A 144179-nucleotide genomic window follows, 5' to 3' on the forward strand; every position below is an offset into this window, starting at 1 on the left:
ACTGTAGACCTCCTGTACTCCATCTCAAGCTTGTACTGGGTTGACCATGTTCATTATTATATATCCCCATGCCAATATGCAACTTTATCATTTGATAAAACTTCCTGTTCTAGTGTTCTGGAACCTTCTTTCTGCAGACCAAATGTCCTCACAAAGATAGAATGAAGAGAATCCACAAAAAGCTAAGATTTCCTAGTTCCTCAATTCCTCATTTCTTCATTAACTTGGCTGCAGGATCAAGATTAGATTTTGGATTTAGATTATAGTTAAGGAAAAATTCAGAGGAGGAATTTCAAGAATAGTAACACAATACAGTATGTGTCATTCATTCAAATATGCTTCCTAACTTTATATCCATGTAAATGTATGTGTGGCCATGACCATGGCTGATTTAGCCATTTCACTACTTATGTGTACATACATTGAAACACTTGAGTGGTTGACTAGCTCTTAGCTTGCAGGATTGGGGGATTCAGATGCCAACACTATTATTGATCTTAATGCATTATGGGAGGAGAGCTACTGTCCAAAATGGGACATCTAGGTATTTTACTAGATACAAGATTGAAGTGATTACAAGTTATGTATGTGATGTATAAGACTGCTTAAACATTCATACTGTTGTCAACTTATCATGATGCCACAAAGTAGCATGTATCACTAGATCACTGTCAAATTGTGATAATTTAGTATAATTACTGTCAACTATGACCATATTGGCACACAATATCTCAAACAAGACAAAAGTTTTGGTGATACCACTGCCATTGGCTCAGTTTGTCAATAGTAAACTAACAGATTCCTTTAGCACAGGTTTTAGCATCTTAAAAACAGAGCCATCCTCCTGGTTTGTGCAACAAAACAAACCAACATAAAGAGACAACTGGGCCTTTATTTCTAATTTCCCTTGTTTTATAGATATAATTTATTGTATTATACAAAGAAGCCTTCCTGTTCTAATTTGCTATTGATGCTCAAACTCAACAATTCTTCCATGTTCACCTGTTGTGCTGATAAATTCAGGATATCTTTCACTGCTGCTTATTTCTTATTCTTATTAACAAAAGCACTTTTTTATGTACTTATTATTTCCAGTAGCTTCCAACTTGCATTTTATTTATCTTCCTTAAAGTACCATCAGTGAAACTCCTGTGCTTTGGAAACGCATTTGTATTATGCTGAATTTATCATGTGAACTAGTATAGGTCATTCTGTCCCTCCTCAATTTTTCAACCAGCCTTTATTTGTTTGACTACGCAGAGAGACTCAGCAATTACTTGAATTCTTATTAACACTTTAAGATTCCCTCTCTTTTTACTCATGTATTGTAGCCCAGAAGTTTGCGTTTGACAAACATTATATTTTGATTGCTTTGAATTTATCATGATGGCCTTTGCTGTCTTGTGCACTCATTTATCTCTTTGCATAAAGGTAGGATCTGACCTTTGTAATTGTAGTTTGCTTCATGAACACCATTACCTAATGTTCAAACCTTTCTTCTGTAGCAATATACTGTGTTTGAATATTTCTGTATTTATATTTGTAAAACCCTAACACCAGGATAGGGAACATTGTTCAAGGTATTGTATTAGTCTGTAGCATGTATGGAATTTAGCGACATTTTTTACAGTACTGTGGATGATTGAGCAGGGAGTTCAGCGGGGATAACTTCAGAGAGTATACAGGGACAGTCTTGGCAATCTTTTTTGGGTGCTGGCAGTTTTGAGACAGCAGACAAACACCAGCCACACACACAACTCAGATCTCAGATGTCAAGAGACTCTTAAATGAGGACTTCTCATAGTAGCACAAATCTACACTGGAGTTGCGCACAGTTTGACTTGTGTTGATCCAGTGAAGCAGCCATTTCTACTTCCTGAAAACCTAATTCTAGATGATGATGATTTTTGAATGCCTCCTCACTCCTGTTATTTCCTAAATGAGACAATGTGTCACCAGTGAGAGACATTTTCCCCCAGTTTGAATGATTGATAACCATTGTTGTGCCCTCCCTGCTGCTCTTGCTTGTTTTCTATGAAGATTGCCAAGATTTCCTCAATTGGGAGCATGATTGAGTGAGATAGGGATGATGGCTTGATGGTGCATTCATTGCTCTGACACCTCCAGATGGGCTGTGATTGTATTTCATGACGACTGGGAAAAATAAGGTGTTTATGTAACGTCTGTTTCCCTTTGCATCAACTTCTAAGGCATCTGACCATTACATTTTGGAATAGCTTTCACTGTAATTCAAACACGCAGTAGAGCCTGTAGGATAGATAGCTGGTAAAATTAGGCTCAAAAACAGGTTTATCATCCATATGTCTTTATAAAGAAAATCTGTTTTGTTATGAAATGTATAATAGCAATTAACAATTAATTACTGTATCTGGTGATTTAGATACTAATAAAATTTAAGAATATGCTGTATCTGAGGAGCTTTTGGGTTCTTCCTTAGATTAGACATCACAAGTGTAAAAAAAAAAAAAAAAAACAAAGATGGCAATTTAATGTATTTGAACTTCTAGCAAAGAAATGTTGCATAAGGTTAGTAGCATCCTGTGATAAACCTTAGTGCCACATATCTTGTTTCATTGTCTTGTTATTTTGTAACTGTTGAAAAGCTTTATTAAAATCAACAACAATCACCAAGACATTTTGGTGTTCATCCAAACACTATCATCAGTTGTAAGTCACATGATCAGCACATGACCTGAGATGTAAAAGTCACATGACTACTGAAATGAAGTGAAGCGTGCTTGCCAGAGGAGATGGTGGTTCCTCTCCTCCCTCTGGTGAGGTGGAGTAAGCTGGTTCATGCATAAAACGCCGAGGAATAGTTTTTAGCACAGCATTGTTTGCTAGGGACAGGTGGTGCATCAAACCCCCTCCTCTGTTTAGTAAGGGTTGCTCCACTTTGATATACATGGCCTCCTTGACACCTTTATTGACACATTTATTGTAAAAAAGAAGCATGATAACAACAAATGAACAAATCTGAAAAACAAAAGTTAGCTATTTACAAATATCGTTTCTTTAGGCCAGCACACATCTGGTGATTTTATTACACCATCATGGTCTGCCAAGACAAACTGCTTTCAGGAGAGTAGAAGAAGGTGTAGAAGACCTACCTCATATTACAGGCCTTTCTTGATGCCCAGCTGTAATCATCTGTTCTCATTCTGCACATTTCACAATTTGATCATTTGTCGATTTTTTTCACCACCTCTGTCTCTGAGTGCTGCATTTGGGTCCTAGTTTTTTCAAGACACGAGAGTCAGCATCCACAAGGGCCCAAAGCACTATAGAAAACATCTTCTTTTAGTTTAAATACTAACTTCTAAGATACTAACTACTGTGCCTTGTGTTGGCCTGGGTAGGAAATGCCTCATCACTTTTTCAATGGCTGCATACACCAAATGGACAGAGTTCATTACAGTTGTGTGCCCTAGGTGATAGGTAAATGCAACCAGTCAGTCCCAAGAAGCCACATACCTGTGAAGAAAACAAATATAAATCACATGTGAAGTAATCTTAGTCTCTCTTTTTTGTTTCAGTCGAAGTTTGTAGGGCAAGATGGAAAGTGTTACGGAATGCTTTTGTGAGACACAGGAAAAGAAATAGCATAGTATATTAATACTAGAGAACTTAGAAATACACAACGACTGCAGAGTAAAATATCAGGCTCTCCAGTCCAGTTTACTTTCCAGACCCACAACTGCAGGGGAGAAAGAAAGGCCATCCAGGTCCCATTGCCCCAGAGAGCAAATGTCTAAACTAGCAGTGATACGACGGGCGACAAAGGATACAAGGAGGAGGAAGCCAAAAGCCACGGACATGGAGGAACTGCTGATGTCCATCCTACAGGAGCCAGTTTTCAAGCCACATGTGTCTGATGATGAACTTGATGAATCTTACCACTTTTTACAACACCTTGTGCCAGTCTTGCACAGACTGGTCAAGGACAGTAGGCAACAGGCCAAAATAGAAATTCTGAACACTGCATAAGATGGAAAAAAGAGGCTACACAACAACACCAAGTTACTGTCCCCCCACAACATACAACTGGTTGGCAACCCTTTCACCCACCACACACATCACATCCTCCCCCGACTCAGGAAATCAAAGGGCACGATATTTATGAGGATGAATGTATTTTTTTTACTAAAACAGCCACAAATCCTTGATCAATGCTTGATCTTTGGAATCTCGGGGTTAGACCCCTTCATAGCTAGGCCGCGTCAAGATGTTTTTCCCTTAATTGGCACTTCTTTAGTGGAGGTCATCAGCCTGTCTTTATCAACAAGCTATACACCTCAGTCCTTTAAAGTAGCTGTAATTAAAAAAAACGCATTGGATCAAGATCCAGCGGTTTTAACCAACTATAGACCAAAGTCTAATCTCCCCTTTCAGTCAGGATTTAGTAACATATGAATCACTATCTGATTGTTGGGTTTTTGAGACTATAACCCTTAACAAATACCTGGATGTCTTTAACTTAAGATTTGAGGCCATGTTTTTCAGGACTTTAAAAACTGTTTAATAACTATTTTACAAGTAAGGTCAGAAAATGATATTTTCCAAACTTATGCTCCTATAATATAAATAAATCACCAATTATCCTAAACTGTATGGAGCCTAGACCCACAAGCTGTGTGCAGAGATTGCATAAAGTCCTCCTCAGGGGGTATAATTGAAGAAATTCCAGCTGAGTCCAGTCACTAATTTGCACTCTTGATTGCACTGCTCGTTTGTCTAATCAGGCTGTTTTGTAATTGCAACAGGACGGGACAGGCAGAAAGGAGGTGGAGGTGGGGGTATGACAGGGACTGGCATGGCAGAGAAAGGGAGCACAGTGTGAGGAACACAAAGGCTCTGGCTCATGGGGCCAGACAGGTTCAGCCCTGCAACAGAGCTTCAAGTCCTCACAGTGCCATCCGAGAGGACTGATCCTCCAGCTTTTCACTCCTCCACCCATCCTGTTGAAAAAGGAGCAGTTTAATGCTACTTTGGTATGCACACAATGAACTGCAACAAACCTATATGACAGATATCTATGCCAGATAGTGTATTTACTGTATAAAGTATGAGATGGGTTTAATTGGGTTTCCTTCAGTTTTAACTGCCAGATCAGACTTCGTTTCCAGCTCCCAAGCAGCTGCTGCTGCCACCACCTGTGCCTTTTGCCTGCCTTTTTTATTAAAAACCCTCAAACTTTGCACCTGTGTTGGTCCAGTACACAGACTCATTCTTAACAACTTCTCCACGCATCCCTGATTTCTTCTGAGCAGGGCTGGTACAAAACCCTGGCCATACACAAACATATGCAGCCTGGCCCTTCCCTTTACATCCATTGTCACACCTACAAATAAGTGAATCAACAAGTCCCCACATGAAGCTGCTGTTATTATTATGCTAATCAGTACTGAAGTATTTCAGAAAGATTGTACAATCTAAAGTCCCAGCATAGTTCAGCACTCCTTTCTCAACATGTTATAATAACTGTGTGACGCTATTCCTGTCTGGTTTTTTAGGTCTTCATTATGCCCTGGGCATAAGACAAAGGCAGAGAGCCATCTTACCCTGACTCCTATACTGAGAAGAGATTACCAAAATACCTCTGCTCTCTGAATCTAAATGATAACGTTATTTCTTGATCCCTACATGGTAGTAGTTTTGAAGTTTATTATGTGAAACTAATGTTTTCTCAAAATTCTTTTAGTAGGCTGAAGCAGCTGTTTCAGAAAATTGCAACATAGTTGTATTGCTTCTTTGTGATGCAACCATGACTAAGGATTTTTTTTTTTTCAACATTGACATCTTTCTTCAAAGGAACACTTTGTGATTCATTACCATTTATAAAGGGTTTATAAATTGCAAATATTGACACTGACTCTAACAGTTACAAATAATCTGAAACTTATTTAAACTATTTATAAAGAGTGCCTCATGAGGAATTGGTACCACTTTTTCACTTTTTCAGTTGGTGCATGGTAACATTACTTCACAGGTGTTTTGATCAACCTTCAATGTTGACTGGGCGATTGGATTGGGATTGACAATTTAAAAGACTTTTTATAAAAAGAAATAACCTCTGATGACATCTTTTAACTACTCCTTCACTCAGGGAATATAATCAGACACAGAAAGAGGGCGTCATCACATTACTCCTAAAACAAGATCCAGAGGAGCATTAAAAAGATCCCGTATATATGAAACAGTGGAGATCACTGACACCGCTCTGCTGTGATACCCATATCATGCATTGCCTTGAGATTAATTATTGGTGGTATAATAAAATATGACTCTCTCTCTCCTCTCTCTCTCTCTCTCTCTCTCTCTCTCTCTCTCTCTCTAAAAGGAAGTTTGCCACCATACCCAACTGCTGGATCATTGGGGTATTTTGGTTGTCAGTACATTAAAGAGGATGTCCTTGTCATGACCCGTGCCATGCACGCCGGTTTTGTTTAGTTTTCCTCTTGATGTTTTGCCTTATTCAGTTTGTAAGTGTTCATTGTAGTGTTCTTAGTTCATGTTCGTTTTCTCTGTTCAAGTCTGTGTATTCCTAATTGTCTTAGTCTATAGTCATGCCCTGTTCTATGTAAGAGAGTTTTGTATTGTCTTAGTCTCAACCCTTGCCTTGTCTTGTTTGTATATTTGTTAAGTTTCCCATCGTGTCTTGTCTTTGCCTGGTTTTGGTTACTTCCTGTTTTATTTTGAAGGTTCATGTTATGTGTATTTGGTTTACTTTACTTCCTGTGTTTTCCCTCCTGTGTGATTGTCTGATGTGTTTCACCTGTGTGTCATTAGTGTTCCTCCCTAGTGTATTTAAGTCTGTGTCTTCCCCTTTGTCCTTGTCGGGTCGTCGTCAGCATTACCCTGTCTGTGTCTCATAGTCAAGTCCACGTATCCTTGTTGCCCATATTCCTGTTATAGTCCTAGCCTGTAAGTGAGTTTCTTTGTTCATGTCTGTGCTGTGAATTTTGTGATTGTGTCCTTGGTTTATCTCTGTCCTTTGTTTGCCACAGTTCCCGTAAGTTTGTTTCTTGTCTTGTTCTTGTCTTTGTTCCTGTTTAGGCCTTGTTTTATGTTAGCGCTCCACCATCCTTGTGTTGTCTGCGTTTCCCTTGTTAGTTTAGTTTCCAATCCATAGCCCTTTGTCTTTTCCTCCTTCGGGAGCGATTTTGGTTTTCTAGTTTTGTAGCCATAGTGTTTAGTTTTGTCATGTTTCATGTATGTGTGTTTCTTGCCTTGTCTTAGTCGTCCCATGTTCTATGTTACCTCCAGTTGCTAGTCTCTGTGTCTTAAGTTGTCTTGTTCTAAGTTGGTTAGTTCTTGTGCTGTCCCTGTTTCATCCATGCCCCATTGTGTTTATTGAGTGTGTTAATTATAGTTTCCTTAGTTGTACATTTTCGTTGTCTCAATAAATTTATTAATTAGAATCTAGCATATCCCTTGGTTTGTCTGTGTTCATGTCCTGATTGAGTTTTCCTTTTATTGTATTGTCCATAGTCTTGCCTTGTGTGTTAGTGAGTTCCTTGTGTTGCCCTAGTCTTGTCTCGTTGTGTTGCGTGTTATTGTTAATCCATGTTCCCCGTTGTGTCTGCACCTGGGTTCAACCCTTAAGTTCACCCCTAGTTCCCCTTAAGTCCCCACCTTCCTGACAGTCCTAGACCTGCTCTATATACAATGGTTCATGAGATGAAATGGATGAATGAGAGATGAATGGAATACCTGCCAGACAGGCTAAACTTTTGTGCAAATCTCACCAAAAGTTGGGGTGAAATTCAACGTCATTCTTTTTGTAAAATATGCCACACAGTAGACGTGCAGAAACATGCTCCACCAATGACTGTACTCTTACTATCTCTCCCTTCCATTTTCATAATCACCCTCTCCGACCAATTGTCTCACTTGCCAGTAGTAGCAGGGTTTCCTCTGTCAACTGTCAAACTTTAAAGACCCAATCAGCAAAGCTGTAGTCCACAGTTAATTGTTCAGTTTATTTAAATCCAGCGTTATCATGGAGTAAATCTATTATATTTTAGCACTAGTACTTCAGGAAAGTTAAAAGGATAACAGGATGATATTGTTTACCATGATCATTTTGGTCACAAGAATTGCAGCAAAAAAAATTGATACTGGTACATCCCTACATGGCGCCCGGACCAACCAGTACCAACACAGCTTATAGTAATGGAAGCAGTAAAACCCCTATCATAGGCAAGAACTTTACTTCTGGTCCAGGCCAGCTCAGTAGGAATGAAATCACACTACACTGGATGATCCCACGCTTCAAGCCCAAAAGTATGGCTGTGGCGGTGGTTTTATGATAAAAGTTGCCATGTACTGATATTGTAGGACTTGACTTTTATCAAAGAACACTGGCACTCGCAAAAAATGTTATCACTGAACATATTCCAGGACTTTGCAGAATCTTCCTATAGCAATGTTCTTGTCTGATAAGACGCTCCCACCCATTGTGTGGTGTGGTCTTCTAAAAGGAAACTTCATCAAACTGAATTTACACAATGTTTGTCAAGAGATAATAGCCATGTTTGCATACGCATTTTGAAGTATTGCATTCGAAAAAGTTGATGGTAATGGCAAAATCTGAAAAACGAAAACCTCTCCAATATCATAAAAGTTTGAGTGGGTTTTGCCTTTTTCGGAAAATAGTCAATGTGCTTAATAGGAGACAGAAACACCATTTTCAAATAAGTTCTGATGTCGTGAACATTTAACTCACATAACTGATCGACTGTTTCCACTCCGAGAGAAGAAGAGGAAGCTGTTTCTGCAAATTAGAAAGTCTCCTCATGCTCCTCATTACCTCATCTGAACCAACTCCTAATAATCACAAAAAAGTAGTGTAGTCAGACTATGTCCCTGTCTCCTAGTAAAATGGCGACAGTCACAATCACCACACACTATCTGTGTGCCTCTGGGGGTGTCCTGTTATTCCTCCCATTAGATCAGCCGCAGAATTTATTGCTGGATCACATCAGTGCCACAGACTCTCTTTGCAATCCAGTTTAAGGACATACTAAATTAGTTACACAGTACAAATGAGGTGCACTACATGAAAAAACATAAAAGAATGTGAATTTTGCTTAAGAGTAGATCTTCCCTTTACTAACATCTGAAACATAATTGATAGACAACCTTTTGGTTGAAAAAGTCTTTTCTTCTCTCCCTCCACCATCACATTCCTCCTGCTGCTGCCACTTTTAAATCCTTCTTGCCTGGTCTTCATCACTGATTATATTTTCCTTGCTGGTGACCTTGTGCTGGCATCCAGCCAGCTTTGGTTAGTGGTCAGTGGATGACAAACGACTCTGTCACTGAGGCCCAACAACAAATTGCTGCCACTCTGCCAAACTTGATCTATCTTCAATCATCCACTATTGGAACAGCAGTAAATCCTCCGTCAGTGGACACATTCCAATTACAGAAAACAACAGTAATGATCAACCTCCTTTACACCTACTGAAAGCAGAAGGAGAGCTTTCCCAGAATACAGAGGAAGCTGTTATGGTGGGGGTTGAGGATGTGGGGATTAGGGGTGGGGATGTTATCTGTACCTCTAGGATTGGCCAGACTCCCTCTTTGCTACCCCACACCTCTACGTTGCTGTGCACTTTATAGATATGTCCTTCCAACTATCCATTACCGGCAAGCCTTCACAGTCAGGCATTCACTTTGCCTTCCAGCTCTCTCACCATTTTATGGGACAGCCATTTGCAAAGAGATAAATGAATAGCCCGGGCCCTCACAGGACCACTGAGCCATTAATTGAATAGCTGGTCTGCTGAGGGGCTCAACACCAATGACTCTCTCAGAGAATATTGGTCAGTGCCTTGATAAACCTTATTCTAAGAAGTTCTTGCAAGACAGATCCTGTCAATTAACTCTGATTGAGCTTACAGTTGAATACAAGCATACGCACTGATACATACTGTCTGTCCTTGCTACAACATGTCTGTTTTTTAGCAGTGCACAGTGTTTTAACGCTTTCAGTACAGTGGACAGCTCCAGACAGTTTATGTAGGAATGGAGGATTCTCCCATCCTCCCTACACCATCTCACCCAAGCAGGAGAGAGATGCATCCGTGTACACCAATATGTTTGACAGTGCTTTTGTGTTGCTTTTAAGGCATAATCATGGGTGAACTTTTATTTTGACAAGGCTTTTATTTTGGTAAGTGGTAGTCATTACTTCTTGTCTGCCATTTTGAGGAAGCTGGCTGAATCTGTCCACATGACTTCCTCTAACATCCACACTGTAAATGCCACAGAAGCAGTATTGTGAATACATAATTTCATTGTCGTACTTTAAGTTATTGTTAAAAATGTTACACGAAAAAGCATTCGATTTGTTTGTATTTTTAAGGGACAGGGTGCAACCTGTCAATTGAGCCCCGATAACCCATTTCATACAGAATGGTGACCCTCTGTTTTTCAAAAAGCATTTCAAAAAAATGCAAGCCACTTTATGTCAGCCGAAGACTGCTTTGATGAGTTGTATGTGGCTCACCAATCAATCTGGCTCCATAAGGAGAAAGCGAGCATCAGAGAAAGTCAGCAGTGTATCACACTGACTTGAACGAGTCTGCAAAGGCCTTTCTCATGCCAACAGCAAGCCACAGTGCACAGACGTCTGAGCATTTCGCACAGTAGGCTACTTAGCTCGGCGTGATCTGGTGAGTTCAAGTGCTACCTGTAATACCCACATTTCCCCAGCGAGGGTTTAATAAAGTCTTATCTTATCTTACCTGAGAAGAATCCAGTCAGGCTGCAGAAGAGATGTTGGGACAAGCCATATTCAATCACACTGAACATCACAACAAGCTGTTGTCTTCATCAGAAGATCAGATCTTCTTGAAAATGATGGATCAAGACGTCATAGGAATGATTTGCATAGTTGGCTTCTAACAACCAAGAACAAGCAGTCAAACATTTTGCATGACTCCAATGAAGTCTGAGGACTTCAGGAGGCCAGAGGTGCAACAGCAGTATGTGGCCTTCATGGGAAAAGTATTTGAGAGCGACCATGGTGCACATTAAAAATGTATGATTCCGCATGGTCTTACTCCACCTTCTCCGTAGCCACCTTGTCTGTCTTCATAATTCACTTTTTTGAATGCGAAAAAATGCAGCCATCCTCCATTAAAGGACTTATAGCGAGTATTCAATTTCATCTGCACTGTTTGGATCCATCTATCATCAGCCTGCTTGAAAACCCATCCGTTCGTCCTCTGCTAAACGGCCTTAAGAGGGAATAACCACAAGGCAATGACATACGTCTGCCTTTTCACTCTCCCACTCTTAAAAAATATCACTTACTTAAAGAATGGGTGCTCTAGTCCTTATCCAGATTTACTATTAGAAATGGTTCTTTCTCAGGGGTGGTGAGTTTACTACACGCACACAGCCTTTTGATGCTTTGCAACACCTCACCATAGCAGATTTAACAATGCTCATCACTTCCCTATTCTTAAAGCACTTTAAGTCTGACAGGAATAGGAGAGGATCTTCAATCCTAATTTCTGAAAATAACTTTGATTTTTTTCCCTCTGCTTTCTATGACTGAGGAGGCGACCTCCCAGGCTTGGTTTGCCTCTTGCCTTCACCTCCTCTGCCAATCCCGTGGGCTTCCACCAGAATGCTAAACTGCTTATTCTCTCCGCATAGGAGCAACAACTGCAGCATCTGTAGCTCCCATTCCGACTCTCAAGACTATGGGCCGCTGATCGTCAGCTGCCTATGCAATATATGGCCTGAAGCGCAAGACATATTCTTTATTCAAAAAGATATGAGTAACTTGTGATTGCTAATTGTTCCAATAAATGTTATAGGTTAACCACGTGGACTCTTTCAAAACTTATTCATGAACAACTCAATTCAGGATTAGCTTTGTTTCAACTCATCTAGCTGCATTCAATTTGCCTAATTTGCTCTTAGCACCTCCAACTGGCGAGAGGGAGAGGGAGGTTTTGCCTGTATGGTTGTTTGTGGGTCTCTGCTGCTGCTCTCCCTGCTTATAGCTGTTTCATGTAGGCAGAGAGGTGCTCTCTCTGCTTCAGGCTTTCAGGCAGAGTTGTGTGTGTTGGTGTATCACCAAACAACATTCAGAACCTTCTGATCAACTCGATCAGCTCAGTTCTGTGTGTGACACTGGCAAATAACTTCCTCCCAGTCCCTTCCCATTTCCATTCCGTATGTCCACAGCATGGAGTGTCTGATGAAACCTCTCCAGTGGCCCCAGGATCTGTGTGGGCTAATGCACAGTTGGGGCTCACCCCCAACTGACAGGGCTTTCCCGCAAACTGGCAAACATGGCACAACTTCACATATTTAGCAACATCTCGCTTCAAGCAAGGCCAAAAGAAAAAACGAAGCACATGGTCAGAGGTTTTCTTTATACCCAAATGGCCACAAGCATCAAGTGCATCCAACAGCAACACCACATAACGAAAACAAGAGGGCACTACTACCTAAAAATGCCCCCCCCCTCTACAAAATCACCATCACAGGGCACCCGCTTACACACAAGCAAGTCCTCCTGAACCAAATAGCCCTGGGCTGCATCTCTGACCTTCTCAACTGGCAGCACCTCACCCCACAATGCAGCCAGAGAAGGATCAGCCCTTTGGCTATTCATCCAGTCTTTCACCAGACACGGACAATGGAAGATCAGGCGGTGTAACCACATATTCCTTGAGCACCTCGCCTTCACAACCCCCTGACCCAGGTGAGTCCAGAGATCATTCTCTACAGCTCTGTGGACATGGTGAAGCACAGTCTGGAAAGACCTCTGGCAAATCCAGACTACTCTTCTCTGACCTTCTAGTACCTACAGGGTTGGAAACAACAGTTGGTGGCGGAACATCAGCCCATACACGGCTGCCAGCCAGATCATTACCCAAAACCAACAGGAATTACTCCCTGCACCAACTCAGTCCAGTCCAGCTCTATGAAATGACGTGGGACAGGAATCAAACCCATCTCCATCCCCCTCATTAATATTCTCAGACGAAAAGGGCAAGACTGAATCCAAAACAAAAGATTGCTTTTGCACCTATGTCATAGCAACTCAATATGAGGTTGTCACTACCGACCAAAGATACAACAGCACCAGCAATGAATGGCTCAAAACCAGGCTTAGGTTTTGGCCTCAACAATAGACACTGGTCCTTCCCCCTTACCCCGACAGTAATTGCACACACAATACCTTTAGCACTACCCCCAGAGCGCACCTTGACAAAACTGGATTCATGTGTCAGCACAAAGTCATCAGTCAACTCGGCTGCCTTTAATGCAGTGGAGGGCTTCTGCTCTTTCAAATATGCAGCAATAAGCAGATGGGTGACATTTTTAAACTGCTATAGTATATTGAGCTCAGTAAGACTAGCAAAAGAATCCACTTTAGCAGCAGAGCACCAAAGTTGAAAATGAGAAGACAAATCACGGACAGACTCTAAATTGGTTTGCTTATCACCCTTCGTCCAGCTTTCTGATGATAATCAATCAGCTTAATGAGGCAGTCACCAGAAATGGTTTTCCAGTGGTCTTGAAGGAGCTCCTAGAGGTGCTGAGCACTTGTTGGCTGTTTTGCCTTCACTCTGCGGTCCAACTCATCCCAAACCTTCTCATTTGGGTTTAGGTCAGGCGATTGTGGAGGCAAAGTCATCTGACACAGCACTCCATCACTCTCCTTCTTGGTCAAATAGCCCTTACACAGCCTGGAGGTGTATTTGGGGTCATTGTCCTGTTGAAAAACAAATGATGGTCGAACTAAGCACAAACCAGATGGGATGACATGTCGCTGCAAAATGCTGTGGTAGCCATGCTGGTTAAGTGTGCCTTGAATTTTGAATAAATTACCAACAGTGTCACCAGCAAAACACCCCCACACCATCACACCTCCTCCTCCATGCTTCACGGCGGGAACCAGACATGTTGAAACAATCCGCTTACTTTTTTTGCGTCTGACAAAGACATGGTGGGCAGAACCAAAAATCTCAAATTTGGACTCATCACACCACAGTACAGATTTCCACTGGTCTAATGTCCATTACTTGTGTTTCTTGGCCCAAACAAGTCTCTTTTTCTTGTTGTTCTTCCTCAGTAGTGTTTTTTTTTTTTTGCAGCTATTCGATTATGAAGGCCTGATTCACCTCTGAAAAGTTGATGTCAAGATGTGCCTGCTACTTGAACTCTGTGAAGCATTTATTTGGGCTGTAATCTGAGATGCTGTTAATTTACAGTTTCTGAGGCTGGTAACTGATGAATTTATCCTCTGCAGCCTAGGTAGCGCTTGGTCTTCCTTGCCTGGGGCAGTCCTCATGAGAGCCAGTTTCATCATAGCGTTTTTTCCAACTGCACTTCAGGATACATTTAAAGTTCTTGAAATCTTCCGGATTGACTGACCCCCATGTCTTAGAGTAATGATTGACTGTTGTTTCTCTTTACTTAGCTAAGTGGTTCTTGCCATACTATGGATTGTAACAGTAGTCAAATAGGGCTGTTAACTGTGTACCAACCTTACTTCTGCACTACACAACAGATTTTCTCAAACACATTACGAAGAGACACTCCACAAATTAACTCTTGACATGGCACACCTGTTAATTGAAAACCATTTCAGGTGACTGCCTCATAGATAGATAGATAGATAGATAGATAGATAGATAGATAGATAGATAGATAGATAGATAGATAGATAGATAGATAGATAGATAGATAGATAGATAAACTTTATTTATCTCAAGCTGGGAAATTGCAGTGCAGCAGCAGCATTACACACAGTGAAATAACTGAAAAATTGTGAAATAAGACTATAAAGAACAAACTACTAAATACATAATAAAATATCAAAATAGCCAGCAGTAAAAAGATTATATACATAATAATAGAATAGCAAAATAGTAAACAGTAGTAATGAACAGGTATTGCAAAAAAAAAGAATATCTACAGCCAATGGCAGTGTGTAGAAAATATAGTGTACCGTGACTCTACACACAGTGAAAAAAGTGAAAATTTGTGAAATAGGACGATAAAGAACAAACTATGTATAATAAAATATCAAAATAGTGAGCAGTAAAAAAATATATACATAATAATAAAATATCAAAAGCTGATGCTGATTGAGAGAATGTCAAGAGTGTGCAAAGCTGTCATCAAAGCAAAAGGTGGCTAGTTCGACGAATCTAAAATCTAAAATAAATTTATCAGGGCCGGTTGGGCTCGCGGGTTTTCAGGACTCAAGTGCAGTAACTCAGTTCACCCAGGCAAGGTTCAAAAACATGAGTCAGTATTTATTAACCAAAAACACAGATACAAGGATCTGGCAAAAACATGACTGAAGTTCACAAAGTAACAAACATGAGGTAACAATGAACAGGTGGAAACAATCAGGGCGGGGCAGACAATCAGACAGGCGGGAAACATATCAGGAAGTCAGGGTCTGAAACAAGAGGAGAGTAAGGGTTACAAACTAAAACAGGAAGTGTATGACAAGACCAAACACCAGTGAACAAAACAGATCAGCAGATTTGCAGAGACATTACAATATTCTGATTTGTTTTACCTTTTTTAGTTAACTACATTATTCCATTTGTGTTCCTTCATAGTTTTGATGTCTTCAGTGTGAATCTACAATGTAGAGAGTTATAAAAATCAAGAAAGACCATTGAGTGAGAAGGTGTGGCCAAACTTTTGACTGGTAGGGTTGAAAATGATATGCTTGGTCAGGTTAGTCATTTTTTTCCGGCCTACTTCAGTAAAAACTTGCAAGCTACTGGGGGCTACTGGGAATGAGAGAAATGGCAGCCTTAATGTGTGTATTTTTTTTATTAATTTATTGTATTTGTATTGTTGTATTATACTGTGTTACTCATTTTCATTATCGTCACTGTGGCTCTTTGACAGCTGTGCCTTAATGTAACTGTGAAGCTATGGTTGATGTCAAATGCAATCAGGAAAAGCATGTTTGAGTGAAGTTCATGGTTAGTTCTTAGTTATTGTCATATGATTGTCACATTTCAATATGAAGCTACCAACTGTGATTGTGTGTGTTCTGGATCTATCATTGTGAATATTGTGATTAGGTATTTGGAATAGCACAATAGATGAACAGACTGGCTTAATATAAAGTTCTAAAGGTTAAAGCAACACTGACCAGATGTGGGATGTGGTAGCCTACACATCAAGAATGTACACTAATGAATGAACTGTAACTGTTGAGTTGAATAACTTCATTTACAGGAGCTAAAAGTTATTTGTCATTCCAGCAGTTTAAAATTTTAACACCTGTGATTTCAAACTGTTTAAATCACACTTGTTCGTCACAATGAAGATTATTTTGAACATAAAGTAATTATATCATGAAGAAGTAAAGAGGAAAGAGCTAATGACAGGATATTTTGGAATTTATACTGTGCCTTAAAAAAACCTGTTCATCCCTATCGAAAAAAATCTAAAGAGTTTGGAAGCATGCCTCTGTGATCACATTTCCAATTTAGATGGGTAAGCAGTTGGCCCCCATGGTGGTCTGGTTTCCTGCCCAGTGGGGTTCAGAGCTAGACAAAAATGCACACATTACTAGCCTGTGAGCTTCCTCAACCTGACATAAATGCCCTTCCAAAAATCCATCCTCCAAAATCAATTTGTGCTTCATTCTTTGATATTAGGTCACCTTTGCTCATTCCCCCTCTGCAGATGAGAGAGTCTTCCCCTGGCCTACTTCAGTCACACACACTCACAATGCTTTGCTTTGGTCACTTTTGGGGACATCATGCAACTTACATTCATATCCTAGATACCTACCCTCACCCTACTTATAACCACTACTTGCCTAATACTGACCTTACCCACTGACCCAAAAAGCAGTTTTTGTCCCCAAGCCGTCCCCCATTTACAGGTCTTTTGTTTCCCTGAAAGAGGCCTATGTCAAAATTATACACGCACACACATGCAAACGTTACACCTAAAGATGAACACTCTGCTATCTTGGCTGTTAATGGAAACATAAAATCTGTCTGTGACACGGTCCTGTCTTAAATATGACCGTGAAACACACTTTCATACTTAAAACATTTCAGTTCATAAGAAGGATACATTCCTACATTCTAATCAGCCAGTGACTTCTTGGTCACAGTACACACATCACTACAACAAGCATCTTTTTTACCCTCAGCTGTTGATCAAAAAAGCCATCTCCCACAACAGACTTTTATGCACTATTTCACAGACAACCCATCTGACTGAATCATGCAGGTCATTCATTGTGAATCTGCAGGGAAATGATCTGATGTGGCCAGATCCCACTGTATCCCTCTGGCCTGCTTTCTCCTGCCCGGGGTCTGACATTTCCAGGCTGTTCATCGATCAAAGGCTCTGTATGTTGGTTGAAATGTTGGAAGATGCAGGCAAACATTGACAGAGGTACAAAGACTACAGAAATATGTAAATGAAGATATTCAATTTGTAGAATTTGTCATTTTTACATCTGTAAGACATTAAAGTGCAAATTGTGTAAGGAATACAGGGATATGTTAGTTCACCTGCTAATGCTGGATTTTATCAGTTTTGGCAGTGATTGTTGGTGAGATTAAAACCTAATTGTCAGTGTTTTTTTGACTTAGATACACACAATTTTATATCACCATTGGGCAACACCTGGCCTCGAGGTCGTGTGCAGTCCATGAGACTGTGAAGCAATTCATGCACTAAAACAAAGCAACTCAGAAATGTTCTTCTGGGTTGTCCCTGAATGTAACATACGTAGCAGTTATGTGTGATGATGACATGCATCGTGGAACAAGGACATACAGAATGTTGCTTTTTTAAGAGTAATGGACAATTGTTTTGGAGATGAGCTTCCTGTGATGAAAAATACAAGTATTACAGCTCCAAAACCTACTAAATTGGATGAGTTGTAAGGACAAATGCACCTGGATAACATTGGCACTCTTTGCTATCTGACAGAGACAATGTTATGCAGACAAGTTTCCCAGTGAGTGAGTTAAGAATCTGAAAGCTCATGCAAAAGAAGAGTTTGTGAGGGAGTGCCTTGTTGCTGTTGCAGAGCTGCTAGCAAAGTTAAGCTAAATTACAGTTGTGGCAAGTGCAACTGGAAAGAGGTAATTCTGTGATTTCTGTCTACTCTACAAGAACAAAAGCCTTCTATGACATCTGAACATGACCAGCAGAGAATATACTTTCTGTGATAGCTGAAGAAGTTCAACCCATCAAGGACAATGATGGCGTACACCACACACCTCCTCCATCAGCATCTGGGGCGCTGCTGCCACCAGTGTTGGGAAAGCTACTTTGAAAACATAGCTTTGCAAACCACCAACTTCACACCAGAAAAAGTTAAACTCCAGCAAAGTTACCGTTGGCAGAGATCTAGTTTGGTTTACTAATGCTACTTGGAAAAAATAGTTCAATATACTTTGAAAAATTTTTTTAAATGAATAAAATTAACAATATACATCCATCCATCCATTTTTTTCCGCTTATCCGGGGCCGGGTCGCGGGGGCAGCAGTCTAAGCAGGGATGCCCAGACTTCCCTCTCTCCAGACACTTCCTCCAGCTCTCCTCTTGAAATTGTTTCAATTATAAACTGTCTCAAGGACCTTCATAAATGGATGACCTAAAATTTTCCCCAGACCAACTAATAACACTCAAATTACAGAAACTCAATAGATTCATACTTTGATCTCATTACTCCACAGTGTAGAAACCTTGTTGTTTTCTTTTACATCAAACTCCCTCTAATCCAGGATTTTAACAGGCACCAGAAAATGAGAGCAAATTATACCTATCGTTTCATCTTTGCACTTCCTGTTAGTTTTAGAGTTGATTTGCCATCAGGGCAAACATACTTTTAATGGACGCAAAAACTTTTGTACTTATTAGTCATTTAGACCCCTAAATATAATTCTTAAGACAAGATAGAGTATAGTTATAGTGTACTGCAGACACTACTATTGCCCTGACATTTCTGTCCCAGCAGCCTCTCTTCACAGCAGCTGAACCGTGGAGTAAGTGGCACAGAGGCCTTGGTTGAGGAAACACTACCACTCTGTGGACAGTTGCCATAATGTCTGGAAACAGCACACTGTACAGTATGTGAGTGCTGTACTTGCTTCAAGTTTCGTAGTAGACTTTAACCTCTTAACAGCATTTCCCATTTCCCTAAGAGAAGCGTAATGCTTGTTAAATTAGAAACTGATTGAAAGGCTGATATTAAAAGGCACTTTATTAGATTCATCTTTTTCTGTGCACTAAACTGAACTGTGATTGGTTTGCGATCAAGGGGAAGTTTCCATTCTTAATTAAGTGGAAAGTAATATCATACCATGAAGCCTAAGTCAGTATTGTAGTGTTGTAATGTTTTACTTCAATGCTTTTGTTGTTTTGGTATTTCAACAGCACACAAAAGCAGGCAGGTTAGTAAAACAAAAAGCAAGCTTTAAGCTATTAATGACACAAAAGCAAAGAAACACAAACAGACACAAACTGTGGGAACAGGTTGAGGACTAACCCAAAAACACAGAAGTACAGAACCAATAACATACTGAATTAAAGGGATTATCTTGCACCATTTTTTGAATTATTTCTAGATAATTCTGCATAATTCATGCTCATTAAGCCATTCTTCATATTCTAGTGTTGTGGGGGCAGGACAAAAGGAGCATGCTGTGAAAACCCTGAAAGGAGCTGTTGAATCTTTCATGATCTTTTGATGTGTTTGTGTGGTGCCTTTATATCAAGCAGGCACTATAAATAAGCATGTTGGCTGCTGAATGACTGTGTGTTGGGGGATAGAGTGAGGGAGGCTGGACAGTCTTGAGAGGTGGGAGAAAATCTGAACAACTAGGTGTTACATAACAACTCAAAGGGACACCTGGCTTTGGTTTATTAACTGGAACATTTTCCATATTGTTTCCACACTGATTATGCCAAAAAGCTTTGCTTCAAAGACAAGTAATTATCATGGTCAGCAGCTCCCACGAAGGTACTAAGTGCTCCAGTAACAACACATGAAAGCAGTTTGCCCACAGCTGCTCCAAGAGATATTTGTTAGATCCCAACTTCCAAAAAATTAAAAGAGCAAACATAGTAGTTTAATATACTGTATGATTTGTAAGTAACGATTCATTAAACGAATGATTGAAGAAGGTAATTTGGTACAGATGCTATTGTTTAAATTGATTTCATTTACAATCTGTATGATAAACATTCTAGAAGTACATGCTGATAGTCAAGGCTAGATTACTTACCAGGCACAGGTGGGCAGCTGCACAGGGGCCCCAGGACCTCAAGAGCCATAAAAACACAAGGCTGACTGTGTGTTATCTGGTCTTTGGGAATTTTAAGTGACTCAGTGAGAAGTTTTGCTCTGTTGTCCAAACTGAGAATATGTTTTGTAGAGTTTTCCATAGTCTTTTAAATATTTGGTATAACTTATTGTCTTGTTGCCAGCTGAGGCCAAAGCTGGAGGGTGTTATGATATGTTCAGACATGATGGAATTGGTTTGGGTTTGTGCTGAGAAAAGTGCAGCTCTGGCCTCAGTGTGTAGCAGGTGCTTCTATGGCTGGTTTGTGGAGCAGCCATAACATGAATTTACTGTGCAGAGAACACACACAGATATTTGGTAATTAATGCATCACACATCATACATTTCACTCTTTTGTTGTTGTTTAATGCCTAATGTTACTACCCTGGTGTCAAGCCTCATTTACTCCCCAGAGTATATATTATATATACAGTGTATCTGCCACTGTGAGGGCCACACCTGCTCAATGATTTGAATTTTGGAAACCCTCATGCACTCACACATCATACTTTTGTCTATAGCTTACACTGTGCATAAATACAGTTCGACTGATCACAAGTTGTCCTGTGCCTTTGTATTTGTTGCTTGGCTGTTAGAGTTTGTTTCTACAATGGTCTGATCAGCCATTATATATGTTTCCCTTTGGCTTCAGTTTGGGACATCTAGTTTAGTCTTTACTGCCATAGCCCAAGTTTAGTTCTGTTTAGCTGACTTGTTTTATGGGCCCAGATACTTTGCTGCATATTTTCTAAACTAATTCTTCTTCTTTGGCTTAAATGAAACTATTTTTTGAGCTTATATGGACTTGAGATTGTGTCATCTCTTTTCTTCCAGTAGGAGGCACTGCATGAAACCTTAGGTTCCCTAACAACAGCCTGAGATTGTGAGATTGAGATTGTTTTAGGGGCCTGCCTTTCAACAAAAGGCATAAGAGTACAAATAACCCTGTATAAAAGCTTTTAGAATAAAATATGAAGCACACCGTGATATTAATATTGATATTAACATTAGCAGTAACATTACAATGTTTGTATTTGATTTTTATTATTTTAATTTTGATCAGTGAAAAGACCATATGACTTATCTGAGACATATTTATAAAAAAATACATAACTGACCTCAATCAACAGCAGAACTTCAGCAGAAAAATAGCGCATGTTAATCTAACAATGTCGTTTAGCAACTTAATTTGATGTGTCACGTGAATGATCAAGTGGACATTCAGCCAAGACCTTGTATAAGTTTTGAAATGCTTCTACGAATGAATTCCTAGTCAACTGAACTTTCTAATGAATTCCCAGCTAAAAATTGCACAGTCTCACTCTGTGCAATTTTTTTTTTAGACCTCATTTCTGCCTAAGAACAGAAGTAACTTTTTATTAGCAAAGAGTTGTCTCCCACATCAAAAACACTGATCTCTCAGAATCACTGAATCTGAGAGAACTGGCTAACAGTGGCAAAACATGGTTGTCTCTACCTGATGATGAGACGTGATCACATTGAAGACTGAACACTAATATGGAATGTGACTGAAGAACATTTCACAATGAATTATACACAGGTTTTTATATGAAATGGGACTGAATCTTTATTTTTCTAATTTTATTTAAGTAAATAAAATGAAAATGGTTCCATCAGTTTTCCATTGTGGAATGTGATAACTAAAACAGTGACTTCAGAAAAGCACCATAAATGCAGATTAATATTTTACAGTCACTCTGAGCAAACAATGTATTTGTTTGGTGAAAACTGCCTGCCTAAACAGGAAATTAAGTTTAAGATTATTTTAAATGTATGCCATTTTAGCCATTCTTCTCCTTGGTGAGTCTGTTTCCCAATTCAGATATATTTCTGTATGTGAAAACCTGCCAGTGTTTCTGTGCCACTTATATTTCATTATTCTTTTTTTATATTGTTTCCTGTTTTAGCTTTTGTGTGTCTGTGCAAGAAAACTAAACCTGTATCCCTGACATTTGAAAAATAACTTTAATGTTCCCATCAAAAAATATCAATTATGAATCCATCCATTGACTATACTCGCTAATCCTTTAGGGTCACGGGCTGGATCCCAGCAGACATTGCAATTTAAATTTAATACAACAAAAAACAAATGTGGCTGCTGTAAGAGTTCATTTTGTATTGTAGCTGTCTGAAAAATCAGTGAGACCAAACGCAAAAGAATGTGGACCCTTTCAATTCCAAAAAAGGTGTAAGCAGTATCAAGCAAAAGAGAAAAGCATAAATATTTACATGCACATGTTCAGTTCAAAGTAACTTAATAAAATCTGACAAATAACAATAAAATATGGTTCTAATTCTGCTTGAGGTTTATGCCTGCAAAAATGAAGTTTTTCCTCGCCACTGTCTCCAAGTGCTTGCTCATGAGGGAATTGTTGGTCTCTGTAGATATAGAGTTTGGTCTGTACCTGATCTATATGGAAAGTGTCCTGAGACAACTTTTATTGTGATTTGGCGCTATATAAATAAAATTGAATTGAAAATATGGCAAATCAAACAGAGATGGGGACACTGAATTGTGCATATCGCTTTTGAAAACAACCATTTTCTGATGAGAATTGATGGTTCTTTTAAGTAAAACCTACCACACAACTCAAAAATTCAAAATCACGATGATGAATAAAGACTAAAGGTCTAAAATATTCCTGTTCCTGAAAAGCTTGGAGGTGTTCAGGGTTATTCAGGAAAACTGTTTTTGGAAATAATATCTAAGATCAACATTAAAGTATATTTTATTGCCTTAGTATATTTTCATTCTGTTATATTTTTAATTGCTTTACAAATATCTTTATTGCATGTTGGTTTATTTTATTTTATTGTAGTTATCTTAATTTTATTCTTTCTAGTCTTCTTATCTTTCTTACTATCTGTTCCTAACATGGGGGTTGCAATGAAAATTTCATTGACATGCGCAATGTCAATAAAGACTCTTGAACTTCTTGAAATATAATCATGAATACTGGATGATTTGTGAACCTGAACACAAATCCACTCAAAGTCTACAAGACAGCTTCAAATCTCTTCAGCTCCTGATGTATTATTTGTCGCATGTATCAAGTTGAAAGTTCTTTCTCAGTCTACAAATGCAATTTCCTGTTGGAGAAGCGTTAAATCTATCCAGGTCTGTAGAGTCAAAAGGGACGTATGAGCAGATAGAAGAGGCAGAAAATACATCACCAGACTTGATCATCCGTGTTGTTGGTTAAAAACAAATGATTTACAGAAAGGAGAAGGAAGTGAAGAGAAGAGAAGATCTTTGAGTCGAATAAGACGCAATTCAAACTACTATTCACCTGTACATAAACGGGTCAAAGCAAGCTGTCCATGATAAGTCAGGAGAGTTTCCGCTGCCTTCCAAAAACACATCTGATATGTCTGCTCCACCTCAGTTTAGAGAAGTTCAGCCACGCTCATGTGTTGTGCAGTGGAGGAGGGCTGAAATATTCAGGTTTTTGTTTTTGCTCAGGTTCAGTACAGTTTCCTGTCCAAACAGTGACGAATAATTGCAGACACTATGATCCTGTTGCTGCATCCCAGACTGACGACTCAGCTTGTGGTCACATCAGATTTTGCTGGAGGCTCCAGACTCTCAGCAACTTCTCCCAACTCATCCAGCAACTCTGTGAATGCTGGCCGTCTGAAGGACTCCACCTTGAACGAGAGGAGAGATGATGTACTTCTGGAAGTTTGTTTACTGATCAGTATTTAATTGATCACTCAGTGGGGGCAGAGGTATTCAGAGTCAGAGTAAAGCTTAAGTAAAGCCCATTACCCCATATATTTATATATATACATTTATATATGTGTGTGTGTGTTTGTGTGCATATATATAGATGAGATGCAAGGGTAGTCGGATGTTCACTCAATAAGATGATTCATGGCATGTATTTAAACATGGCTGGCTTAAGCTTGCAACAATGAGCAGAATTTGATTACCACAACCATTAATATGATAATATAAGGCAACGCTACATGTAATATACTCTCAGTAACCAGTTTATTAGGTCTGCATGGCCCAGAAGCAATGCTAAAGTAACATAACTCAAAACAGAATGCAATCATTTCCCCATTTTTCAATTAACTGTTTAGCTGCAACAGTTTTGAAGTAATATATTTTTTGCAGTCATCCCCAATGACCAACTATCATGACACTATCACCTGTTACCAATCAACCTGTTTACCTGTGGAATGATCCAAACAGGTGTTTTTGGAGCGTTCCACAACTTTCCCAGTCTTTTGTTGCTCTTGTCACAACTTGTTTGAAACATGTTGCTGCATCAAATTCAGTATAAACATATATTTTGAAAAATCTCTGAAGTTGATGAGGTGACCCTTCAAACATATTGTCTCTGTACTGTTGTCAGTTGACTATATGTCAAAAAGGATTTGCAAATTATCATACTCTGTTTTATATGCTGTATGTTTTACACAGCCTCCCAACTTTTTTTGGCTTGCAGGTACAGAGACCTTAAAACACATTAAACTACCTGCTATTACATTATTACTTAATATTAGTTTTCTTCATTTGGTGTCACACAAACAAACATAAGAATCTCATACCAATTTATCCACTGTGTTGTTCAACAATGCAAGAACTATGCTGTAACCTTGTTTTTGTACTGCTACTGTATTTTTATATGTAAAGTCTTCTGTCTACCTACCATACAGCAGCTGGCTGACAGCTCCAGGAGACGCTGAGGACAGTCAGTTACCAGCTCCCTGAATGCATTCACATCAAGTCCATAGTCCTGAAATGCATTAACAGTCATTATAGCACTGTACACATCTAATTCAGACTCAGGCTCAATCCCACCCCCAGGACCTACCACTTGACCCTAATCCTCTGTTTTGCATGTGGGTAGAGTGTCCCATTTTGGGGGGGGGGTCAAGGGGTCATGGTCATCTAGCTCTACAAATGGCCCTCCAAACAGAGATGCAGAGGCCAAACAGAGTGCTAGAAGAACATTCCCAGAACACTTTGCAAACCATTTTACTCCAAATGTTTTTAGACCGGCCCCCAGTAAATTATATGAATTCAAACCTACAATTGGCAGATACTTTATGCCAATATTGAATATTCATACATGTTCACATTTCCATCTTTCAAGCAATAGACTGACATTTTAAGAAATGCATTTATCTGTCTTCTTAGGCAGACTTGAGAGAAGAATCTAGCTTCTCATTTGACTCCCAGCAACAAACCAAATAAAGTATTTTTCATAATGACAATTCCTTTGAGACTTCCCCTGAGCAACAGGCGCATTTATCATCTACACATTAAATATATATTTGTTTTCTTAAAAAGAGAGGGGAGATATCATCTATTCTTGGAGTGAAATGGAATTTCAGAGAAATTTAAGATTAGCATCTTTAATCTGTGCTAAAATATTCTTAATTCAACTCAACTCTTTTTTTCTGGAGCTTCTGACTGCAACATTAGAGACTAGAGCACTAAAATGTCGCCCATGTATCCAGGACTTTGATCCAGGTCTGCATCCCTTTTCCTTCTCCTTACCTCCACTGGGACCTCCGGTCTTTCCACTGGGAGTACACTCGTGTTGCACAGCGCTAACAGCTGTTCATAAGTGTAAACAATGGAGTCATGGCTAAATGGATCTCCCAACGTTGTTTTGAGAAGTCCAGAAAAAAGTAAAAAATCACGAGTCTCACCAGTTGTACATCTGAAAGTAGGCACAATCAACTGAGACTAGTGACGGAAAAACATGAGAAAAACACAAGAAAACACTAAAGCAGAGCGGTAAAGAGCGGTCGGAGCTGCTGTGACTAGCTGCCACTCGTGCAGCGCCATCTTGGTCTTTTTGTGAAATCTTCTTGTTGGGCATCCAATTTCTGCCGGAGTGTCAACTTTATCCAAGTGCACTTGTCCTTGGAGCTCATCCAGTTTAACATGTTTGTAGCTATAATGACTCTTCAGATTAGCCTCTTTAATCACAGCGAGCGCATCCCCACAAATGAACTTAAGACACACAGTGGTTTGCCTGTTACTTCAACAACAAGTAAAAAACTCAATTTCGCTTGGAAAGGACAATGCTCCACATTTACTTTTGTTTTGTTGATAGTCAGCATGATGCATTGACGTGATATCAATTGCTACTTGTATGTTGTATGTTGAGGGAGAATGTGTTAGTTTACTATTTAATTCTATTTTCTTTTATCACTGGAAAAGTAATTGATTTTTTTTGTCAATGAATTGTCTAAAGATGGCCCAGAGCCTGGAGGGTTTCCCATACATGCTCTAAAATGTAATGATTTGCTGTTTATCTCAATTTTAAAATATTGTTTAGGTTATGAACGGTAGCAAGCAATGTCTGTGACCTTCAGGTTTGGGAAGCTGTGATATGTTCATCTGTGTTTATTATCAGCTTATCCCAATTTGTGATGAAGACATTAATTAAAAGTAGCTGGAGCAGCCTTAGTATCAGGCCAATAATGATAATGATTCTTACTGAGCTCTACCTGTGTTCTGGGTAGTATCTCTGGGTCAGCAGGGATCCTGGCAAGGATTTCACAGAGCACAATGCCAAAGGAGAAAACATCCACCTGGAATAAGTAAGACATGATGCAATAATTTAGGTTGTTACTTAACAAATTCCAGACATACTGGTTGTTTTGAAATGCAGCAATCCAAAAACATATTTTCAAAGAGTAACATACCTAATAAGATGGGTAACACTCAGTCTTAAGATTTGTTGGAATTGAAACTAGAAGAATTTATATCAGTGCTAAATCAACAATTTTGTTTGTTAGTTTTAGGTTCCTGAGAATCAGCATCACAGAGAACATGTCATGGACATCACACATGAAAGAAAGAAAGCTCAGAAATGGCTGTATTTCTTAAGGAAACTCAAGACCGGTGTGTGTCGTGTCAAGTTCTTTTTTAACTTTCACAGAGGAGCAATAGAAAGCATCCTCACTGGAAAAATTACAAATTGTCGGTTTGTGCAAGGCCCAGGAGTGTTCTGCAGCGGGTGATTAAAACCACTCAGGACATCACTCGTACCCATCTACTGAGCATCAGTGATACAGTGAAGTTATTATCATTAGTATTATTATTTTTTTATTTTTTTATTTTTGTTACTTATCATCTTCTTAATCCATTGACATAGTTTTTAATAATAATTGAGAAAGTAATTGTTAGATTATTGGATCATGAAAATGATCTGATCTTAAATTGCTGGATTTTTATATATATTTTATGACTTGATACCTGCTTATATTCGTATTTAAGAATTATGGTGTAAATGCATGATGATGCTGAAACCATACTTGAAGTACATTTAACTTTCTGTCCATCTCTTGTCAGATATACGAAATGTGACAGCAACCATGTGATTTGTTTCCAAAGTTTGCAGCAGATTATGTCACAGAAGTTTATGTAGTACAAACAGGATTCTGTAACCTTGCGGTCATAAGGTTCTCCTCGGAGCATCTCGGGGGCCATCCAAAAGGCTGAGCCCACCAGTGACAGCTTCCTGCCAAGGTCTTTGACTGGCAGCTCCACCACCTCCCTGGCCAGGCCAAAGTCAGTCACCAGGGCCTCCCGACCCCGAGACGTCACCCGAATCAGACAATTCTAGAGAAACAAAAATAGGGGATACAAGAAAAGAATCACAGGAACGTGGGTTAATACAACTGCAGCGCAGTATTTTGCCAGTAGAGGGAAGCGTAAGGCTGCTATCTGATGAAGCAGGCCACATTAACAGTTTTTTTGTCCACTTTCTATTTTAATTTAAATTTTGATGTTTGAATGTGCTTCCTTTGAGTAAGCAATTGCTCCCTGGAATATGAACAGAAAAAATGTCTCTCTTTAGTCCCTCCACTTGATCTGTTGTCAGCACCTTTCCAGTACACTAAATTATTACCCAGACCCCTTGTGAAGAGACTCAGTGTACGACAGGAACTCGATGAGACTGTCTGTGTGGTACTGTACAGGGTTGCCTGCATTACTAAGAAAATTAGAATCTCCACAGAAAAAGACAAATGCTTCGAAGTCATGGTTCATTGATTTTACAGGCTGAGAGCTGGAGGTGTGATGAGAGGCAGACAGTGGGAGAGCTGTAGTTGCATAACAAAAGTGGGTGGCCTGAAATGTGCGTATGAGTGTATATGTGCATATTGTATATGTGTGAGTATGTATAGAAAGGGGTGTGTTGATGACTGCACGAAATAAGTGTGTCTGATAGAAAATGCAAATATGAAAATGTAACTAGTGTGTTTGCATGTATATAAAACTTGTGAGTTTCTCTTTCTGTGTGTGTGTGTGTGTGTGTGTGTGTGTGTGTTGGAAGTGACGTCTCAGCATCTGGCTCCGATTGTACCAGAGGCCTTTTCAATCCAGCAGCCTGTCATTACAAGGCTCTCATGGGGAAAACTTCAGTGCCAGACTTCACCGCTAAATTTAGTCTCAGCCTCTCTGCCAAGGAAAGCAACAGTTTTTTAAGAAAAGTGTTTGTAGATGCAGAAAGGAAGAGAAAGCAGCTTGTAGTTCCTAAGTAAAGGTGCCTCAACTTTTCCAGGAGCTTAAACTCTGATTCCAGTTCAGTTGCAGAATGACTGAGGCATACTCACAATGACCGTCTTGGCTCAGGGGCTCTGGAATGTAGTTTGCCCTTTGGATGTTCTAAGATGTTGGCGACAGAAGCTTCACACGTTCAACCACTTTACTGGATTTGCAGTGGATGACTTCATCCCTGTTAAAGTTTCCTTCCCCAAATATAAAGAGCAAAACAGCTTTCCCAACTTTTAGGCCAGGATATGACATGGTCTTTAAAAGAAACATAGTACACGTTGTCTGATTAGAATCCTGTTTATTTAGGTGGGTATTTGCCCACTTTTTTGATTGATAACTTTATATGTTGGTGTTCTTGCCAAATCCTGTAACAAGTACTTCTTAGGAGCTAGGCTTTGTTAGCATGAGGATGGATGGCTACATCACTGTGCCAAACCTAATGAGATCAGTGAGGGGTCACGAGAGCAACAAGCCAATTATATCGTATGCTCCTAAAATTAATTTTATTCAAACAGCAGGCATATTTAATGTACATGTCCACATGTCCATGACACCAGATCACAGGAGAGCTTGGCTTTAAAAGTTCTTCATACCAATGCAGAACTGGGGAAGGCTGGTGTCCGAAATACATATATATATATATATACACACACACAACTTTGTGTTGGATAAAAAACGCAATCCAATTTCTGTAGCCAGAGCATGATGCAGCTCTGTGTGAATTGGGACAGAGCCAAATCAGTTGCCTCAGGGTGACGTGTGTGATGAGAGAATTTAGTACATGGGAAGTGGTCCCCATTTCCACACCAGTCCATGCGGGTATTTGCGTGCCAACAACTTATGCATGCACCAACAGCACTTAGCTAGCAACCATCTATTAGCATGACAACAGAGTGACAATAGAGCAAGGGGACATATTGTGTTGACCCTTTGCATAACTGACTGTTTCTTCAGTGAAGCCTGGCAACCAGGGGAGGCAGACAGCCCCTACACACTGCACACACACGCACGCACGCACGCACACACACACAGACACACTAATGTTAAAAATCAAGTATAATTTAAAATATAAACTCAACACAGACGAGATGAAAATGAACAAGATGGGAAGAAGCTCTACAATACATAAGTAATTAGCAAAGGGGGTCGATACTGCATGTAGAACAATACACTACCACATCCACTTTCTAAAGAAAAGATCCAGGGAAAATACAAGTGTGATATTTTATTGCACAGATTCAACAAACAAATTTTTACTGACATGAAAATATTGGAGGATCAGAGACCAGAGATATTAAAGCAGCTGTATTGAATATTTTTCTAATAACAATGTATGAATTGACATTGTAAAAGGTGTCTCTGGTAGTGATGAACCTATTACCACTTGTATCTGCAGCTCCCCTCAGTGTTTACTGAACTTTATACTGAGTCCCAGCTCATTGTTTATTTATGTGGCCCACTATTTTACTGTTTTGGTTCACTTTCTGTGTGTTGTGCTGTTTTAGTTTCATTTTCAGCCATAGCAGGCAGCTGTTCTCAGTGAAAAAGCTCTACAAACTCACTGTATATCATGTTCAGCAGGCACAGAGAGAGACTAGCTGGTGAACATAGTGGAGCATTTATCATCTTAAGGGGCAGATATTATCCCTCAGGAGTTGGTAGAGACCAGAAACAGAGAGAAAAGAGTGAATAGTGGACTTACTTTAATCAGGTTGACACAAACACAACTCCAAATGAATGATGATGTTGCTCTGTAACTGCTGGATGTGTCCATAAGCAATAGTCTGCTAACCAACATTAAATTAATGATATGTCAGTGTTGCTTTTGCTGAAATCAAATGTGGTAAAAAAAAAAAAAAAAAAAAATCTGTGGCAAAAATTAAAGGGATTGAAAAAAGATATTGTAGGCCTGTTTTTATGTATAACTTGTGTTACATGTGTTAGGATTATATAAATTTACTTACATTATATAACATTACATTTATTTCTGATCCAAACCTTACATGAATCTGTACTGGACTGGCGGCATCACCATTTTTTAAACTAGACACTGTTGTGTTTTTTTTATTTGTTTGTTTAGTTGTTGTTTTTTTATGCACATACAGTATATATATTCTATGCCTTGTTCAGTGTCTGTTCTTTCTTATTTTAATATTACACATTTGAGCCTGCTTAAATCATTACAAATATTGTATTTTCAGTTGTTTACTCAAGATTTCAATATAAAAAAACAACTGTCCAGTAATAGAGAATATTGCAAATCATTGCATTTCATTTTCTGAAAAGATGGTTGAGACTTACCACACTCATATACGCTGTGTCAGGTAAGATGTTTTTCCTGTTTTTACTGTACAGTACAGACCACTAACAAATCACAAATGACATTTGTGAGGAAAAAAAACATACAGAGAGAGACTCAAGTGAGAGGCCTGCACGCTCTTAACCCATGGTCTTCCAGTTATGGGGGATTCAAATCCAGAGTGAGACCTTTGTCACTTAAGCTGACTTTGAGAACATGTGCACTTCCTACCGCCTTACAGAGACACTTTTCTGCTTCTCTGCTGATGTCCTTGTTTTTTTTTTGGGGGGGGGGGGTTGTCAAAGGGTTTAGAAAATGGGTCGTATATACTTAGAAATCACTGGGAAATATATGAAAAAAACATATTTTTAGCACTTTTATTACCTCTACAGTACTGTGTCTGTGGCTGGATCACAACAGAGACAAGATGGCAAAACCTGTGACCTGTGAGTAGGAGCGGCTGCACAGCTTGAAAAGAGCAGCTGATATGCTGCATCAAAACCATGAGAATGAGCATTTTATTGACACTGTAGCAGCTACAAGAGGCTGAAAACAGACAAACTTGTAGATTTGGCTGACATGCTGCTCTGGATGTGTAACACCACTGGATCAGCTGTTGAGACTCCCAAACCAGCCTTCCCTATTGATGCTTCTTTACTGTCACAGCATTTGCACTAGACCAAAAGCTGCAACTCCCACCAGGACCTGGACTAATGTTGTCCAACATTAGGTCAAATCCAGATAACAGCCTGAACTCTCATTGTAAAACAGGTATAACTCTGTTCTAACAATGAAAAGTGTGATAATACTATGTAGAACGCAACTAAGCACACCAGTAGGCCAAAACCCAAGAAGTAGCCCCAAAACCACTGCTAAGTCGAGGGCCAGAAGAAGCATTGCTAACTTCACACCTGATAAGCCGAGGGCCAGACGAAATACTGGTAACCCCACACCTGGTAAGCCATGCATCAATCTGATTGGGGACTCTATAACCATGAAAGTAAGAATGGCAAAGACCAAAAATCTAACTGTGATTGGCACATCTATCAAGGCGCTAACAGGGCCGTTAGTTACTCTCTCTAGACATCCATGTGACAGAAATATAACCTTTCACACTGGGGTTCTTGACATTGTATGATGTCCTAAAAGTTCCTAAAACTTTTGTCTGCTATCAGAGAAACTGAGTGGCTGTTGGTCGCAACATATATTCATATCAGGCCCCATTCCAACCCACAGAAAGGAATCAAATCTCTCAGCAGACTCTGTGACTGTGACTTGAAGCGTATGTCTATTTTCTATTCCTTTTTTTTAACAATACATGCGTAAACAGGAGGTTTACACACACTAAAAAGACAGTGAATAAATACATTTTCTATATTTTGCAGCCTGGGCAGAGCTGTGTGTGCTGCTCTCTGGACACAAACACACACACACGCACATACACACACCATCGTGTTTCCATCATGTTTGGGGACATTACATAGACTTACATTCATTTCCTGGAGACTTACCGGAACTATGACCATAACCAAACACTACTTGCCTAACCCCAGTCCTAACCTTACTTTAACCTAAACCTAACCTTACCGTAACCTTAACCCAAGTCTTCACCCCAAAATTTAATGATTTCTTTTACAAAAAGTGTAAAAGTTATGGCTATGGCCCACATTTCCCATCATGTCGTACTGGACTGAGTAGTTTGTAAGTTTTCTGCTTTACATTCCAAAATACAAATGTTGCTTTGTAACATTTGTGGTTGCACAATAGTGATTGTTTTGTTTACTTAATTGTAAAAAATATTACCAGAATGTTTTTTGCAATGTCTTAGGTTACTTATTACTGGCTAAGGGTAATTTATTATTATGTTTTTTAAGGCAGTATCCCCAACATGTTTGAAATGCCATACAAAAACAGGAATGGTCAAATAGACCATTAGGGCAAGATGATGGCTCTCTACATGCAAGATTTGTTTAAAAAGTGCATTTCCAACTATCTCATATTTACATATAAAGATCTGCACATCGATAATACAGTTTTGAGGACTACATTGATCATTTGGCCATTCATCTTTCATGGAGCAGTCAGGGATTTCTCTGAGATAGTGGCTGCCAAATCAGTTCATTTTGTTACAGACAGTTAGAATTATGCCTTCGTAGCGAATATGATGGATCCCAGCAGAGGAAAAATTACATGCTATGCATCTACACTGAAAAATCCGTGCATGAAATCATAGACTTGTACAAAGAATTAAACATAAAATCTTGATTTTAATTACCACTACAGGAGTAGTTGCAAAGTTTAGTAAAAGCGAAGTCTGTCCATTTAAACAGAGAGAATTACAACAGACATGAGGTACTCTGACAAATCTTATCAACAATAGGCACAAAACATAAAGCCGAGGCCATGGCAAACTTGCAAGACTTTGTGAAGACAGGCATACGTGTGCAAAGCTCTGTGACTGCAGATCAGTTTAGACATGAGATATGTCTATTCATAGATTGTGTTTTCAGTTGATCGCTGTAGTGCCCCCACTGACAGACTGGTGTCATTTTAGTATTTTCTGCTCTGACGAAAGTACTACAGACTGCATAGTTTCGTAAAGGTCAACTGGGCTTTCTGGGCAATTTTGACAGATTTACAAGGGGCAACAGAAGTAGAAAAATGTGTTACTATGTGTCTATGCACATTCATGCTTTGTCCTCATAAATAATTAGAAATACAATAAGGTGCCTTCACAGCTTTGGTGTTTGGCCTAATTATTCACACAGGTATGGGGTGTGGGCATCAGTGTCAGTAGTGTAGGCAGTGTTGGATGTATTATTCTCTAGGCGTAAAAAAGGGGTGAGTATATAGGTACTGCAGCTACAGATAAGGCAGCAGGGGCCGGAGTTGTAAGGTATCATCTAAATGAATGACCCAAAAACATGGAGGTGGTCATCGTTTAACTCGATTGGGCTCTAACAGACTTGGCAATGTCTGCTTTATTGTTGATCTCAGCCATGCCTTCAGATGCCTCAAAGTGCTGACACTTCGGTCTGCCTCAGCTGAGGCGGAGAGAACAGCCATCAACAGTCTCAAGAGAACTTGCTTGAAAAGACGTTGCACCTCTGGCACCATTTCCTGGAAAAAGTCCACTAACCATGAGGAAGTTGTATTCATGTATTTGGCCTGCAACATTTTTATCTACACTTCAAATGCCATGGCATTCAGCACTGGGTATTAATCTAGGACTGCATCAATCTGGCCAGAGATTAGTATTTAAGTATCATATTCTATCTTATATTTGCAGCCCTTGAAGCCCGCCCTGGCTGAAATGCTCAGAGCACTGCGCCACAGCAGTCTCACAGGTGCTACGGTACTGCATTCTGTAGTATGTTTGGGAAGAAGAATGACACTGTGGTACAGCTGGACTACCAAAGCACTTCGGAGGCATCCGTGCAATGTGGCTCACAATGAATAAACACTGCAAGAGACTGCTCTTTCTGGAGATTAGCTTGCACACCTTGCATCCTACCAGACCACCTTATTTTAAGCTTAACAGAGTAGCTGTGATAGTGAAAGATGTAGGCAAATTAGAACACATTTTGCTATACTTGCTATGTTTTTCTCCAAGAGTGGATATGACCTGATAAAGCAGGTCATATCCAAGACCTGATTTTCTTTTCTTTTCATAATTAAAAAATTGCAGTGGTAATGTGCTGCAGTTTATATTTGGACTAATATAGCAAAAGAAACTGTCAAAATCGAAAATAATCCAAGGGACACTCCCTTGTGTGACAAAGGTAAAAAGCCTCTATTAAAGTGGCTGCTGCATGACAAGAATACAAAAGCACCAACATGTTGCAACCAGCAAAATGTCTCCGGCTTGTTGTCTCATGTCCTTTTGAAAACAAGCCTTCCAGTGAACAGCAATATGTTACTTTTCCAGTTTCAAACAGAATTTAGTCCATTATAAGATGTTACAACACTTCCTGTGATTATAATAAGCTATGACATCAACAAATCGATAGTTACCAAAAGACACCAGGGCAGAAAAGTTCAAAATACTGCCTCATAAATATCAAACTGCTGTGTGTTTGTGTGCGTGCAGATGTGTGGAGTGGTACACATGTATTGTTTTTGTTATGATTTGTTGATGAAAAACTAATAATATGTTTTTTGGCTGTAAAAAAACTTCTATAATCCAGAAAAAAAAATTTTAGTTTTACATGGGACATTATTAGAAATTACACAACAATCGTAATTATGATATATTATGATATATGTCATTATTAATACTATTAAATATAAATGTAGAAATGCAATGAGTCAGGAAATAGCTCACTGTGTAGGTAATATCTGAGCCAGCAATAGATTTAGTTTCTATTTTTTTAGACACAGCAGTTTTTTTAAGTGTGCAATTTTGTAGTGAAAGTTAAACGAGACCTTTTTGGCCACAATGAGCAAAGGTGTGTTTGCAGAATAAAGGGTGCAGAATTCATGAAAAGTTCACCTCTCCAACGGTTAAGCACAGGGGTGGATTGATCATGCTTTGAGCTCGTGTTGCAGCCAGTGGCGTGAGGAACGTTTGAACTGATTCAACTAAATACCAGCAAATTCTGGAATCACTGTCGATAAAAAAGGTGAAGAGGAAAAGGGAATGGCATTGACAAAAGAATAATGAAGGTTTTGCCATGGCCTTCACAGTCCCCGGCCCTATCATGACGGAAATCTGTGGGTGGACCTCAAAAGAGTGGTGCATGCTAGACCGCCCAAGAATCTCACAGAACTAGAAGTCTTTTGAAAGGAAAAATGGGTGAAACTCCCCCAAACAAGAACTGAAAGACTTTGGGCCCTTTTCTATTTCTATTATTTTAAAACTGCAAACGATGGAAATGAAAAAGTAATCTCACTACATCAAATGTATCATCTTAAACTTTATGTTGTTTGGAAATCAGGTCATATTTTACTCTACCCAAACTTTTGCATGCCACTGCATACATATGAAATACATATTATCATATACCACCATATATTAATGTATGAATATAATATAATACATATACTACCATATATTATTATTAGTCATATTTCTATTATTGCAACTGTTATTACTACTATGCTCATTGCTGAACATTTAGTCCTGTTCACGGTTTCTGCCTGTTACCTACTATTACCACTGTCGCTGGGAGAAATGTTGGGTGCAGACCTGCAGACCTTCTGTATGAAAAGTGTCATGAAATCATTTTTGTTGTGATTTGCTGGTATATAAATAAAACTGAAAAATGGAATTGATTTGCATAATAAGTACTTTTATTTTGATCCTTTAAAGAAACTTTGCTGATAATACATACTTTCACTCAATTAAGGTTTTCGAAGATATTTTCACAGTGTGGTATTGGTACTTTTACTTCAGTAAAGGATCTCAATACTTCCTCCACCATTCCACTGTTGTGGTGGTTCTGTCACTGATTTCTGAGCTGTGGACCTTGCATTCTGCTGTCCTCTACTTACGACCATTGTTGTCAACATTAATCCTTGAATTCCAATTTTTGGTTGGTGGTTGCCCTTTGCTAGTCTGCTGCATCCTAATAGATAGCCAAGTTTGTGCACATTGCACTGGAAATCACCCAATCATGTTTGAAAAATAACATATAGCTTCTCAACATTTAGAAACATGAAAATATTTAATTTAAAAAGTCAAGTCTTTTTGAGTCAGCTGTCTGAGGTCTAAGTCAAGTCTCAAATCATGAATGCCAAGTCAAAGTCAAGGTGTGCCTTTGATCAATGTTAATCAAGCAAGTCTCAAGTCTTCAAATTTGTGACTTCAGTCTCACGTCAAGCCATGTGACTCGAGTCCCCACCTCTGACTGACACGTATAATGTATTGTAGTAACAGTTACCTGAAACATTAGCTGTTGCCTTATCTACTAAGCGTACACTGGCTTGTTATTTACTCTCTCAAACAAACTGTATGTCTGGCTGCCCGTCATGCTATCTCTGCTTACTGGGTGACATTACTTCCTCCATTTGTTCACCCCAACTGACTGACCAATTTAAAAACCCCATCAGATTACCATCACAGTAGAGAACGAGGTGAGATGATTGGAACACCAGAATATCGGATTCTGAGCTTCTTTAGCGAACACTGATAGCAACAACAACATGTTAAATCAGACAGGCGAGTTGTGTGAGGCTGGTCTCACCTTGGAGTTGAGGTCCCTGTGGTAAATGTTCTTGTAGTGCAGGTAGATCATTCCTCTGCTTATATCACAGGCCAGGTCCACCTTCTCTCTCCAGCACAGGGGAACGTCTTTCCTGGCCAAAAGCTCCTCCAGACAGCCACCATTTACATACTGAAAAAACCAACACATAACAGGGTATACCAAACATCAAAATATAAAACTCTAGCTGTAGAATAGTAACATTGTGTTTGTTGAATGTAATATACTAATATGAAGTGTATACAGGTGGACAATACAAACATATTAGTTTATGTGAAAAGTATAATTTCTTCTCATTTGCAGTCAGATATTACCCTGAAGCATAGACTGTATAAAAAAGTGGACATTCCCCTCCTGGTCAGCAGGTGGCAGTATATAGAACATTAGCTGTAACATCTCACTCAAATACCACCCACCAACAAAACAAGAAGCAAAAGAAGAACAAGAAGAACAAGAAGGATGAACATGGGAGGGATGGAGTACCTGCCAAAAAGGCAAAAAGTTTGTCCAAGTATCTCATCAAATCATTATCTGTACTTTATGAAGAGCAACGTTGGTCAAAGTCATGCTTTTTATAAAATATCTCACACACATTTTAGTGTGTCACATGGAGGGAAAAGCAACAAATCTGCCAAACATAAACGGTGGAACGTTATTCCACCAATAACTGTTTTTATACTATCGCTACCATCCATTTTCATCATCACCCTCTCTGGTTTTTCTTGCCTCTCAAAATCACAAATGAACTATAATGTGTAAGTGATGTGTACATATCCTTCAAACAAAACATAAATAATATAAGTGCTGAATTTCTCTGCTCTTTAGTGTTTTCACTGATATAATGCAGGGATGTTCACAGCATTTCACTTTTAACCAGGTATCAGATTCTGACCTTACTTGATGTAGGAAACGTTAAAGCAGTCCTTGTTGCTCTGATATTTTAAAGCAAATGGCGATTTTAGGATTCACTGTGTGTCCCCTTGACTAAATGTAAAGGGGATGTAGACAGTGGTAAGGGTGGTGGGAGAGCCCAGGCGGAGCCCCCGAAAATTTCCCTTATTTTAAATCCCAAAATTGAAAGAAATATGGTCACTTCTGTCTGCAAAAAAACCAAGATAGCCAAAATGCCAATGGGTGACGTCATGGTGGCTACCACCACTTCTTTTATACAGTTCACCCTCTGAAGCAATGACCAGGCCTGGTTACACAATAAACGCCTGACTCAACCATCAGGTCATATCAGTGTAATCTGTTGTGTTTTTCCACACTCAGAACAAACCAACCTGCGAACATGCACAGTAACAATGACTCATTAGGTGCTAAAAGTGTAGGACTCACCTCTAGGATCGGATAGAGTTTGTCTTCCTTGACACAGATTCCTAGATATCTAGAAAAAGAGGAAATACGTTGTTCATCCTTATTAGCAAAGTTGAACAAGGAATAATATTATGTATTATTATGCAGTATGTTTTTCTTTAATTAATTCATGTTTTCTTGGGATTTCACATTATACTGTATATGAGGGGTCGGGAACCAATGGCTCGCAAGCCAGATGTGGCTCTTTTGCGCACGCGCGAGCCAGCGACTAGAAAGCCGGTTCGCAGTCATTTCAGTGGGAAAGTGGCAAACATACATGTCGTTGTGTCTATCTATTTATCTATCTATCCATCAATCACAAAGGCAACGCAGATGAGGCAACGCAGATCGGGCAGTGACAGGCACTGTTTAAGTGAGGCTGCCGTATTTTGCTGTCGAAAATAGCGGTCGATGTGCGCATGCGCAAAGGGGCACACTACAGCTTGTCGTTAATCCCGCTGTCAGCTAACTAATTTTTGACACGCTTCTGAGAAGATGGCTAAAAGAAAAAAAGACGACGAGTATCGTACTTTTCAGCAGGAATGGACAGAGGATTTTGCCTTTGTGGAGAAAGCTGGTTCTGCTGTGTCTAATATGCAATGATAAAATTGCATCTATGAAGCGGTCAAATATAAAGCGGCACTTCGACACACGCCATGCTGCATTTGCATCGAAATATCCTACTTATATTTTTAGTTTTAAACATATTGTATGGCTCTCCTGGAATTTCATTCAAAAATATGTGGTGTTCATGGCTCTCTCAGCCAAAAAGGTTCCCGACCCCTGCTGTATATGGTACTTTTAGCCATACTAGCAGCATTACTCTGGGAATGGTAATATGTCTGTCAGTTGGTGGGTCCATGACTTTGGCCTAGAGTTAAATATCTCAACAACTGTTGGATGAATTGCCACATTGTCCTCTGGGGACCATGGGTATATGTACTTTCATGTTTCCTTCAGGATACACTGGACCAATTTTGGTGATTCCTCCAATTTTCATCGAGCACCATTATACAATTGTTGTAATTTCTCGTATAATGACTAAATATCTGCAAAACTGTGGACATCCCCATCAGCTTCAGCTGTACCTTGTGTTTAGAGCTACCTATCAAAAAGCTGCTAACACGCTGAACTAAGATGGCGAACATGGTAAATATTGTACTTGTGTAGCTTTATGTAAGCATTTAGCTCAAAGCGCAAATACAGCCTCCTTGATCATGAAATCACGTCAGGTCTTCACCGTGCCCTTACCCTGTGAGAAGTTTGTATCTCAAATAATAATCTAAAAAAGTCAGACACTTCTTTCAGGAGAAATACATTTTGAAGACCAAAACAGAGCTAAAGGGAAGGTGAGTACTCTCATTGAAATATACTAAGAGGGCTGTGTGGATTTGGCAGAAATTTGCACACATTTGGTCAGTTTTCAGTATCAACATGTAAGTATGAGCTTACATGTTCTACTTATTTAGTGTAACTAAGTAAATATGAATGAGTTTAGGAAGTATTGCCACAAAGTTAAGATGTAGAGGAAAAAAGGAGTGTCACTGGGAGTGTGAATTGAGGGAGGGTGTCGAGACAGAGAGGAGAGACTGAATGTGTTGTGAGGGGAAAACCTCAAGTTTAGGATGTTTATCTTCATCTCAATCCTGAATGGCGTCGGCGCTGTAATGGCGACAGGTGGAGAGTGTCTGTCTGCGTTTGTTTGTTCTGTCAGCTTTATGTAAGCATTTAGCTCAAAGCGCAAATACAGCCTCCTTGATCATGAAATCACGTCAGGTCTTCACCGTGCCCTTACCCTGTGAGAAGTTTGTATCTCAAATAATAATCTAAACAATTTTCATTTATTCAGTTTTCTTCACAGAATTGAAATCCTGAAATAAGGCTTACAGCACTGACCATATATTAAAAAATCTAAAAAAAGTTTTCTTACTGCCCTCAAGGAGGCCTCATGACCCCCCTGTGAGCCGTAGTGGAAACTACCAGTGCATTAAAGGTTAAGTGTGTCGGAAGAGGTGGAATCTAGCTTTGAGGCTGCAGATTGAAACCAACTGCATACCCCAGCCTCAACCTTCTGTTATTGGCCGCTTTAAAAGTGAATAAGGTGAAAGGCCTTCTGTCGAGCCAGTGTTTGGTTTGTCCATTCTGGGCTTCCAAAGAAACATGGCGGTGCAGCATGGCAGACTCTGTGAAATAGGACCTGCTCCCTCTGCAGATATAAAAGGCTCATTCACGTATTTAAATGCAAAAGTGGGTTTGTACTAAATATTTAAAGTTTTATATTTAGCTTTAATATCAAATATAAAAACAATTAAACTACTGAGTGACCTGCCCCATTTTCTATTGATAGATTTATCAATAGAATATAGATTTGTAACCCATTAATTACATTTTTCAGACAGCTCTACACTTTATCAGTTTATCATTAGAGCTGTTTTTTTAAAGAAGAACAGGGCAACAATATTGCTTTGGGTCCGGGGAACAATGATTTCAAAAAACATAGTTTACCCACACTGTGTGTTTGGTTTCAGCCTACACAGTGTGAGCAGATTGGTGTGTACTAGGCACAGACAGTATGGACACAGCTTTCATCACAGCCTGAGCAGGTAAGCTGCAGTCTGATAACCTTACCACATTGACCTTGCTAAATGGCTAAAATAAGATTGCTTAGGTAAACATTACTGTATGTCTGCCTGGCTTCACACATTACGTAACTGCTGTAGATGACGGGACCAGTGTTAAATACCACCAAGGTCTCATTTTATTTGTGCTGACTGCAGAGGCAGCACTCACTGTCAGCCACAGCAAGGCTGTGCTTCAGTCCTGTTACAACTGTCAGTCTAAATAGAGTAAGCAACATTGTACATGCAAGTTTTTTGAGTTTTTGGCTCCACTGTGTATATTTGGTTGAAATTTGCACACAGTTGGTCAGTTTTCAGTATCAACATGTAAGTATGAGCTTACATGTTCTACTTATTTAGTATAACAGTAAGTAAATATGAATAAGTTTAGGAAGTATTGCCACAAAGTTAAGATGTAGAGGAAAAAAGGAGTGTCACTGAGAGTGTGAATTGAGGGAGGGTGTTGAGACAGAGAAGAGAGACTGAATGTGTTGTGAGGGGAAAACCTCAAGTTTAGGATGTTTATCTTCATCTCGATCCTGAATGGCGTCGGCGCTGTAATGGCGACAGGTGGAGAGTGTCTGTGTGCGTTTGTTTGTTCTGTCAGTGTTTGACTGAGTGCTACCGCGGTCCTCAGTAATATTAGTCCCACTTGGACATATTCTAAGTAAGATCAAGCTTGTAAAGTAAAGCACTCTTTTCATGATGAGGAAGTGCACGCTGCTGTTTCTGCTGCTCTCGACAGTCGGAGTGTATACAGTAATAACAGGGAGACATGGAGGAGAAATTCTGCGGTATACCCGGGGTGACGTATTGCTTCTGTGGAATATGGGTTACCCAGCTGTGGAGAACTGGTTTAGAGACAGTGTGGACTGGGCCGTGATCACTGAGGGGAAACCTCTGACAAGGAAGCGGGGAAGAAGAGGAGGATTGAGGCAGAAGAGACTCACAGGTACACTGAAATGTCTCTATTATGCTCACCAATGTTCGCTCCCTACGTAATAAACTAGCAAAAAACAGACTGAACAAAGAAATAAAAGCAGCAAAGAGAGGGTACAAGGAGAGAGTTGAGAAACTCTTTTGATAATGTAAAGCCAGGGATGCCTGGCGAGGTCTCAAAATTCTGGTTGGCCTCCCCAACATAGCAGAAGGCCGTAATCATTTCTACTCCAGGTTTGACCACTATGACTACCGAAAGAAGAGGAAGGAGCTAATAGCTCAGTCACCCCAATGTTACCCACTAAATTAAACCTGGAGTTGTGGCAGGGGGAGGTTGAACTCACGCTGAAGAGGATGAAACCGGACAGTGCACCAGGATCTGACCAGATCTGTGGCCGGTTGCTGAAGGCCTGCTGTAGCCAGCTGGCTAGTGTCTTGTGGTGTTAACATCTCTGGTTATGAAGGGCTTTGAAAGGCTTATTCTCTCCCAGCTTCAGGAGGAAACGGCACAGGGGTGTGGACCACGCTGTAATAATGCTGCTGCATGGTGCCTATAACCATTTGAGAAGCCAAAGTCGGTCATTAGACTGGTCTTTCTGGACTTTAACACTGAGCAACCTCACCTGATGGACAAAAGCTGCTCCAAATGGATGTCAACCCACACCTCTCTGGATCCCCTCATTTCTGACAGACAGACTTCAGAGGGCCTGAGTCAACGGTCACCTCAGTTCATCCAAGACAGTTTCCACCAGAGCCCCACAAGGCTCTGTTGTCTCACCAGTTCTCTACACATTATACACAAATGACTGGAGAGGCACTAACCCAGGTATAACATACATCAGATGCTCTGATGACACTGTGATCATGGACACCACCAACTCACAGTTACAGTCTGAGATGGACATTTTGCAGAGTGGTGTAGGCGAAACTGTCTTGACCTCAATTCCTCCAAGACGAAGGAGTTGGTTGTTGACTTCCATAAAGCCCCCTCCACTCTGTCAGTCAACAACCAGCCAATAGAAAGGGTCCAGTCATACAGATACCTCTGGAGAACAATTGATCATAAACCCACCTTCGCCTAGCCAAACTGTAAAACTATCTTTTCCAAGCAGCGCCTCTTTTTCCTGAGAAAACTCAGCAGACTTCAGGTTCACCAGGCAGTCCTGACAGCGTTTTACGAATGTTTCATCGAATTAGTGATAACCTTCAATATACCAGCTCGGTTTGGGTCACAGTCCAACATCCATCGCAATCCACTAAAGTCATTGCAAGAAGCAGTAAAGTTATTGAATTAGAGCTGGATCCACTCATCAGCATTTAAAACAGAAGGACTAAATTGAAAGGAGCACAAATAGCGTCAGACACCACTCACACACTCCACAACCAATCCAGTCTTCTACCCTCAGGTCAGAGATACAGATCAGTCACATTCAGGACCAAGAGAGCCACGTCGTGTTTCGTGCCTGCATCTATTAGACTTATGAACAGTTGATCTATTTATTTATTCACCTGTATATCCATCCATCCATCCATTATCTATACACCGTTGAACCCGGTGAGAACCCACGCTGCACAGGGAGAACATGCAAACTCCACACAGAATATATAAGAAGAAAATATAAGAAGAATATATATATATATATATTATTGATTTATTTATCTATCTGTCTAATTTTGTAACAGACTCTTTTAATGTTTATTACCTAGTCATGTATTGTGCTTTGCCAACTTCTTGCCTTACTGTTGTGTGTCGTGTGTGTGTGGTTTATTGTGTCGTGCTGTGTTGCTGGGTATGAGAATTGTACACTCACTGAAGCTCTGCACAAATGAAGTTCGGATTAGGTTCTTTGAATTGGATTGAAAAGTTTCTTTTGCTTTAGCAGAATTGAATACATTAGACAAACTACAACGGCTTTAGTAACTAGTGGGACATGAGTGGACTGTTACCTGACAATGTTGGGGTGGGAGAGTTTCTGCAGCAGGCTGATCTCTCGTACAATGCTGTCTTGGTCCACGTCATTTTTATATATTTTCACCACCATCACTTTCCGACTGGTGCTGTGAATCACCTGAAGGACATTGGTGTCCATTAGTAGCAGAGAGAGTGGATGCAGAAGTAGTAACAGCACTTTGTAGCAGTAGTGATGGCGATGCTTGTAGATTTACAGTGAAGACAACGTGACAGCAGGAAGGAAGATTCTGAAGTGTTTGCAGGAAATCAAGACAGATGTGTGTTTCGTGTGTTGATTCTATCATGATTTATATACTGAGGAAAAACATGCTTTTTAAATCTCATTCAACTTAGACATATCCAAGCTCTGACTTCCACTGTCACTTATCCATCCTATGGGCTCTTTCTAGCTCATTAATGATAATATGAGATGAGATAAGATAAGATAAGATAAGATAAGATAAGATAAGATAAGATATACTTTATTGATCCCCAGCTGGGGAAATTCGGGTGTTACAAGCAGCAGGTAATGGCTGTTGGAAAAAAAATAGCAACAGAAATAGAGAAATACAGAATACAAAATACAAAATAAAAGCTGACTTTACATATATGTACATTTTTTCACATTTCATCATTTTTTTCATATTTCATCAGAGACAAAGATTAAATGTATGAAAATCAGCTCTTAGCGCCACTCTAGCACTGGTGTCACATTAGGAGTTATGTAAGGTCTCAATTGGAGATGAGTAATGCACCTCCATAGTCTCCAAAGCTGGTGGGCCAGTCATGGAATGGCAAGAATGTCCCAATTAAGGGCTAGAACAAAGCAAGCTTTGATGGCAGCTCACACGTAGGCCGACAACAAGGCAAAATGGGGGAGGACAGAAGGAATACCTTATAGACTTTGGAGAAGAAGCCGCTCCCGATTAGCTCAGCTGTGAAGTTTTCCCAGAACTCCAGTTTGCGGACAGCAGTGCGGAGCTTCTGCCAGCGGTCCACATGGTAGTACTTGTCTGAAGACTCACCATACAGGGTAGGACTAGTGGGCTCAGAGGACACGTCCACGTCACACATCCTGGAGATGTCCGCTGGGAAAGCAGAGACACATAGACACAGGTTAGGCTGAAGCAGCTAAAAGCTTATATTTAAGTTATGTGCTGGAATAGTTCATTCAGTCAAAAAAAATACAAGCTGTGGAAAAGAATCACCCAAGAAAGCAGAGTTAGAGTTATCTTAAATGCATGGTTAGTTTATATTGCCATTAAAAAGTCACTATACATAGCCCTGCAGATCATTTTAGACTTTCCCTCTTTCTATTTCTACCACCACCAGAATATAATGTTGGTGAATGTGAACAGTCAAAAAAATCTACAGAAATCTCTTCCCAAAAACCATGACCTGGTTGATGAAGGAAAGATTGCAAGCTACTTCAACCAGTCAAGTTAAGCCCACACTAGTGGATCACATCCTTTTCACTGCAACATATTGCAAATGCATCCCTTTCATTATTTTTAGTTTTTATGCTGTCACTTGCTACGAACCTGCTACCATAAACTGACCTGAAAGCTGTGATATTACCTAATTATAGTGCAACTGCTCATATTTGTGTATATATAATCCATTCCACTCTGGGTCAGGTAGGGTCCTGTTGTCCAGACTCTCTGTCAACTCTGATTATGTGGAGCCTCACAATCACAACAGAATAAAAATGTGTTTTTAAAGGTGGGCACAGAGAGTGGTGCATATGGCTGCTAGTACTGTTCTATCTCTGTTTAGGTCAGTTGTGGATGACAGCATTTTAGATCAGGTCTAATTATCCTCAGGTTTATTTAGAACTCTCTAGAGGTCTGTTTAGATTTTAGATCTGCGAAACCACTGCAGGTCCTGTTGTCCTATGCTGTATCATGCCCTGTATCAGAAAACTAGCCTATTATTCTCCACAGACTAACAGTATCCTGTCACTCAAATCAGGCAGCTGAAGAGAATTTTAATTCTCCAGAAGATGAAAAATCTTTATAAGATCTTCCTTGATATTTTTACTACTTAACTTAAAAAATGAACCTGATAAGGGTTAACTGGAACAGAACATCATTCATGAATGCCATTCTGAAGCTCATAATCCTACTAAAAGAAAATGGCTGGCATTGAACTCAAGATGGAAAAGCCACTGGATACAAACTACACTATATTCATATTTACATTCCATACCTACATTTTTATCTATATACTGGTATATATCAGCCCAACAATATTTAAAATAATTTAATTGCACACTGATGCTAAACTGATAATAAAAAACTGTGCGCAATCAAAAGGAAAATTGACACATTTAACAGTATTAAAGCGGCCCTGGATGAAAGAGAGATGTACAAAAGGTCTAATCTCGTTTTCCCACTCATTAGCTGCATGGATAAGTGCTCCCACTTTACAGAGCAAAACAAAGACTAATGAATAATATGAGCCTTAAAATAGAGGCCGGACTGACGGATAACATGGCTGGTCACTGAAATGAGAAGGTATAAGCTAATTTCTGTCAAGGGATGATAATAAACACATACCGGGTATACAGAATGCAAGAGGCTGATATTACAATTGATACCATGATTGTAATGTCATTACATCCGTAGTGCATATGTGTTTTGGAAACAGCTGGCTGTGGGGGTCAGTGCTCAGATTCAACCCTTTACTGCTCATCTCATGAATGTAAAATGTTTTTTCAAGCATTGCCAATTTAACTGAACAGCCTTTTTGATCTAAGGGAGGTGCTCAAATATTATTGCTTCATGTTAATAATTTTAGTGATATTAATTCAGTTATTGGTTTCAATATCTAGCTTTAATATCTGGCAACCAAACCTGCTCATATCAGATCCCAACATTATGTTGTTCAGCACTAACACCTGTTTTGGTATAATCATGCACTGTTTTCTACATTATATTAGAAAGTGGTCTGTTTCTTTAACAGCATATAAACATCTCACATTTCACTATTATTACTATTTGCAAAAGGACTGTCTTGAAATCTAAAATATATTTCCTATTGACACACTAATGCAGAAGATTTAGAATAACCATCTCAAATGTTTTTGTGAAACATCTGCATGAAGTGCCTATATACTTTATTGGTTTTAAACCAAGCAACTCTACAGTACATTCACAACCGTATGTTTAAATATGGACATCTTTGGTGGGAAGGCAACGAAATCAAAAAGTATTAGTGGCTAGTGGATGTTGGGTTTTGCTCTTCCCCTGGGATTTATTATCAAAAATACATAGAAAACTAGAGAATCATGCTGTTAGGTGTTAAAAAGCTGACACCAAACTGTATTTTGGCATTAAAAGTTGGATAGAATCAATATTTAAAAGTGGAATAAAAATGCATAATGTATAATAGATGTAGAGCATTGTAAGGTCTGAACTGAGTTAAGTCAAATGGGAAATACAGTGTAAGCTGGGAGTTAAACTGCATTACTGGCATGAATTTGAATGAAGAATCAGCAGAAGAAGAAAAAATCTCATTATGTATGAAACATGTGGAGCATTATAAGGTTTGAATTGAGCTTCTGTCTTAAAGTAAATAAATAAGACGCGCAAATGCTTGAAAACGTCAGTGTCGAAGACCTGTGTGTGTGTGTGTGTGTGTGTGTGTGTGTGTGTGTGTGTGTGTGTGTGTGTGTGTGTGAGTGTCTGCACTAATTAGCAAATCTATATCAGATATGTGTTTCCCCAGCTGTAATCAAAGGTTGCCATAGTGATGGTATCTGCTGTATGACTCAGAGAGTTCATTTCATAGAGATTTTAGCTGAGGGGCAGCTCTCATACTACTGCTTCTACCTCAAAGACAGTAACTGCCAGAGCGCACTGTGTGTCTCTGCTTCCCTCCTGAAATCTGTGCTCTCAGTAGTTACATATGTGACACTGGCAAAACTTTTCCTCCTTAACATACTTTCTAGCTCAAAGTATGAATGAGAAGATAGGACTTGAAAATGCATGAAAAACTACACATACGGCATATTCAACAAAGAATCTATGAAACAATTCCCCAAGACACCGAATGACGCCAGGCGAGTCGGTCTGAACATGCAAAAGAGCTTCATCCATCAACTAAATCCAGTAAAATTATGACCCGTCTATTATCACTTCACATAAATGTCATACATGCACCAAGCCTCTTCTCATATTAGGCACAGACGGGGTAAAACCTGTTTGAAGGTGGAGTGAAACGTGCACAGGTTTAAATAGCCTTGTAGAATAAACTTCACTTCCCATCGTCAGACCAGTTATTTGCTCTCCATTCCTCACAAAGGGGGTAGTCCTGACTGCCGTGGAAAGCACAAGCTGACACACTAACACAACTGGCAGGGTTTTGTCAATCAAGCCAGAGGAATCACTCCCGGCTATTCATGCTGCTTTTGTTCATTTCGCTTTGGTCTAAACAATCAGGACACTTTCAGCTCCAACATTGTCAGAGAGAAACGCTTACAGTGCAGCCCTATCATCTAGCTGTCACTCTCTCAGTCTCTCCTCTGTCTACTTTCTACTCAATCAATCCTTCATCTGTCCTTCCTTTCTTTTCCTCACCAGGCTTATACTTATTTTAAAGCTGTGGTTCCCATTTTTTGGTCATACCCCACCTTGGAAGTGGAAAAAATGCCATGACAAATGGCACACAAATGTTACATGTCTCATCAGCTGCTACCGGGGAAAACAGATGTCTGTCCTGACAGTAAACCTGGCAGCAAGACAGGCTTCATCACACTTTGGATTTGACTGGTGTCTTTGCTCCATGGCCCTCACCTGCTATTCTTTTCTTTACTCTCTTATCTCGTTTGATTAAGTCGTGCTAACTTGACTCCTGTTTTTTTTTCTGTCTTTCAAGTGAATCAGATTGGTACGATCATTCTCACAGCCGACATTTTGACACATCACTGTTGAAGAAGCACAGTTGTAATAGATAACGTGAACAATGGCTCTGTCCCAGCAATCAATTCAATGCAGCAATTAATGTTATTAGGTGTACCTACTGTGTAAAAAATACATTCAACTTTCACAATTTTCTAGTCATGTGCCCCTCCTACAACGGCTTGGGAACCCCAATTTTAAAGGACAAGGCTGTACATGTTGTATATTCTTCTTCTTGTCAAAAAATCAAAAGAAAAGACTAAAACTCACATTGAATGAATCCTAGTAACAATTATTTCCCAGGTGCTGCAAAGCATTTTAACCTGTCTATCCTTACTCATATATACAGTATATGTACATGGCCAAGCTCAATCATTTGTTTTTTACACTGTGAGTGTGCCTTAGAACACAATGGTGTCTGAGTGGTGTTTGATGTTCACTCCCATGAAGATATCAGCCGTTTAGGAGCGTAAGCACAATTCATTTTCAGAGAGCAGTGGAGAGCACCCAAGCTAAGCAAGGCCAAGGGCAAATACTGATGGGGGTGTGCTGTGTTTGAGTTCAGAGTTAGCGTTACTGTGTGAGTTTGGTTTCTGATTCAGTTGCTTCTTGGGACCAGATCAACTTCGTTGTACCTGCTTTAAAGCAATAAAACTTTTACATTCAACTCTGAAGATATTGCTCTATTGCAGGACAAGTTGTCAACAGCCTTTAATCCACCACTGAATATATTTACCAATAACTTTTGTTCCAGTAATCTCTGACAAAAACCACTGCGCCCAGGTTAAGAGATGACTTGCACTTTTTTAAGAAAAAATAAAGTCAGTCACATTCTACAGTTTGTGTCCTTTGCTGTCTCTTAGTCTCCATTTATCTATTCCAATGTCAATGGCCCACTTTGTCTGCTTTTCTCTTTCTCTATCTCTTTTTCGATCTACCGTTAGTTGCAGTTTCAGTATACTGATCTTTCACAAGAAAGAAAAGCCACACTTTGGCAACATAATAAGAATCTGGTCATACATATCAACAGCTCTAACAGTTAGTTTGAGTGCTGTGTCATCAGGTCTGACTCAGAAACAACACGATTCTTCAACAGCTCAAGCTTTTGTGTTTTTCCTGGCATGAAATGAGAAGGCCACACAAGCAACGTGCAGCAAACATGTGTCTGCAGCAAAGGGCTGTTATCACAGGTCGCTGTGAGTTTGGCCTGCATCTGACTACACACTAGAAACAGGAATATCAGGGCCGGTCAGAGCCGATATGGAACGCCACTCGTGAAAGTTTCACAGTGAAAGTCAGTTCACACCAAAACAAGAGATGGATTTTCTCTGAGGAATGTCTAGAATGATGATGTTAGCTCGAAGCAGAGAGTAGGAGTTTGTGTGTGCGTGTGTGTGTGTGTGTGTGTGCGTGCGTGTGTGTGTGTGTGTGTGTGTGTGTGTGTTCTTTTACACATAGACTTCTGAGCAGTCATACAGCCATGCCCATATCACCTCCCAAACAGGGAAATGTCTTCAGGAGACGGCAGGGTAGCGACTCAGCCACACCATGTGAAAAAGTCTCAATCCGCTCTTTTATTTTTCTTACACCAAATAGGAGTCAATGAACGAGATGACAATCTAACATCTCAGAGGACACTGCCTGAGACCCTCCAAAGTATGTAAGCACACACACACACACACACACAAACACAGTCACGCACACACACTGGGTAATTTCGAGGTGATTCCCTCAAAAAAGGAAATGAATACCAACTAAGTCTAGAATTTAGATTCTATTCAGTGTCAGTGTGTGAATAACAGCATCCTCTGAGCTCCAGTGAGCTCAAGTGGAAACTGTGCTTGCCTGATGTCAGACAGAATTGTTAAATTGTTACGCTGCATTTCCATCTCCATTCTGATACTGCCTCCACTCTAACCGATTTCCATGGGGGAGGGGGATTCGATTTTCCCTATCCAATCACTCCAGACCAACATATCCACCTTTCCAAAGCACTGGATCCACCCACTCCAACGAGTTGACAATTATGTCTGCTGTTTGGATTACATACTTTGTTTGTCTCACCCAAGGAGCTGATTGGTTAATCATCCGTAAGCCACAGCACTCACTGGATCAACTATTTTTTCAGCCGAGAAACCACTCTTTAGAGTCATGAAGCCAGATGATTCAAAGATCTGGATCCAGGCAACAACTGCACCACAACAAAGCATTCATCTGCCTTTCACAGCCCCCTAGTCATTACATTTTTGGCTGCAGCCTCACACATTAAAGCTGCACGTTTAAACTGGCCTGAGCCAAGCCAGAGTAGCTGTTAATTGCTTAATGGATTTTCCAAAGCACTCATCTCAGAGCTCCAGCAGCCACAGAGCTATGCCTTCTTCTGTAGGGTTTTGAAGGCTGAACTGGCAGGCGAGGATTAGTGACACATCTGATGGACTGACATTAGATCAATAAGGGACAACCAGAGCTTCACCACACATAGCTGTGGCTACCCACTGGCGTCAACCACACTTGGTGGTGGACCCAGCAATGATGAGTTGCTCCACAGAACATGAACTATGTATTTTACACGTTTGCGCAAAAAGAATCCAGTGCTAGTTTTAATGCTCATTGCTTTATATACTGTAACACTGTCCCTCAGAGAGCAATGCAATGTACATATGCACAACATCGTATGCAACTGGAAAAAAGCGATTCAGAATAAACTCTTTAAAGTGGTTCAACAAAGGTGTTGCATGCCACAAGCACAAGCAGAGCACACTACAATAACCACAATGAGGATCATACATGAACAAAGCATGACAAACAACACACTCTTCATGCAAAAACACAAGGATTAACACTACATAGGAGAAATGCTGAGGCGATGGTACTATTACACACGAGGTAAAAGTATGTTAAGTATTAGAAGAAGACAAATGAAAAACAAGGAACTCTCTTGGGGATGTTTAACTTTTTCACTGAGAGGTGTCGGAGTGACGGGGCGGCCACATAGCACGGAACCTCAAGCATTCAGAGGTTCAGAGCCTTGCTCAAGGGCACTTCAGCAGCTACCAGTTCACACTCCATACAGACTGATCTTTGCTGGTTCCTCCTGCCGCCCCGCCCAACTGTCTGTTAGCAACTAGCTGGTGAAGTTGACCAGATTTTTCACTGAAAACAGCTGCCTGGTGCTGCTAATGAGAGCAGTGAGAGTGAACCAAAGCAATAAAGTTGAGTGCCCAAAAACCAGAATAATGAGCCAAAAGCGTCTTGAGTTCTGTGTAGAGTGGAGGGAAACTGCAGAGTCTCTGCAGGTGAGCGGCACCTTTCACATTAAACAAAGTCATTTCATCTTTTGTGTAAAAAAACTGGTTAGTGCAGGCATCATACAAAATGTCCTTTCAGATTGTATATTATTATATGCATTACATTATTGCATTTTTTTTGTAAGTAGATTTTTAATTTTGTAGCCTCTCTAGATGGATTTACTTTCAACTACTTTTATCTGAAAAGTAAATAGTCAGTGAAGCTGTAAATACAGTACTTGACTAAATACACTTTTTACCATTGCCAGTTTTTACATTTTTGAAGTTCTTGCATTGCATGAATGTTTTCACATTTCCCATCTGTTCACTTTTGTTTTAACTACAGCCCTCGTTATGTGTCGTTCTCTTTTCTGCTTTGCCCACACAAACTGGCACCATTATTAAAGCTTCATCCAATTTCATGTCTACAGTGCAACAGCTTCAACAGGCTTCATATCAATGACACACAATGTCACGTACGTGAAGCCATTTGGTATGTTAGAGCTTCATGATGATGGCTTTCAAAATGCCTTACTAATCGGGATGTCAGCAATCCTCATGCTCTGTGCTGTAAGCACGTGGCAGTATCCAGATCTATGTACGAGGAACCATGGAAGCCTGTACTGCAGATCAATTACTATAAATCCATTCCCAACTAATACAATATTGACCTGGGGTCACATATTTAAAGCTGTGTATATTCAGGTATACAAATGTGTGTACACACAAAACAGGAAACATGTACTTGCAGGCTTTTTGTCATATTTATAAAACCCCACGTTTATTCCCATGTGTTTTTTTTCTCATACATCTCAATCATCCTGAAATTTTGCGCACGAGCACAAACCCTCTGACCATCCCACAACAACCAGTTGCCTGGTTTGCATACAAAGGGCCAGCATTCACTTTACTATCGTGTTAATCTACTATTATGATTTAATGAACTGGTAATGGCCCAAAAACTGGTAATGGTCTGAAAAAGGGCCAAAATTATGAGTGTAAAGCATCAAGGCCCTTTCCCATTATGCATGCTGCATTGCACATTTCTATAGGAGCTCTGTTCAAGAGACATATAAAACCCAGCCAGTAATATTCAGACCTACTAGGGCAAATGAAGCAGTACCCACAGTAAGAAAAACTCACTATCTATCTATTAGAACGTTAAAGCTGTATTTATGTTTACAACAGCAAAGTCACTCTTTAAACTCTCTAATATCTAACTGATAACAAATCTTTATCTTTTCAAACAGTCTTTCTTTAGCTTGTTCATAACAGTTAGCTGTTAGACTAACCAGTGCACTGCAGCTGTGTGCAACAAAGCAGTGGTGGATGAGAGACTGCAGGCAAAGAAGATAAGAACATCGCTGTCTACACTTAACATACATCCCATGGAAAACATTAAAAGCATTTGGCAACTGCTAATTCCACTTACAATGTATGATGTAGTGCGGATGTGAACCTGACACTAACAAATGAAGGTTTTAATAGGAGTATACTATTCTTTTTTAGTTACTATATTAATGGGGAAACAAATTGGACCAATTCAATAAGTATTGGGGAAAAAGTGGGTGAATTTTTTTTTTAACTCAGGGAAATACCTCTATTTAAAGTATATCAACATTATTAGTAGCAATTATCAGCTCTTTGAGTAACATATGCATTTAACTGTTTGCTGATCTATCAGAACAGCAGTGGAAATACCAGCGTAAAACATCCTAAGGCCTACTGTATTTTATTATGGCATCTTATAATAAAAGTGTTCAGCTACAGTAAGACCAGCTGGCTCTTAAAGTCTCATTAAAAACCTTAAGTAATGTTCATGGTTGTAAACAACTTAAATCATTGAACTTTTTCCAAATGCATTCAGGCCATCTGGAAATTTGAGAGTGTCGCCATATTAGCCAGTATCTCCCTCTGGAGTTATGCATGACATCCAAACAAACAGCGCAGATTTTATCCCACAACAGAGACAGCCTGACCGCTTGTGGAAATGTTGACAGAGTAAGATGCTTCATTCTAAATCCTGTTAGAGAACAACGTGCCACTTGTGGAGATGGACAAGAGGTCTGGAAACAGTGTCACAGGTCATTAAAAATGACCACAATGTACCTCTGCCCCTTTCTGTCTCCCACTACCATCAATGTTTGTCACGTTAATGCGACTGTGTCTAGGAAAAATGTAGACATGGACATGCAACCAAAGATAACCAGCATTCCTGAACGCAGCATTTGAAGCACGGCAGAGTCAACGTCGAATGACAGGTGGTGGAGTTGATGTGGTTGCAGTAGCTGAAGATACTATCATCCTGGGTTCCACTAGAGTTTTAGATTTAGCTTGTAATAAGGTCTAAATTACACCTGATAATATTTAAATGACGAGAAAACAACAACAACCATGTATCGTATCAATTTTCCCAGAGAAATAGTTTCGTCATTTAATTTCCTCTAAAAGCACAAATTGTCGTTTTTACATTTCTATACATTTATGGGTTCTACAAATTGGACATTAATTGGTGAGATTTGGTGGTGCTGGTCAGTCTGTTTTTGTACTTTGGATGGAGGCACGCTAACTATTTCCCACTCTTACCGTTCTTTATGCTAAGATAGGCTTCCAGCTGTCCTGACTACAGCTTTGAAACATCTGAGTATTGTTTAATCTGGATATTATCGTAATAATTGTGTCCCCTCTGAGCGTGGTTTATGCTAATGTTGTACTCACCACATCCATTATAGAGTGTCAGCAGCACAAGCTGCTTTGAAAAAGCTTGGAAAAATAAACATATACACATGTACAGGGCTACAAACTCTCACACATTGAGCATGACACTCACATAATGGACACAGATCTCGGGATCTCGTGGAAGCACAGATCATCATCTGACAACTACAACAACAAATCATTGCGACACACATTCTGGTGGAGCAGCCAATAACGTTTTTTTTTTTGGTCGAGCAACTAACTTGCTGAACATGAATACAGCAAGGCTGGAGAGACAGCGGTGTTAGCATTGTTTGTGATGTGCTGCAGTTATGCTAACGTCCATCAAGGATGGTTCAATATTCGGTGGGCAGGCATCTTCATCACTATGCAAGTTATCTCTATGGCGTGAGAAATGCTGCTCAAATCTAATAATAAACTTGCAAATGATGTCTTTTTTACATGTTTGTGTGGGTGGTGCCTCATGGAAATCAATTACTGACCACGGATTTCAGTATTTTAACTTGTCATTTGTCTATAACTTCATATGAGCAGTCCATTGCTGTGCTCATCGATGCTGTTTACAACTTCTGAAGTCAGGTGCACTTTGCATAATAGGACGTAGATGACGAAAACCATCAGTTGTTAGCTGCTAGCTGGAGAACGAATCAAGATCTGATTGCTATGATTGATATGGACAAGTCCTGATTCTGTGATCACAAATCGGATTTGAAAACAACCTAAGACCCAGGTTGAAAACTACTGATCGTCATTTAATGAAGCTCCTCTCCTGTGGAACCATCTTCCATTCATTGTCCAGGAGGCAGACACCCTCTCTACATTTAAGAGTAGGCTTAAAACTTTTTGATAAAGCTTACATTTAGGGCTGGCTCAGGCTTGCCTTGGACCAGCCCCTGGCTATGCTCTTCTGCTTGAGGTTTTTGCCTGCTAGTTAGTTTGGTCTGCACCTGCTCTATATGGAAAGTGTCCTGAGACAACTTGTGATTGCACTTGTGATTTGGCACTACATAAATAAAATAAATTGAACTAAATTGCATTGAAATTTAATGCAAATATATGAGCATTAATATTTATCTTCTGATCTCACTCTCAGAAAAAAAGCTGATAATTGTATTCACTTACAGTGTGGTTTGCAAATAGAAAGGCGCTACTCTATAGCTACATATTGTTAAGTACCACACCACTAAGGGGTGCAATGTTGTGTCTCTAGTGGGTTGTACCCAAACCCCTCATGGAAAAAAACAGAACACAGACGGTGCAAAGTGAGACATCACGAAGATGCTATGATGTGAAGTTCTCAGGATTCATATTTCATGGTGAAACTATTCTCAGCATTCAGCGTGAGACCTAAGGGCTGAGCGGACATAACACTGGTGATGAACAGTGTGGTCCCCAGCCAGAAGGAATCTGTGTCAAATCGTCGCATCGGCGTCAAAAGTCCCTCCCTGCAGCCATTCACTGTGAAGACTTGCACAACAAGTCTGCATATACTGTAGATCCAGCCACCTGTCCTTGATGAGGGATGGAGGAAGATGATACAGATGGCTTGGAAAGAAGTCTTTTCAATGACCTGCTGCAACCTACACAACCAGGGCAAACATGAACCATGTGGCCAACTAGCCAAGCGGTTTAACATGGTTCTGCAGATGTTTGTTTTGGCCTAGGATCAGCACAGTGGGACTTTTGTACAACTGCTATGGCTTTATTTCTAAATCAACAACAAGTGAGAACAATCTCTGGAACTGATAATGAGAAAAACAACAACAGTCTATGCATTTATCTATTTAGCCTTAAAGTGTTTGATTTTAAATTAAAAATGCAGTTGGTTTAGCTTTGTTGTTGCTAAAGGAGCTAACTGGCCAAATTTGGTAGCAGAGGCTGAGCTATCTGAAGAGAAGCAGGGATCATGAAAATTGATACGAAATAGAATTTGTCATAATGAAAAGTGACAGTATGAGACAACCCTGACATGAAATACAAGTGTCAACATGACTTTGGAAGGGAGTATTTTGAAATACAAATGCCTACAATGAACTAAAATGATATCCAATAAAACTGTTTATATGAAAATAAATGATGAAATAACATTTCCTAATAATTATTCATCTGGTTATTAATTCATCATGTCTTTTTTGATCAATGTAACACTGAAGACCCTGGGTTCCATATTTATCTACAACTTAAAAATATGCTTTTACTTCAATAAAGTATTCTCTGAACAAGAAGAAGAAAGAAAGGAAACCTATAGCATGCTCAGGATGTGTTAAACATGGAGGACAGGTAACAGGACACTTCTCTGACACGCTATCTTTGAACACATTTAGCAAGGTGGGATGCTGAGCAAAGGTTTTTCTGTTTCAGAACAATGCAGAGCTAAACACAATTACTGTACAGCAGACTCACCTGCTTAAAGCTCCAGTTCATCGAAGCCTCAATAACATACAGGAGACATAATATTTTAACACATACTGTAACTGCTGTAAAGGATGGGAGACACTGACACCAACAATGCAGCACTGCACACACAGATCACAGAAGCTGTGGTTTCTTAGTTCAGTGTCAGAAAACTTTCTCATCTACTTACTTTTTTGGGAGTAGTGATAAAAATTGCTTCCACTTGGCAAATACACAATCCAGAAAATGTATGCATTTACTAGCAATTATCAGAAATTCAATGTTAGGACTATGAAGAAGAGTTGAAAAGTATTTGAATCTCTTTATACTTACTCCAATGATCTAATAAGCTATTCATATGCATCTTGTGGATAGTGGAACAAACCCAGAAGACTCTGTGCAGAAACTGAGGAGGAACCACATACATGCAACAGCAAATGAGCAAAAGCACAGACACGGGACAACACAAATGGGCTGTCAAGCAAGGAACATTGAAAACTAACATGAAGACCAATAGGTAGACATGACTTTCAGACATCAGACAATGTTTCTTCAAAATAACAATAAACTAACAATACAGGGAATCACTTCATATCAGATTATTTTTAGAGGGATCTATAGAGGTCTGAAAAACACAAAGTATCCACTACTTTTACAAGAAAAACAGAAAAATTGCAGAAAAGTCAAAGAAATTTGGCACAAAGACAGGGGCATATTAACCCATTAGAAGGCCCCGGGCCAAAAATTATGTGTAAACCCATAGTGAGCCTACCCTCAAGTGTTCCCACAACCAATTTAGCCAGAAACCCACCCACCGTATTTCTGTCCTCCTCAATGTTTGCTATTTGCTGGTTAGCTCAACACGAGTTTGTTTAATCATGCATGAATTGACTTTTTTGGCCAGGTGCATGCTATGATGTTGGCCTTTACATGGCAAATGTGTGGCAAACAATTGCCTATTTACACATCCAGCAGACACAGAACAACATCAGCATTTGTTGGAAGCTGTGATTCTGGTCACCTGATGAAAGCACATCCAATATTCACTCTCCTTTGACTGTAGCTGTGTCACTGTGGTCTCTATCAGTTCATTAGAGGACATATCTGGCTCCATGTTTAACAGCTGGTCACTAGCTGTGGTTGTCTGCTGTTTGATGCTAGCCAGGTAGTGTAAAGAGGAATCTTAATGCTTTTCACAAGGTTGATTATAGTGGTGACAACTAAAACAAAGAAAGACGCTAAAATGATCAACTTTAGTCCACTGAAGAGGGCTGGGTTGGGTGCTGGGCTATCTGATGACCCCCTGTGGGTTTGTCACAAGCAACATTTCACATAACACTTTGTCATTTGAATCATTGTACATTAACATGAAAACACTGATTAGTGCAGCCTTAAGGATATGCAGGACATCAAAAGTTTAATAGTAACTGAAATATTAATGGTTTTCAGAGGAGATAGTGACTCAGGGCCCTCCACAGGACAGGGCCTCAGGATGGGATTAAGTGTCAGGAGCCACCTGAGACTCCTTTGAAATTTCAGCTTTTTGTTGAGTTTTAGTAGCACATCACCAAACAAATTCCTAAAACACAGACAGCTTTCTGGGCCTGGGGTGCCCACTTCAAAAGATACACTTTTTCTGCCTTTCTCCCTTTAAATAGCTCGTGACTTTTATATTTTGGGACTCCTTTTGGTGTCCCGATCCGTACATTGGGAACCACTGCCCTCAGCCTCATCAGCCTTTGTACCTAGAGTTATTCCTGTACTACGGGTTGTAAATTCAGAGGGATTTAATATATTAACTGCTGTGGAAAAACATCAGCAGACTTGAGATTTTGCTCTCGTAAAAGCTACAAGTTTCGATAAAGTCGGTTTATGGGTTTTAAACTTTACTTACATTGATTCAGTCCCGTCGTGGTCGGTAAAGAGGAAGCTCAGGATTATGTTCTCGGTGAAGTATTGTGCATCATAGCTCAGCTGTCGGAGCAGTCGTCCTGGTTGTTTTAACGCGTCTCCTCTCAGCGCAGCGTTCAGGCGGTGCGTTCAGGTTCCTGCAGCTCACTCCTCTGTGGCTGCGCTGCTGAAACAAGCCTCGCTAATGCAAATGCATGTTTTATGGGTTGTCTTAGGAACCAAGCCAGCCTCACTAGCACGACGGTGGATGTAACTCCACCCACGAGGAGTGGAGGCCGGAGCGAAGCGGCTGACAGACGAGTGTTGTCAGGACAGGAGCGTCAAGCTGATCTTCACATACTGATTGGTTGTATGTTTTTTGTTGATAGCAGATGTTATATGCATTCATTTATTCATAGCTAAGTGTGAACCTTTTGAACCCCAAGACCCCTTCAGGTTCAGGTCTTCACTAATGTCAGAAATAGCGTATAATGGCTGGATGACTGTTGTATATGAAATGAAATAGGCCTACAGTCTCCTCTGAAAGCTGTTTGTGCTGATCTGAAGTATCTAGATGCAGCACAGCACAGAGAGGTGGGAGTGTTTTGAACAATGTGGAGCGCTGGCCCAGAGCATAAACTCCCACTCAGTCAGTGTGGGAAATGAATAGACTGGAACAGAAGGCACACAAATAACAGACAAATGGACGCTCTATGCAGAATGGAGAGAGCTTTACATGGTGAAACGGGAAGAGCAGCATAATACAGGCTAATTTAGGCTGTTGAGCTGGAGGTTTCTTTACTCGGCTATGTAAATCACAAAATACAACATGCTTTTGAAAACACCTGAGCAGAATGGAGCTTTCAGTTTAAAGTTGTATACATGTTGCATTGAATATACATTATCATTCCTGAAAGCAGTGGTTCCCACACTTTCTTGGCTTGTGACCCCGTAAAGTTATGTCAACTTGTGGCACAACATCACAGGTTTCTGGCTATTTAAAGGATTTTTAAAGGCCAGAACAGGTTAGAGATGCAGCTATTTAAAAAAAAAAATGAAGATAATTATACATTTGTGACCCTCAGCCTCCAGACTGGCTACAATGCTTTTAGGAAAGCCTTGCACATACTACACCCTACATGGAAACATAGGCACAGACTCAAGGGTGCAGGGAACATGCCCCCCTCTTTTATTTTGATGAACCACTAGAAGGCGACTCATAGACACAACAATACCTCAGGTAAAGTGGGTGGCAGTAGTAAATAACTTCACCTGCAATGGTTGCAATCTGCCATAACACAGAGAGAAGAAGAAACTACACACAGATGAGAACCATGAAGGAGTATAAAGAGAAAAGGAGGAGATCTGCTCTACGGACATTTTTTCTCAAAAAGGCTTGAAACCAAGTAAGTTTCACATTCCCAGAACACTTTCAGCTGATGTTAGCACAGAGCACTGATCTGCTTTCAAAAACACTCAATGAAAGAGTCGTCTTTTAAGTTGAAGATGGGATTTCTTGTGATTTTGACTGTCATGGGTTGTTTGGAGCCTAAGCTTTTTGTTTTCAAGAATTATTTAGAGTATTTAACTTTTGATCTTAAATTCTATTTAAATTTGATCAACATTTTAATCAGTTATAACCAAATCTAAAAATCATTCAACAGCACAGATATGTGGGAAAGTTTTGAACATACAGTACAGGCCAAAAGTTTGGACACACCTTCTCATTCAATGTGTTTTCTTTATTTTCATGACTGTTTACATTGTAGATTCTCACTGAAAGCATCAAAACCATGTATGAACACATGTGGAGTTATGTTCTTAACAAAAAAAGGTGAAATAACTGAAAACATGTTTTATATTCTAGCTTCTTCAAAATAGTCTCCCTTTGCTCTTATTACTGCTTTGCACACTCTTGGCATTCTCTCGATGAGCTTCGTCACCTGAAATGGTTTTCCAACAGTCTTGAAGGAGTTCTCAGAGGTGTTTAGCACTTGTTGGCCCCTTTGCCTTCACTCTGCAGTCCAGCTCTCCCCAAACCATCTCAATTGGGTTCAGGTACGCTGACTGTGGAGGCCAGGTCATCTCAATGTATTTAGTATTTAGTCAGTACTTAAAACATAATTGAAATTAATTATAGAACATACTGTAGCAAGTCAAGTTCTCACTGAATCCTATAGTTACAGGGGAAATCCAGTGATTTTACTCATGAAGATCAGTTACTCATAATGTGGAGTGAGCCCAGCCTGAGAGAACAGTTGTATAGTGTCCTCTGTGGCTCTGTCGGAGCCTTGGGAAGTCACTCTGAACCTTTACGTGTGTATATGTGCAATATTCCATTAATGTCATAATACAGTTATTCAACTACAAAGCAGCTACGTGCTTTCCAGTGCTGTCAAGTTATACACTTTGACTACAGTTAACTGAAAAAAGAAGACAGGAAAAGAGACTACATCAGCGTTACAACAACATTAAAATAAATTAAATCCCAGATGATAACTAGGGTTATATCATGATAATTTATTGACACAATGCCTTTCTGGAAATCGAGTGTCAAAAGGCTGTTTTCATCCAGCTCTTCTCTTTGTCAGATGGTGGCAGTGAAACACCCAGTATTATTATTTGTGAGCAGCCATTTAAGCTGCACTAATCAATATGTGTCAGTGAAATGACTGTGGAATGTGAAATGGGTGACTTTAATGTTTTGGTTGAGTTTCATGTCACTCATCAACCTTATTTCCAGGAACAGCAAGTGGCTTACTGCAAAAAAGCACTAAAAACACATCCTGCACTACCTGCCCACTACCAAACAGCAGCAACAGCAGCTAAAGAGCTGGATCTTGTCTCAGGAGCTGGTAGAAACCAAAACAGCTGAGCTGAATATTGAACAGGGGGACAAAGACTAAAGATCCAATAAATAATAATTTTCCTCTGTGTCTGCTGGATGTGAAAATAGGCACAGCCATAACTGTTAATATTGTGTTTGCAGCTTCTGCTGCTCCCTGCAGACCTTAGCTGTGGTTTGGAGAAGCGAGACTGCCGTCGGTGATACAAGTTTGCAGTGAGGCAGCCATCTGCTGACGGTCGGCCACACTGGTGAATCGCTATGTCAGAGTCCTCTCACTGGCTGCAGGCATCAGCCAGCAGGCCAGTCATTGCACAGCATCTAATGCTGCTCCCTTCTCCTCTCTCTAGTTCACCAGGATCCAATCTGTTGATTTCATATGCAAAAGGCATTTTTTAAATTAGAAATCAATATTAACTGATCATCTACAGATGATCCATTACTGCTCATCATCATGTGTTACACATTCAACAAATGGCCAAGGTAAGCTGAACAAAGGTAGATCGTAGAATCCAAACTTAGACCGGTTGAGAAAGACTATGTTAAAAATACTCCCTCAAGGAAGCTTAAAGAAGAAAAACTCCACTCTGCATTAGACTCTTGAAAGTGTTGTGTGCTGTTTTATTCTGGAAAATCAGTAAACATCTGCAAAAAAAAAGGTCAGTCAACTCTATCAATTAGGATTGGAACGGTAGGGCTTTTAAAACACCTTTTGCAGTACTCTATAATAACAGTGTAGCACTAATGGACTAACATAATTACCAGAGCTTCTTTCTACTACAATTTTCCTCAATCATATTCTTATCAATAGAATTTTTACAATGTCCATATTCTCATTTTGGTCTGCATCCTTGTGTCCCATAAATCTCAATATGTCCAGTGGTGTAAAGTACTGGAACAACGTACTTGAAGTTTATTCAAGTACAGCACTTAAATACAATTTTGATATATTTTGAGTTAATGGTACTTTACTGCATGTACTTTTAGTATTTCGTAAAGATGAGGGCATTGTGTTAAAGGCCCTGCACAGCCACACAGGTGTTGGCAGTTGGCTGGTTAGAGGTGGGAACAGCCGGGATTTGTGCACCAATGTTTGCTTGTTTTATTCTTTTCTACTGTCTTATTTTATTCATCAGTACTGTCCCATTCTTCACAATACAAACAAACAAAACAGGTTAGGTTTTCACCAACAATGTGTACAATGTATTTCTTTTAGTCTGCAGATATTAACTTACAGAGTGCTGTTAGCGAGGAGCAAACTGTATTTTTCATTCAAAAGAAAAAAATAGAAACTGAGAAATAAAAATGATCAAGTTGTAACTTGTCCTGCAAAAAAACTACCAAGTTAGAGAGGTGTCAATAAAACCTGTGTGGATGTCCACACCGTCCTAATTTAAAGGTCTAATAAGGCACAGAAAGTGAGCACACCTGTAGGGGTAGACCATGGCGGTGCAGAGTCTTTGAACTACACAACATCTCCTAAAGAATTCATCTTCATCTTTCAGGACTTTGACGCTCTTCAACGCTATAAAAAGAGTCAGTTTACATAACAAGTACTTTAATTTTTGAAACTTGAAGTACATTTTGCTCATAATACTGCACTGAATGTTAGTCAAGTGTTATTACAATTAACAATTAATATTGTATTATTGCTTTTTATTATCTCTGAATAATTCCATCACTTTATATTTAGCATTCACTCCAGCACAATACACTAAAACTCTCAAAACATTAGCAGCAGTAATAAACAGTGATTGAACAGTTCCTTGAATTACTGAATTACTTATAAATTAGAATGAACTGACTCACTGACAAATACACTGCATTCAGTTATCCATGTGTTCTCATTAACTCCAAGATCCAATGATAGGGTATACTGTAAATGTATGAGGCATTTTGGTGCACAGTGTATCACAGTCAGCACTGTCACACTGTTGTAACTTAAAAGGAAATAGGTGAAAGAAAAAAGAGCAAAAATTCTTATAATTTATAAATAACTATCGCTGTCTAGAGGTCATAGTCTATCTGCATTAGGCACTAAATCAACATCAATATACATCTGCATTATCAAATGTGTCATCTGCTGACACATACTGCCACCAGCTGGTTGTCATGTGTAACTACAACACACACATAAGGAGGCACACTGTCATGAAATACATACTGTAAATAAGAAGGCACACTAACCTGACAAATAAGATGCAGATTGTTCAGCAATGTTTACATTATATGAAGCTCTTTGCATTACATAGTCGCAGTGCAATGTAGCAAGTAGATCTTATAGATTTGTTTTTTAACAGTGTTTGCTGGGTGATGTGACTCCATGTGATTTACGGTACATGTGCTGTACACGTACGTGGGGCTGAAAATCTATCAGGCACTAATTGAAGAATGAGTGTAATGGCAGTAAAATGGATCTTTTATCAAATAGTCTTTGGCGTAAACTCCAAATTCTGAGAATACACTATGTCATTTAGCCCCTACAGGGGTTCAAATGAAATGACTGTTCCGGCACTTTGGATAAAGAAGTTAAAGCACCATGACTTCCAGCAGTAAATATCTGTCTCTTTAAAGGACTGAAAAAAAGACAGAGAGAGAGAGAGAGAGAGAGAGAGAGAGAAAGAATGAAAGAAAGAAAGAATGTTGCTTCCTGTCTGGTCAGCTTTGCTGCTTGTCTTTGGTTTGTTGTGTTGGTTGGACAAAACGAGACATGTGACGATGTCACCTTGGATGGGCTTTTTTCCAAAATTCATCAAATAATAAACAATATAATCAGGAGTTACTTACAGGCAGTTTAATTTAGTTTAAAGTTTAAATTAATCATTTAGTCTTTGCAATATATCAGAAATTAGTTGTTAATGCCCACAATTTCTCAGAGCCTATGGTTTCCAGTTTTATCCAACCAACTGTCCAAAAACCAAACATATTCCGTTAATGTTGATATACAAGACAGAAAAGATTCAAGTTCTCACATAAGAAGCAACAAGTTTTCAGCATTTTTGCTTGAGGACTGAATTGGTCCTCAACCTTTTTAGCTTGGGGCCCTTAAAAACTAGGCTGTACCTGCTTTACCCTTAATTTAATGTTTAACATTTAATGTTAAATCAATAAATCATATTCTTTGATTTGTGAGCAGTTTAATTAAAGAGTAATGTTACCTTCTCTGATTATTTGATATGATTGGCTTTAGAGGCTTGGGGAGGTAAAACTGGTGTTTTGCAATAAAAAAGATTAAAGAAAAAAAAAAAAGATAAGGCATTTTCTTTCTTGTAGGAAAAGCACAGGAGTTACTGATCCAATGGCACTGGTCTATAACATGAGCCAGTATGTACAACACCAGTACCCTGAAACTGAGGCAGCTAAATGGAATCCAGCCATCATTGATTTATTAATTACACCGGTGCTTTTCTTATTGTCACATGTCAAAATGTCCTCTGTGAAAAAAAAACTCCTGCCTCAGGAGCCATGGTATGGTCAAGATCCCCACGTTGGGAGCCACTGATTTAAAGGATTAATCGATTATCAGAATCTTTTGTCAATTGATTTTCTTTTCTTATTGACTACTATTGTTTCAGAACTGCATTTTTATATCACTGGAAAGTGTCCCAGTTGTTAAATTCCCTGATAATTATTATAATTTCCTTTCCAGACTTTATGTTTGCCAATACACCTAAACTCACTTCATCCACCCGTATGGCTGTGTGTCTATATGGCTTTCTTTCCCTTACAGCAGGCTACATATTTCATTATTTGGTAATCTTTGTCAGCAACTACTATGTCCTTTGGAAAAGTCTTGCCAAATGTGCATCAGTTGTGATGGATTATATCGATTGACAATGACCAGTTTGGCAAAAGTGCACCTGTCGTACTCCAGCGTTCTGATTTCAAACAGGTTCCTGAGGGTCAGCAGGCTGCGGGAGTACACGGGCCGGACCCCCAGCACGCGCAGACACAACCCTACATAGACATCCTCTAGGGGGATCATCCGGACATACCTGGATGCCCAGGAGATCCTGGCGGCCAGGTCTGCAGAAAAGACATACCCAGCTCCAGACACATACCAGGGAAAGCTGTCCTCTGGGTACAGCTGCTCTGACACATGCCATTTGCTGTTAATGTCCCTCCTCGGCCTGCCGTCATTTATCACGGAGCCTGTGATGAAGTCCTGTCTCGGGGAGCTCCTCAGCCGTCTGATGAGGTAGAACACATTCACAAAGATGTCAGCATCCACCTTCATGGCGTAGGAGGTGTTTGGACAGTAGGTCACCAGCCAGTTCATCATCATCATGGTCTTGATGGTCAAGTTCTGGTAGCTGTCCTGGAAGTCCATCTGGATGATGTCTGCCTGTTTCCTACTCTCCTCCTCCAGCATGTCCTGGATGCTTGACACCTGCCGCCCCTCCGGGAGCCCCATGTAGAACAGAGTGAGGATATCCTGGCTTGGAGCACCCCATGTTTTCCTCACAGCCTCCCTTGCTGCAACCTCTAGAGGGGCAACTGGGACCATAAAAACCAGGAAGGGGCTTCTGTCTTTGCATACAGTAGGCTGGTTGAAAATATACTGGTAGGTTTCAGGGGATATGACCCTGTACTCCTCCACAGGAAGGGGACTTGGCTTTGACGGATGATTGCCCAGTGTTACTCTGCTCACCAGGATCTGAGCAGAGAGGACAAACACGGCTGAGACGGTGAGTAACTTCACTAACCTCCAGGCACAGGTGATCCTCATTGCATCAAAGTCCCCTGTTCACTCTGTCGTCCTGCTGCGAGTCCGAAGTGAACCAGTCAAAACCGGGAAGTCACACGGCATTTCTGCGCGGAGGGCAGCGGCCCCTCCCAGCAGGGCGAACCAGGAAATGGAACCGTGCCAAACAAGGAGTGGCGACATGACTGAGGCAACGCCAGCAGCCGAGAGGCGCAGGTCTGCCGGGGTGTGATCCGTGGATTCACACACACGGAACACACGGCCGAACTTCACATACAGGTTTTCTCCAGCAAAACATTAGAGTTTGAAGTGAATTTAAACAATACAGCAAGTCAATACTACCACTACTTCTACTACTGCTTATTATTATTATTATTATTATTATTATTATTGTTATTATTATTAATAATAATAATAATAATAATAATAATAATAATAATATAACAGGGTGTTTAAAGTTGGTTAAAAAAGAAAACATTAGTTACATTTTTGTGCAGCCTTTTTTTGTTTCTCTCACTTGGTCCATGTATCATCCGATCGTTCAGTCATTCCATTTATTCTGACATATGAAACACGGGTCATAATTTTGTTTACTGAGTCTATCAAATAAGGAAATGACTGTATGTTTTCCTGTTTTCGTTCTTAAATGGCAACCGAGTAGGGAAGAAAAGCAAAACCATTATTGTTTTGTTATTCAGTGCTGTACGAATTCACCGCTGTGCGCATGCGCAGTCTGGTCTGCAACGTGCACTTACCTCGCGGGAGCATGCAAATTCAAAAGTTTGTGAGCTTTTTTTAAATTAAAAATTAATTTCAATATTCGGGAATTTGAAAAACGTTGTGAAATGACTGCTATTCAGCGGTAATACCCAGCCTCGTCAGTCAGGACGGACTGACTGTTGCCTTCTGAATGTATAGAAGTGACCATGTGCACACAAATAGTTTCGTAAGTTGTGCAACGTTTCCTGCATCAAACCTCATCGATGAAGTAATATTTCGTCCTCACCGACGTGTTTTAAGCATGAGAGATTGAAGTTTTCCGGTGATGCACTATGAGTCGTAAGAGAGAAGACTGGTAATGCTCTTGTTCCCAATTGACTCTTTGATTTGAGACACTCACACCTCACAGCGCCATCTGGTGGTTACAATCATCAAAACAGCTACATTAGTAATTGAAAACGTGGAGGTGCATTACTGCAGGCCTTCATATATTTATATACTGCTTTTCAGTTACCTCATCAAAGCCCCAGTGGTCATCGTCATCTTCCTCAGTGGTGGAGGGGGTCAAATAGGCAGCATCATGATATTATAGAGATCCACACTGAAAGGAATTATATAAATTACACACAGTAGTATTTTTCAGTGCGAGGATGATTTAAGAAAACGTGACAAGAAAATATTAATTATCCTGAACTAAATGTCATACTTGACAGATAGATATGGCCTCCCCTGCAAAAAAAAATGTGATCATGTTTTTCTGATCTCTCTAACCACTCTAACCACTCACTTTACAACACAGGACAGCTTTCACCCACTCACACACACTTTGAAAGACTGGTGGCGGAGGCTTCAGGAACTACTTGTCATTGATTCATCAACTATCAGATTAGGGTTAGGGTTCCTGATTTGTTCCACTGATTGCCATATTGTAAAGTGTCACTGATAAATCTACAGGGACCAGCAGAACGATTCCAGTGGGACCTGCATGTGGCTGGACTGTCACAACATCCAGCCAAAAAAAAACTAGAGAGTCAAGATTCATTGTGAGCTTTTCTTTATCACGAACATCAACAAATCAAACTTCTGAACATCTTTCTTTGAAACAAACTGTTTTATTGTAATACAGTTTACAGAGAAAGACCTGTTGTTCACCCAGTTATAAACAAACAAAGCAATAAAAACATACTTAATTTACACAAGAATTCTTTAGATGGTCAGTGGTTTAGTATGGTGCTATACTGGGGCCAGGGCTGGGGGCGTTGGGTCGGGTAGAAACAGTAACTACTTATCTAATTTTGTCCTGTTCAAACACTATTGTCATTAACATAAGAGGTCTTACTATGTCAAATGGACTGGCCTCATTGTTTGAGCATTAACATCTTTTGTGTGAACAACACATGACATTCTCTTGTTCCACATATATGCACTGTATTTTTTCAAGAAAAAAATGTAATCACCGCATTTCATTATATAGAGTAAAAGGTCCTGTCTTGGATTTATATGAGAAACAAAACAAATCAAAACACGTCTTCTTTTCTCTGATTTTTAGCTTTTTAAAACACAATGCTGTGGCTGTGACAAGATGCCTTCAGGGACTCGCATGATAAATGGAAACATTGCCACCCACATGGACATGGGACTTTTTTTTCTCTTTTAATTTCCATTTCTATCACATCAGATGTTGACTTACATTGTGGGAGATGAGGGAACCTGAGGAGGACAAAGCGACACAGAGACGAGTTCAGTTGCACAAAGACAAACAAATGGCAAGTTAGATGGAGATATCTGACCTCTTTGCAGTGCCATCTGAGGAATATCTTTTTTCAAATGTTTAAATCAGATGTATACATGTACAATACTGTACAAGGAATAAAATTTCTAGGATAATCCAGTTGAGTTATCACTGTAAAGAGGCCCTGAATCTAAACAAGACCACTTTGTATTATAAACAGCCTGTCCTTTCCGTAAAACCCTAAATGGGACTTGGATGTGAAATAGGGAATTGTATTAATTACTGTACACAACATTAGCTGCACACTTGCCTCCCCACAAATGCTGCAACACAAGAGAAAGGATCAGAATCATATGAGATGGAGTTGTTTTTGCTCTCTTTGGTGCGTGAGTAGAATCTGTGTGGGCTTTAGTCCAGTTTGTAACATGCACATTGATTTCCACACTGGCAGCATTTCCACAACCGTATCATGGAGTTGAGGCTGATCTGTGAGCGAATGGGAGGAGGGAAGGTGTGTTGGTTTTGTGTGGAGGCAGCAAGGCTCTTGGCAGTGGCTTTGGTTGCTGCAGGGTGTGTGGGTGTGGGAGTCAAAGTGGTTCATGGGGAGTCCAGACAGAGTGGTATCAGTGTTGTTGTTGTTGGTGTGTTGGTGGTGGATCATTTATGATCGTTTCCTCCTCCCCTCCAGGTTTCTAAAGTTGGATGGCCTGATCTTCATCTCTGCGAACTCGATCGAGTGCTCATGGCCTTTCCAGTGGAACCAGTTCACTCCCTGGAGAGAAGGAGATGGACAAATGATGTTGGTCAGAATAGAAGCTGAAGTAGTAAAATGGAGATCCTTAGCCATGTTTCTGTCATGGATTCATATTACAGCCTAAGCAACCAACACAAACACCACTATCAGACAATTCACCAAACTCCAAATGATGTCTTGTCAGTGCCAGAAGGCAGTACAGTGAAGGAGAAGTTTGATGGAACCCCCAAGACTCTCTAAACACCCTAACAGACTCAGTGATGCTAACTGTAGGCCAGTGAAACCGCATGCAAATACACCTGAACCCTCTTCAGGAATCCTGTAATACCCGCATTTTAAAGACTAATGGTACTCAATCAAGGACTCTGAGTGACCCCAGCAGCCCCTCGGTGAGCCCGATTTCAGAATCACCCTCCATTTGAAGACATACAGTAGCTGTACTGCAGGCTATGCAGTCATAGCATACCTTGCTGTGACTGTTATCTCCATATCGTCCCATGAGGTTGACACGGTGGCAGTTTTTATACCAGAATGCTCCCTTATAGGACAGGGCACAGTTTGTGACGGCGATGTCGTTGTCGTGGTCATAAGTGGAGAATGGACGCCCGTGGTGGTAGGTCATAGAGTCACCTACAAAGACACACAACAGAGAGAGCTGACAGAATGAAGTGTGCAGTTTCTGTTAGGAACAGGTGAACCACTGCGTTCATGTAGAGGATGAACACTGCAGCAGCACCGCTGGCCACTACATGAGCTATTCTAGTCTGTCTGAATATATTTGAATGCAGATTTTATTCTTTTCAGTTACATTTTTTTTATCAAATAACAAAATGAGAAAGTGTTCAGAGAAAACTGTTCATGAACAGTGATGATGAAAATAATCAACCATAATATCATGAAGATAACTTCAGAAAGAAAACCTTACAAAAAACGAACCACACTAAGTGTCTTGCTGTGAATACTGAAGCAATACTCAGCCTTTATTTGTTGGCCTGATTGCGAATAAAAGTGCTCACTGCTTGTTCATTCTGAATTCTTTTTATCTATGTTGACATGATTGACAATGTTTTTACCAGATACTCACTAGAACACCAGTTAATCCACTCTTTCCTAACAGTAACAGTAAGGTTTGCTTAAAAAACACAGTGACCGGCTGTTTTAGGGAAATGACTGGACCTTTTTAAAAATAAATTTTACACTGTATATGAAACTATAAAAGTGTGAGCTGTTCGAGAAGCTTCATGTATGGCTTCAGTCAGACAGGATGGGAAAGTCAGAAAAACTAAAGCATCGTGTACATGTTTGGCTGCAGGCTGCAGAAGTCAGTCTTACCTGCTGTTCCACTGTATCCTCCTACGTGGACTTTGTAGCGAGTGCGAGGCTCAGAGACAGAGAACTTGTCATACTGAGCGTAGGCTGTTTCTCCCTTATCTCGCAGGTCAACTCGCAGCTCATACTGACCTCCAGCTGTGATCTTATGCAGATTGGAAAGACCTGAGGGAGAGAGATGATTATATACATAAACTGGACGGACAGCAACAATAACAGTTCAGTGCTAGCTTTGACAAGATATGATTATCAGATGATTCATTATTTTACATTCAAATAAGTAAAAATGTATAATGTGTAAGACTAAATAATATTTGAAGGCCGATACCTATAGTTAGATTCACGCTTCGAAGTCTATCAATTCATATTCAATATAGTCAAGTGTTAAATTCTCCAATGAAACAGAACTTTTAAATATTATAGTAATAACATTATTATTATTAAGTGAATCAATAGAACTTTTGCAGAGTCTGATCAAAATTGGTCCATATATAATCACTGGTTCTACTTGGTTTTTACAGAAAGTGGTTGACAAATGATTCTAACCTAAATCTTCTGAAAGAGATGTGTGACAGACCAGAAATCAACTCTAATAAATTTGATCATGTGCAATAGAAGGGACCAAATGACTGCTTCTGGAGTTTTAGCGCTTGGCCTGAGTGAGCACTGTCCTCAAGCCTGTGTTAGAAATTCTAGACAGGAAAAGTTCAAGCTGTAGTTCTTAATTATTAATTATAATTCAAAAGAAATGAAAAAAAGAAGTTTTCTCATTGACGTTGCTGACAGTAACATACATTGCACCTCTGAAATACCAGATATAGACCTGCCATTGGAATATTTTACAAAAAATCTTTACTTGCTATCAGTGATTTGAAAGAAAGATGAAGCCCCTGGTTTGCAACACATTTATCAATGATGTTCAAGGGGTGGGACTAAGCCTGGGATCTAGTGAGCTGTACTGGTGAAGATGCCCACTGGCTGACTGCAGACTGCAGAGAGGCAAAGGCCTGTGTCACACAGTATGAATGGAGGGCTCTTTTCCAGTGTGGATGATACAGGATTGTCTGGCGTTAATAAGACACTGCACACTCAGCCAGTGAGATCCTGCAAGTATTTGATAAACTGCAAAATGCACTTTTTAATTTGAAATTTAACCTGAACGCAAAAACTTACCTTCAAATCTCTCTCTGACACACTTCTGAACCTAAATTAGAAATGTGTACAGAATCAGCTGTATTTTCCTGCGCTTAGCAGGAAGTGACAGTCAAGGCTTCTTGTCTGTTTTGGATTGTGATGATATGACCTACAGACATGCCTCTACTCATCATTGCATGTTGAATGAAAAGGTTGGGTGGGCATCTCTAACAGGAAGATGTGTCAGGAACTTTCTATTTATCTATAAAACCTTAAAATGGCAACATGCCATCATGCATCACTTTCTTTTTTAAATGGCCCCAAGTGAGTGGCTAATGCCTGAAGTCCCAAATGCAAACACTGAATTTGGGAAAGCTGCTGTTGTTTACGTGTTGTACATTCTATATTTTACACCACACATGATTAAAACATTACACACTTGCAGACACGGGTCACTTCAAACCATGACAACAAACTACTCCATGCTTGAATGTGAGTGTTTTTAACTGTGTTCTGTTTGTTTGTTTTCTCATTCATTATGTTTGTGTGTTTAGTCTGTTTTAACTGTACTCTCGGCATCATTGCAACTAAGAACATGCCCTGAATGATTTTGTAAGATTTTAAATAAAGGTTGAATGAATAGATGAAAATAAATTACATCAGCAATTGATGGCATTGACATTTTGTGTAAATCACCTCAATTATTAGCGAAGAATATGACCTTATTGTTTTGTGCTGTGGAGTACTGTGTTGCACTCTGATGTTTGCAAGAAATTACCCAGCCAGAATTCATCGTTCATGTCACCGAAGCCAGCGGTGTAATTCTTCCAGTTGCGGAAAAACTCTAGTCTACCACTCTGGCGTCTGAGGAAAACCTGCAAAGAGAAAAGCAATAAGAAATGATTCATGTGAGATTTTACTGATCTCTAGACATTCCCATTACACCCATATGTGGGTTTTCAAAAGAAAACAAAACCTTGAAAAAGCCTATCTGATCCACCAAACAGCCTGAATTGTCGTGACAAATGATCTTTTTTGAAAGCGTTCACCTCTCATACCTACTGTCTTCTCCCACTGAAACAGGAGGCTAATGCTAATAGCTGCATTGACATCAATACATGCTCACACACATTTATTTTGATCACCCTTAGCCCATTGATAGACTTTATTTTATCATTTATATATGACTACATCACTTAATATAAGGAGTTGTTAAAAAGGTTGCAGTTTAAATAAACTCAGTGCTGTGTTTTCACACACTAACTCATATTTGCTGATTGTGTACTGATTGGTCTTCATAGTAAGTAGTTAGCTGTTACTGTTATTGCTCCACTGGTTTTGTTCTTGGTGTCCTACATTTTTGCCACGCTGCCCCAATAAATTTGTATTTATCAAAGGCCAAAGTAGCCTTCACCTAGAAATGACTTAATCCCATGCTTGACACATGTCCCTGTTAGCCAGCGACTTACGATCCATCCACCTCCATCAGTGCTCATGTCGCAGTACACCTGGATTGGCTGGCTCTCATCTCCACCCAGATATATGGTGTACAGATCTGATGAAGTGTCGCCATTCAGTAGGGCTTGGGAGCAGTCCCTGGGGTACCTGTACAGCACACCCGCTACACACACAAACACAAACGTGCACGCACACACACACACAACAGTGTTTCTATCACTTCAGAGAGCATTATATTGACTTACATAATTTCCTGGAGACTTACCCTAACCATAACCATGACAACTGACCCGTAACCCTAACCTTAACCTACACCTAACCTATCTTCTCCCTAAAATTTAATGATTTACCTTATGGGGGCTTGTGTTTTGTCCCCATAGGGAAGGCTAGTCCCCACAGCATGACTGTGTAAAGAGATTTATGTCCGCACAACATGAGTAATACACACACACACACACACACACAATGATGTGATGGAATAATCAACAAAGTGTACTAAACCGACTCTGTAATGGGGGATAGCTGATGGGACTGATTCACAAGACCCTAAGACAGGGGTGGGCAAACTTTTTCACTTGTGGGCCACAAAGGGTTCTAAAATTTGACTGGGGGGCCGGACCAGGAGCAGATGGATGGAGTGTTTTGGTAATCCACCTCATAAGAGAAAATAAAATATCATGAGATATGTAGAACACATGTGCTTTAATTTCAATTGAAAATTAACAAAAGCATTACAACTAAATATCTGTCTTTGAAGTCCCACAGAACTGAGCTATTTATTGAAATGACTCTTTTTATTATTTTAAAGCACTGAAAGTTGTGTTATCCTTAAGGATATTATCATCATCAGTCTCCTCCTGACTGTCTTCATTTAAAAAACGGTAGGAGATGCAGGTCTACTTGTCCTCTCCTTCTATTCAATCATCCCTAATGCCAAAACTCAACAACGAGCAGCGCGAGGACGGAACAGTGACAATGCGCCAGTATGTGGAGCGCGTTATATTTGATCGCGCTGCATTTGCGCACTTGGTTTTGAGAACGTACGTGCACCTGAGCACCACATATGTGCATCCCTTAACAGACAGAACAAATTAGTTTCAAATGCATTTTTTACATAACACAACGGAGAAACGTACTTTTAATTTCAGTGGGAACAGTGTTGTTGGTCTCCCTTTTTATCCAGCGCATCAAAGTCTGGAGTCAGTTTTCTTGCTGTATCATAGTCTTTAAACACCGCCTGATCGGTGTTCAGTCAAAAATATTTAGTTGTCCACTCCTTATTAAAAACTGGACATTCTTAGCTCCGCTCATCTTTACAGAAGGGCTGAGGGTCGAAGAGTAAAGCGCAAACGTGGAGTAATACGCTTCACCTCAACAAAGCTCAATGTATCTAGAGTGCGCCATCTATTGGGAAAAAAGCCAGAATTGCAGGGAAAATAAAACATTAACAAGGTTTATTGATATAAATTGTTCAAGTTCGGCGGGCCGGATTAAATTTTGTAACGGGCCGCATATGGCCCTCGGGCCGTAGTTTGCCCATGCCTGCCCTAAGAGTACACATGCACATTAGCAATATAGCAAAGTAGCATGCATGTAGCACGCCGTGCACAAGGTGCAGAGGGAGTGGCAGATCACTTTTAGTATTCTTTTATTTTAGTCAATCACGGTAACATTGTAGGTCAATGAACACAGTCTCACTCACATTCACACCTGCTACTTTCCAGTTAACCTAAAATGCATGTCTTTGGATTGTGGGAGGAAACTGAACCACATGGAGGAAACTGGCCCCCGCAACAACATGGGACCTTCTTGATGTGAGATGACAGTGCTGCCACTGATCCTCTGTGCGCCCCTGACAATAAGGTGACAACCTCTACCAAACTATCAGACAAATAAGATAAATGCCACTTCTCTGCTGTGCAAAGACAAAATCCTTAAAGTTTGCTAATCTTTCAGGATCCTGCTTCTGGTGGAGTTTTACAAAGTTTAGGAGTTATGAATCTGAAATGAGGACATTCGCCCTCCCACAAATGTATGCAATGCAACAGTATTAAAAATACACCTACTCAAATCTATTTGATACTTTTTGAGATGTCTTGCAACAGACACACAGCACACCACGGCTAAAACCTGTCCAGTGTGTATATGAGTCCACTCACTGGTGGTGAAGACAGTAGTGATGACTCTGCTTCTCTTAGGACCAGCAATAGCCTGCAGCTTGACTGAATACTCTGTGGAGGCGCTGAGCTGAGCCATGTTATAGGAGACAGCAGTGGGACTTAGGACGACCTCCTGAAGGAGGAAACACGTTCAAACATTTTATTCCAGAACACATTTTAATGATCTACTGACCAGTTAGACCAGAATCGGAGGCACTGTGGTGTCTACTCACCCGGACGGTGCCGTCTGCAGACTCAAAGCTGAGGATGTATCCGGTGATGTCAGCACGAGGCGGCTTCCAGGTTAGCATGCCGTTCTCCGTTTGGATGTTGCTGGCTGCGAGGTCTTGAGGGGCGTCCACATCTAGAAAGACAGCAGCCTTCTCAATAAGTTCAGATTTTGGTCTGTGTCTCATCTGCTTCAGCCGCTTTGTGTGCTGTCATTTATGTTGGAATCTTTCATTCACCTATTCCTACATGACATCACTGCAGTCATGCAGTAATCTTAATTATGTACAACAAACAACTATACATCTACAGGATGGGATTCTTTTTTGGATGAGTTCCTCTTCTTTGTTCATCATGCACTTCTGTTTCACATTAAAAAAGCAGTTTGTAGTTACAATGAAAGACTGATTTAACTGTACTTGGCAAATATGGCCATTTTGATTTAGTTTGAATCAGTAATGCTAGAGTTCAGGTGTGATGAAAGAAGCAGATCAGTGGTTAGAAAGGAGTTGTCACCAGTGGTAAACTCAGTTGTCGTGGCTGCACTCTTGGCCAAGTCCCTCACAGCATAGACTTTCACAGTGTAGTGTGTTGCTGGCGTCAGAGAGCTCATCTCAAACTCCACAACGTTTCCTGACACACGCTCCATTACTGGAGCCACTGGAACAACACAAACAAGCCTTCAGTTAGCACATCAAGGACAAACATGTAGGATCAGAGGCTGATTGTATAAGAGGAAGCAAACTTAGTTTGGACTGATGTGTCAGACTCTTTTATTTAACACTAAGTATTGTCATATTGCCCTCAAAAAACTTTCTGAAAACATCTTAGAAAACTAGTAAGAAGTACGCAGTAAGAAGTAATTGTGATTAGTTCTTCATTGCCGGGCAGTAATGATCATGTAATGGTCATCATTTTTATCAGCACCTTGATCATGATTCAACAACAGTTGGCGGCAGACGAACTGTTGTGCTGTCTCAGTGTTGAGATTGTGTGTACATGCATGTGTGCACACTAGATACCTGAGTCTGAACTATAGGTGATGACATAGCCGTCTACGGTAGCGATGGCGGGCTGCCACAGCAGCAGAGCCTCAGTGTCTGTGATGTTGACTGCAGTCAGACCACGGGGCTTATCCAGAGCTGTAACACACACACACACACACACACACACACACGGACAGATTGTATTGGAAGGAAGCAACACCTCTCCACCTTTTTAAGCATGCTGCTGCTTGAACACAAATTACAGAAACTGTGTTTGAATCAAACATTGTCACTGATTTGTTTTAGTTTACTGGTTGCTTTTTTAAACATTAGTTATTTTATCTCATCAGTGTTACATGTATTATTTGAATTGTTCTCAAAGGTATACTCAGGTGTGCAGGATTTTCCTAAAAACAATATATAGACTCATACAAAAGGAATCCCTCTCAACCATCGCCCACTAGAAGCGTGTGATGGAGCTTCTGTCTGCAGACATCTTTGCACCGGCTGGCTTCGGCTTTCCTACAACATCATATGGTTCGTGGTCTGATTGGTTGAAGTCAGGCAGATGGTTCATCTAATCATGTGCCAACCATTAAAAAACAGCTTTTTTCCAAACAGTTTACATAGATGTCTGGTCATCTTTCTTACTTCCTATGGCCTAATTTTGACTCCTAAAGGATCATAACTACATTTGATAAAAATAACAGACAAATATAAAGTGAGATAAAATAATAAACAATACAAATATCAAAAATCTGGTGGGGCACAAGCCCAAGTGCCCCCAAGTGTTTGATTAAACAGTAGTTATACAATCAAGGTAATGAAAGTGTGTGTGTTACAGTGTTTACAGTGTGTACACACCTGTGGTGACGCTGTCTGAGCCCGGCTCACTCTCCCGCTGACCCTTCACAGCAATGACAGTGACCTCATAAGTGACCCCGGGGGTGAGGTTGGGCAGCACCGTGTGAGACTCAGAGCCGTCCACTGTCAGCGTCCTAGCATTACCTGGGAATAAAATCAACACATCATTTGGATGAATAAAGTTAAGATATTAGAAACTTAGCTGAAGTGGTACTTGTTTAGTATAACCTCATGATTTAACCGCCACTCAGAGAAATCTTATGACTACATATGATATTTTTTGCAAGTCCATTACAGTCAACCTGGACTATATAAATGTTATGGTTCTGTTTTAGTTATTTCTCGTGTTATATTAAAAGTTGTCACCTGTGTTTTGTTAGATAATGATAATGTGCTTTCCCTCCTTCTGTTGCCAGGTCATCTGTTCTTTGCCAGTATTCCCGCCTGTGTTCCTCGTGTCATCCTGGTTGCTTCTAAGTTTAGTTTTTGTATTTCTACTGAGTTCTTGGATTTGCCTCGGCCTGCCCGTGTTGTTCACTGGTTTAAGCTTCATGTTATCAAAGTTTATTTTGTGTCTTCACCCTGCCGTCTGCATTAGAGTCCAATCCAGAATCCAATTTAAACATTAGTATAGATTTTCTGGTTTGTGGTTGTTTTAACAATTTTTGCGTTGCCCACACACATAAGTAGGCCTGCAATATGTGGTTTTCAATAGCATGTTGTTATTTAAAGTAATTTTAACATTTTTGTCTCTGTTTGTATTTTAGTTTACAGCTTTTTTTAATGCTAATGAGGGTTCTGATATCCTCCAAGCAGAGTTTCTTGAAACCCATTCTAAAATGAAATATCATGGAATTAACAATAAAATAAATGTTAACTTGATACCATCTTAAATTTGTTGCATAAGAAATATGTGTTATGAAGGATTCTGTTAATATCATAAAATGTCAGATTAATGTTGTTATCAACTGGCTTTTTATGTCATCGTCACTCTAGTGTCATCAGAAATGTTCAAAAAGTGAGGTCTGCATGGAAATAAACTGATATTTAAAAAGGAGGAAAGAATTCTCACTCCAGTTTCTGGGCAAAATTGAAATTTTAAAACATAAATTTTTCATTACAATAGACACTGGGTCTGAAGGGGCTAAATAAACGTAAATGACATAATAGCATTAATATCATGTGCAGCAGTCATAAGATAATGAAAGCGATAAACTTATTTTCATAAAACTGGAAAAAGTTCATGATTATTTGAGTCTTTTTGTTGTGTTGCATGATTTTATGATTATTTTAAATATCTGTCTGGTCACTAGGGGGCAGAATCAGTCTATCAATTAAGAAAGGAGTTTGCCCTGCAGATGACTGGTTGGTAGGTCAGCAATAACAGGGCATACTGACTATAAAGTCATTCATTACCTGGAACATAAACTTCTACTGATTTCATTATCAGCTTATTGGAATAAGTCCAAGCATTGAATCGTAAAAACTAATTTGTCTTGATGTAAGCAGGGATGTAGTTGAGGGTAAAGTAACGACAGCGCCAAGCTTGATTTTGTAAATGCTTAGCTTTTCAACTTAGGGGGGGTTTGCTGAATCAAGTGCTGCAAATAAGTGGCGAGAACTTCCTGTTTTCAGTCATGAATGAATGTCACACATAAGGCCACTGACCTCCATGAGCAGGTACATAAGTGACCCTGTAGCTGTCCACCCGAGCTCGAGGAACCACCCAGTGAACAGTGGCAGACGTATCAGTGACATCAGAGAGGCGGATGCCCTTGGGTGAACCCAGGTCTGGCACAATAAAGACAGGAACAACAGAAAACAGGAGGTTTAGTCAAAATGCACTGGCCTCTTAGATGGGTAAGGACAGTAAGAGTGTCACTGAGCATCAATGAAAGAACAAAATCGACATAAACTCTGCAGCATTTTCTGCTTTTTAATCAAGCAGCAGACAAGAAAAGACACGTGTAGCCAGAGCAGATCCACCACTGAAAGGTACTCATTTTAGAGAAAGAGAGAGTGTGTAAAAGAGAGCGAGGCAGACAGACAAAGGGGGCATGGGGAGGCCCGGGACCCTTCCCAGCAAACAGCGAGCCATAGTATCTTGCGTGACAGACCTGAGGAGATTAACTTGCCCCCATTTCATGGCAACACAAAAGTGAAGCATGCGCCACGCAACACAAGAGTAGAGACTTACCCCCAGGGAGGAAAGGGGACACAGATAACTGGCCACCCCCACCCCCACCCCCACACACACTCTACAAAGAGCAACTCCAACACATGGGGTTAAGCAGTCAAAGACAACATTTGGGAGGACGACTGGACAAAGATGACACAATGAAAGGAGCAGAGTAAACAGCTGAGGAAATGTTCTGAGTAGGGGTTGACTAATATAAGATTTCAAGGCCTTTTCTGATAGTTCTGCGTTCAAAGTGCAATACTGATCGGCCAATTTATTCAGCATCTTTGAATTAGACATTTTTTAACAAAGAATTATGTTCACTAAAGGATGAGTAAACAACTGAAGCAGCATTTAGACCTTCAAATCTTCCATTAAAACCAGGTCAGTACTACAGGAAAAATGCATTATCAGTATAGTTGCTTAAAATCCATTATATCAGACTGACCAAGACATATTTTCAATAGCTAATTGATCAGTGAACCGATTGTAAGTCTAATTCAGATTTAGCAGCAGTGTGGAGCCCTAACATCAGAAGCCATGTGAGAGTGTGTGTTCTCGTACACTGCTGTAAACCTGGGTTGTGAAGACCAGCTATGACTGTGCTGCGATGTGGCACAGACCACAGTCATACCTGGTCATCTTGAAAAGACCAACATTATTACAATGGATTAATATATAAGACAAAGACAGTCAAATTGTAGCATTAAAGGATAATTTTGGTATTCTACAAAATAGGCCCTATTTTTACATATTTTGAAGTTTTAGTGACTACTAGGTACAAAATCTTTTGGAGTTGGTCCAGTAAATGGCTCAGTAGATGCTCATCAAAGTATGCCTGCTGAAAAGTGCTTGTTTTTGCCACTGAAAATCTGAGCCTGGTAGTGGCAAAAACAAGCACTTAGTGGGGTTTTTTTTTTACACTGACAGGCTCAGATTGTTATTCTAAGTGTCTGACAACATCATGGAAAGGATCCCTACAGACAGAGACCTTTTGTTAGAGTAGGATCTTAGTTGTTTAACTCGAAACAGACTTCATATAAATGTGTTCTGACATGATAATTGGACTAACTAACCCTTTAAAACCCCAAAGTTACACAACAACACAAGAAAGACCAACTTTACACCTTGCATTAAAATGCGTGTTTGGATGATCAGATTGCAATCATAGTGCTTGACCACATAAATATATGGGTGTAAATGCACCCAAGAGGCATTGAGGATGGATTGTGATCTGATCGGCCAAACAGCCTCTGGAGGTGGTCAGGGATGCATTGTGACCACACTGAACACAAATGTAAATGCAATTGTGTTTTCAGTCCACATACAACAACTACTTGGGCACGTCCAGATCACCATCAGGACAATGGTGGCAATGGCCACAGCTGAAATAAAAGCAGCTGCATATAACATTTTCCTCTGATTTCATCTTTAACATTCCAGTTTCAAAAAGCAATAAATAGTCTGTACAACCGCGCAGCTTCACGGATGGCTACTATCTTTCTTATGTGTTTGCATTGTTGTTGTTGTTTTGAATCACATCTCAGTTTGGACAATGGAGACACATATTAATACCAGATGTGAATGTAAAGAGGTTCTGGAACTGAGCAGCTGAAGCACTAGTCGACCAGCACCTCCTGTCTTCTATGAGGTAAAAATACTATTTTTGTCAAAGCTGTTTGGTGGCTTTGAAGAGAGTGCTATGACGGCTGCAGTTCCCCATAGTAAAGGGCTGTCTGACAAGGTTTGTCTCTGTAGGGATCCTTTCCATAATGTTCTCAGGCACTTAATAACAATCTGAACCTGTCAGTGGCAAAAACAAGCACTCTTAGTGGGCGTGCTTTGATGGGCACATTTGCCCTGAAGGATTACGTTGCAGCACTTGCAGTCTGTTTTGTGGCTGCCGGCTGAGATCTACTGGACCAATTTCAATTTTTGTACCTATAAGACATTTAGACCCCAAAATACCAGAGTTACCCTTTAAATGCCTCTTGTTATCAGATTAGTAGACAAAAAGATTGGCACTATAAAAAAAACAAATGCCAGAACACAGGTATTAATGACCATGTTTTCATGCTGTTACCATAAAAGACGATATTGACAAGATATGAAGTCTTTCCACGTCGACTATGTGACAAGACCAGTGCAGAGGTTCAGTTCACAGCTCTGATTTCTCATTTCGGTCCTTTCACTGTGTACCTGTTCTCACCCTCTCCAATACAGACTTGGAGCGTCTTCCCAAAATGAGCCCAAAGATTTCGACATTGTACTCTGTGTCCTCAGTGAGGTCTGTGATGGTTGTGCTTCGTTCCTCGCCACCCAGCACCAGCTCTCTTGGTTGGCCTGGGCCCTCAGCCTGGCTGACCATGATGACAAAGGTGTCCAAGGCATCCTCTTCAGCTGTCCAGGCCAGCCTAAAGCTCTCAGGGGTGACATCAGAGACTAGGAGAGCTTGCACCTCTGGTTCGGCCTCTGAGTGACAGGGGAAAGGCAATTTTCCTCCTCTGAGGGACTTAAGATAGCTTTGACATTTGAGAAACATGGCAGCGAAAGAGAGTATCAGGCTTTGTGCAAATGCCAGCAGTGGTTATATGGAAGCTCAGCATCAGTCAACAAATAAACAGCCTGGGTTTGCAGAGTGGAATGAGAAGAGTTTTACTGAAATCTGGTAAAAAACACAGATGGAAAAATCTACTTCAGGAAACAGTGGTTAGGTTGTTAGCCAAACAGAAGCATCCAGCTGCATCCTTTGTCGAATTAGTTAACTGGACCTATCAAAGCCATTGTGATTAGTAAGATGAAAAACTGATGGTGTCAAAATTGTGACTGTGAATTCATTTTCACATTCATTATCACAGACCATGGCTCGCACTGCAGCAGGGGGCATGTCTATGTCTGTCTGAGTCACAGCATACTCAGTGAACCAGGCTGTTCTTCACTAACACACTAACACTCCACACGTCTTTGATAAATGTTTTGCTTTAAAAGATCTATTTTAGTACCAACAGAGCTAGTAGCTGTATTATTGTGGCTAGCAAGGTAACTACCAAGCAGCTAGGCAAGTGCTAGTCAGTCACAATAGCTCTGAGCTTCTCTCAGTTTACTCTATTCTATGCCATTTACTCCTCCCAGGCATTATTTATATTTTTTTAGTTGTTCAAGATAGGAGGAGATTCAAGATACAGGAGCTCACTAATAGTTAGTTACTTCGCTCAGTCACTCAATCGCAGTGATTCCACTGGAATTAAAATTTCACTGTGAAATTTCATGTTATATGCTGCAGTGTCCAGATCTGATTTCTGCAACACAGTTTACAAAAGGCTATATGGATTTGAAATAATTCACAATTAAATATATCACATAATTCTTCAAATTTATTCAAGCTTAATTTTTTTTTGAAAAAGTGACCCCCCTGGTCTGACCCATCTTTAAAGTAAAGAGACTTTGTCAAACCACAGCTGCGTCTTTAAGAATAGTTCTCAAATGCCGTGCAGTGCAGATATAACTATGTGCGTAGAGATGGGAGTGTGTGCATGTGGTGCTGTAAAAGCTGGTAGTAAGGCAGTCATTAGCAGCAGCTAATAATGGCACTGATAGAGAGGCTGAGAGAGCAGGAGTCTACAGCTGTTGGAGAGAAAGCTCTCTTTCTCCAGAGGATGAGTCCGCTGAAGCTAATTAGCTGGAGAAACTTCCGGTAGCAGCGCAGATGGATTCATGGACCAGACAGAGCTTTTAAAGCAGCCTGGATAGAAGCAGATATAAGTGGGCTCAGGAAAGCCTCAATAAAGCCCAGCGCCACTGCTCATTAAAATACTACACCAAATGTGAGGGTCTCAGGGGTCCTTGAACTAGCCTGGAACCCCTTTTTTTATTGTGAGGGAAAACGCATTGAGGCATTTGTTGTGAGAAGAAACGGTGGAAATGAGAAGCAGAGCAGACAAATCCCAGGGAGCTGTCACTCTTCATTAGCCGCCGGGCAGCTTTAGCTGGTCAGTGGAAGAGAGGGAGGGCCACATCCATCAGCTAACATGTGCTAGCTTGCCACTGATTTCACCCTCCCACCACCACCACTTCTATCCCTCTGCTCCATATCCCTGCAGCCCCCCCAACGACCTGAGGGAACACAATCCCTGCTCACAAAAGGGAGCCTGTTATTGGAGGAGCTATGCGCCGGCGCCATGCTAACCTGTTGAAAAGGGGGCCTGCAAGCAGAACCCCAGAGCAGGTTCCAGTCAGGCCTGATAACTTACAAGAGCAGCTCGTAGTCATATTAATTACAACAAAAATGGGCTTCTTCTGAGCGCTGTCCACATCTCTTTGTGGTTCCATCAGTCATTTGCTGTATAAAACTCCGTCTCTGTTAATCAAAGTTTCCTCACTCCCTTTTCAGAGGAGGACTTTATTTTCCCAATGATGTCTTTCTCCAGTAGACCAACAATGACCACCGTGCATAACATAATCAAATTAGTCAGCGCTTGCATTCACAAGTTGGAATGTTTTATGGATTAAGTAATGCTAATGAAAAATGTTAAGATGGTTTCACCAGCCATTAGCATGCAGACAATAGGTTGTGTTGAGCTCATGCCATATTCTGCGTGGCCCCAGAAGCCCCTGGCACCCTAGCACCAGAGCCCAGGGGCAATGGCAGCATGAGAATGAAGACCAGTCCAGGCTCGGGAGAACTGGGGATGCATACAGACGAGAGGCCTCACACAAAGTGACAAAAGCGCCTCAGGGTTTTTTTTGTCCTCTGTCAGTCCTCCCATCTTTCTTCCACTTGACTGATCCTCATCAGTGAAATGCTGAATGATAATGCTGGAATACATGCTGGCATAAAAAAATTGTTAACCAACCCGAAACTGGATATTTTTGACCTTCTAGTCTAATGAAAATAGTTTTAAAAGATGACAGTGAGGATGTTAGTCCTCAAAAGGTATTTTGTTGTGGTTATCCTCAGAGGCCATTACAAGGTATCATAAGCAGATTCTTGTTTAAATGTTCATGGCTGACTTACTGTAATTCACAGCATGTTGATCGCTGATAATGACTGTGATTGGTGTCGTGGGTAGGAGACCAGTGCACCTGTTGTGGCCCAGTTAAACACCACACTGACCTTTTTATGCGTTTCTGCCTTTTCACATAACAGACCACGTGCTGATTTAGGCCAGACTCTTACCAGACTGACAGCTTGAAGGTGGATGTAGACTGTAATGGGTAGACTGAATGGGTTTTGTGTAGGTGCCGCCGCGGAGTGTTAGCCCATTTCACAATCCCTGCATCAAAGGCAGGGATACGTGCATGATGGATAGCTGATGAGGGGGTGTTGTTTGGGGATTTGTGTTGTGCACGCCGTCTGAATGACAAGGAGATTTTGTTTACCTTGAGGAGAAAAACTTCCACCACAGTGGTTGATAGGTAGATTGTCTTTATCCTGTATATACCTCTTTGAAATGTAGTTTCAATGCTGCAGGTAAACAGCTTGTGCTCAGAAAATGGGAGCAAAGTTGTTGCCTTTAAATATGTCCATGGGGATGAACGAAACAAGCCTCCATCCTACAGGTACAGCATCTAGAAGCTTTCAGTCACATAGATTTGCTTCCAATTATTGTGCTTTCACCTTTTCTGGATAGCTTGTTTCTAGAATATTCTTGAACTTCTGTTGAAGCCAATGACAGTGGCAGAGTTATTACTTATTAAGACTGACATTTTTTGAACGATATTGGAAAATTGACAGTGATAATTTAAGTCTGACATTGTTCAAACGAACACAAACAAGTGTTACTACAACACCTATCAGAGTCAATATAACACTTAAAGACAGTGTTAAATATCCACACCAGAGCCTGATGAATAGACAAACATCATTTGTAACTGTCATTTAGAAAGCCCTCATGGAAAAACACAGGTTCATTCTGTGTTCAGCAGAAGAAGAAGAAGGAAGCACAGGAAAGAGCGAGGCCCCAGCGTTGACGACATTGATACCTGTGATGGTGTCAGCAAAGACAGGATCTAAGAGGCCTCCCCTGTACAACCCGTACAGATTGGCCCTATACCAGGTGACGGGGGAGAGGCCAGAGACGGCGAGACTGCGAGCATCGGCGGGCACCGTGTGGTTTTGCCACTCGGCGCCCGTCTCTGCATCGGTCACCTCAACCAAAAAGGCCTGGAAGGCCCCATCCTCAGCAGACCAGGATAGGAGGAAGCTGTCCCATGATATGTCGGTGATGGTGACGTTGGTCACCATGGGTTTCTCCTCCTCTGGGTGATGACAAACACATCAACATAGAGTTACAGGAATGGAACAGACATACAGAATGAAGACCAAAGGTTAGACCGATACAGGTTTTTCAATGCTGATCCTGGAAATTTTTGGACTGAAGTTAGACAGACATGGCAGATTTCAAAAATGCAGAATTTTTTTTCCAACCTTACAACACACAAATACAAATCCAGACAATGTACATTAGGACACATATTAAACAAACAAGATTGAGCTTCGGCTCAACAAGTCCTCCTTGACAATATCAGTTACAAAAATGTGAGTGACATTGCTGAACTCTCATTTGTTTTTCAATCATTTCATTCCACTGTCAAGAGAAAAAAATGAGAAAAGGCCTTTTCTTTGTCTGGAATGGAAATATTCCTTTATTTCCACTACAAAGAGGATGAAAAACCCTCATTATCGATGGTTGCCTACAGCCACCTCCTTTATATTACCATGTAAGTGGGAAGATTTAAAGATAGAAAGCAGCAGGCAGACATGCTGATGCAGCTAGTAATCATTAATGGCTGTGAATGAGCCATTAACATCTGAAGGTGCACCGTAGTCCGGCCAGAACGGCAGAGGTACGGCGTCCACTTCAACCCTATGGGGAGGCCATGCAGTGCCACATACAGCAGCCTGTAATTGCAGTCCATTGAGAGTGCAAGCATTCAGAGAGGCGATTAGAAAGAGACAGAGATAGATGGCGCAGGTAAACATCAAGGCTCTAATTATCCTCTTTTCACTGTGTGGCAGAGTGGAGCGCAAATAGGATGGTAGACAATTGCAGTGTGATGGGATGGGGGGGTGGCTTGGCTGGAAGCACCTGATCATTGCTTATGAAATCTCACATGAACGAGGAAGACGTATCTACCATATGATGAGTCTGACGAGGTCCTGGCTCTTCATATGAGAATTTATGATTGTTCATAAAAACTGCATATCGACAAACATTTAAAAACGACCTCTTATCTATTTGAGATGCTTGAGATGCTGCCATTAAATTTTCAAAATGTCATTTTTTAACGTTGTGAACACCACCACCAAATTCAATTCCTCTCCACTGTGCTTAGCTGAAGGCAGAAATCTTTTTATATATCTAAGTGAACCCCCAGCTTCAGTTCTAGGTGTCACGTGCAGTTGAAGATGTGTGTCATGACTAAATCAAATGGTCCCCTGAGATATCACGTTCTCATTCCGTTATCTGCCATTTGATACACAGTCATTCATATAACACTGCAGTGTATTCGTCTTTGAAGATTAGAATCGAGGCTTTAACCCAGGCAATGTTCGTGCTGTAATACACGACTGCACATATCATGCCAGTGCATGTGGAGGAATGATGTTGCTTTTATCATGCTTTATGTTCTATGTTCTTCTCCACAGAGAAATCAGATGCTCATGCACTATCATCATATGAAGAAAGACACACCAGCGTAAAGCCCAGACTGTTGGCAATATAGAAAATGAACGTTACACTTCAAGTTCTCATGGCTTTTCAAGACAACACTGGTATTTTGTGCTGGTGGTCAAACATAAAACATGAACTGGACAGCTAATATCAGATTAATACTTTCTCGTCCAGTCAACTGATTTGTTTAAATTATGATGATAATCCAGGTTTTTGTCTCCTGATTTCAATTACATCAGATTGTTTCTACATCTTTGATCCTGCTTCTTAAAGTATCCTGATTTTTAGAAGCACATTTTGGTTTGGTACTGATTTTCAGCTGCATAAAAAGCTCAAAAACAAATTCTTGTAATCCTTCTGATGATTGCCAGGCATCCACCAAGCATCGTATCACCTCTCTCCACCCCTCCTCCCTTCAACCTCTCCTGTAAATCGGATGCGATGTCTGTTTGCGTTACGTGTCTAGAGACGATAAAGGCTGCAGATCGGCCAGGCTGTGGATTAGACGGCTGCTGATTTTGGAGACAATGTTTTAACAGGAGTCCCAGCATGTGGCCTTTTATCTGATAGACCCACAGTTCATCGTGGTCAAATCACACAAAACCAGAGGGGAGTAGTGCTCACGGCAACAATTATCACATGAATGAAAATTGTGCAGGGCACACACACATGTCCATTGAAAACCACAGCCTCCCACACACACGCACACACACAGACACACACACACCCTTCAGTTTCACTCTATATCAGTCTTTTTAGCCACTCAGTCTCTCAATCATTTGTGCCACATGTGACCACACAGACAAGTAGACATCAACAGTAGACACAGTGTGCACTCACCCATCCACATCCACACACACACACACACACACACACACACACACAGAGAGAGAGAAGTCTGTGGTATGTTCTTCTTGGCAACATGCAATCCAAAAAATGCAACTAAAGACAGTTATTGCTCACCATATCAGTTTTTGCCCATAGCCATGCAATGCACCCCCATTGCATAACTGGAAGATCTACTCGTGAAATGTTTGGCTTGGAGGCACCCAGACCAAAACTGATGGAGAAAAATTCCACAATCACCCCATTTGTCTGTTCTTGGTTTGGTTAAAAAAAACAGGGGAAATAGAAAAAAAAATACCCACATGCTATAAATGAGCCTTGGGGGAAAGGAGTGGGGGTGGGGTGGGGGGTTGGACACAGAGTGACTTACATTGAGAAGCTAACAATGAATTCAATTCATTGCCTCGGTTTGGCTGCAGTACTGAAGGACAAAAAAATGAACCTGTGGTTAATGAGAACTTCTCTTATGCTCTAACCCTGCGCCACCAGCTCGAAACCTCATGGAAACAGTGGGCTACACTCAGAGGAGCCTCTGTCTCAGACACATTTTACAGATACTGATTATCCTGCATGGCGAGTCTCAGCCTTGCTACTAACAAAGTCAAAGGCGTAACCTTTCCACCTCTCTGCTTTCTTTTTAGAGGTCAGCTCACCCAAAGCATAAAAAACATACTTACTTCTAGTCTAGTATCTAGATAACTTGTAGATAGGCTTGTTTTTATCTGCCCAGATTTAGATATATTTTACATGACATTCAAAGACATTCTCTTTCCAGGGTTTGCTCTGGATAGTCCACAGAACGCACTTTCAACAGTTCACATAGGGACCTTTTCTTAAATTGAAGGTAGTTCCACTGAAAACTGTGCGAGACAAAGTCTTTAACATAGAATATCCAAGACTGCGTTTTTGGAAAACCATCTGCATGGCTACCACATGAGGTAAGAGAAAAATAAGGTTTTTATTTGATGAATCAACCCTTTAAAATTGGAAATGGGCTGAGATTGTGCAAAAAACGATGGCAACTGCCAGAAATCTTATCTGGGTAATAATACAGAATAAAGTATCTGAAATGTCAGTGTTTGGAGTAAATGCCAATACGATAAGTCTAAACCTCCAGACATTTGTGCCAAAAAAGCTTCCTCCGTCTTCCACTGTTTCTTCCCAGACATTTCAGGCACTCTACAATGTCAAACAAGGCAATACCACTTCGTCAGGAACATTGTTTCTGAGGATGGAAGGTGTGTTTTTTGTGCTCCTGACCTGTGGGTGCTGAGATGGTGGTGGGTGCACTGGTTCTGCGGCCCCTCTCGGCAGTGATGCTGATGGTATACAGCATGCCGGGTGTAAGGCCCCTCAGGGTGTGAGACTCAGAGCTGCCTGTGACCACCTCCTCAGCCCTGTGGCCATCAGCAGATACATAAACCAGTCTGAAGGAGTCCAGTTTGGCCAAGGGCCGTTTCCACTCCAGCATCATGGTGGTCTCTGTCACCTCTGCAACAGTCAGGTCCTTGGGAGAATCCAGGGCTAATCGGAGAGGTAGAGAAGAGAATTGGGTGCAATTGAGTTAGGTATCGTTTCGGCTGCTGTCTTCAGAAATGCTCTCTGGGTTAGAGATTGCTCCATGAGAAGGAGGAGAGGGAGAGCCGGACGTGTATAAACTTTAATACAGATATTTCATTACACAGTACGAGCATTTACAGTTAGACTGGTGTGGTCTACCAAGTAAAATGATCTGAAAAAAGATAGATGATTTTACAATTGGTGGGTTAATTAAGTATTAAAGCATCTGAACTAGAAGTCACTGAGGTGATAAAAATATTGAAAAGTAAAAACTCAGAGAACATCAGATGGCTTATTTCTGTTAACAGACTTCCTTTTCAAGCTGTTGTCATGTAACAGCAAAACAATGTCATGGAACACAGCAAGTTCCTTCTGATGGACTATTACAGAGCTCAGGGGGTCTGGTCTGTAATGTAAGGCCTGTCATGTATGGACTTCTGGAAGAAAAGACGCCTTCTTTGCAAAAGAACTGTTCCAGCCGATTTTAAGCTTTGTGGGAGTTAAACTGAGAAAAAACAGGTATGCCATGGTCATCAAACAGAGCACGATCGACAGTGCCATGGACCTCAGACAGAGGAGACATCAGAGCCTTTCTCGGCATATTCTACATCTTTGATCTGAGAGACTTACATGCATTCAAGGAGGAGCTAACAAATGTAAAGGCGAGCTGCTGAACTCCTGGCACTTCACTTAGAATATTTTGTAGTATTTTGTACATTTTTATTGTATTTGCAATTTGTGTATGTGCTTTTATTTAATTGTAAACGTGATTTGTAAAGATTTGTCTAAAAAACAGACAGATGTTAATAGGGGGCAGGAGGACTCTCTGGACTCTTTCCCCATTCATGATTTGATGTGTTAATGTAACTGTGTTTTCAGTGGTGCAGTTTTAGACAAAGTCAATAGAAACATGCCTTTAGGTGCAAATATGCCAAGGGACAGCAAAAATGATGCAAAGACGTGTCTTTGTTGTATGTACTGTATATATGGGGGTTTATATGTATACGTATGCATATTTGCATCTAGATCTAGACTGTATACATGAGCTCTATTGATGCTGTATTGGTCTATACATTTTTTATGATCTTCTCATTCGATAATGTTCACCATTAGACAAGAAGAATATGATTATATGACAAATAATGTGGATTAAGTACAACGCACATGTATAATGTGATTGTATAGGTGATATGTAAGTGAACATCTTACCAGTCACTGCGTTGATTGTCGTCGGCAGACTCTCCCGCTCATCCTTCACCGCCGTCACACCCATCCCATACTCTGTGCCAGGCCTCAGGCCTACATAAAAGGGTAAATTACAGTAAAAACACTGTTATACATAAATAAAAAGCACTGTCATGCTTTGTTTGTACAAATCCACTGAGGTGTCACCAAATGAACCATGGGGAGGCTGTGTTATCAAGTGGCCAGCTGTTTCAGCTAATGGCTCCAGTACCTATGGCAAACACAAAAGCGCTCTCATGTGGTTTGATTGCACAATAGATTGCAGCCTAATTGTATTTCAGGGTAACCCTGTGTTCACTGTGGAAGGTAAGTGTTGTATTTGCATGGATGGATCTATAGAGCCCTTGTCGTGGAGCAGAAACACTATTTTCTATGATACAGCAGGCTCTGGAGGACCTTTGGTCTCTACAATTAAGCCATCTCTCAGCCTGATCGCTCCTAATTCCTTTATTAACTCCCACAGAGGTCATCACACACAGATTCTTGCAGCATGAAATTACACCTAATGGCCAGGAAACTCATTATCAATAAAATCACAAGCGTGAAGGCAATTACAGACAATAACTGTGTGAAAAAAGTGCTGAGGTGTGCGTGGAGGGGGACATCCACTGAATGGACACAGTGCTTTATATCCACGAATGGGCATCCCAAGGACAAAGAATTGGGCCAGACAAAGACACTATAAGCCTGTTTTTTGGAAGCTTTTTTTTGTTTCTCATGGTGTCTAATCCTGCCATGCCATAGCACACAGTGAAAAAACAAACAGAAAAAAACACATCCGCCTCAAAGCATGGCTTTATAATGTCAGCAGTGCAGATAGATGAAACACATGTCACTTTTCTTGTTTGAGCAAGATCTCACAGTGAAACAAGCAGCAGTGTTATTCCATTTAAAGTCTGAATGCCAAACCCCCGGGTGGTTTTCTAATAAAGTGGGCCTTTTGTAGATGGGCTAACATTTCACAACACAAAACAAAGGCAACCCATTTTGGCAATGAACTGAATATAACACTGACCATTTAACAGGGAGCACCACAAACACTTGCCCAAGAATTAAGAGAATAAACACTTCACACTGTATAATTTTTTTTTTCCCACAGACGCTTTTCAGCTGTGTCATTTGGATGCAAAGTGGTAATGGTCTAACGTGAGCTCAAAGCAGATAAAAGAATGAAAACACTGAGTATGTACACTGGGAACAGTCCATTCGTTTTGCTGAGTACAAGGTTTTTTTCTGTGGCTTCAATTAGGACTTGTTTTAGATATTTTGCCTACTTGTCTCTCTACATATACAGTATATAACCATGATATTTATTTTATATATATCCAGGACAACTGAAAAAGCTCCATCTGCTGATGAATACTCTGAGATGTGGTTGGAAACTTGGAAAAACTAGTAAGTGAACCTTTTATTATTGTACTCGTAAAAATTAGGCATAACACCAATGTCTGTGTGTGTACCTTGCACGCTGATAGTAGTAATGTCAACCTGAATGCATGTGTGTGTGTGTCTGTACCGCTGATCTTGGCCTGGGTGCTGTCCTTGGGTCCTGGCAGGAAGAGCAGCTCTCCATGCTCGCCTCCAGACAAAGGTCCATACTTGATGCGGTAGTTATCCACCTGAGCTTGGCTGTTCTTCCACTCAAGAGTAATGCTCTCATCTGTCAGCTCCACTGTTTGCAGGTCTCTGGGGGCGTCCAGGTCTACAACACAGAAACGGCCTTTAGACAGATGCAGCCTTACCCTAATACAAATTTCTGATCTAGGCCCAGATCTTAAGTAGAAGACTTACACCGGGGGGGTTTCCTCATTATTTTATAACTAGAAGGACATTTGGTTCTTCAAAGAACACACATCAGCAGGATATCCTCCCTCATAAACATATAAGTGTTAGTAAAGAATGTGTGGTCCAGGCCCCCCCAGCTGGAAAAACACTCATTTAACTTGGATATAATAAACAGCTAATGGCTGTAACAGTTTTTCTTCTGAGATGATGATTAGAATATTATATATAAACATTCAGGTGGATCCATTTTTTGTTCTGAAAACAGCACATCAAACTGTTATTTTAATTTAACCTGTGAGGAAAGAGTCATAGACAGGAATGCTGCTCCGTTCTCCCCTCCGAGCCATCAGAGACACCTCGTAGTGGGTGTCGGGGGTGAGGCCTCCCAGGTGGTACTGGGTGTCAGTGGATGACAGCTCTACCATGTTGCGATCAGCGGGGTTGGAGCTGGGCCCATATGAGATCGTGACCCCGTCCACAGCGGCGACAGGCTGGAACCAGGTCACCAGTGCTGTAGTGTCCGTTATGTCCCGCACATCCACCTGGCTGGGGGCATCAATCACTGGAGAAGGGGTGACCAGTCACATAGTTATTAGCAAAATTCCAGTGTCTTTCCATTTACAAACACATATTACATGATCGAAGTCTTGAGACTAAAATGGATTTGTTTGAATAGTTTAAAGTCATTCAGCATTTTACAGTATTTGAACAAAACATTTTCCACTCAGCAAGTATTACGCTGTTGCTGTCAGCCAATTAGTCTTGCATGTGTGAGTCAGTGAATCAACTTTTAACCAAAGTTGATTTATTTGCAGAAAATAATTCCTATTCATAAAATAACATGCCACCACCAAAGGACAGGTTCATGATTTATTTACATTGAAAGTACATTGAGAAGGGATCTTTTTAACGTAAAGTGTGAACAGGAGGAATGAATACAACAAGAAAAACCTGTTTCAGTCTGGACAGCTGACAGTTATTTTAAGACAGACTCAATTTGTGAACTTGTCGTTTAACTGTAGGGAGGTCTTAGTTGAAGTAAAAAAAAACTTCCTGTGACCGTGAAGCCAGGGGTTTATTCCACTAAAGCTTCATATGTTTGTATATACAGACATGTGCCTCTCAAGGTAAATCTTTTGTTTCCATGAGAAACAAGAATAATAAGACCAATAATTAATTTTTTTGTCTTTACAATAATACTTTATCCCATATTATGAAAACGTACCACAAATTTACATTTACTTAATTTTGATATTACATTTGCTCAAAAGACACAGAGCAATAATTAATTATTTCCGTTTTATTTATTGTCTGAATCTGAACAATCTTTTATTTTGAAAAATGACTCTCTCGGTTACATCTCGGTCATTTCAGCGCTCAAATTTAGCCCAAAAGCTTGCAAAATGAGTACAAAACAGACGTGTTTGGAAAGTTTCTTTGCAAAGAGGAAAAGGCCCAGTGAAGAGACAGAAGAAGAGTGACGACTTCCAAGAAAAAGAAGCTTTTAACAGACAACACCAGGAGTCCTACTTGAAATATGGATTTGTCGACAGGTGATTCCCACACACAGAGCCCACTCTGCATAATATGCAGCGACCGGCTCTCTAATGAGGCAATGAAGCCTCAAAACTGCTTCTCCACTTGGAGACCAAGCACCCTGGATTAAAAGACAATGTTGTTGGCGCAGTGTTACGAGGAAGCTGCTAATAAAGTTGCATACTAGTACACAGTGGATTTACGTATTATTACATTTACAATATAAACAATTTATGTACACCCCCTCCCCTCCTGGGCCGCGGTAAAATTGTCATTGACTGGTCTGCGGTGATAAAAAGGTTGGGGACCACTGCCATAGACCATGAAGGTAGGAAGCACATGATTGAGTCAGTAGGGGTGGAGGCATGAAGAGTCAGGGTGTTCTATGCATGAATACATTTAGTTATTTCAACAATGCAGGTGCTGAAAAATGTGACAACACTTGCATTTCTGAGGCCATTCAAACTATTTACAGATCAAATCCCACACCATGAATGGTACCTTTTCAGTGGCTCTAAAATTGATTTGTCACATGCAAGCAACGCTGGGAAAGTCAACCCTCTGTGCAGCACTGATAAAAGGAAGAATCTGCACATGAGCTCAAGACAAATTTGTCTTCTGAGGAGGATACGAGTGTGTGATTCAGGGGTCATGATAGCGCTTTACTGCAAGGCTGGCGTCCCTCTCAGCCTCACTGCTTGACTGACTGGTGCCTCCCACACATGGGTGGGTTGGGTTGGAGGGGGAGCAGAGAGGGGGGAGCAGAGCCACTCACTTCACATGATTATCCCCTCAGCATGCAAATCTCACAGTATACACCTGCAAGCCAGTGTAATGGGAGACATTAAGAGAGTCTGAGTAACACAGAGAACTCTGAACCTCATTTTCTAGAAGCAGTGCTGATACCTGGGCATACATATGTGTGTGCATGAGTGCATGCATAAACAGTAGATTTGAAAAACCTTCACCCCCTTTGACTTTTTGACTTTTTCTTGTGTTGAAAGGTGTGTTCAAAATATATCCACGATGAATTTTAGGTCAAAAATGTACAGAAAGGAATTAAATAATGAATAGAAATTGACATATTTTTCAATCAGTGTTGAATGTCAATAATTACTTTTACATGAACACTAATTTTCCACTATTATTCTGAATATGACAGTTTTCATAATTTGATACAAGTCAAGTAAATAGCATAGTCCGTTTGAACATTCTGAATTAGGCCTCATGCCAAATGTAGCAAATGCTGATATGCTACACGACAATATTATTCTGGTTTTAGGAACACTCTTTGGACATGTACACAGCACATTTGGCCTATGCATATCTATTGGGGTATAATTTGGAACACATGGTCTCTAGCCTGTCTACAGTCAGCTCTTAAGTAAGTTAAGTTAACCAACTAGCCAGTTAACACCAAACGTTGCAATAACATTCCTGGAATATTCCTTACAGGTTTCTATTTGGTCACATTTTCCTAACGTTGTAAGAATATTTTTGCTCAATGTGACATTCCCAAAATGTTAAAATAACCACATAAACACATTTTCTTCTCATAACCAGAGAAGGCAAATTCATATATGCATTCTGGTAGGAATGCTAAACTGCACTGCTGTAGAGGTTTAATAATACCAATAATGTATGAAAGATGTGGGACATTTTAACATTTAAATGAAGTTTCTGGCTTAAGGTGTAAATGAGCAGATTGGCGCTAAACTGCATAGCTGGCTTAACGTTGTATGAGGATATAGCTGATCGCATATGAAGAGTTGGAAAAGTGGGAAAAGATCTCATCAGGGTAAATAGTTTGTTAAAATTACAGCATTTTCTTGTTTCAACAAGAAATCGACCAAATTTTTTTATCCAGCAATGTGTAAATGGTCTACACTGTAATTAACCAGCTCTGCTCTTATCTCTGGGTGTATAAGAAAATGTGATGGTAGGCCTCTAATGGCATTTTCATGCATACTTGTATTTGTTACAGCAGAATGCATAACATTTTCACACCATAAATAAGCATAGAAGTGGCCTACCCTGCTAGGCGAAGCTGCCATTTATAAAACTTAGTGCTAGTGTGGTGCAACATTGCTGTGCCTGTTGAATCTGTTTGCTGAAACAGAAGTCTCCCAGGGGTAACGGCTAGCCCAGTTTGAGTTCAGGTTTAAGTTTCAGCCTGGGAAGCCAGCCACCGAGGCTCACTGACGGTATATAAACACACATTTAACAACTAACAAGAGTTGGAGTATTGTTTTAACCTCCCCCTCGTCAACACCTGAAAGACACCTAAAACAGCCTGGTAGTTGGTAATATTTCTAGCAAGTGAAGTCATGAATTCAAACCTGTTTTCTCTCTTTACTGTATATCGATCTCCAGCCCTGAGTTCCTCATACAGCTACAAGTCACTGAGCCAAAGGAGCTATGGAGCTTGCCAATAGGGTTGGAAATCCATACCTCTTTTATTTTTCATCAGTAAATCAAACAAAGCAATGAAATCTAATGAGCTAATCACAATTTGAGTAATTACAGGAAGCCTAATAATTTAATTCCAGTAACATGCAGTGCTCATCAACCTGTTCTGAATCTCGATCACTGACAAAACCTTCATTCTAAACTTTTTCTTTCAAAACTCATGGTTTTGATTTTCTTCTTATACGTGAGACTGCAGTTGTATTAATTCACCATGGCTGCCAGGCAGAGGTAGAGGGGTTGCTACTGTTTAGAAAAGCTGTTGTAGCTGTTGCATGCTCCCTGCAGTGTCCTATTAGAGCTTTGAATTTCAGGTGATCAGGGTTGGGATTGATGTACCCCTGCTCTGTGCTGTGGTATACCATTTACCTCAAGCAAGTGATAACTTCAGAAAGGATTTCTCAGGCTTCCTTAGTTTGACTGTGCCCAAATGGGATAGGATTTTAATTTTGAAGGATTTCATTATTCATATTTCCTGTCCTGACAGGCACCTTGTGTTAAATAAAGCTTTTAATCTGCCTGAATCCATTTACGGGCTGAAGCATAAATGTGGGCACAAAGTTGATCTGGTTTTATCGGATGGTTCAGATATTAGTAATTTCACATATTGTAATGCATGTATTTCTGATCATGTGCCTTTCGTTTTTAATGGTATCATCCTTGATTCAGTTTACAGATTTCAAGACAATAATTCATGTTTTTATTTCTTCTCACCTGGATTATTGCAATTCACTTCCACTTATTTTGGAGTCAATCAGACCGCTCTGTCACACTGCAGCTGCATATGTGTTAACAAAATCTAAAAAGATCATGTCATGATACTAAAATGGATAAATAAATCATGTTGATTTTAACTGAACGCACTGGTTACCAGTGCATTTTAGAACTGATGTCTTTGGATGGGCTAGCTCCAGCATCTCAATGACCATGTCGCCACTGTCATCCTAGAACACTGAGGTTAAAAATACTGGAGATTTACGGGAGGACAGCGGGAAAATAATAATATGTATACAGGTCTGCACTAAGTTGTGGATTAAAATCTGTGCCATTATCTCATAACCCATCTCGTTGTCCTCTGGCATACCTGAAGATTTTTACTACAAACTATTTATTAACAGGAATCAACTCTCTATTGCATAGATCCAAGGCAAAAGGCACAATATGTTTGATTAACACAATGGAGGGTTAAGTTGGAGAACCCACTGAAAACTGAGTTTCCATACATTCTGTTGGGATGTTACCACTCCTGTAAGTATGAAACAAAAAAGAGAGAGTTAACAGCAAGAGTGTGCAACTCACTTGTGACAACGTTTTTGGAAGCAGGTGGTCCACGCTTGTTGTTCTTCACCACCTCCAGTTTGACCTCGTACTCCTGGCCAGGGCCCAGGCCCGACTGCTCAAAGGTGGTCTCTGGATGGCCAAGGGAGTTAAGAATCTCACCATCCTCCTCTTTCTGCCAGCACCAAAAAACACCAGTCATCAACCACAGCAAAGACTATGCTGGCATAATTTGTGGAGTGGGAGGAAAAAACTGCTGAATAATACATAATGGCAGTCTGGGTGGCGTTTGGACTTAAGAGTTGACAGGGGAGTCAGTTTAATAGAGTTTGGCTTTGAGCAGATCCCAGTAGCACTGTGTCTATGTTAAAGTTTGTATTGAAATTTCTTCACTCAAAAAGGGAAATAAAGCATTAAACAGAGAGATCTGCTCTGTGCTGTATGGCCATTGGACCTGTTATAACATTTTAACAGTTTTAACTGCTGTGTTTTTTCATTGTGGCCTGACAAAACTATTTTCCACAGGATACTCACCCTTACCCTCAAGTTGGCACATTAGGCAATTACAGAATTTTGTTGTAGGGGGTATGCAGTGGGTCATATGTGGTTTTTACCAGAGGAAAATGTGGATGATGATAGAGGCTGTGGTAGGCTCTTGAGCTTAACCACCCTCCTGGAATACAGAAGCTCCTTTAACATATTACTCACTGTGTTTCTGAAGATGAGGTTCCAGCCATCGAAGGGAATGTCCAACGGGTCCCACTGTACCTCCACTGACGTCTCCCGTACTGACTTGAACTTGAGTCCCTCGGGTTCAGGCAGATCTGGGGGTATATAACAAAGCTTTGACTATATTTCATCTAGATTTACGCATTGCTTTTGAAAACTAGTACAGAGAGGATTGACATACGTGTAGCCACCCGAGCACTGACAGGAACACTCCTTTTGTTGTTGAGCACAGCATAGACACTGATCAGATACTCAACACCAGGCTCAAGCTCCCGAATAGTGGTCATCTTCTGGTCGCCTGGCACCTGCATGTCCAGCTCCAGGCCCCCAGGGGCAGTGGGCACATACGTGATCAGGTATTCGATCACACGCATCTCATTCTCCCAGGACAGGTCCACCGTTTCTGGGGTGACCTCCACCACTGTTAGGTCTTTGGGTGGTGAGACTGTGGAGAGACACTGAAAATCAGTGATGTGTGTTGTGATATGATCTTAAGTCTGTGATGTTGAAAAAGCTCACTGTAGGAATTTACAATATAGCAATATACATTAACACAAAAAAGTACTAGCAGCATTGTGAATAAGGTAGCTCATCCCAAAAAGACAAAGGGTTGTGTCTATTTGAAATCAACTAGTGTGTATGTTGTTTTATTTAAGAGCTGCACTAATCAATGTTCTTAGATGAGCAATGGGTAAATGACTGTATAATGTGAGAGCAGTCACTCAAAGTTACAAACCCACAGAGAATTCTGTAGTCTCCTACAGAATATTTTTAACTTATTTAACTAATGAGGCCAAAAAAGACATTTGAAAATTTCTCTGAGGTTTGTGGCACCCACCGGGAGTTTGATAAAAAGACATAGCACATGTCTAAGAATTAATTATTTTAAAACTGTAATGAACCTATGGAAATTTGCACAGCATGTATGCACAGTCCATCTTACCATCAGAGCAGTCTTCCCCAATGAAGCCCTCATCACAAAGACAGACTCCGTTCTCACAACGCCCCTGGTTGTGGCAGTCATCTGGACAGGTCAGTATTGAGCAGTCCAGCCCAGTAAAACCTTCATAACATATGCAGTTGCCATCGACGCAGTAACCTCTATCAAGACAGTTCTTTGGACAGACCTTCTCACTGCAGTCCTCCCCAGAGAAACCCTTATGACAAACACATTGTCCGTTGACACACTGACCACGGTCCAGGCAGTCATTGGGGCAGGTCAGCTCGCCACAGTCTTTCCCCTTGAAGCCGACGAAGCACATACAATTGCCGTCTATGCACTCTCCACGTCCCATGCAGTCTTTTGGACAGGTCTTGATGCTGCAGTCCTCTCCAGAGTAGCCTTTGTCACATATGCACTGTCCATTAACACAGTGGCCACGGTCTTGGCAATTGTTAGGGCAGGAGAGATCACTACAGTCTTCGCCTTGGTATCCTACATCACATACACATTCTCCATTAATGCATTGGCCCCTGTTGCTGCAGTTATCAGGGCATGAGAGGATGGAGCAATCTTCACCCTCAAATCCTGGATCACAGATGCACTTCCCATTGAAGCAATGGCCTCTCTCATTGCAGTTCTTGGGACAGGTGAGCTTTGAGCAGTCCTCTCCACTGTAGCCAGTCTGGCACACACACTGGCCATTCACGCACATGCCACGGTTGTTACAGTTGCCAGGACAAGTGAGCTCACCGCAGTCTTCCCCGGTGTAGCCCTCTTCACAGTAGCAGGTGCCGTTGATGCAGCGTCCGCGGTCATAGCAGTCATTTGGACAGATGAGTTCGGAGCAGTCGAAACCTGTCCATGGCTCGTCGCAAACACACTCATCGTCCACACAACGTCCGCGGCCGAGGCAGTTGTTGAGGCAGTTGGTCTGGGTGCAGTCCTCACCAATGAAGCCCTCCTCACAGAGGCAGGACCCGTCTACACAGTGGCCATAGTCGCCGCAGTCTAGCAGGCAAAGCTCAATGCTGCAGTCGTCCCCACCAAAGCCCTCAAAACACTCACATTTGCCATCCACACAGCGGCCCTGGTCCTGGCAGTCATTGGGGCACTCAGGTTCAGTGCAGTTGGGGCTCTTCCAACCAGGCTCACATATGCAGCTGCAAGTATCAGTGCTCCAGTTCCCATGGCCATTGCAGTAGGGCTTTGTGGACACCTCACCTGGGGAAGGTAAGAAAACTTGAAAAGGACTCTTGAAAAGGCTAATGAGAATTTTTCATATTAAAAAGTTTGTCAACACTGGATTATGAAATTTTCATGTGCTGTTTTCATGCACAGACAGTGAAAAAATCTGTGCTCACAATTGCATCACCATTTGACCACTTGATGATAATGTAACTGACAATTCGAGCCAGTATTGCAGCTGATGTAAACACAGGTTACTTCAGCAAACCCTGTGAATCCTATTAACTGAGCTCTGCAAGACTGTCACTGAGTGTAACCCCATGTATTGACCATGATCATTGACCACATGAAACAGATGTGTTTCAAGTCTTGTCCTGAAAATTATGAGTACATCTCTTCAAACAGACATTCCCAGATGTTGTAACACCCCAAGACACCAAACCGAAATGGTAATGCACTCATCAACTGTAGGCCAGTTTTAACCTTCCATCATCAGTAACAATCTGGAAAAGGTTAGTTTCAGTGCAAATTCAATCCTGTCTTAAAGCAAATAATATTTGTGAAGAATTTTAGTCCAGCTATAGAATATGCCACAGCACTGAATCTGCTCATATTAAAATAATCAGTGACCACAGACAAAATTCTTGTCGTCTTAGATGTAAGTGCAGCATTTGACAAGATTGGCTGCGATATCTTAATCAGTCGTCTTGAAAACATGGTTGGTCTTTCTCTGTGTTATACTGGTTCAGGACATACAACAAAGGGAGAAACTTTTACGTCAGCTATGGAGATCATGTGTCTGAGAAACATGAAATCTGTTTTGGGGTTGCACAAGGGAGCTGCCTTGGTCAACTATTATTAGTATGTCACTATAAATGCTGCCACTTGGTGACATCATTAGAGAACACAATGTATGTTTCCATAGTTACGCAGATGACACACAACTGTACTTTTGTCCTGAACCAAATGATGCTGCAGCTACAAAGACTCCATTATTAACTATATTTTGGTAATAAATAAATGGATGAGCAATAACTTCTTAAAATTAAATTAGGTCAAAAGTAGAATCCTACAAGTCCACCCTAAAGCAACAAGAGAAATATTGTTTAATAATCTGGGGAAATAAACTCCCTGGTTGAAATCTGGTTACAAGTCTTGGCTTTACCAAAAATTCAGATCCAAGATTCAAGTCCCACATCAACAAGGTGATGAAAACTTAATTTTTCCACCTTAGAAACATTGCTAACATATGACCATTTAAAAATCAAAAAGATACTGAAAAACTGATTCATACCTAACACTTTATTCACTGGTCTCCCGCAAAAACGAATACTGAGAGACTTCAGCTAATTAAAGTCACTGCAGCTCGGCTAATAACCAGAAGCAAGGGGAAGAGCACATTAGTCCAGTTTTAGCTGCTCTGCACTGGCTTCCTGTAACATTCAGAATTGATTTTAAGGTCCTCCTCCTTGTATACAAAGCCCTTAATGGACTAGAACCAAGCTACACAGCTGAATCCCTTGTTCATTACTTGCCTTCCAGAACACTGTGATCACCTGCTGCTGGTCTATTGAAGGTTTCCAGTCATAGGCCAAAGGAAATTAGGGATGTAGCTCACTTCACTTTAGCCCTTAACTAGCTATCACTTTCCTGATAACAGGCCTGAAAACTGTGCTTATCTCACGCTTGTACAATGCTGCAATTTCTTTTAAAATGTTGGGTTTTCATATTGTATTTTTAGCTTTATTTTATTACTACTTTTCACTGGGTTTTATTTTCATTTCATTTGTAAAATCTATGTGAAGCACTTTGTTCATGCAATGTCTTTGCAGCACACACAGCTGTATTTCTTGAGTAAAAGGTGTTATGCAAATAAAGTTTACTATTGACTGTATTTATATAGGGGTTTTTTTCTGTAGATTAACAGTTTGGTCTGTACCAGCTCTATATGGAAAGTGTCCTGAGACAACTTCTGTTGTGATTTGACGCAAAAAATAAAACTGAACTGAATTATTGTTGTTATTATGAATAATAAAAAACATTCACTCTTGTTACCATTTGGACAATTAATTTTTTTTTCTAATTATTGTCTCAGTCTTTTTTCATATCTTTACATGTTGCTTTCCATACTGTAGTAAAATGAATAGAAAACAATGATTGCCTGAAAAGTAGAAAGATAAATCTATGAACTTATCCATGCTTTGGAAATGGGAGGGCAGTACTGACAGCTTGCGGTTAATTAGCTAAAAGACTGAAAGCAATCGCTATAGTCTATCAGAATGCATTTGCTGGGGCAGCTTTTAAATGAGCTGCATTGACTACAGGTAAAGTATAAACATACAGCCATTGCAACACATTAATTTACAGTACAACAGCACATGCAGTGAAAGATATAGAAGTACCTGTAACTTGAGCTCCACAGCAGCCTGCCCCACTGCTGCACTGCTCTCTCAGACTAGAAAGCTCTGACTCCAGCATCTCGAGCCTGTTCAGGATATCCTTGATGTCTGGCAGCTGGTTGTCACAGCCACATGCCTGCTTGGGGATACTGATGCGATGTGTGAAAACAATCTGATTGTCGCCATCCTCCGTGTGCTCAATGTGCTCAGTGTTCTGCATGTCCATTGGGGCGCTTTTGTGTTTGAGCTCAGTGCCTCCAGGTGAGTCGAGGTCCACAGAGCAGATGGACGTGGAGGGGACGTTGATGTTGTAGACGTGGTTGAACACTACTGGCTGGTCAGGGTGGGGCAGGGTGAGGTTCTCCTGGGTTTTCTTAGGCATCAGAGCATCTCTACGGTGGCGGATTACCTTCTTGACCAGGCCGGCAGTGGAGAGCTCAAAGAGCAGGGCTATGGTCACACAGCCTAAGAGGAAGCCTTTCATCCCCATGATTACAGCGTGGCACTGCAGCTTCTCTGAAAGTAGCAACTGAGTGCTATTCAGGTATCAAATAGGTGTACTTATCCTACAGAGAAAGAAAGTATAGACAGACAGGAAAAAGGAAGATTGATTCATTTTGAGAATTTACTTTCAAGGCACATAACTTTGTCATACAGTCCTTCTCAACGTGGAACACATGCAACACAGAGCAATCTTCACAGAATTCTGTTCGATATTCACTTTTCTGATTTGCCCTTGCCATGTGGGATATTTTCGTTAACATAGTCCCACCACACACACTACATCCACACTGGGGACCATAGTTGGACTGAAATATTATAGTATCCCACTAAAAAGCAATTAACCTTCTTCTGCTGCCCCTAACAAAAGACCACTTCCAATCCTGTTGCTGCTTTGCCCTATTTAAGCCCCTCTGCTCCCAGTGGAGAAGACACACACTTAGTGGATGACACTGTGGCATTCTTTTCACAATTCCTCGGAGGACCGGCAGAGCGGCAATTACTGCAGGCGCGGCATGGGACCTTGGGGATCTGAAGCTTTCTTCTTCTGGCCACATTGAGACAAGTTGCCACAAACAGCCTGGCAACACCTGCATGGTGGGCAGCCTACTCTTTTCTCCACAGTCCAAACAATCCAAACTGACAGCTTAATACCAGTTTATGGTTAGACCATCTGTGGGCTTCCTGTGTGGGACAAAGGTCTGCACAAATTTCCCTGCTACCTGCAAACCGGCAGGTCAGCATTCCCGGACTGGTCTGTGGTTTCTCTGATTCCTGTAACATGAATCTTACAGCTTTCACCAAAAGCTTCTGTGACAAAGGTCTGATGGAAAAATGTGCTGAGGTTGTGGCAACCTTTAAATGACCTTTAGCAAACTTTTCTTGTTGTTTTATTTTTGCATTAAATTAAAGATACGGATTGGTTCAAGGTATTCCCTTGCTGCATGCATGTCTGTGGCCTGTTGTATCAAACACTGTATCAAAGTGTTATTTATGAAAAAGAGGATTCATTCTTATAGCGTTTTGTTTCTCTATTGATCAGGTTTCTAGCTGATTATATGCTGAAAGATGATGATCGACATAAAGTAAAACTGTTGACCTGACTATAGATTCTGTGCATGGCACTGGACTTTTTGAAGTGTCTAGCTCAGCCTGACTTTATATCATTTGACTTTTTACTAAACCTTGTCAGAGATGTTGACACCAATCCTTTTCTACCTCAAATAAAACCAATGTGTTCCTTGGCTGCTCTAAAGGTTAATAGCAGCTCTTAGCAACCAACATGAAAATGTCTATGCAGCAGACATGAAAATGCATGATTGCAGGCATACAACATATTCCAACCCTGTGGTGGAATATGGATGAAGCAGTTTTAATTTTCTCTGCTACACCTGACTAAGTCGCACTGATGTGGATGCAGCAAAAACAAGCAGCATCTTTCCTTGCCATTTTCAGGAAGGCTGACAGTCAGCATGTCATTTCCAAGAGGAAGAGGTGCTTGGTCTCCTCATCCCAGCCTGACATGTGATTAGGCAAGCTGACAGATGAGCTCAGCTTGGAGGGATCCCACGGCTTCACCCCGGCCCTCCCCAGTCCCCTGATTAGACAGGCAAGGATGAGCATCTCCATGATAGGTAGACTGTAAAAGTGCTAATGTAGCTTGCTGATGGGAGCGCTGAGGATCTGGGAACCCCCCCACTCCCCACACCCCTCCCCCAACACACATCAATACAGTCACACCGCTGTGCCCAAGCATCACAAACTAGGGATTAAATCAACAAAATAGCCAGAAAATTGCTTTGAGTTGCTGTTAAGGTTTTAGTTCTGGGCAGATGGTTGGCTTTCTCACATTGAAGGCTGGCTGCTCTCCACATGGACTTCTGAGCAAGGCAACTCTGAGAGACCAAAGCAGGCTTTGTGTGAGAATCTGTGGCTTTGGCAAAACTCAGCTTATTCAGAAATAGATGAAGAGAAGAGGCTGCCACAGAGTCAGAGAAAACTTCTGATTTGGCCTTTTCTCCTCTTAGCTGCCATCTATTACTCTTTAATATAAGGCCGAACAATCACAATAAGAGAATCTGAGTGTGACCCTGAGAAACACAGAGCTGATCCCTCTGTTTGGACTTCCTTCATGAGCACCCTGTGGCCCTGGCACTATGCTAATGCAGCTGGTTGCTGGCACTGTGGACATGGACTTGATACAATCTGACTGCTGCTGCTTTGTTACTCCCTCACTTGGGTTTGCTCTATAGTTAGCTTCTCAAACAGCAACAAAGCTTATTGCCCGCCTGTTGGTTGAATGTGAGGCGAATTTTACCAGGGGAAACCTGCTGGCACACACACATTTGGTGCAACTGATCTAAATTACCCTGTTGTGAATGAGTATTAAGGAAACACTTGAAGTTGTATACCTCACACAGTGGAGAGCTGGAAATGCTTTAAAGATGCAGTTGGGGTGAGATCTCTCCCTATCATCCCTATGTCTATTAGATTAATTTTACGAAGTGAAGGGGTGCGCTAATCAAACAGTCAACCCTGAACCACTACCCTGACCGTAACCCTAACCCAGTGAAGCATATTCCAGCCTTATAAAGTTGCTTTTTGTTCACAGAGGAAAGCATAGGTTGTTTGAAGTGTATGTGCAACATGCAAGGTCAGTGGTATGCACAATCCTTCCCAAACAAAAGTTGCTAATTAAGATGTATGGGAAAAACAAAAAAAAAAAAAAAAAAAAAAAAAAACACACACACACAGTCAAATCAGAGTCCAGAATCCCTGGACATCCCTGATTTTCCCATTAGTGTAATGTAAAAAAGCATTGCACTTCCAAGCAGCTGAAGCAGCAGTAACTTCCTCCTTCTTTGCAAGAACAAACGTTTTCCAGCATGTTCCTGGATGTTGCTTCTTTTTTTTTGCTTGTGAAAGTCTAGAACTTTTATTCCTCTGGTAAATCAAAAGAATTCATTTGCTCCACGTGAAGGAGAGCCAAGGGGATCAGGATAACAGTAAAACCAGGACAGTGCAGTCAGCACAAATCGCCATCAGTTATCGCATGCCGCCTCCCTAACATGGCATGCAAAGATCTGTCTTGTTATAGTGGTCGATCACTTAACCTCGATCTTGTTTCCATTTGGACAGTGTTGTTTCAGTGGCAATAAATAAATCCTGTGTGGATGATTGCTTTACCAGCGTTCATTTCCTTCTACGTTCTGCATTCTTTTAGACACAAGTTTTATTGTCAGTTGGTTGTGAGATTGATGAGCAGACTATCTGCCTGGGGAGGACTGAACACATAAACAGAAGTTGGGATTTCTTTCAAACTGAGCCAGGGCCCCATGAAGATGAACTTAATTGTCACTGTTGTCCACCTTTGTTGAGAGTCTGCCATATGGCAGGTCCAAGATAAATCACAAAAGAAAACTATTACTTGGCAAGCATCAGTTATCTCTATAGCTGCTCTGTGGAGAAAATGCAATTTGTTGTGGCACAAAAGAACGGCAATGTTATCAGTCTGTGTAGCAGCAATGTGTGGAAAGTTATTTAAAAGCTGACATGGAAGGGCAGGCAGTGCATTTTCCATAAAGAAAACTATCAAAGGATAATGGCAGCGCTGTGAACAGACAACGCAGCACCCATCTGATAACTCAACAACAAACAAACTGAATAATGAAGCAACGTGCCCCACTTGGTGTGTAAAAGCTGTAAATATTCAATGACTACAACTACAAATCAAGTCCCAAGACTGTATGTTAAACAGGTCTGATAGGATGCACATGCTTTCTTTTCATTTCTAAAGAATTTATCAAGCTTGCCTAGTTTTATAGGTCACTCATGACAAAACCACAGCTTGCCTTCTTTAGTACACAATCCAAATGTGGGTTGCTGGTATAAGGACTAAATGAAGGGCTATTGTCTGGGGCTCTTTTTACCTTGAGATACTGCCACACTGTAACAGGGGAAAATGACCAAGAAATAGACCTCAGTCACAGACACTCACCGCCATGTCCAGAATCATAAGAATAAAGTTTATCAGATACCACTTTAAAAAGCAATCTCATAACCCAAAGAACCACAAATCCACTGGAATTTAAATCTGCTGACAGACATATTTATCACAATCAACTTGCCTGCTAGGTGAAAAAAACCCTGCCACGTAGAGCAGGTGAGTATTGATTTGGATCCTGTATCCCCACCAAGGTCATAGCCAGAGAGATAGCGAGTTGCTGAGGATAGCACTATAGTTGTGAGTTATAATCATCAAACACAGAAATGAATTTCCAGTAAGAGGCATAGCTTGAGCCGACGGCTCAAAGTGCGATCGATGATGCAGTTGTTGCTGCTTCTCAGAAAAGGTTTTTCAGATTTTATCACCTCACGCTCTGGAAGACACGCCGTCTTTCTCTTTCTGCTTTTTATGACCAACGCAGCCATAGCTGTACACTAAACCCCAACGGTGGAATAACCTGCTGGCTTAATGGCTGAAAAGACGCAGTGTTTGAAAACAAGACAAAGAGGCAATCAGTTTGGACTCATTTCATGTGATGGAAATGATTGAGCAGGTAATCCTGGGCGTAATAAAAAAAAGGATTTGGATCTAATATGTCATTGATATAGTCAGGCCATTAGGACACAGCTAATTGGATAAAGACAAGCCTCCTCTCAGCCTGCACCTCTGGAAAATCTTGCAGCTTTTGTCTTGTCTGGCAGATGCAAGTCAGGTTCAGCAGGTCAGCACATGCTTCACAGACCAACATGAACAGCCATAATAAATATGGTCTGAGCTGAAAAATATACAAGTTCCAAGGTACCCAGCCAAGAACCAGCGTCATGGATTATTGGAAAATATGTTTTAAATATAAATCTTCACAAAAGTGGAACATCTAGCAGCCGCTTGTTGTTTAAAGTTTAAAGCCGAATTGATTGGTAGATTAACTAATCAATCGATGGTCAGAAAATTCATCTGCAACAATGCATTTTTCAAATAACTTGTCATTGAAACATTTGTAAAATGTACACATGTTTTTCATACATCACTAACATTCAAACATGAATATGTTGAATTTTGGACTGTTGGGCAAACCAAATAAGAAATTTGTGTGCGTTCAGCTTTCAGTATTAGTCACTGCTTTCTGATATGTTGAAGCCCAAACTTAACATTACATAAATGACAGATTAATAAATGAAATGAAAATAATCATTAGTTGCAAGCCCTAAACATGTCAACTACACCCCCTTTATGAAGTTACAATATGTCAGTGTTGCGTTTACAGATTGTTCTGTATGTATTATTACAATTATTATTATTAAACAAATAATTAAATCTATTATTAGTGCTTTTAAGTCTTATAGAAAGAAACAGGAGGAAAAATTTAATTGGGAACTGTGCATTGTCCTGGCAAGGCAACTGTTCAATATCAGCATATCAATGTATTTACTACAACTCTCGATCATTATTTCCCATAAAGTAAAAAATTTATCATGATTTGACTTGCTAAACAGAAACAAACTGAATGAAGGAATATGCTGTTTTTGATGGATGAAAAGAAGACTGGCTTCATCAAACCAAGGCAGCGCTCATTGGCTCTGCACTGCAACCCCATTGGATCTGATGACACAGATAGTGGGGGAGTGGTGGGGGTTAGTGTGTTCATGGCTGATAAGGCGGACGGGGAGTCTGGATCTGAGATACAGGCAGAAACACTTATCTGGATACTCGGAGAGAATGTTCTGCCAAGGCTGAGCCCTGTAGCGCTCACAAAACCATCAGAGTAATTCGGAGCCAGACTGACTGATACCTCACCCCAAAAAGTCTATTTCTTCAACCAAAACCAATTTCCTACTTTGACATTGAGATACAGCGAAAGTGAATGTTGAACGAAGAAGATTGATAACTGGGTCAATTGTGCAGCAGACAGTCAACTCTCAATTTAGTTTTTACCACATTGTGATTTGACTCGCGGCTCGCTGTGAGGCCCATCAATATTCTTTATGGCTCTCCCCCTGCAGTGCCTCCATCTTGCATTGCTGTTCTCACTGGGTCCAGATGGAAAGGTTGGATGCTAGTCATTGTTCATGAGCTTTTTAACATGCTGGGTGCTGGTGACCTACTATTTATTAGCTTAACCCCTGTGTGGTGTGGAGGCTTGGCAGCCTCAAGCGCAGCCTTTACTGCATATCCACCTGCTGTTTTCTCCAGACTCTTGTAATTGCGTAGCCCTCCATTCTACCTGCTTCCTCTCCTCAGCTTTCACACTGCACTGCAATTACTATAAAAATCTGGCTTGTACCTGGCTGCCGTCTGTGTCGTAATGCTACACAGAGGTATTGATGTCAACTTCTGTCAACTTACCATGTAACTAACACCTCCTTCTCATGTAATCAATCTCAAAAAAGCTTTTGGCTAGCCTATTCTGCATGATTGTCACATCTTGATCTTTTGAACAAAAAGTGATCAAACAGCTGATAGTCACATAGAGGTCACATAGAGGAGTGTGGAAATTTGTCAGACAGCACGAATTAGTTGACCTCCAGACTGAATGATACCAATGAACATGACCCACAACCGTCTGGATTCTTGTTTTTTGCATCATTGAATGAGATTTTTTGGTCAAGTACAAAAAATGCTGAGTAGACGTGAGAGGACATAGTAAGACCTTTCAAAGTCTGCATATTTCAGCACTATACACTGGCGTTTTATTGGTTATTTCCATTCAAACAGGACGGAAATTATTTTTTTCCCTCCACTAGAAATGGAAGCAAGCATGTTGGCTGTGATACCCGGACATCTGTTTGTCCTTGTCTGTGATTAAAGCCTGAAGCGTGTTGCGTGTCCAAATTGGGAGTGCCTTCCATTCAGACACTTGTACGAGCCTAATGACCCTGGTCTCTAGGGTCGGCTGTTCATTGGCTTCCCTGTTTTTCACCATTATCCCCAATTTAAATTGTCTGCCACTCTCAAAAGAGCCCCCATCTTGTTCCAAGAACATCGTGGCTCATGCATTCCAATGTGCAAGGTCACTGGTGGAGGCAAAGTGTCAGAACGAAGTGCCTACCACATGTGTTCATCTATTGGATGCCTCCAATGGAGAGCCAGGAAATACAAAGGCATCCCGGATCCCACAGCAACAAAACTTCCACTCCTTTGCCACTGCACATTAGCATCAGAGGAACATTAAAAGCCACCTGGAATGCTCAAAACGCTGGATTTCTTTGCTCTGTTGTTATGACTAATCTGACTGGGCCTGAATAGGACACAGAAAAGACTGTGGTGATGCTTGTACACTCATTGCTGCAAATTCCAAGCATTACAAACATTTCTTTGAACACAAAGCCTGGTGAAAAAAAAGGCACATTACTCTTTCAAGCAATCCTTCAGTTTTCAGCCAAGAGGACAGAAATCCTCCTCAACAAGCATTTTTTTCTAAGATGAGCTTAATTCAGAAATTAGTTATACATCTATCCATCCAGACATGTTTTTCACATGATCTACACCTCACGTGTATGAGTGACATCTTCTCTTGTAAAATGAGTAATATGGCACATATGATTGATGTCCTTTACAGTAAAGGAAAGTTGACATCCCAAGTAACTGGCTAACAAACCAAAGTATTTGACAAATCAGAATTTTGACCTACTGGTGGCGCTAGAGGAAAAGTCAGGGGATCGCAAAGGTCAATATGATTCATCCTACAAAAAATATAATATTTACACAGTACTTACCAATTTACACAGTACTTACCAAGCAATGATTTCTGTTGTACTGTTTGACCACAACCACTAATGCTACACTCCCGTTCAGTTTCATATTGCTAAATGTGTGATTTGATCTTGCTAGATCCAAGTTGTTGAGAACCATCTGGACTACCGGTGGTCATATGCACTGGGCAGCACAGTCGCGGTGAAATTATCCAAAGATGTACTCATAAATTACTCAGAAACCAGTAACAATGTTGAAAAAGAAGGACAAAGGGAAGGGCAGGCGAGGAGACAGCAAAGGGAGTCTGGATCAGCCTGAATTAAAGATGACTTTCATTTACTCAAAGCAAAACATCTCTGCATCTCCCTGAGGCTTGCCTAGCATGGGGCGTCTTGAATACCCACGACTACTATTGGCTCTCAATCACCAGTGGAGGAGCTAAGTGGGGTTAAAGACAGTCACCCACTCAGAGCTTTGGGGGGCATGGAGCGCTGGGAGCTAACAGCTGTCCAAACAAAGGACTGTTTCCCACTCATCGTTATATTGCCGCCTAGTCTCACAGCAAAGCGTGTAATAGACCCGCCAATCCAACCCCTCACATTCGCATGTAAAACACATGTGTGTATGAAGGTGCAGCAACAGTAGGAGGTGATAATGAAGGTAGCAAAAAACAAATTCATATGACTTTCACACAGGGGACAAGGGTTCGACTCCCATGTGACACCAATAGTAAATGTTGATCGTTTTAAGGAAGTCGTTATTCTAAGCCAAATCATGATTTTTTGCTAAACCACATGGTTTTGGTGCCTAAGCCAATTTGCAGGTGTCACCTGAAATGCTTCTCAGTAAGCTTTATTTTAAAAGTGTACCTGGACGCTGCATATTTATTGTTGCTAACTTGACCCCGAAATGAGAAGGCGTTGTTTTCACACCAAGGTAACATGTGACACAGACATATTACATGCTTTGGCATGATATCATGTTTTATGCTGAGTGTCATGTTAGTGGCTACTCATATGGGTTGTCAAAGCATCATGAGATATTAATGCATGAAGCTTGCTCCGCCACCTACAGTCAGAAAGCATGCCTGTTATGTGGAAGTAGTCAGTATGTACGACATGTTTGTATGGCTATTGTATTTTAAAAATGTCCTATTTTATTTTACTTTATTTTTCAATTATTTGTCTTATTCGTAGAGTAGCTCCTTGGGCCCATGAAGAACATTTCTTTCAGCTGTGTACTTAGTATATGGATGAATGACAATAAACAATCTTGAACTGATTAAGTTGTGAAAATATGTAAAACCAAAACAAAAGTCTTGTTTCAGATTAATTGACAAGTCTGCAGGCAACCTGAATTCACAGCTACTGAAACACAGCCAGACTCCTTTGTTCTGTCCACATCTCCTCATAATACACAACTACCATCCAGTAGAAGATGCCTTGGTATCCTGTAGGTCTCCATCACAGCCCACCTTATATTTCCATATACACTCCCCTCTCTCTCTCCTCACTGACTCACCCGTTTGCCTCCCTCCCTTCCTCTAATCTTTTCTTGCTCAGATGTACATAGGGGTTCTGTTACTAGGCTCCATGAGGATACAAATTTCCTCAAACAGCTTCAGGGGTAGACAGTGTAAATCTGTGAAACCTGCAATGAATCCGGTCTTCCCCTGCCTTAAAGAACTTCACTAGCTCTCAGTGGAGAACCCAGCTGTGGTCTAGATACAGTTTTGGTGGCTTGCTCACTCTGGAAAGAATAAGATTCAAGGCTAAAAACTTTTAAATGAGATTATGTAAATTTTGAAACCAGGACAGCATATTTATTCTCTTACAAATGAAAAGTTGAAATCCTAAGCAGTAGAATGCACCCTTTCTCTATTCAATCCATGTGGGCTTTTGAGGCTACAGCCTTACCTGGTCTGGTATGACCAGCTTGTGCAGACTAATGTTCACTATTGTTAGGAAACTCAATACAAGTATTCCTGCGTACCTGATACTCCTGTTTCAGTTTGCTGACTCACTGGCATGACCTATACTCTTCTTTACTTGAACTACAGTTAAACTATATTTTAGCTTTTGCCATTATCCTATAATTGATACTTTTGGATACAGAGGCCACTGTGTAGTTACATAAGCTAGCTTTAAATCTTCAATTTTTTAAAGTGAAAATAAAAGAAATGATTGACAGCAAATACATATAGCAATTTGCAGCAATCCCGAAATTATACATCAGCCTTCAAACACATATCAGTGAATACCAGTCATATACTAATCCATCCTCTCCTTTATATTATCTGTTTGTCTTTCTGATCTGGACATTGGAGACTGGGAAGCACATGGAGATGAACAGTAACTGAGTGTCTGTGTGTGTGTTGGTGTGTGCATGTTTGTTTGTGTGTCAGCGAAGCTGCCAGTTCACAGCCGACAGTGTGTATGCTGGAGATATGGGAGAGGAACCAACCAGCAGCATCCAATACAGAGCAGCTGTCGGTCTCCTGGGTCACACAAGCCTACTGTCTGCTGGCAACCATAAAGTGTACAGCTGGACCTACTCTGGAAAGCAACACACACACACACACACACACACACGCACATATGGACACACACTAACCCTACCCATCTCGCCTCTGCTATCCCATCAGACCAGATCTCAGCATCTGCCCTAATGCAAGCAGAATAATTCAGTAGATCATCACAGACTTCCATCTCTGAAGAAATTACTCTTTTTACCTGCTCTGGTAATAAATAAAAAATAGCCGACAAGAGGAAAAACTTTCACAGTAAAACATAATTGGCATCCAGGTGCATGCTGTAAAGAACAAAATTAAGCCAGTCTCGGAAGTCCTTGCTTGTAAAACATAAGCATGAATTACAGAAGCTGCTTTGATGAATGGAAATAGTCTTTTTATTGCTAACATTACCGACACTCTTCAGTGGTGGTGAAAATATAGCATTCAGATAGGTCACCAGCAGTGCATTAGCCATGAAGCAGTTGATTAATGAGAAAATTAATTACCAGCAATTAATTAATATTCAATTAATAATGTGAGTCATTTATAAAGCAAAAATGTCAAACACTGGTTGGAGGATTTACAAGTTTTCTCGTGTTTTCTAACAACTACCAAATCTTTAACAATTTCTTGACATTTTGTAGACTAAGCAGTCAATAATCGACAGAAGAATTGGTCATGGAAAGAATCTTTACTTGTACCCTGTGCATTTGATAAAAATGACTAGAACAGAAAATAATTCCTCAAGAAAGTTTTAATATCAAATCATATAAATGTGGAGTAAAGCTGAGAGAGCTGAAGCTGTCAAGTTGTGCAGCTCAATTTTCTCAATTATCTTAATTAGGCACAGCAATTGGCCCATTCATTCTGCTCCCATTCAAACACACCGACTCCATGCAGGTAAAGAAGGTGACTTACCTCACACACAACGCTCACAGCCTCTTCACTGATTAGAAAACTGAAGCAGCGTTGACGAGAGCCTTATCAGCCAGCCCTGACAAATGTTCTCACTGGTCTGTATCTTTCAGAGCGCTGACAGCTCTGTCATCTTCCCTCTCCTCTCTGTTCTCTTAGAGTGTTTACTCGAGTCTACCTAGAGAGCTGATGTTGTGCAGCCAGCGAGGAGAGAGAGAGAGTGAGAGGGAGAGAGGGAGAGAGGGGGAGAGACAGAGAGAGAGAGGGTGAGAGAGGGAGATAGAGAGAGATGAAGAGCAGCAGAGAGAGGGAGAGAGTGAGTGAAAGAGAGAATTCCCTTTCTCTTAAACAGTAGTCCCTCTGCGGTCAGACTGCACTCCCACCTACTGCTCTCTTAAATGCCCCCCACCCATTCACCCTCTCCACAGCATTGTGACTGAAAGCGAAGGAGCTGAAACGGGACGCCTCAAGGCTGGAAAGAGAGAGAGTGACTGAGAGAAAGAGGGTAGGAGAGGAAAATGGGGGGAAGGGGGTGGAGAGGTTGATGGATCGGGGGGTGGGGAGGTGTACCATTAGCAGTAAATTGCAGCAGGCAAGCCAATGGAGAGCAAGATATGAGTGAATGCAGGGCCTGCATTAACATAGCATTTAAGAACTTGAAAGCAGGGAGTGAACCTCGGCTCCATTTGTGAGGTTGAGGAGGATGCAGAATATACACTAAAACCATGCACTTGTACCAGCGTTGAAAATATGGTCCAAATTGAATGTTTTCGAAATGCTGAGTTGATCATTGTTGCTATTTTTGCTTGTTTTGTATAAAATCCCAGTCACATTTGAAGGTGGCACTAAGAAATCAGTGACACAGTGACTACTCACAGGAATACTTGGTGAACTACTGTAGCTGACAAGCTAATTGCAAACATGCTAGTTTTGCAAAAAAAAAAAAAAAAAAAACTGTATGGTACAACACAGCTTTTAAAGAAATGCTAGATATCTACATTTTGGGCTCTCCATTCCCTCAAAGGTTAGCACTTTGCTATTGGTCAACAGCGTGAATTCACAAATCAGTGTTCACTAACTGCACTGTCATAAAACTACCAGAAAAGCACTTATTGAAAGCAAATGCAAAAGAGTTTGATCAAATGAAAATCTGATGGATTTTGACTTTTGTATCTTTTAGTTTGAGTTATATTCTGGAAATACCTGTTGGGTTGTCACTGACACCTCTTGAACATCAAACGTCCAATAAAACCATGCCATGGTGATGATTAATTTGAGGGCATAGCTGAATGGCTTCTTAGCCACTGACTCGTCCATTCAACTGCTCAGGCAACAACCACCAAGTAGAAACCTGACACACTGGATGAAACAGTGTCAGTGTCAGTTACCATTTCTTGATTAGACTTTGCTCGTGGTACCAAACCTATAGTGACTGCAACTACCAGCCATTCCCCACTCAAAAATTTGATGTAAACAGGCAGAACTGCCTCAAATAAACACAGGAACAAAGAGCTCAGGATGATGCTGTGCCACACACCTTCTATCGACCCTTCGCTCTGAGGAAAAAAAACACAGACTTCAAAGGGCAGAGAAATGCGCATCAAAAGATCTTCCATGAGAGTCAGTGTGGAGGATGGTGTGACACTCATTAATTCAGTATATGACCCCTCACACTGATCATATAGTGTTTTGCTTGTGGGGATGATGGTGAGGAATGAAAAAGACCTTCACAAATGCAGGTTTATATGCTTCACCTATGTAAGTATAAGTTTTTTTTAAGGAGGAAATATGATTTTCCAGCCTAAAATGCCCCACATATTTATAAAGATTGGTGGTATGTGAGTGAAGATCCATACCGAACGTTGGTGGGGTGTGTGTGCTGGGGATTTTGTCCAGACTGAGTGAAGCTTTTCTCAGCAGGGGAAATGATCCTCATCTTGTTGCTGTGAGTCGGTAGCAAGTCAGGCAGAAAATATCATCTCTAATCCTATATACAGCACAATGGCACATTTGTAGCATGGCTATCAGGTGATAAAAGGCAAATTCAGTGACTTGAGGGGCCCTAAATTCATTTTCATCCCCACTCCCCAGGGAGACGGAGGAAATCTATATAGTCTCGGGGCATGCATCTTTTTTTAATGACTTCTGGCTGTAATGATATCATTTAGATGAGATGATGGGTTGAAAGCTTGGCTATGTATAGCACCTGTTTCAAATGACGGTAAATGTAGATTCCCTGCATCTCTCCATCTGTTCCTGTTCTCACCTTCCTGTCGCACTGTTTCTTTCTCTTTATCTCTCCGTCCTTCACAGCCTCGCCAGGTTTTGCAGAGAATTGCTGTGGGAGTTCTCCACCTCTCTGTTTGCGAAGGCGTACCTGTTCACCGACTTTCAGAGCAAGTGAACTGAATGGGTTTGATTTCCCAGATGACACCCCATACGTGCATCCTCGCCTGTCATCCAATTTCTGCCGCTCTGGGACCAGACATCTGCTTGAGGGAGCCCATTTTATTTCCATTAGAGCACAGCAAAGTTCAGTTTCTATCGGCTGTCTTTTAACATATAGACAGGCAGAGAAATGCTGCAATAACATGCCAAGCAAGAGAGGACAACTACCTGCACTGTATGTTCGAGCACTGATGCTGCATACAGCTGGAAACACTGCCCGGGCTGCAAAAGGACAGGCTATTTTCAAAAAGAGATTTCCACGACACAGCCTATTTTAAAATCCAATTTATGTGCTGCAAAGTGCAATGAAATCAATTATGAAACAATATGTAGTAACTTAATTGTGGTGCTGGTATTCACAATGTATAACTCACTGCTGTAAAACTTAATCTCGTGGCAGTGAGAGGAAAAGTGAGGCAAAGGTTGCCTGGAGCACTTATAATAAGGTCTTCTTGCCACTGTATAATTGGTGGCATAGACTTGAAGGAAAGGAAAAGGACTCTGTGGGAAGTGAGACACATTCTGTCAATGACAGTGAGACCTAATTATACAATGGAGCCCCTGCAGCCATAGAGGATGTCAAAGCGGGCAGCAATAAGGCAGCCGATGGGGAAGACACACCACCCGCCATGGTTGTGTGTGAGCTTGCAGGTGACCTGGAAAGACCTGTTTACCTCATTAAAAATGAATCACAAGGTAATAAGGGCCTGCTCCCATTCCTCCCCTCCCTCCCAATGTCTGTCCTTCATCCATTATGCAGCAGCGAGCTGGGACGGTGTGGGTTAAGTCCTCAGGGAGGGTCACTTGGACAGAGACCCTGTCTGCCACCTCCTCCCTAAGTTACTGAAGCACCTGCCTCTTTTCATGCAATAATGAGACAATAACACAGTGAGGGGAAGCGTAATGTAGGTGATGAGCACTGAGGTAGGGAGTCCAAGTAGAAGCAGCGATCAGTGATAAACCTGTGGCCACAGCAAGTTAAACAAGGGAAAAGCAGCCTATTAGTAGTGTTCCATAATTCATAACATAGGGAATAGATGGGCCCCATGATAGCTTTCATGAGACGTGGAGGCAAAGAGAAACCAAGTGTTTCCGTTTTGCTTTTCAGCAGCTGCTTGCATGGCTATTTGCATCATATTTGTAATGGGAATTGTGCAATCCAGGAACGATTGTACAACCATGATCCATAAAAAGTGAATAGAGTGAAATCATTTGCAAACAAACTATGTTTGGCCAATGACAGTTAATTCATTTTAACCTTAGTTAACATGCCCATATGGTGTTTCTCATATGTTACAAGACATATCATCATGTCATCGCCATAGCTGAGCATTACCAACTTGGAATTGCAGTGGACCAATTACAGTGCCACAATCACAGATTCAGACAGCCAGTGTTTCATATGTAACATATCGAAGGAACCAATCCCATCAACTTGTGGGGGTGGGACCACTGTGAAACCAGGGGTATCAGAGGAGCAGATTGGTGCAGCGTCGTATTGGTATTTTGAAAGCTAGGTTTCACTGTTTTCAAACTGATGACAGAGATGTGTTCTGTTTCCGGTTGCAATGGTCTAATAGGAGTAATGCTGAATCATCATGTGTTACCAGGGGGTCTAACCCGAGCAGCCAAACTGCAGCGTGCAGTGACCTTTTTCCAAAGCGCTGTTTTGCATCAAAATTTATATTGAAGCCCGACGTCACTTCATCTATTTATCCTTAGGACACAATGAGTATGAGACAACATGTTGATCATGAGTGTACTTTTCTTGTGTTTTATGCATTAAATGTATCCAACTAATCTGCCATGTGCTGAATAATGTTAGCTAACATTAGCCTGCCAAGTTACATGATGATTGGTGTCAAGCGCTGACAGGACATTTTATATGGCCTGGGAGTGTTGATGAAGAAAGTTAGGGGAAATGTTATCAAATCAGTTTGTCAGATACTAAGATGCTGATGAGGTTTGTGTGTTTGATGAGTAGAGTTGGATAGATAGAGATGGCAGCAGGGACCGCTTACATCCCACATACTACATGGAGGCAAAGGTGTAGAGGCAGGAAGGGATTTGTTCATGGAAAAAATAAAATAAAATAGGTCATTTTTGTGGTGAGGTGAGAAGATTCGTATCAATCTCATGTTTGTACAGAGCTAGAGTCAGGTTTATCTTAGTTTAGCATAAAGAACTGAGGAGGGGAAACAGCCTGGCTGTCCTCAAAGCTGTTTAACTTGTACATAAATAGAAATGTAAACACAATCATTTGTTATGTGTTTGCGCTGCGTGCTGGACCTATTTCTTCTTACAGCACAGCACAGTATTGGGTTATTGGATTATTGGGTTTTCAAATTCTTCCAGTCCTAGGCATTATGCCTTCCAGGTGCAGGACACACTGACAAAATGTAACAAGAGGACAAGAATACCTGACATAAATGATATGCATCTGAGATGATTTACACATTGTGGCCAAAACATATGTAGTGTATTCAGTTTTTTTTGTTAATATACAGTTTGTGTTATTTCTCAACTAAAGAAAACACTGCAATGCTAAAGCAAGGGAACTCTTGTTTTAGGCCACACACAGTTACAACGTGTGCACCCATCTGTATAAATGGCCAGTAAATGTCCTCAACACAGTGTCAGGACCTTGTATCTGTGCTGTGGTCCCTGACCTTTGACACCTTTTGTGTTGTTACAGTTGGCACCCTGTTCGCTCCAACTCTGCCAGCATGTGACAACTGCTTCAGTTATTCAAGCTGACAGTGCGCACACAAGACTTTTACTCTGTGGACCTGTTTGATACGCAATACATTTAATGCTACAATACCCCCCAAGCAATACCCTGTTCACCCTGGTTCTGTCTGGCAAGTGAGAGGTATCTGCTGCCATACCACCAGACTACAGAGCAGCTTCTTTCCTCGGGCTCTGAGATCCTCAGCTCATCCTCCGCACTTCACCACAAAAAATAGTTTTAGTCTTGTTTGTAGCATAGAGGGACTACAACTTGCATTTCATTGTGCAAATATGAGTTGTAGAATGACAAATAATGAACCTTGAATTTTGAACCTGGATGACAGAATATAAGCAACCACTTTAGACCACAGACTGATTGACAGGCCACATGTTACACAATAAAACAAAGGTCGCCATCCCTCATAATCAAACAATTGTTACATAATCTTTCTTAACATAAAAATAAATGTTTTTGGTTTCAAAAGTGTAACTGACACCTTGTGTAACTTGTGAAAATAGCTGTCCTGTCCATTCCTAGACAGCGCAGAGTGGAATGTGTTTACTAAGAGCTTGGGACCTCCTGGGTGAAATGACCCCCTGAGACCTGACCTCAGCCAGGAATGACAGGGTGAAAGCAATGCCACATACCCACTGGGACACCTAAGTGAGCCCAGGTTACATGCCTCTCATCTTTCAGCTTCTCCGTTGTCCTGTTACAGAGAACACAAACATGAAGGTGGAAGGGATGAAAAAGATAGTGAACTGCACTACATCATCAGTATATGTGTTACATGTGCTGTATATATGTGTGTGTGTGCGTGTCTATATGTTGTTGTGATTGGTTGTTTTTATATATATAAACTATCTCTTTGTTCAGTATTTGTTGTCCTACTTAGTTGTACGTCTATCTCTGTTTTAGAACACTGAGAGCAATGAGAAATCAGAGTCAAATTCCAAGTATGTGTCCACATGGCCAAAGAAGCTAATTCTGATCATGCACTGACAGATGATAAAAAATATTACTTCCAGATAGCACTCTTAGGTGATGCAACTGCTTTTCTGAACTTGAGAGACAAGTGTTAAGGCTTTAAAGATAAATACAAAACACTTAACAACGTTATTTAACTGGTGCTGCAAAATTAAAATGTTGCAATACTTTTACGTAAGAATACCAAATGATGTTTTCGAGCTATTCAGTCATTGCACAGCATTATCCACATTTTATCACACAATCACACGAGTGCAGCAGTGTATATCTGTATGTTAAAGTGACAGTAGGCGAACACAACAGTTTCAAATCACTAAGTCAGCAAGTCAGACTAGGATGAGCTAGCTAGAATTTTGCATAATCCATTGAGCATGTTTGCATGATTCACTGGTTGGTTTTCATGTTCCCACATGAAATTCATAATGATAGTTTTAATACAAGTATATGCGGCCAATACTGACTTGAAATTTGCAATGTGTTTTATGTGTCTTCAAAGTACTTGTTTGATCATCAAACAGCATGTAAAACCACTGCCCCCACATCTTTCTGACATTGGCTCTGGGAAGCTGAATTTGACAATTTTTGTATCTTTCTGTAACCAACAATCTGACAAGTTCCCACATCATGCAGTGATAATCCAGGTGCGCTAAACTGAGAAAGTAAGGTGTTATTTAAACTTATTTATAAAGATCTCTTTTTTACTTTTTGTACATGCAAACAGCACAGCACCATGGATGCTTATGAGGAGAGACAATCCCCAAACCACTTCCTGTACAATCCTGTAAGGCAGGCATCTCAAACTGATTCCATAAAGGGCCGTGTGGCTGCAGGTTTTCCTTCCAACCAAGGAGGAGCACACCAGGCTGGAATCAATTAATCAGCTGATTTCAGTCTTCAGCTGATAACTAAGTGATCCCTTGATCTTGATTGGTTGGCTTGGTGTGCTCTTGGTTGGCTTGGTGTGCTTTTTGTTTATTAACAGTACAGTGCTTTTGGAAATAACTATCAGCTCTTAAGCCATGGTTTTGGGGAGTTCCAGGCATGACAGAACTGTTAAATGTGATTGATAATCTTAGACCATGTGGGCTATTTTGGATTCCTTCGATTGCTACCATGTTGGGCTTAGCGTGGAGCCTGTTACCCTCTTGCCAGCTCCAGTTCCTGAGCTGACTGGGCACTGGCCTGCTAGGCCCCTGCTTGTTCCAGCCCCTGAATCAGCCTCCTAGCTTTCAGCCATGTCCAACGGTTTCCTGCCTGAGCCCACCTCTGATGATTCCCAAGACGAATCTTTCTGGGGGACCCAGCTAGCATTCAAAACCACCCCCACAAGAAAATGAGGCTCCATCAATGCTTCCTATCTGGCCCACTGTCGTCCAGTCACCCAAGTCTGAGTGGTAGTGGTCTTGTGTTCCTGAGGGACAGCTGTCTCTTGTTCCACTAAGTCCCCCCTGTTCCTGTGCTGCAGTGATCCACTGGGCCGGAGCTGAGGCAGTCCTGTTCCCAAGCTACAGCAGTCTTCTGTGGTGTTTCATTATCCTCCTATTTCCCTGCCTCTATCTGTTTTCTTATACAAGCCTTTTCTCATAGACTTTGTTTACATATATTTGTTGTGTTTTGTGTTTCAGATGTCAAGGTGGAACCTTCATCTTAAGGGAGGGGGGGCGTGGTGGTGATGCCCTCCCACTGTCCTGGCAACCTCAGCAGGCAGTTCGTTGACAGGGGAGGGTCATCAGCTGATTGGGCAGCCCTGGCCCACGTGTTCCCTCTGTCTCTCCCTTCCTACATCTGGCATTCATCCTACTACCCAGGTGGTGCCAGTACAAGTACATGTCTTCCGATCCATGTAATATGCATCTCATGTCACATTTGCTGCTCAGACTTGAGCTGGGAAAAATATCCATCTCCCAGTGGCAATCACAATAAGCTGTAGGAAATTGTCTGGTATCTCCCCATTGAAATTACAAATATTGTGTATGTCAACACAAGCTGCAAACTGCAGGAATCCACCAATGCAATCGGATTATTATAAAGGCAGGCAATACCATTGTTTTTAACTTCCATGCCAATGTTGTTTGGTATAAGCAGGAATTATTTTTGATATAATGTATGTAATTTTAAAAACTCATTCAGTTTACAGTTCTACATGCCTCATTTCTGCATAGAACACATATCAGCCCACACCATGTTTTTTGTGTAATAATATGTAGCAGCATGGATGCCTCCCGAGACTTGGTCCTTATCTCTTCTATTTTAAGCCGTGCAGAGCAGCCCCTATAGAACAGTATGGCAGATCCCACCCGTTGTCTTCTAGCTGAACCCAAGCTCATATTTAACATCACGCAGGTGGAGACGGATACACAGCTACTGTATATGTCAGACTTTATTGCTTTGTAGATTAACATGTCGGGGAGTTCAAAGTATTCCTACAAGCCTATAAAGCCTGAGTTAGAGTAATATAGCTTATGATTTTAATATGATGTGATTTGTGCCACAAACCATAACAGAAGCTTAAGCTGCAGGATTCAATCTGACAACAAGGATCCAGATTGATATTTTACTATCAGAAGCTAGTTGACTGTCGCAAAAAATAATTTAAATTCCTGTATCTTGCTTCCTCAGTATGCTAACAGAGCTCACCAACTTGTCACCATTTTCTATGGTCAAAGCTCAATACAGTGCAACAAGGAAAGACAAATTGGACAAATCTCAAGTGATTCTTCACCAATTTGAAAACGCAGCACAGAAAAACATGAACAAGTAGAGCAACACACTCATTTTTAAATTAAAAAAAACAGCAGCGAGAAAGTGTGCTGCAAACACAGCGTATACCATGAAAAATCAAGCACAACTAAGACTTCAGCTGGCCGTGCTGTCGACTTCCTGCTGGCTCCGGACACATGTGAATGGTTTAAATTATCTAATTATGTGACTCTTCTAGACTTTCCAAGTGTTACTAGACCAAGTGGATCACATTTTGGTAATACAAAGAGTAACCTTGCAAGGTTTATGATGCTCAAATCTTTATTCACCCTTGTACATCCTTTATTTTTCCAATGATAGTGTACGAGGAAAATACTTTTGGCCAGAGTGTGTCATCTGATGATTCCAGATGTTGCATTACCCTTTACTCTACTACTTTACAGCCCAGGGTCATTTCTGGGAGCTTGGTGTCCTGCATTATTATCTCCTGGAAACGTGGTTTGTAACTTTTTTTTCTGAACAACAAATGTTTCTGCATTTGTGTTGTTGTGTCTGTAGGTGCATTTCTATGCTGTCTTGTTTGTGATGTCTGTACAGCATTACTGCTGCGTTTCTGTATTTTGTTTTAGTTATCTGTATTGGCAGTGTGTTTCCTTTTCTATATTTCTCACATTTTGTTGTGCTGCATACTATATGTGTTGACAAATGTTTTCTTCATTTGATTCGGTTTTGTCTGTCTTGCCAGGAGCTCTCTTGGCCTGTGTGTAGTTTACCCTTAAAGTTAAAGACACAAAGATGCAGACAATAACTGAAGCCTCCTTCAACACACATCGCAGATATGGACAGGGGAGGACATCCTCACAGACGGAGGCTATAGTTAAAGCCAGAGAACGCCTGTCACGGCGCAGCTCCATTCAAGCCCAGAATCTCTTTATGGTCGCTTTACCACAGTCTGTCTGGGCAAAGGGTTCAGGCCTGTGTCTTTTCCTCTTTTGTCTGCTCTCCTGGGGGACATGAATGGGAGGTTGGGGCCCGAACAAAAGGCAGATCATGGGTCTATTGGGGGGACAAATGAGCTTAGTTTGGGTAATGGCAGCCAAAAGGAAAGGGAGGTGTGTGGAAGTATTGAGGCTCACCTAGGACCGGAACAGGAGGGGAGATGAGTTCCCCAGGATGAACAGCTGAGATCCTCCTTCCCACACTGCACATGCTCCGTCACTATCTAACAACAACAGAGCCCATACTGTCTACGGGCGGAGGAAGGGAGTGAGGGTACGGGCAGTGAAAGAAGGAGGAACACCAGCTGATTGCATGTTTCTCCATGGCAACTGTTAGCTCTGATCAGTGATGTGGTCCTATTAAAAAGGAGAGTGAACTATGACCTCTGGCGAGTGATCATCACAAGAAAATCTATCACACAGTTTCTTATTAAAAGACTTATTTTAACCACTACAGTGTGATTATGGATACCAGCAGTTCTTGGCACAGACTTCTGTCAAGAATTAGTGACCTTATTCCAAAAACAAAACTAAATTTAGCTGGGTTTAACCCCACCCTAGAATGAAAGCATTATAATTTGTGCTAATTAAGTTTTCCAATTAAATGTTCCCCAATTTTAAAATATCTCATATGCCAGTATATATTCCTTTACTGCTACAACATGCTAGCAACAGCCGGACCTTTTTTTCAGGGATCAAGATAAGACCTTTTTTTCAAAGGAGATGGAGTTGAGATTTCTCTAAATGTCACCTTATCACATATTCCATTTGAATTCCACTCTTCCTCTCGCCTTTGCTGCTTCGCACTTTCATTTTTTTTCCTTTTTTTTGTAGGAAGCATTTCTTTGTGCACACCCCTACTCCCCCCATACACATAAACTACTCACTGTCTACATATCATTGCCCCCAACTCCCTTGTGTTGGGGGCAACGATATGTTTGTTTTCCTTTGCTGCTGCTTGAGTATACCCCCCTCTGCTGTGTCACTAATCCTGCAGACAGCTGAACAGAGAGCAAGTTATAGTGCGACCACATGCTATATGAGCAGAATATTGGTTGTTCATAGGAGAAAATGAAGAGAAAAATCACTTAATTGCTTTTGCATAAGCAATGTTGTTTTAAAATGCATTCACTAGGCCCTACATATGCATATTAGATACTGGGAACTCAATGTAACGTCATTCTGATTGATTATATACTGTATCTGATGCTGAACTGACCTACATGGCACTGGCTCTTCTACAGGCAGCCTTTAACCTGAACAGATTTTAATTAAGCATTCTGAGCCGATGCACATTGGTACATTTGGATATATGTTATTAGAAGTAGAATTCAGAGCGCTGAGATTGTCCTCACCAGAAAAATGACAGCATCAGCCATATTTAATCTAATTAAAATAATGAAATGAAATAAAATTCTTCACTCAAGGTCCACTTATTAGCATTTTCTGGGGTTTCAGCTGCATTTCATTGTCATCCTTAACAAGGGAGACTATGAAAGGGGAAAATCGCATGATGTAGTCTACATATTTTCCAGTTGTCCATCTCAGATGAAACAGAACAGATGGAACAGATACGCTTCTGTATTAATCGGTCCAGCAGGCTACATAACGGCTCGCGTTTCACCTATACTATACGCTCATCAGTGCAACCCAGAACTTCTTTTTGTGCTTCATGTTGTAAGCATCATTTCAGTGATTGTTTTTCGGGCTCTGAGCACTGCCAAAACGCAAGTGACTCACGCCTGCTCTTACTGAAAGCATCATCCCGTGAACATGACAAAACTGTTTTGTCTGTTTTGACAAGGCATGAAACAACTGCTCCTACAGACTGAGCAGCACCCCTCATGCTCTTTTTACCAGGTAATTTCGTTTTCAGTTGCATAAACCTAACCAAATCCTAACTGTAGAGTTGTTTTTGTAATACTTACATGGGTTGTTCACTGACAAATGACCTATTGTATTAGTCTGAGTAGTGGTTTGAGTGTCCAACTGTCTAAGTTCAGGTGTTTTAACCTTGTCATAAAAAAAAATAGCGGGTTGGCATGAGGGTTAATACGTTTTTAGCTCAATAAAACGTTTTGCTTTTGTATTTATTTTTGATAAAATTTTCTTTGTTAGACCTCTGAAATACACTGTTGTCTCTGGTGTTAATTGATACTCTGTTACTGTCTTGCACTCCTGAGTGACATCTAAGAGCACCATGTTAAATGTTGAAAACGCTTGCTGGCTGTAGTGTCACTGATGTGACTGATGACCGACAGCGACCTCTGGGTACAAGGCCAGCCAATGGGCTGACAGGTGATGTGTGAAGTGACAGGAGATGAGCTGCTGAATAATGGGCTCTTGTCAAAGCCTTTTCCTCTCCTTTAGAGGAGCTAGCACACAAGGCAGCGCAGCCTAGGCTCCCATGATTGTTGCCTACCTTGGGACTGTTCTCTGATAAGCTGTTGGTGGTCCCTGAATGTGAATGAAATGTAGCTTGTGTTTTAGTCATGTCACACAATGGCATAGCCATCCACAATATCTTCATCTGCTATAGTGGCAAAGGCATTAAAAATGCCATGTTTTGCAAATCTATTTAAGCTCTGTGAGGATATCTGTTAGAGAAGCTGTGGTGCAATGAATTTCAATGAGGCTCATGCTCTTAGAAATACAATGGAGAGGTGTTTCTGACTGAAAGTGAGGCATGGGGATGTTAACTTTAATAGCTTATCTCCACTGTTTGTATTACCAAGCAGTAAAGCTAGAGGCAGACACACATCAAGGAAGGCTTGTCTTTTCCCCCTCTACCTCTTTCTCTTCTTGCTCACATCTTTATTTTCCTTTTTCTTACCTCTACATACTAATCATCTTTTCTGTCTTTGCTTTTGTTAAGCAGTGAAAAATTCAGCACAAGCCAGGTAATATTTCAGAGCGTTGTACTATTTACCACTATTCGTTTCAAATAAATCACCTGCGAGCCATTGAAGGGAGCCTGTACCTCTGGAGAAAACACCAGTCCGTCATAAGAGCAGCTGTGATGGATAGAGGTGAGAGGTGAGGGCAGGCAGGTCAGCTGAAAGCAGAAGGTCCACCAGACAATAGAATGGAGAGCTTTGCCTTAAGAGGCAGCTTTAGACAAATCACATTAAGCAGCGATGAAGAGGTTCGAGTGCTGCCCACATTCATTCTATTTTTTCTATCAGCCTTAAGGATGAGCCATTAGTATGCTACTCTTGTCATCACTGTAGTTCTCAGGAAGAACACCAGAGAGATGCTCCCTTAATTGTGGTAATTAGCCACTCATGAGCCTTCAAATTGCATGTTCTACCATTTCCGTCTAGTAAAACATATTGATATTTCAAGTTGAAGTGCCTAGACTTTGACCATAGAGGTTGCAGGTCAGAATTGTTTTATTAATGGTAATTCGAATGGCCATGCAGGCAGCTAATCTGCTGAGTCAATGTTGTTAGCCATTGCTAAGAGCACCAGTATATGGCCAGCTGTTTGGAGATGAGAGAGTGAGTAGGGTAAGAGCTTCTCTCTCCTTTCTCATGTGTACAAAGGAGTGTAACACTATGAATGTCTTCCAGGGGAGACTGTCTGAAAATTTGTGCCATTATTCCCATATTTAAATGAAATCGTGTCGTAAGAAAATGAAATTACCAAAAAATAATAGGCTCATTAGGCCTAAATAAATGCCTTTTTTTCGACCCCCACAGAAACATTCTGGGCCTTGGACAAATGCACTCGACCCCTGCCGACTCATGTTATGAACAGGCTACAATATGTTATGAAATGTAACGTTTTGGACCTTTGACTGATATGTTTGAGAGGCCCTGTTCAATGATAACATTTTGCGAGACGTTAATATGTGTTGAATGCTGTGGTCACACCACAGAATATAAATTTATCTTGAATCGCGAACGTTATGTGAGCTTGCTTCCCTCAGTAGCACAACATAGAAGTTGAGAACATGAAATGTTCGAGCCTTGAATGAACCAAATCAGTAAAGTAGTCAGCTAGAAGAGCAACAAATGAGCTGAAAGATGCTATAACACTGAAGTAGACATTGAGCTGAGGGGAACTGCAATGTCAGGTGAAAATTCTCAATGGGACCGTAACTAGAAGTTACACATTTCACACTGGACACTTGATCCACTGAGTCTTTAGATCCACAGTTACTGTCAGAAATAGTGATTATAGCCACTTTAACACTCAAGCAAATCAAGAGCTGCATACTATGTTCTTAAAAACAGCAAACTGCACGGTGTCCTCTCAGGTCTCTGCCAAGAAACTGTCAGGCAATTTAAACTTGAGAAAGATCAAAAGCAGAGAGAAAGAAATCAACTCACCACACAGGTCTCTGGTTTTGTGGTAGAAGCTGCTCACAGACAAATCTCTCAATGGTTTTAGGACCAAAATACTCTCAAACTGTCTTTTACCATGTGAACGCTGGAACATATATGACTTCCCCCTTCTTTGTCTACCTTTAAAGGATAACTTTCATTTTTTACAACCTGGACCTTATTTGTAGCATTAAATACGACCATTTACTCACCCAGACAACTCTGGTGGCATTTGGAGTCGTTTTGAAGAAATTAGCCCCAGAGGAGCGGCGCGTATATCCGTATAATGCGAGTACTCGGGGCATCCATGCGCAGCCTCTATATAACGCATAATCTGCGGCGAAACTCGTTCATATTGCAATATTTAGTTATGATATGCTGGTGCTATTCCCCTCTGAGCCCGTGGTGGCATGTTGTCAGTATCCAGCGTCTCTAGACAACTACCTCTGACGTGGATAATGTCATTACCGAACGCCGCGCGCTGCGAGCAACCAGCCACAACGAATACGCAATAACGAACCATAGCTGTGCCAAACTACAGCTAAACTAGCCGACCAGAGGGGAATAGCACCAGCATATCAGAACAAAATATTGGAATATGAACGAGTTTCGCCGCAGATTATGCGTTATATAGAGGCTGCGCATGGATGCCCCGAGTACTGGCATTATACGGATATACGCGCCGCTCCTCTGGGGCTAATTTCTTCAAAACGACTCCAAATGCCACCAGAGTTGTCTGGGTGAGTAAATGGTCGTATTTAATGCTACAACTAAGGTCCAGGTTGTAAAAAACGAAAGTTATCCTTTAAATCCAGGTTTAAAATGTTCTCTGCTGTTTTTATACTTTATTTAAGGTCATGTTTTAATTAGTCTCATAATGTTTTGTGCTTTTTGTTTTTATAATATTTGTAATGCATCACGTTTGTGTATGAAATGCACTCTACAAATAAACTTTCCTGGCCTTGTTAAATGACTTGTTAGGATGTGATATTTTTTGCAGAACACAATCGGCATTCCTCTTATGTTCAATACCCTGAATAAATATTGCTCTTGCGGTATACAAATGTGTAGCCCTCTATATTCTCTCTCTCGGCTTGTAGGGAAAAAAAACTGTTAATGATTCATCGTCTCCTGTGCAGGGAGGGAGAAATTGAGGAAGCAAAGAGGGAAGGATGGAAGGAAATCGCGACTGCTAAGTGTTTATTAATGATAAACTAGCTTCCAGACTCCAGAGGGCTCAGTGATCTCCTGAGGTGTAGAGTCTGCTCTATTTATTCTCACAACCTGTCAGCCATTTGAAACAAAGAGAAAATATATCTGGAGCCCTGCTGTGCTCACTTATGGAGCCTTGCAAATGTCTCGCAAACATGAATTATATCCAAATTCACCCTAGAGGCTTTCTTTAATGATGGCAGGTCTGTTTGAATTCTAACAGACTCAGATTATGGATGGAAACACAGAGTGCAGTAGACAAATGCACACTTTCAGTTACAATGGTTATAGAGATAAACTGTATTCTTTAGAAAATAAATTATTGATGAAAAATAATTAGGACAAAATAATTGGTGAGTTGTCAGTAGATTGAATAATAGCATTATCCACAGCAGTGGTTCCAAACCCTGATTCTCAGAAACCGAAGCATCACTGTCCCTAACCACTTTTTCTGTTCCACCAGGTTATGAATTACAACCCAAGCATAAATCAGCTGTTGATCAGATGAGTGCAGAAAAAGGCAAGAGACTGAGCTCTGAGGACCAGGACTGACGAGAATTGATCCTGAGTAATGCTACCTTTCTTTTAGGAAAGAGAAAAAGGAAAAACACTAGTTGCTGAGAGTAATTACAGTCAGTTGACGACTTTGTTACACCACCACAGAAAGTCTGTTGGGGTGTTGAGGTGGATGGCTCAGTACAGCTTTGTCATGAAAGACAGTGGTGCCTTTCAGTCATGATCATAATCCCTCTATAACCTTATTTAAATATTCACTGTCCCTTTGTTTTGGTCAACTCCTGAGGTGCTTCACTATATTAACTAGCTGGCCACTAACTTTGTGTGCCATTTGCTTTGCATTGTATTGAACATGTCTTGTTTCCATGAAAACAGCTGCCTGCTGCTGTTGTGAGAAGTGAGAGTGAAAACAGAAAATATGTAGGCCATAAAAACTAAAACAGCACGATGAAAGACTGCCGTCAGCGGGTTGTCACTGTGAGAGACATCTTTATTAGACATTAATTTCACCCATTGTTAAGATAAAATAATTTATTAAAGTGCAGCTTTAAGTAAGTAATTTTAGTTCCATTAACCAAACCAAAGAAGGGAAAATCAGAAACTACTCATATGGATTGTTTCCATAATGTGCATGTGGGTCATGTTTGAAGACACAGATAAATCAAGGACCTCACCTGATCTACTGCACAATCAGCTGCTGTTCACTTTCTCCCCATTTTCCGGCTTTAACACAACTGTGTTATAGACATTTAATGCGATTTTGTCAGGAATTCTTTGAAAAAATAAGTGTGGAGACTTACCAGACCAATATGGTGGTCTGTGAGAGTTGCCAGCTCGTCAATTTTCAACTTTAACAGGACATCTAAAACCTGTTAGACTGAGGCGAAAGGATGAACTCATCCTTTGCTTCTCCACTATCATCCCAGGCTTAGCACATCTTGAAACAGCTTCACTGCGCTGTATTTTTTTTTTTCATAGTTTTTTACAGACTTATCAGCAGCCTCTTCCCCACTGATACTATCAGTGAATGTGTGACCCAAGCTTGGAGCCATGCCCAGAGCCACCCCCTACCTATTTCTAATATTCATCAAAAAAACACCAGCTACATCCAGTTCATTAAAACCCTCACTTTAAAATTAACACAAGTTCCAAACCAAGCACCTGTTCTGGATCCCATTCCTGCAACCTCATGACAGACCTGTTCTCTGTGATAGGAAACCCTCTTCTCAATATTATCAATAAATCCCCAACCTATGATATTGTTCCTACTGCTTTCAAAATAGCCGTGGTTACACCCTTATCAAAAAGACTTATCATTGACCCATAAACTCTTAACAATTATAGACAGATCACAACATAATACAGTATATCACTGCTATGCTGATGACACACAAATCTATCTTCCTGCAACAGTCAATGAATCCTCCCAGCTGGGTAAATTAGAGACATGCTGGTCCATTTAGGGATATGTAAAAATTTCCTACATTTGAATACACACAAGACGGAAATGTTGCTTGTTGGTCCAACTACATTCACATTGCTTCTTACAGATTTTTCCATTAACGTCCATGGCTGCACAATTTCTCAGACATATACAGTTAAAAATGTGGCAATGGTATTTGATACCTCTCTTGTATTTGAGTCCCACATCAAGAACTTAACACGAACTGCCTTCTTTTATCTTCATTAAATAGCCAAAAGATGCCCAATTTTATCAGACACTGAAATCCTCGCATATGTCTTCATAACATCGAGACTAGACTACTGTGATGCACTTTTCTTTGGCCCACCTAAGACAACAACAAAAAGTCTCCAAGTGGTCCAGGACGCATCTTCATATCGTAATTTTTGTCCTTTGATGGTGACAGACCAATGCAAGGACTATGGAGCAATGCTTTTACGAGTGTGTCCCCACTTTCTTTGTCATGGATGCACACAGGTGTGCAGTATGGATGTAAAAAATGCATGATTGGAAATACTTTTAAAAATGGTTTTGTAAATGTTTCATAAGGAACTAAATGCATTCAACATGTCAGACCTCAAGGGTACACACAATGGGATTTGGTGAGAAACACTGTAAATATAACGTTGTTTATGTGAAACCTCCACAGGGGAGTTTTAAGATCCACTAGCCTGTGGTTTTGCCAGATGGACTCAAATAATTAGGTCTCAGTAAGAGACTAAGGTTAGATTAGACAACCTACATGATGGACGGATGATCTGACCATTGAAATGAAGCTATCAAGTGTTCGTCAAAATAGTCACTGGCAGTCATAAGTTTAACTGGCTCCCAGACATAAGCGGCCTTCTCAAGGACGCTTATCTCTCCACTCTCCTGGATGTTTCTGCAGACAAGATGCTCCGACCCCACCTCGTTCTGGGACATTCACCCTTACCCTCAATTCAACGCCTTCTTTGGCTCCTCACCCCCCTCCCTCCCCCGTGCGGCATAGTAGGCCAAGGGTTGAGGACGGCGCCCTGTAGGAGCTGCAGCCCTCCCCCGGGCGACTGTGCTGTGACTCCCCCCCCCCGAACTTCCTTCCCCCACCCACATGTGCAGGTGTTACAGTCTTGTTATGATGTCTTAAATGTTGCTTGTGCTGAGGTGTTTTTTTTTTTACCAAGCCCACACTGTGCCCCCCCCCAATGGGCGCAGTCTGAGATTAGTCTTTTTTTTTTCTCCTCTCCCTCCCCTCCTGTTTTCATTTGTTTTTCATCTAGTAAGCGAGGCGCCGCCCTGCTGGCTGCATCGTGGTTCTCCTGTCCCTGTCTTCCCATGTCAATTATTTGTACTGTCTTCTGTGCCATTGTGTCCTCTGGGACGGTGTAACTGAACAGAATTTCGTTGCACTTGGAAACTTGTGTGATGACAATAAATGATTCCTGATTCCTGATTCCTGAACTGCAAATATGGATAAAATCATTGTGCATGCTGTGTCCTTCATTAAAGATCCAATCTTCAGTTTGATTCTACTTGATTTTATGTACTAGTATTTTACTTGGGTATCCTAACAAAACTAAATACACCCTCCAATAAGTTGTGTTGTTTTATTCCTCTCACGGCACACCCTTGTTTGACCTGGATCTTAGCAGGTATACTGCACATCTGTATGCCACCAGCACTGCAAGCCTGAAACAAAGTGAATGCAGCCTGGAAGGAACAGAGAAAAGCTGAAGGCTCCTGTGCTCCCCATTCAGGGTAATAATCACACACTGCCGAGATGCACTCTTTGGAACAGTAGTCGGGGAATGTAATGGCTTCCATGTGTGTGTGTAACATGTGCATCTGCTGCTGCTGCTGTCTGAACACACTGAACACTCATCAGTCTCAGCCATGATTTTTTCTCCTTTCTGTTCACACTTGCTGCTTTTATGCATGTTGAGTTTGCTCGTGTGGATATTGTGGCCAGATTTCTTCACATTCCTAAGCTGTGTGTGTGTGTGTGTGTGCGTATGTGGACATCTGTGGGTGCACGTTGATGTTGCTTACAGTCTGGTCTGCTGAGAGGTGAAGCTATAGCCTCAATACCAGCAGCCTATAATTACAGCAGCAGCTTCAGTGTGAGAGCACTGAGAACAGAGAGCCTGCTGGGTAATTGCCACTAAGAGCACCAGAGGAAGTATGGCTCCTTTAAGTCCAGCACTTATTCAAATGGTTCAACTTGAGCCATTCCAGAAATTGTGCAGGGCCAAAAAAAACCTCTTACACTGGTGGCAGCCCAGCGAGACGTATTGCCTGAGTGGCGTAAAAAAGTCAGCACTAGTCACCTTTATAAGAACATAATAATGAATACTTAGTAAATTAGTGCTAAACATGGAGAGACTGCATTGTCATGACAACGTCCAAATATAAACAGGCAATAGATAAATAAGACCTGGATTGGTATTCAAGTATTTTCAGTTGTAAGAAAAATCTAAAAAATTCTTCCACTGTCATACGACTGTTAGTTGATTTATTAGAGTGTCACCAAATGCATATATTTAATTTTGTCTGCTAGCTTAACAAGCAATTCTTAACTCATGGTCCACTTATTAGATTTCTAGCTTTTAGCAGCATCTTGTAGACTTCATCAGCAAATAGAGTCTGCAGAGTTGTCATGGAAATGGTTCAGTTATCATAACCTCTGTCTCTGTTCGAATATTGGGATGTGTCCCAAATCCATGCAACGCATATCAATCATCCTAGTACACTGTTTAGTAGTTACATCAACATACTTTACCGTACTAACAGGAAATAACACAATACATACAATGCATGTGACATTGGATGTCAGTCAAACTACCACTTTAAGATGTACATAATGCATACTCAATACCTGATTAGAAGTGCAATACAAAACTGGGACACCCATTGTCATCACATGAGCAGGTCCATCCGAGTCCATACTACTAGGAGACATGTCGACAGCTTCATAACTAATGAACAAACTCTGTCTGCTGATGAAGGCCATTACATTAGGCTAAAAGCTCTAGAAAAAAAAAATCTAGCAATCTTTTAATTCAAAATTCTGTCTCAAACTACAATTTTCAACATCAACCAAGAACCTTCTAGCTCCCAACAACACAAGCTGACATGGTCAATATTAGAGCAGCAGAACATGAGATATCCTCACTGTTAGACTCACAGGTCAAAGTCCAGAAACTCTGGATCCTACATTTCCCACAATACAACCAATAGCATCTCCCTCATCTTTCCAATTCCATGCCCCAGTTTGTGATACAAGTGTGTTATCACATGCTTGTTGTCAGCAAGCATAAACCTGTCAACACTGATGGCAAACACACTGTAATAAAAAAAAACAACTTTATTTGTATTGTACCTTCTATACAAGAATTGGAGCTCAAAGTATTTTACCACAAAGAAATCCCATCCACTATAGTGCTTTACATAAAAAAGACATAAAATTAAATAAAACCAGGGAGAGAAGTTAACATTAAAATACATGGCTGGAAAACAAATAAAGATGAATGAAAAGTGAATTTTACATATGGTTTGATTTCCCTTTGTGTTAGTGACATCCTGACCATGTAACGTATATCAGTCTGCCTCGTCCATCTGGTAAGGCCTCTTTAAAGCAGTTAATTACAGCACAAGGCGATAAATACACAGACACACCTGCATGCCTTGGCAAGCCAGTAAAATCTGAGACATCCCTTAGGACCCCTGTGGCTGGCAGAGGGCTGTAGCCATGTCTGAGGGGCCTGACAATTTACTGCAAGTGAAGTCTGCTTTCAAAATATACAATCAGCTAAAACAGCCAACTGCTCACTGTGACAAATTTGAGGGGCCATCACACCACAGCTAGATATGTAGTAAAAACAAAGCCATCTGTAATATGTTAGTTGGGTTTGGATGGCAGAACATCTCTTCAAGTCATATAGAGCATCCAGCTGAAATAGGTCATGTTAGCCCTGCCTCCTCTGATACCTATGTTTCCTCTCAGGAACACTTCTATACACCTCAAAGAGGCCCTGTACTACAGTATGTACTGGAAATGTACATTTAGGAAAATGCAAGTATAGACTATATTTTAGTGTTTCCTATTTACCAAATGTTTTGGGCTCCCCACCCATAATATTTTGTTGTTCTTTTGTTGTTATTATGTCTTCATTTCAAACTTGCACTTGAATAACACAGTTGAAATTGCTGATTGATTGAAAAGTCTGGCTGAACGGTGCATTCAAATGCAATCGTATTGACAGAAAAAAAAAGTTGATGGACTTTATTACACAGATTTAAAAAGAATGGAAACTGAAGCAGCACAGGTCGAGATATCCTGGCATGCACACATCCACCACTTTGCTGATGAACCCCAGAGCAACTTTCATAAACTATTCCCCAGTAAGAATCAAGCTCTGTAAGGTTGGATCATACAGTTCCCACCAGAGAGATTTCCTGTCTTAATGTCTCTAATGGTTTCAAAAAATGTTCAAGGCCAATGATTTTATTGGAATATTTCCTCAGAGCAACTTCCATCCATTATCTATACACCGCTGAATCCTTTGCAGGGTCACGGGGGGGGCTGGATCCTATCCCAGCCGTCTCTCGGGCGAAGGCAGGGGACACCCTGGGCAGGTCGCCAGCCTACCACAGGGCTACATATACAGACAAACAACCACACGCTCATTCACACCTATGGACAATTTAGAGTTATCAATTAACCTAAGCATGTTTTTGGACTGTGGGAGGAAGCCGGAGAACCCGGTGAGAACCCACGCTGCACAGGGAGAACATGCAAACTCCACACAGAAAGACCCCAGGCAGGATCGAACCGGGGATCTTCTAGCTGCTAACCACCGAGCCACCGTGCAGCCCTCAGAGCAACTTAAGTTGTTCAATGCAGTTCAGTATTGTTGGACAGTCCTCTCACTTTGACGGCTGTCTCAGGTTCTCTATGCAGGTTGCTGTCCACAGCTAAATTTGTTCTGTTTTCTTTCTCTGACAGCAGGACTCGAAGCTCTGCAGAGTGAAGTTCTTCTTTTTACTCTTTGGTGACATTTTTGTGAATGAAACCTGCTAATACACGGCACAGAACAGGCAGCCTTATACAGCAATTTTAGGGGCTTAGATAATACTAATGATGAAATGTCACGAACATGCACCTTCTCATGAACAGGTGGTATTCATCGGGCTGAAACGAGCAATTAAGCTTGTGCAGTTAAGAGGGTTCATTAATCCAACTTAGAAAACTTGAGCAAACCTCACAGGAAAATGTAAGTTAAGCATAAGAATGAGAGAACTGTCTTGCCCGAGGCCAAATTAACACAAATTTGTGTAGCACAAACTTTTTTTCAAAGTTTTTTAATCATCTCAAGACCCTTTAGGTAGTAACCCTTTGGAGTGTCTCAAACCTCAAGTTGGTAACCACTGAACAATACTGTATACAGTAAACTAGCTTTACCTAGAATAATTACAATAGTAAAATACAATGTCTGCATTGATGTAGCAGTACTAACAATCGAATAATGTTGTGTAATAATATTTGTTAAGAGGGACATTTTTCTGCAGAATGAGTACTTTGATACATTATGTATGTTTGTCTAATAATATTAACTTGTACTATAGTAGAAATTTGAATGCTGGGCATTTACTTGTAACAATGTTCTTTTACATTGTTGTATTGGTACTTGAAGAGAATTTCTTTTGCCACTAACCCTTCTACACCCAAGTCTTTGGAACTCAACACCCCACATGATGTCATCACGGTTAATTCCTCAGACTTGATAAACTCCATTTCTAAATGCATTTCTAAAGCCTTTTATCCATTCAGCACTGTGTGCCTCTCATTCACCCATTCACAGACACACACACACACACACACACACACACACACACACACACTGATGGCAGGGAGGTACCATATAAGGCACAGGCCTGACCACTGGGAGAGATTTGGGGTTCAACATCTTGTTCAAGCACACTTTGACATGTGGACAGGAGGAGCGATTGAGCCACATCTGTCTTCTTGTGAGTTAATCGATCTTCATGTGAAAAATTGGTTGACTGCCCCATGAAAGAAAAAAATGTCTTGTTTCAAATGCATAACGAAAATACACAGCCTAGTGTCCAAAGTCAATGTTTCATAATATGGTCTAAACCTGCCAAACACTGACAAAAGAACACATTTCTATGATGATAATGAATCACATGTCCAACTATAAAAAACACAGAATCACATTCAAATTCAAAAAATCACATCCAGCAGCAGGACCATCAGCAATTTAGCCCCCTAGGGATGTGTGTTCTGCCCCTCCCTCTTCGCCCTTAATACCAACGACCTCAGGAGACCCGTCTGTTAAACTCCTGAAGTCTGCAGACAACACAACGGTCATCGGCCTCATCGGAGACGGTGACAAGTCTGCATACAGACGGGAGATCGAACAGCTGGTCCTCTGGAGCTGAATACGTTCAGAACTGTGGAGATGACAGTGGACTACAGGGGAAACCCCTCAACACTGCCCCCTACCTCCATCCTCTACTGTTTCCACTGTGGAAACCTTCATGTTTCTGGTATCTGTTTTCTCCCAGGATCTAAGTTGGTCTTCAAACATCAGAACAGCCCCATCAAGAAGCCGCATCTAAGGATGCAATTCCTGTTTCTTCACAGGAATAAACCAGTCTGTTCTATGCACATCCATTATCATCTGGTTAAGGTCTGCCACCAAACAAGACAAGAACAGACTACAATGGACTATAAGGACTGCTGAGAAAAAAAGGGCCAGCACTGACACAAAGAGCCACACAGGATAGGTCAGCCTTGTGTGGATGAAGGAGATTTGGTTCAGATACACCGATATGAATGTTAAACTCACAACCCACAGCACGTCTCTGCTTTCAGCAGCTCTGATTTGTTCAGGGCTAAAACCCAGCTGCAGACACAACTCCCTGACTCTCCTGACTCTTCTCACTATCATAACCAGAGGGCCCACACTGATCGAATACTCTATAGACAGAGGAGGAGAGTCTAGGAGCCTACAAGCACTAACAAAGTCACTTGTGCTTGTGTATGCATTCATGCTCTCTGTACAGCTTCAGGATGAATGAACAAACGCTTTGCTAATAGAGTCAATTTGACTGATCTGATTTGCTTCCTTGGATAAGCTCTGTATCAATCTGTCAAACACTATAACTACCGCTAGCACTGAAACTGTGGACAGGGTTTAAAAAATAGAACATTACAGTAAAAATGGGTATAGCGTGAACCCAGCAGGGATTTGTTGAATCCAAATATTTTCACGAGTTCAGTTTGGCAAACTGAGTCTGCGATGGGCTTTGGAGCCTCGCAGTGTGATTTCACCCCACTGGGCCACAGCAACAGTTGAAAGTGTAAACTTGAGCGAACTTCTGCAAAACCCCGCAGAGGCAAAACATAACTCAACTTCAGCACATTAAAGACAGCACAGTGCTGCATGTCGATCGTGGCTTTCCAAACTGCTGCCCTTAGATGACCAAGCTCGTGCTTAAATCATCCTTTAATATTCATGCCTTTTGTATGTGTGTGCATGTGCATGCGTTCCGAGGTATGTGCTTCAACAAGTCTGCATATTTCATTGGAATGCGGAGATACATCTTTTGCCTTTTCATCACTGAGAGCCCGGGAGGGTTGGATATCACTGTGGTTCCTGTTCTGTGATTGGCAAATGCTGTTGCTTCTGCAATCTCATTGCATGGCTGACTGGCACAATCTATGGAGTGAAATAGGATAAGACCTTTTCACTGACATGCTACGAGAGACTCAGGACTGAATGGATGGAGACCAGTGGTTTCCTCTCAGTGATTTCCCCTTTCATACTATACAACCCTGCTATTGTCTGACGAGGAGTGATAGAAAGAGTTCAGTGTGAATGTCGAGGGACAGGAATGATCTTGGTGTATATGGTAGGTCAGTGTCAAACCCAAACACAGACAATCCAAACATGTCCACATGACTGAACAGATGGAGAAAAGACTTCCATTCCACAATACACTCCCAGCTACTAGCTTTGTTGAGAGAGTTGGAGATTTATGTCATTTTGCAGCATTGGATTTCAAGGTTGTTGGATTTAGGGAACACAGACTGGATGAGTTGCATTTCAGGATTACATAACTACCCGAGTTCTGACCCTGTGCAACCTGCAAATCTCTCTAAAAACTCCTGACGCTAAACCAATCCAAAACAAACCGATTTCAGTCTGTGACCAGCTTATGCTACAGATAGAGGTAGCAATACAACTTGTGAAAACCAAACATGTTTGAAAAAAATGCATTGGTCTCAGCAGGATTAGGAAGGAAGACACCAGAGACTTGAACCTTCACACACTAACACTCACACTAACAGTTCAATTTGCATGCTGAAAACAATGAAGAGCTGAGAAACAACAGAGTGACACTTTACGTTACACATAGTCATTTGATCAATTCTTAATATATAAATATTGAAAAGCACAACTTCTGTATTTCTGTATTTATTTGAATCACATGAAAATCTAAAGACACACTCTTCAGACAAGGAGATCTGTAGTAGCGTGGTTCCACAACAGCTGAATAAAAGTGGGATGTCAGGTCAAATTGCCGTGGCCTGATTGAGGGGCTCTTCACAGACAAAGCGAAGGTCTTTTTTTCTGGGGACCGATCCTCTGTGATGACATGTCAGCCTGAGCCAAGATGGATCACTCCACATGTCCCCAATGTCCATAATCACGGGACTGGATCATTTATTTGTAACCCTGACAAACAAGCATAGTGAAAGCATTTATAGGAGAGAGAGAAATATTGTGCAACATTGTCTGTTTCCTCCTTCCTCACATTCCAACTTATCTTTTCTTTCATCATACTGAGCAGAAGCGAGGTGATGGAGGACCAGCCTTACACCGTCTCTGCTGACAGACACATTTATATGGAGGAGGCCCCTCTGGACTGGCACATTACTGTATATACTGCCTGTCTGGACTTGAGCATTTGTGGACACAAAAAGCTATTGGATCCCTAAAGCTATTATTGCATCCATGCTGCTCTGACCTTTTATCCAGCTGAAATCAAATACAGAGCTTGGCTACAACCCTGTGACTGCTTACCCAACCATTTTTGTTTGGTGTTTATATGTGTTGTAATGATTCCTAGCATTTTGTACAGCCAACAAACACCTTTAAAGATGTCAAAATAAACTATTAATTCCAACCTGTTCTAGCAGAACAGGAGGACAATAATAAATATTCAAGTTAAACGTTAACAAATAGAGTAAAAGAGAATAAAAGGTGTAAAGATGAAAACCAGTGATCCATCTCAGAGCTGCAGGTGCTGGTTTAGTCTTGATTTTTTTTTTTACTTGCAATGTATGTTATATGCTTATAGACACATTGCCTGAGAAAAGACAAATGTCTCATATGTGTTTTGGGATATAACACATTTCTCCAAATACAAGCATGGTTTTCTGTTTGTCCTTTCTCTCACTGTGCTGTATCTTTGTACTCTATGTTATCAAATTCATGTCTCTGGCATATTGCATTAATGTAGGCCCACTGCTCACACATTCAGTGCCAAAACAACAGCTCTTTTTCACTTATTGCTGTAGGAAAAGCACAGGTGTTACCAATAACATTAACAATGGCTCTGTTCTATTCAAGTGTCCCAGTAAGTCATGACAGTGTGGCAGTGAGCTAGCATGGACATCTGAGACAGGGTTGGCTATCAACATTTTGTTTGTTTGTTTGCTTTTTGACGGGTTCAAAGATCCCGCTCCCCAATTGGCTCATCACCGGCCCTTTATAAGAAGCTCTGCTCCGGCCTCTCGTGATCGCCTGTCTCTCCGCCTGTTTGCCTTCGAAGTTTTTCCACGTAGTGAGTTTTTGGTTTGTGTGTTTTCTTGTTATTTGCCAGTGCAAGTTTTTAGTTTATCATTTAATTTGTCACGTTGTTTTTGATTACACTTTCTGTTGGTACTTTGCCCCCCGTGGCCTCTCTAAGTTGTACTTTGACTCTTTTGGAAAGAAGATTTTTGTTTTCCCTGTCTCTGCATCTGGCCTCGCTCTTTGTGAATCGTAACATGAAGGGCCATATTTGTCTCTCAGTTTCTTGCCTCCACCTTGATGGAGGCCAACAGAATTTTGTTTTTCAGGCTTGCAACATTTAAGAATATATATTTAAAAAATGACCTGTTACTGTGGATAATCCATCCACCTGGTAGAGTGTGTGCCCCATTTACTAAGGCTGTGTCCTTAACACACCGTCCTGGGTTTGATTCCAACCTGGAGCCCCTCGCTGCATGCCATCACCCCTCTCTTCCCCAATTCCTGTCTTTCTCCAGCTGCACTATTAATTAATGCCAAAAAGCCACAGGAAAAAAAAAAAAAAATCAACTGAGGACACCCTGAGTAAGACATGGTGCAAGAATGTATACCAGGTCAACTGATCTTAAAACATCATACAATCTCTTTTATTGTCTTACCTTAATTATATAGAGTATGATTCTTTTCCCTCTGTCCTTATCATATTCAGTGCTATTGTATATTGTATTATATTGTAGTCCTAAATTAAACACACAGACAACTCTGTCTTTTTAATTGATACTTCAGCACTGAGTAGAGATATACCACTATTATCAGTAACAGTTCCTTAAGGCAAATCATTATGTGGTGTGAGGCACTGGCAGTCTATAAACACCCTGAGTTTGGATTACTTTAAAAGAGGTTTATGTGATAGATGCTATAAATTACAATTACGACAATGAGCTGATGTTACACTGCAGGTGTGTGGAGGCACAGCGATGACCACAAGGATATAAACATGTGGCAGCTCTGCTTTCTGCTGAAGAGAAACGCGCCACATGTCCAAGTTAGACTTAATGATGACATCAGAAGTCTTCATACAGTTTTAGATGTGGACTCTCTCAGGAGATGAGTCATGCAGCTGCAGAACAGACATGTCTTCCTGTAGTCTGATGAAACCACAGTATTGTTTGAGCC

The 144179-nt window shown here is 40.8% G+C and overlaps 3 protein-coding genes across 4 annotated transcripts; all 3 read right to left on the reverse strand.

Annotated features, from left to right (window-relative positions):
• Positions 1-21713: 21713 nt before the first annotated feature.
• Positions 21714-59615, reverse strand: zgc:162952 (PKc_LIMK_like_unk domain-containing protein). 2 transcript variants are annotated; one of them, XM_041936432.1, is made up of 10 exons: positions 59461-59615; positions 57900-57972; positions 45161-45354; positions 44263-44384; positions 38741-38789; positions 37385-37534; positions 27791-27964; positions 26848-26931; positions 25032-25118; positions 21714-24021 (listed from the first exon to the last, which is right to left on the reverse strand). In XM_041936432.1, exons 2-10 carry the CDS (start codon positions 57928-57930, stop codon positions 23917-23919), a joined length of 996 nt encoding a protein of 331 aa, XP_041792366.1. In that variant the 5' UTR covers positions 57931-57972; positions 59461-59615; the 3' UTR covers positions 21714-23916. The 2 variants fall into 2 exon arrangements, with proteins under 2 accessions (XP_041792366.1, XP_041792367.1); XM_041936433.1 differs by lacking the exon at positions 57900-57972.
• A 1000-nt stretch (positions 59616-60615) lies between these two features.
• b3galt8 (beta-1,3-galactosyltransferase 8) lies at positions 60616-67080 on the reverse strand. Its single transcript, XM_041936434.1, has one exon. The coding sequence runs from the start codon at positions 67028-67030 to the stop codon at positions 66065-66067; it is 966 nt and encodes a 321-aa protein (XP_041792368.1). The 5' UTR covers positions 67031-67080; the 3' UTR covers positions 60616-66064.
• Positions 67081-70042: 2962 nt separating this feature from the next.
• tnc (tenascin C) lies at positions 70043-115947 on the reverse strand. Its single transcript, XM_041936427.1, is given in 23 exon segments — positions 70043-70230; positions 70679-70842; positions 71545-71706; positions 73454-73550; positions 74145-74296; positions 76293-76425; positions 76526-76656; positions 77037-77180; positions 77543-77662; positions 78371-78514; positions 80039-80161; positions 82749-83021; positions 86532-86807; positions 90329-90592; positions 91838-91927; positions 93390-93575; positions 93951-94220; positions 98960-99113; positions 99647-99762; positions 99849-100231; positions 100502-101831; positions 104198-104760; positions 115822-115947. Coding segments are annotated over 22 exon segments (5310 nt in total). The 5' UTR covers positions 104685-104760; positions 115822-115947; the 3' UTR covers positions 70043-70119.
• Positions 115948-144179: the final 28232 nt, after the last annotated feature.

Source organism: Chelmon rostratus, chromosome 5, assembly GCF_017976325.1.
Source record: "Chelmon rostratus isolate fCheRos1 chromosome 5, fCheRos1.pri, whole genome shotgun sequence".
NCBI lineage: Eukaryota > Metazoa > Chordata > Actinopteri > Chaetodontiformes > Chaetodontidae > Chelmon > Chelmon rostratus.

Bases quoted from the DNA above. Each gene is read 5' to 3' on its own strand.
- zgc:162952 (XM_041936432.1), bottom strand. From the start codon at position 57,930: ATGCATATGAATAGCTTATTAGATCATTGGA. The intron at 45,355-57,899 runs GTAAGTATAAAG...CTGCTTTCCCAG, and splicing joins TAGCTTATTAGATCATTGGA to CGGACATCTCCAGGATGTGT. The intron at 38,790-44,262 runs GTAACAGTCCAC...CTCTTTTTCTAG, and splicing joins TCCCACCCCAACATTGTCAG to ATATCTAGGAATCTGTGTCA.
- b3galt8 (XM_041936434.1), bottom strand. From the start codon at position 67,030: ATGAGGATCACCTGTGCCTGGAGGTTAGTGAAGTTACTCACCGTCTCA.